The following is a 144,179-nucleotide window of genomic DNA, read 5'->3' as shown; positions in this document are numbered from 1 at the left end:
CCCACGGCAAGACATCCATTGGAAAATGGACATAAAATTGCATTCATTGACTCCTTTAAAGTCATAAGAACAAGCTGTTTCTGAAACATCTAATAAAAGGAGCGATTGATATTAAAATGAAAAACACACTCAGTAAATTCAACTCGGTACAGCATGGAGCCCTGGTAAAAAGAGGTTGAAGCAGAGGCGGTAAATGTGTGATGAAAGTAATGTCTTTTTCCGTGGTGGACTGACAGCCAACGAGGTCACAACTGGCAGCATAGCTAAGCATTCACTGTAGTCTACGCTGCTGCGTAAGAAGTCTTTCTTGGCGGAGGGCACTACTACTGCTATTAGCTCCTGTTGACTCATGTAGTTCGCAGAAGAATTCCTTACCTCATCAAAGCAGAGAAAGATCACACCATCTCAGACGTTGTCTCCCATTCGATAACACTAGTTTTCGGGAGTTTCATTCTTTCACTAAAAAAACTTCTACAAAATTTTTGCAAACAGGAATTGCAGAAGTGGAACAGCAAATGCGAGAGCTCTAAACTCATTCCTCGTGCACAGTATCTAAAGTTTTGTTCTTAGCTTACTGCATTCAAGGAACGGATACATTTTGCAAGACTTCTGCTGCAATGTATACAGAAATTGAACTGTATACGAAACAAACTATTCAGAATTAGATAAATTTACAGCGATCAGATACGCTGCAAAGTCAAAGCGTTCAGCAACCTGAGAGATAACTACACTTCTTCCGCAACAGCATTTTCTGGAATTTGTTTCTCTGTCTCTGCCTCTCTTCAGTATGTAGCAGCTCTCTGCACTTGGAAATTATATCAGTAATGTCATCTCAGACATATTTCGAAATTTTCTGCTCCTTGTGGTACAATCAGTGAGTCAACTGCTCATTTTTGTAACTAGCGTGCGGCATAGTATGAGTAAATGGAGACAACCCAAACTGAAATGCTGAATAACTAATTTTGGATGGAGCCTTGTCACTTCAGTAATCGTAGTAGTTATATCGAGACATAAGCTTAATTTTTTCCGCGCAATCTACAAGCAGCTCTCTGTCTTCGTATAAAGATTGCACAGTTCTTGATTCAAAATTCTATCTCACGTTGGCAACTTGAGAGACTTTTTTCACTATGTCAAATAGCATCGCTGTTAGCTGTCATAGAGTAGAAATATCTCTAAAGTGAGCATTCAGAAGGGCAGAATTGATTTTGTGTTGTCAACATACGTTGCCACAATGGTCACGTGATCTCGGGACACCGCAGATTTGTCCGACATTTGTCCTATAAATTTTGAATGTTGTCATATCGCTAGTAAAGACAGATTCCCTTCGTAAGTTCTGTGTGGATTTAGTATAGACGTTTGCAGGCACCATAGCAGTTTACGTCTGGTATTTGAAATAAATCGAGCTCTTAGCTTTGAAGAGTAAAATGAACGAGCATGACGTCACAGAAGCTTCACGTCAGCATGTATTTACAATGTCTTTCATGTCACATCTCGTCAAGTCGCTTAACACAGTACTGAACGGCGAAATTGGGGTTTTGAGTCACCATCCCTAAAATGCATAAAATGTTAGAGTATAGTATCAGAACTGAGGAGCTAACGATAAAATTTGTTAATGGTCGAAGCAAACTTTATAACCTATGTTCTTGATCAATTATGTTTGGTAAATTACTGAGAAGTGAGACAACATTTCAAAACATCGACAATTATTTGCTAGGGAAAATATGTACATTCATACACATCAAAGAAAGCTTCAAACGAATGAATGAAGCCTGTTAAACTTATCCATTATGTTTTTTCTTACGTAATTAATAACGTCATAAACAACTGTATTTTACTCCTTCAGTAAAGCTGACTTTTTTGCTTAAAATGTCATATGGTGGAATTTGCTTCGTCTACTTATGTTCTTATACATATACATTGTGGGCATCAGCGTCATTGTGTTATCGTAAAACCTAAATAACTTTTCGCCTTCAGATATACGACCTCGGTTGTGTAAGAAAGTGGAAAAAATATCCCAGTCGTCATGGAACATCTCCAATTTGTCACTAAAACAAAGCGCTATTATAAAATAAAGATTATGAAGATACAACAGTACAAAATCCACTATTATAAGGAGAACGAGCGCTGTGAAAACAGGTTAACTTAAGATGTTAACAGACTGGTACCATTAAAATTTCTTCCCAAGAAAGCTTGACGTACCGTGAAATGACGTGACGTTCCGTTGACGACCTGTGCGAATGCCTCCATTCGAAAGGTATTGTAGAATGTTTTGGTGTTATGCAACGAGACGTGACATTACCTGATGGCAGACGGGAATTGGCGCTAAACAATCGACGTCGTCCCTAGATCACGTGACAATTCCAGTTTAATGTTGACAAGATTCGGAGGACGCAATGCTCACTCCAGAGATATTTCTACACTATGTTCGCTGTGACGAATTATATATATAAAGAAAGAGAACTTTACTAATGTCAGTAAAAAAAAAAAAAGAAAGAAAAGGGACGCCCATATTCTGGCTCATTGCTTAGTTTAAAATCAGATTCAAATTGTCCTGTGGACATAACAATGAACAAAGATGGCATGTTTAAAATGCTTTTTCAGTAGAGTCTGTACACTTGAACGACGACCACTCATAACAGCTGCACCATCTTAGATCTGAGCAATAACTTAACGTGAATTATCTGAATTACCGACAATATCCAGAAAAGATTCTCTGACCGATTCAGCTAAGGTTTTTGTTCCATGTTCACGAGGAGTGAGGAAAACCCTTTATACAGTTTATCAATGCCTTTGTCATAAATGAAGGTATTAGCAAAGAACTGGCGGGAACACAGTCAACTGTTTCAATGAGTTGGTGGGCTGTGCTGACGATCATCTGTTTCTATGAAGTTTCATGTTATTTGCTGTTGGTATGACACACAGAAGATGTTGTGTCCCTGGCTGCAAATCTAATTATTATGAAGAGGATAAAAAATCCGATAGTTACAAAGAGCACAGGGGTTTTCATCCTACAGGTTCTTGAAGATCAAATTGTCGGGAAATGAAAGCAACCCGCCATGTTGGTAAGTAATAAATAATAGCTTACCAAATATTTTACATGCCACAATGAGCAAGGGTACTGGTACTGAAAACAGGTTTATTCTTTTTGAGGTTCTGCTCTAGTAGCTCCTCGTAAAATGGTGTATTCGGAAAGTGATGCTGTTCCGTACTTATTGCCAAATTTTCGTACGTATTTGCCCTCTCCTGACGTTTCTCAGTGCACACACTCAAATTTCCAAAGAAAAATTTAAGTGTTTATTTGCATTATTATATACGCACCAATATTTATTTGAAATGTGGCTTACTGATGGAATCATGAGGCACATCTTTACTTTGCGTTTACACTCTATTAGTTCACAGCAGTCTATACATGTCTTGTGTCTTTTGAATTCTGTTTACGTTAAAATGCTCCCAAAAATGTTTGTTGCTGTTTCGTACTCCTTATGTGGAATTCGGAAAGTACACATATTATAACGACATAAGGAAGCCTATTAGTAAGCTGCTAGTCATTTCGCATAAATTTGTCGTATAACTATGCAAACAAATGCTTATTAGTCTTTTCAGGAAAACTGCAATGTCTTTTACCTGACCCTCTTCTATTGTTGACTAATGTTCTGTAAAATATATACCATACAGGGTGAGTCACTAACTATTGACACCCAGAATAACTCTGAAAGTATGATATTAGCTGAAAAGTTTGTGGGACTAAAGTTTCATGTGATAATGGGGGCCATAATATGACATTGGTTTTTTGTTGTTTGGTGGGGTCGCGTCAGAGATATGAAAGTCAACTTTGTTTTTTTTTTGTATGAGATGCTATAGTTTGTTACATATTTTCTGATAGCGGCTACAGAGACGAATCCAATTATGTGTAACAGTAAGATTTTTGAAGGCCAAAAAGGTGGCATGCACGTCCATTTACAGAAGGTGTTCGAAGCGATGACCATTGGTACAATGCAGTGCTGCAATCTTCTTGTCGTGGATTGAGTGGTATCCCTTATCACTTCGGCACTTATCAAAGCACATGCCCAGACCATTCTCTCTCGTGTATCGTACAAATAGTAAATATTCGCCGAAAACGGCGTATCCATCTAACGTGCCACTGACATGTAAACAGCATTCGACGGTTTCGTAATACAACACTAATAGGAACGGTAAGACAAGTATCGTCGAATCGAGCGAATGTAAATGATGTATTCTTTTGAAGAACAAGTCGATATGTTTCTCATTTACGGAGAATGCCAACGAAATTCAGTGAGAGCTAGATACTTATACGCTGAAAGATATCCTCATCATATTCACCCTACTCGTCGTACATTTAAATATGTGTATGATAAATTGAGAACAACTGGATCTTTAATGTATCGGAAACAAATCCGGCAAAGAAAAGTTACTAACTAGGAAACAGAAATTGGTACACTTGCCATTGTTGTTCAAGATCCTTGTGTTAGTTCGTGTTAAATCACAAGGGAATCTGGTACGAGCCAGAGTAGTGTTGTTCGTGTACTGCATCACATTAAATATCATCCTTACCATATCAGTCTCCACAAAGAATTAACTGGTACAGATTGTATGTGTCGCATTGAATTCTGCCGATGGGCTCAACTTCATATCCAGAGGGATGACACATTTATTAATTTGATTTTATTTACTGACGAGGCTACATTCAAGAACCATGGAAATGTTAATTTGGATAACATGCATTATTGAACTACTGAAAATCTATGTCAGCTGCAGCAAGTTTCACACTAAAAACCATGGTCGGTGAATGTATGCTATGGGATACTGGAGGACAGAATTGTAGGCCCCTATTTCATCAAAGGAAATCTTAATAGTAGGAAGTACGCCACATTCCTGCAAGAAACATTAGGTCTGTTATTGGAAGAAATGCATTTAGGAACAAGGAACAGACTGTGGTGTCAACACGATAGGTGTCCAGCTCACTTCTCGTTGATGACTAGAAATGAGTTGGGAGACAATTCTCAAATCGTTGGACTGGACGCAGAGATGTGTCGTGGCCAACTCGTTCGCCAGACTTGACGCCTCTGGATTTTTTCTTGTGGGGATTCGTAAAAGATATTGTTTCTAAAGACACTCCAACTACACCTGAAGATATGCGAGAGAGAATTGTCAGAGCATGCGTTTCGATAAGTGCTGATGTGATAAGGTATGCCACTCAATCCATGATAAGAAGACTGCAGCACTGCATTGATACCAATGATCATCACTTCGAACACCTTCTGTAAATGGACATTCATGCCACCTTTGTGATCTTTGATGACCTTCAAAGGCCTTACTGTTACACATCATTGGATTCATCCCGATACCTGCTATCAGAAAATAAGTACCAAACTATACCACCCCATTAAAAAAAAAGAAAGTTACTCTTCATATCTCTGACGTGACCCCACCTAGCAACAACAAACCAACGTCATATTATGGCCCCCGCTGTCCCATGCAACTTTTGTCCAACAAACTTTTGAGTTCCCATCATATTTTCGGAGTTATTCTTGGTGGCAATAGTAAGTGACTCACCCTATATTCCGTTATGTGCATTTTACCAATTCTCTTTAATGTATGCATGTATGTACATGCAAGCAATATTAAATTCTATATCAACACGCAAGCTAACTACAAAGTACTATAATGTAACACCTGCGGAAAAATGAAACTGGCTGACAGCAAAAAAGGCAAATATTTCTTCTTTAAAAGACTCTGACAGAAAAGTGGGGAACCCACTGCCTCAACCCTCATTCTGCTTTCTAAAAGTTCTAGTATGTAAACATATTAGCGCTTTTTTAACACAGAACATTTTAAATCCTTTTATCCTGTCTCTGTTTGTAGTTTTTGTAGTTAAGCCTTCAAACTCAGCTTCAAGTAGGTAAAAAGACGAGATCTAGTAGAAATCTTTGGTTAACAGAAGATATATTGAATTTTATTGGTGAAAGGAAAAAACATAAAAATTCAGTAAATGAAGCAGCAAAAAGGAATACAAACGTCTCAACAATGAGATCGACAGGAAGTGCAAAATGGCTCAGCAGGGATGGCTAGAGGACAAATGTAAGATGTAGAGGCTTATCTCACTAGGGGTAAGATAGATACTGCCTACAGGAAAAATAAAGAGACCTTGGGAGAAAAGAGAACCACTTGTACGAATATCAAGAGCTCAGATGGAAACCCAGTTCTAAGCAAAGAAGGGAAAGCAGAAAGGTGGAAGGCTTATATAAAGGGTCTATACAAGGCCGATGTACTTGAGGACAATATTATGGAGATGGAAGAGGACATAGATGAAGATCAAATGGGAGATATGATACCACATGAAGAGTTTGACAGAGCACTGAAAGATCTAAGTCGAAACAAGGCCACAGGAGTAGACAACATTCCATAGAACTACTGATAGCCTAGGGAGAGTCAGCCCTGACAAAACTCTACCATCTGGTGAGCAAGATGTATGAGACAGGCGAAATACCCTCAGACTTCAAGAAAAATATAATATTTCCAATCCCAAAGAAAGCAGTTGTTGACAGATGTGAAAATTACCGAACTATCACTTTAATAAGTCACGGTTGTCAAATACTAACACTCATCCTTTACAGATGAACGGAAAAACTGGTAGAAGCCGACCTCGGGGAAGATCAATTTAGATTCCGTAGAAATGTTGGAACACGTGAGGCAATACTGACCCTACGACTTATCTTAGAAGACAGATTAAGGAAAGAAAAAAATACGTTTCTAGCATTTGTAGACTTAGAGAAAGCTTTTGACAATGTTGACTGGAATACTCTCTTTCAAACTCTGAAGGTGGCAGGGGTCAAATACAGGGAGCGAAAGGCTATTTACAATTTGTACAGAAACTAGATGGTAGTTATAGGAGTCGAGGGGCATGAAAGGGAAGCAGTGGTTGGGAAGGGAGTGAGACAGTGTTGTAGCCTCTCCCCGATGTTATTCAATCAGTATACTGAGCAAGCAGTAAAGGAAGCGAAAGAAAAATTCGGAGTATGAATTAAAATCCATGGAGAAGAAATAAAAACTTTGGGGTTTGCCGATGACATTGTAATTCTGTCAGAGACAGCAAAGGACCTGGAAGAGCAGATGAACGGAATGGACAATGTTTTAATAGGAGGATGTAATATGAACATCAACAAAAGCAAAACGAGGATAATGGAATATAGTCGAATTAAATCGTGTGATCGTGAGGGAATTAGATTAGAAAATGAGACACTTAAAATCGTAGATGAGTTCTGCTATTTGGGGAGCAAAATAACTGATGAAGGTCGAAGTAGAGAGGATATAAAATGCAGACTGGCAATGGCAAGGAAAGCGTTTCTGAAGAAGAGAAATTAGTTAACTTTGGGTGTAGACTTGAGTGCCAGGAAGTCTTTTCTGAAAATATTTGTATGGAGTGTAGCCATGTATGGAAGTGAAACATGGACGATAAATAGTTTAGACAAGAAGAGAATAGAAGCTTTCGAAATGTGGTTTTACAGAAGAATGCTGAAGATTAGATGGGTAGATCACATAACTAATGAGGAGGTACTGAATAGAATTTGGGAGAAGAGAAATTTGTGGCACAACTTGACTAGAAGAAGGGATCGGTTTGGTAGGACATGTTCTGAGGCACCAAGGGGTCACTAATTTAGTATTGGAGGACAGTGTGGAGGGTAAAAATCGTAGAGGAAGACCAAGAGATGAATACACTAAGCAGACTCAGGAGGATGTAGGTTGCAGTAGGTACTGGAAGATGAAGAAGTTTGCACAGGATAGAGTAGCATGGAGTGCAGCAAAAAACCAATCTCTGAACTGAAGACCACAACAACAACAACTCAGCATCTTGCTCTCACTGCTGCTTGTCTGTATAGCTATGTTTCTCGCCCATTGTTTACTTTTTCTCCCTTTGATTTACATTATATCTCACTGCCACTGTCTGGTTTCTCACTTACACTGTCTTCGTTGGTTTTTCTTTCTGACTGCCACTGTCTCCACAATACCTCTGCAGCTCAAAAATTCTTGGGTGTCCAACTTATTTTTTCCACTAATTTCGGTCCAAAATCTGCCCTCTCCTACACCTATGTCATAAAGTTCGCTGGTCTGAGAGGATCCATTCCCTCTCCTCATCCTATGTATGGTCTCTACTCACCTGTATTTTCCATTTCCACTGTCTCCTCTCTGTTTTGCTCCCACTGCTTCTACCCGAATCCATCTCTCTACCTCTTTCAATGCCAATATCTCTCATTGACAATCAATAACCTTTTTCCCTTTGGCTCCCACTGGTATTGTGTTCATCCATCTCCCTCTCTCACTGCCAGTTTCTCTCTCCTACCGTCACTGTCTTCTCTCTCTCCCACCGTCACTGTCTCTCTGCTACTTTCTCTCAGCACAAGAAAAGCGCGAATATGTTTTCATATCAAAATTTTCGACGAGAAAGGCGAAATGAGGATTGAGGCAGCTGATTTCCAACTTTTCTGACGTAGTCTTGTAAAGAGGAAGATTTTCGCCTTTTCTGTGCTCAGACAGGAGCATTTTTCCGTTGGTTCCATTCTTTTCCCTGCTACAGCAGGGTGTAATACTTTTATAAAGCGAATTCTATAAGTCAGGAAATTTTTGATGGTTTATCTATGTATGTCAACAAACGAACGTTGACAGATATAAACAACGAATAAGTACGCGTAATGCAGTGTGTCTCAAAAGTAATATACGTATTGGAAAGAATTATGTTGTCAGAACTGTCAGGTACTGTGCCGCGGCTCGATTAATGGAAGAATTGTCTAGTAGACATCCATTGGCCGAGCGTTTCTAGGCGCTACAGTCTGGAACCGCGCGACCACTACGGTCGCCGATACGAATCCTGCCTCGGGCATGGATGTGTGTGATGTCCTTAGGTTAGTTACATTTAAGTAGTTCTGAGTTTTAGGGGACAGATGACCTCAGATGTTAAGTCCCATAGTGCTCAGAGGTATTTGAACATTTTTGACATTCATTGACGTTAGATGTTGGTTGCCTTCTGTTTGCTTGGTTACCGTGACGTATTGCAAAATGGCTACTCCACAGCAGCAATCATTATGTGTTCTTGGGTATTATAAAGACTCCTATTATTACTAGGCTAATTACTATTTAGCTCTACAGGGCCTTTATACTGAAATGGTTCTCCACACCACCTAGTATTGACTTCTATGTGTGTGAGTAACTGTTTGTTCACTGTTGTGGGTAAATACATACAGCGTACAAAGGGCGGTGTGTGAAACTGATAGCGATTACACTCTTTCGCTGTTGTAGAAATCTGCTCCAGATGCTGCAGATACCGTGTTGAGCTGAAAGTGGTAACCAAAGTACGGAGAAATATTCTTCGGGGCTCTGTTGCATAGCAATCAGATTGCTTTCAGTTCTGAGAAATGTCCAGTTACTATTGTGGATTTAAATTATCCATGAAGTGACTTCTTTTCCGAAGAAAACATCGAACTATTTCACTAGAACTGAACGCTCCCGTCGGAACTGTTCTCAGCTGTGGGATATTAGTAGATCACAATAGCAGTATATCGCTGGGTGTATAATAAGACGTACCTTCTTGAAATGGACAATATTTTTATTGTTCTATTAACTGATTTCCTTCCATATGCACTTATATTTTACAATATGAATCACAAACTCGCAATGGCGTCGATTTTTACATCACAAGAATGGCTCTCCTCCCCTCAAAATTACTCTTAACAAGAACAAAACAAAAAAACTATATCCTAAGAATAATTATGTGAGCGCTGACCGCCACAGAGTAATAAACAATATCTTTGTCTCTCTCTCGCACTGTCACAGCAAGTTACGCTGCATGATACATCATATATGCCCCTCTTGTGGACGAACGTTTTTGGGCAAAAACAAACACGAGCGTTCACACAACACTATATCGATGATTGTTTATGACGCTGTATTAAAGTCCACTAGAGTATTAATGTCCACTGTATTTCTTATGATATTTGGTATTAGTGAATGACTATCTAAATGTAAATTATAGATTTGGTGCATATACTGCTGACAAAGGCTGTTCTGAATTCCTGATGCAGCATATATGCATAGCTTACATGCTGCTTTTATTCATTTGTCGAGGATGGCATGAGATGTGATCAGAAACCTTTTTCATCATCACTCAAAGCTTCTGTCACTCGCCTTGGGATGTCTCAAACGGATAATCTAGCCATTCGGCCAAGCCCCACAAAGGAAAACCAAGGAAAACCTCGGGGTAGATTTACCATCCTCGTATTTCTCATTTGCAAAGATAATTAATTGAATTACAATGGAAAATAAAAAAAATATTTACAATATGGATTTTTTTTTTGTTGAATGAATTTAAACACTGTTCACAAAAGAAACACAACACTGTTAATCTTCTGTGTCTTGAGGTGAACCGTCGACGCGTTGATTTACGTCCATCTACGATTCCCTTCTATCAGTCATCTCCGGGTAACTGATTGAATTCTATTCCCATTTCACCGTCTCCTCGTGGGTATTATGGTTTTCCGCATATGGTTAACATGAAAATAAGAGTCAGTGTAAGTTCCACGGAAAAGGTGTTAAGGTGTTTGATCTATGCTGAGCTGAAATAGAATCTAATCTAAAGTTCTTTCTAATTCTCTGTCCTGAATTCGAAATATTCGGAAGTCGTAAGGTGTTCTTCATTACTATCAACAACCCTAGAATGCACTATACACAAATCCAACTGGAGCTGCCGTGTCAACTTATGCTCGTCATCTTTCAGATGGACTTTAACACTTGTTGATGTGCTTGTAACTGAAAGGCATTCGCTCAGTTGGTAACTTCGCGAGCAACAATTGATATAACATAATTTACATACACAGGTATGTTTCAACAATAGTACAATTCTAAACACAATGTTCATCACAAAAGATTGAAACAAAGTGATATGCGTCCTTTTAAAACTGAGAATGGGTTACCCCTTCCGAACAGCATGACTTCAGCTCAGCGAGTAAAAAAAACAAATACAAACATACATTGAGATTGTTAAATTGACATAAGAAAAAAATATCTTGCCATAGACCAGATTCATTTGAGTTACTAACCCATGGTCATTATGCATTGTGAAACCTGATTGAAGTTACTATCAACTAAATAAAATTTAAAAAAATTTTAAAAGAAATCATTCATACTATAGCTAAATTCTCTGCATGCTGAAAAGAAAACTTATCTTTACAGTGGAAAGCAAATACATAATGTCTGCATATCTCTCGTACATTATGCCTGAAAAGAAAAACTAACTAATAAATTGCAAAAAAGAAACTATCCTAAGTATGATTCATAGGTTTAATGAAAATTTTGTAATCAATATTATTTGATAAGAATAGTATTTTCAATCTTCAGAATCTTCAGTCATCATGAAATTGCTTTAACAAGTGATGAGGATACATTCCTTTCACCCTTCCATTCTTCACATCCTTCAAAACATAAGTTCCTGGATGGGGTATTTTGGTAATCACAAATGGTCCTTGATACAGTAATTGCCATTTTGTGTTCTTCCTCTGTATAAGTGAAGCCTTAGGATGAGTTTTTACTAAAACTTGGTCTTTCACTTTATATGTTTTTATTTTTCCAAGTCGATTGTCAAAATATATTTTCCTTTTTCTTGCCTTGTCCATTATATTAAGTAAGGATTGTCGTACTTTATTTTGTAGGTCTATTTTGTTAATAGCTACTTTAGGAATTGGTCGAATCCAGTCATTCTGTTCCTGTTTTCCAAACATCAGTTCGTATGGGGTGTATTCCGTCGTAGTATGTGGCATATTGTTTACAATTTCCTGAAAATCGTGAAGATAATCGATCCATTTGGGTTGCTGGTTGTGGCAATATGTTCTCATGAACCGGTTTAATTCACGAAAAATTCGTTCCACGGGATTCGCCGAAGGGTGGTACACTGATGTTAGAATTTGTTTTATATCACAACTGGCTAATGTTTGCCTCCAACGAAATCCAGTGAACATTGACCCATTGTCAGAAAGAATAGCCTCTGGTTTGCCAACCTTGACTATATAATCCTTGACCAGCTTCTTGGCTATGGATGCAGCAGTAGCTGATTTTAATGGATAAAGTTTGACATACTTAGTAAATATATCAAGAAAAGCTACAATATATTTGCATCCTCCCTTTGATGATGGTAGAGGACCACAGACGTCGACCGAAATGATTGACAGCGGTTTAGTGGGTATAATAGGATGTAGGAAATCTTTCACACAAAAATTTCCTGGTTTGGCTAGCTGACAAATTTTACATTTCCTTAACTGTCTGTGCACTTTCCTGCGAATGTTTGGGAAGTAGCAATATGCTTGAATCTTCTGAGCACACTTTAATACTCCAAAATGTCCCCAAGTGATGTGCGTGTGCAAAATTAAGTCATTCTCATTCTTCTCGGGAATACACACCTTCCAATTATCTGAATCAAGATGCCCTTTGAAGAATAAGACGTCGTTCTCAACTTTGTACAGTCTCTTCAGATCATCGTTTCCAGGCTTTGCTAAAGTTTCCTTTATTGAATGCCAACGAGGATCTTCATTCTGCAGTTTTTCCATGTTCTTACACATGTCAAGAAAATGTTTCCTATATATTCTATCAGTCATTATAAGAACATTAAATTCGGACGGATTGTCCGTGATGTTGATAGTTGACAAATCTCCATCTGGCATTCTAGACAGTGCATCAGCGATGAAATTATCCTGTCCGCTTACGTATTTAATTTCAAATTGAAACTCTTGGAGTGAGAGCGTCCATCTTGCTAATCTTGGATGTAATAATTTACATGTTTGCAAAAAACTTAACGCTTTGTGGTCACAGTATACTGTTGTCTTCGCTCCATATAAGTAATAGTAAAATTTCTTAAATGACCAGACAACGGCCAATGCTTCCCTTTCGGTAGTCGTATATGTTCTTTCACAAGCAGTTAAGAGTCGGCTAGCAAAGGCTATTGGACAGAAAGTTGATTTTCTGTCTATCATCCTTACTTGGCAGAGGCATGAACCTATTCCAATTTCCGAAGCATCTGCCATTAAACCGAATTCTTGGCTCATATCTGGATGATATAATATTTGTGAATTGACTAAGGCATGTTTTATTGCTTCAAATGCATTCTGACATTGTTGCGTCCACACCCACGGACTATCTTTGCGCAACAAGCTGTACAACGGTTCTGCGTTAATAGAGTGGTCGTGAATGAAACGCCTGAAGAAAGAGACAACTCCGAGGAAGCCCTTTAACTGCTTTTTTGTTGTTGGAAGTGGAAAGTTTTTGATTGCCTTTAGTTTCTCGGAGTCCGGTAAGATGCCTTTTCCATTTATAAGATGACCCAAAAATTTGATTTTATCTCGAGCAAAGTGGGACTTTTGCAGATTTGCGGTTATGCCTGCTTCCTTGGAACGTTCTAACACTCTTCTCAATAAATCAACGTGCTCCTCCCATGTGGTCGTAGCTATGAGCATGTCGTCCACAAACAAAGTTAAATTGCTTCGAAGTGCAGGTCCCAATGCATAATCTAGAGCATTTATAAAAACTCCTGAGCTCACGTTTAACCCAAAAGGTAAAACCTTAAATTGATAGCTTCTACCTGCATGTACAAATGCGGTGTACTTTTTTGATGGTTCGTCTAGAGCCACCTGCCAAAATGAACTTCTCAAATCAATATTTGTTAAGTATTTCATCCCCTCGAACTTTTGAATTAGCTCATCGATATTTTCCGGATGAGTTCGCACGGGCACGATAATCTTATTTATCTGCCGTGCGTCTAGCACGAGACGAACTTTTCCTCCCTTTTTCGAGACAACATGAAGCGGACTACAGTATGGACTCGTCGAAGGTTCGATCAGATCCCATTCAAGCATCTGGTGGATTTCCGTATCAACTGCCTTTCGTTGGTGCCACGGTACTGGATAAGAAATACGGCAGAAAACTTGGTGTGGTATCACATCTAAATGACATGTGTATTCCTTGATTACACCAGGTCTTTCTTGAAAGACTTCATGATATTCCTGTAGAAGATCATATAATTGCTTTCTTTGGTGTTGTTGCAAATATTCAGGTTCTTGTACCTTTTCATATACCGTATCTTCAGGGTTTAAAACTGGTTGCAAGTAATTAATTTGGTAATACCGTACAGGTTTGCTATGTATCCACTTTATTTGCAGCTTTCGTCCCTGACAATACTTTCCATGGGTACTATATTCCCTGAGAAGATTCACTTGATGTTTCTGATCCATTATTGTAAAACTGGCACGGCCTAGAGAAAAATCGATATGCCAATTTCTCTCTCTAAATTCATCTATACCCAGGATACAGTCCTCAACCAATTTTTCTATTACAAGGAACGTGCAATTTATAGCTACATTTCCTATATCTAACTGGAGTTGAGTCTGCACTTTAACCTGAAAAGACTTATGACCAGTAGGACCTACAATTCTACAACATTGAACAGGAAAAACCAGTGGATTTGCTTTCTGGAGTATTCTTTGAAATAACTTCTCAGAAACGACATTTACTGCTGCTCCTGTATCTAAAGTAACTTGCACAGTAATGCCTTCAATTGCCGCCTGAATTTTCGCAACAGGTTCAGTGATATGTTCCTCTTGACAAGGCATCATATCTTTCTGAAGTTCTTCTATTAATAATTTGCCATCATTGTACCGAAAGAAATTGACGCTTGAATTTTCGCCCCTGAAAACTTCCTCGACTGCACCGTCGGGGCTTCTGACAGTCGAGTTTAGTTTGACGATCGTCCATTATTAGTAGATCTCTGCTCCGTTACGTCGGTTATTATTGGTGGTTGATTTCTCCATTCATTTGCATTATCATTTGGTATCCAACCTGAAGTTTGTGGTTGGTTGTGATATTCTTGGGTTGGTTGCTGATATCGGCGTTTTTGCTGATAATTCCCTTCTTGATAGTATCCTTTCCTCTTCTTATTATTCTTCCTCCATTTCCGTTTATATGTTTGTTCACATTGTTGGTCATGATTACACTGGTCGGGATTTTCGTTACCAAATTTCACGTTTTTCTGGAAATAATTCACCTGTGGGTTTGGTGAATTGTGTGCAAAAGGTTTGTTTCCATACTGTTTGTTGTTACTATTATATTTGTTAGGTTGGTAACTTGGCTGGTTATAGCGCACACGTGATTCTTCGAACAGAATGTCTATTGAATCCAATGTGGCTAGAAAATCTTCCACATGTTGTTCAGGCACATGTAGAAGTTTTTCCTTAACTTCAAGTGGAAGTTTGCCCTTTAATATTCGAATGACATCCTGCGTCGGGATTGGTTCATTCCAGTATTTACTTTTATTTATATACTTCTCGAAATACTTTCTTAAAGATCCATTTTTGAAAGAAAAAGGTTGTGGGTCAAAAACTTCCTTACGTAGTCTTTCTTGTACTCCCTTATTCCAGTATTTGTGCAAGAAAGCGCGTTCAAATTGGTCATAATCTTGACACCAATCGGATGCTTCTGACGCCCACATCGATCCATCTCCATGTATGAATCCTGCAACGTACATAATTTTTTGTTGCTCAGTCCACATTCGCGGCAATATCCCTTTAAATTGCTTGATAAATACCACGGGATTGATCGACTTCCTTTCGGGAATAAATATCTGGAATTGACGATATTTAAGCATTTTTTCTTCATTCATGGTCACAGGTGTATTCTGGTGGCTACTTCGCGGCGAATGATAATCTCGATAATTTGTTTCTGGTTGATTACGTAAATATGCACCAATACATGGATATTGTTGCATGGATTCGGTTTCACTGGTTTCATCAGGAATAATGTCTGCCTTTGATAAACTGCAAGTAGTATGTGCCCCTCTAGTATTGACTAGACCTTGCTGGCATGCTTTTAATGTATTTTCTATCTTTGCTTTCCAAGCAGGAAATTCATCTCCTATATTATCCTTAATCTCTTTAACTTCTGCCTTAAGTTGTTCTTGTGCAGCTTCGTTGTTAACTTGCACGTTAGAAACCGTTTCTTTCAAGGTTTTGTCAACATAATTTCGCACTGTCTCGGTTTGCTCTTTCGCCCAATCTTCAATGTCCTTAGAGAATGCGATCTTATGTTCATTGAAAAGTTTCTCTATGTGTTTCTCGCCTTCGAGACTGAGAGTGTCTATCCTCCGAGTAAGCTCAATGACAGCTTGCTCGTTATCGTGCTTAATTGTATTCACATCTTGCGCAATAGTGTTCTGTACATGAATAACTTCCTGCACTTGATGATTTAGTGTATCTTGACGACATAAGATGTCTTTGTATTTGTTTGTTAATTCCTGATACTGTTGTTTTTGTGTAACTATGAGTTGTGCCTGACTGGTAATCAAGTGACTCTGCTTTGTTTCCAAACTCTGGAATTTTTCAGTAATCTTATCATTTATTTCTTTTAGTTTATTAGATTGCTCCTGAGCCAAATTAAATTGCGCACTCTCCAATACTTGGAATCTACGATTCATGTCGTTTGCAAAATTAGATTGCGATGTTTCCAATGTCTTAATCCCTTGTGTTATGACAGTCAAACTTGACATCAGCTGGGATAACAAATCGGTATTGTCAGCAATTGGCGATTGCACTGGGCTTAATGAGGATTGTACCGACACAATTTTCGGTACAGTCATTTCGTTTTCGCACGCGTCTGTGTCAGAGATAAAATTCATGTTGTTTGTTGGTTGCTGCATATTTCTCTGGACTTCTTTCGACATATGAATGTCGGAACTAGCAACCGTTTGTGTCGACGGCGTGAGCGCATTAATTATTGCTGGTTGCTCAGCCGTAATCGACATATCGCTAACTACGGCGGTATTAAATTCTGTGGCACTAGTTGACGATGCATTCACACTATTTAATTCATTTTGTGGCATTGTGATGCGTGCTTGTTTATTGCCTTTGAACATAGATCTAGTTATCACCATGTAAATGAGCAATTGACAGTTTCTCCTCTAAATAAGTCCTACAAAAGTGACTATTGAACTTTTACACACGCAAAAAAACGTTAATGTCCTAATGCTGTCAATGTACACTTTACAATGTGACACAAACACAGTACATAGATAACACATAAAATATTGTCTTACTATATCTACTGAAATACAGGAATTCTAGTAAAAGTAATATAGCAACACTATTTATACTTAGAAAATTAATAGCTGAAAGGTAACTAAATGCATAAATGCTCAAGAAAGCTAGTAATTCAAATGTTCTGGCCTTTTAGAAGTTTCTGCTCGGCTGCTGGGACGGCGTACTCGTTCTCTTCACAAGATACTCCCGCACGTTCAGTTAGCATGAAACATACAAAGGACCATAATGTAGTTACTCTATAAAACTAGACATATATACACACAATGAAACATTAATTACTAAATTACTAACATGGTTATATTTCATGTTCACTATGACTGTTGTATCAGGATCGTGTCCTGTCTAACGGTAGACATTTATAAAGGCTCCTATTATTACTAGGCTAATTACTATTTAGCTCTACAGGGCCTTTATACTGAAATGGTTCTCCACACCACCTAGTATTGACTTCTATGTGTGTGAGTAACTGTTTGTTCACTGTTGTGGGTAAATACATACAGCGTACACAGGGCGGTGTGTGAAACTGATAGCGATTACACTCTTCCGCTGTTGTAGAAATCTGCTCCAGATGCTGCAGATACCGTGTTGAGCTGAAAGTGGTAACCAAAGTACGGAGAAATATTCTTCGGGGCTCTGTTGCATAGCAATCAGATTGCTTTCAGTTCTGAGAAATGTCCAGTTACTATTGTGGATTTGAATGATCCATGAAGTGACTTCTTTTCCGAAGAAAACATCGAACTATTTCACTAGAACTGAACGCTCCCGTCGGAACTGTTCTCAGCTGTGGGATATTAGTAGATCACAATAGCAGTATATCGCTGGGTGTATAATAAGACGTACCTTCTTGAAATGGACAATATTTTTATTGTCCTATTAACTGATTTCCTTCCATATGCACTTATATTTTACAATATGAATCACAAACTCGCAATGGCGTCGATTTTTACATCACAAGAATGGCTCTCCTCCCCTCAAAATTACTCTTAACAAGAACAAAACAAAAAAACTATATCCTAAGAATAATTATGTGAGCGCTGACCGCCACAGAGTAATAAACAATATCTTTGTCTCTCTCTCGCACTGTCACAGCAAGTTACGCTGCATGATACATCATAGTATGCAAGGTGTAATTCCGTGATTACAATAAAAAGATGTTTCATGTTGAGATATCAAACTGATCCTTCAAATGCGTAGAACATTCGCAGATGTTATCGACAGAATGTAGACACAGGATGTATATGTGAAGGAAAGACTCCAGGCTGCGCTCCTGTTTCTGACGAAAATGTCTCACGAATTCAAACCGCTAAACGTAGTCCTACGAAATCAGCTCGTCGTGCCAGACGGGATTTACAACAGCCTACAACACCGATTTGTTATATTTTGAAGCGTCGGCTGGGTATAAAGATACAATACAGCTGTTACAGGCTATACGTTATGCCGACAAATGTAAACGTGTGGCATTTCTTGACGAGCTTCAGAATACTGTTGTCAGTGATCTCACTTTCGCGTAATACATCGTGTTCAGCTACGAAGCGCCTTTCCATCTTAGTGGGAAAGTAAACAAACACAATGTTCGAATTTGAGGTCTACAGAAACCACATGCGCACACTGAATTTATGCGAGATTCAGCCAAAGCCAATGTGTTTTGTGTGATATCCCACTCATCCGTTTGCGGCCCATTCTTCTTTGACAGAAACACGATTAAATAGTCAACACTATCTTGCTATGCTACATAACTGGTTGTTTCCAAGGCTGAACGAGGACAACTTCATTTTTCAACAAGACTTCAAATTCCCTTGCTGGAATCGCCAAGTGTGCGGGAATACTCGAATGAAACTTCCGAGACGTTCGTTTGGTCGTCAGACAGGTGGCGACTTAGCACTTCTCAGTTAACCTCCATGGTCATTGGGTCTGACTCCCTGTAACTTCTTCCCGGGGGGTTTCATTATGGACAACGTTTATGCACCAACACTAACACAGAACCTAAAAGAGTTGAAGGACCAGATCCGTACAGCCATAACACAAGCGACAATGGACGCGCTTACCGGAGTACAGGTGGAATTCGAGTAGCGATGAGCCGGCCGTTATGACAGAGAGGTTCTAGGCGCTTCAGTCCGCCGGAACTGCGCTGCTGCTACGGTCGCAGGTTCGAATCCTGCCTCGGGCATGGATGTGTGTGATGTCCTTAGGTTAGTTATGTTTAGTAGTTCTAAATCTAGGGGGCTGATGACCTCAGATGTTAAGTCCCATATTGCTTAGAGCCATTTGAACCATTTTTTCGAGTAGCGATGTGATATTGTTCGCCTCAGTGTTGGAGGACATACTGAACATCTGTAATCTAAACTTGAGAGATTGGTAAATAGTTGTCCCATGTGTCATTGCCGTATAACTTATAGTTTAATAAATATATTCGATCAAAATAACCATATTCCTTTTGAAACACTCTGTACACTTTGCTCATCGATCACTGTTCATCGAAAACGCTCAGTTTATGAATGTATCTTAACAGAGTTAAAATGTTATTAGAAATGTTTTATTGAATTTGCAGTCTTTCCAGTTTTACTTAGCATCTGTCATTCATTTTAGGTTCTTTTCAGGCATGTTAAGATCCTTTCTAGCCCAATTTTTTTGACACAGCGATATCACTTTGGGCATATCTATAGAGGCGTGAAGTGCCCATTATACAGATATAGCTTGTCATAAAGTTTTCTTGTTGAAACATGCTGATTAAATACGTGGTTTGACAACCTCAGAATCCTTGCAGTGACCCAACGTGAGTTAAAGCTACTTCCATACCTCAGACAGCATATTACGTACATATTTTACATGCATAACTATAGCAATTTTGAACATTTGGATCTCGGTAGCGGATAAAGATATCGAGAAAAGTTTGGCGGCTCCCCTAGATCATCATCATAAGAACATACAGTAAAAGTTTCGACGATTTGTCACGAATAGGAATTGGAGAAGTGGCCATCCTAAGAATTGGTACTTCTGGTATACAAAAGTCATGGTTTTTCGGTCGTGTAGTGATAACGGATACAGTTATCGAAAATGGGAAAATGACGTGTCTAGATGAATGTCTAAAGAATGTGCAGTTAAAATTTGAGCCATTTTCTATGGTAGGTTATTTATATAATTGCGGCCCATGGTGCAAACACAGCTAAAGACCGGTTTTTGCTGTTTTCTGCACAAGTAGGGTAACTTTGAGCCTCTGGATCTCATTGACAGATGATATCGAAAAAAGTTTCGATGTTCACTGAGAATATCATCGTAAGAACAAATGGAAAAAATTTCTACAATTTGCCATGAATATAAATTACGGAATAGGCCAACCCGACAACTGGTACCTTTCACAACCAGAAATTATAGTTTGTTTAGGGGTTTCCTCGCCCATGAACAAATGTGCTTTCATAAGCCGCCTAAGACCGCCATAGGCCACATCTCATGCAAGATTTTCTCAGTTTACCTGCACTGGAGGAAGTGTGTAAATTTTAAATTTTGACCACGGACTATAGGATACCTACTGTATGCCCTTTCTTCCGATAAATATACAAATGGTCGCTAGGGCAAGGGCTGTCCAAAACATGTGACCCGTTATTTCTGTGATCAGTAGAACCTGAGATATGATCCCCTGAAAAGTCGCATTTTTTTCGCGTGGTTTTTAGGAAGATGTTGAAATAGTGCACTATCTTGTACAAACCATTACATGCATCCTATGTATGACGAAAAGAACGAGGTATAATGTCTGTCATAGTTTGTTTGTTGTTTATTTCGAAGGTAAACTATCTAACAGTATTATAAAACTTTGGAAAAGCAAAACCATGTGAGTCGCAGTTAATTTTATTTTCTATATCCGAGGATACAATCACACTAGTCTAATTTGGCTTACATCTGCGAACGAATCTGCCTTTTCCTGCCGCCTTAAAGTTTGACGTCATCAAAGCTGTGCTTACGGCCTTGAGTTCATGAAAGCAGTGGGTTTATCCCAGGCAAAACATGTCTGACAACTACGACCATGGACCACAGATATAGACTGCGCGTGATGTCATTACACTGAAAATAACATCTGAGTCACGTGATTCGGGGCAGGACGCCGAGTTTTTATTATTACGCACTGTGTGGGATGGAGCTGACACAGTTTTTCTCATTTATAGCTGAAAAGAGGCATTGATTTTAACAAGAAAATAATTTGTCTTATTGCTATTGCATATGTAATAGTGCAGTTAATCTGATTTCTCCGAAATTCATAACATTAATGCGATGGTTATCGTTTTTACGTGTGACCAGGTGAGATCTCTGGACAGTTCTGTCTGCAAGCAACAAAATTACAGTTCTTCAGTAAATATATGCCCAGATAAGACTTGTTTTTACCCTAGACACTTCACAAACGGATGGAAATCTCAATTGTGAAAGGGAACTATTTCAAAATACTTGCAGACGGATTTCCATGAGCTGAAAGCTAGGACGGCTGTTTGTCTTTGGATGCAAAACTTGATGAATGACTAAGATTTTAAGACGACATATTGTTAATATATAGCTCACTACACAAGTATAATCAACGTTTTGTAATATATTATGCTTCTTATCTTGATTTTGTTTCGGTATCTGTACTGGATTGAGAAAAAGTCAGAAAATATATTCGCTTATTTTGTGTAAATACCTGACATTACGCACACAAACGAATTACCATTCTTACATACGCATACTAAAACATTTCACACATTTTCTTGCGGAATCGTTAGGAAACTAATGCTGTGTATGGAATTATTATATTTTCTCCCACTCCTGTGGAAGTAGTGAACTACAAGAATTCACAGTGCCAAAAAAGAGTATTCATTAAACAACAATATTATTCTATCGCTTGTTAAAAAGAACTGTCAATACGTTTCAACTTGACTACATGTGAAAACGACAACCATTGCTTTATTATCTGGAATTTCGGATAAACTACGTTAACTGTACTACTACATGTGTAGCAGTAGTACTACAGTTACTTGAATGTTCAAAATCATTGCTTGATTTCAGCTATAAATGGGAAAAACTGTAACTGTCAGTTCCACTTCGCACAGCACGTGAAAACAGGAACTCGGCTTTCTGCCCCGAGTCACGTGACTTTAAATGTTAGTTTCAAGCATTAACACGTCAGAGTTAGGAACATGCGCAGTCTATGTTATATATGGTCTATGACTACGACAAACTGTGAAATTGTTGAAATATCGTTATCTCACCTTCGGTAACTGATACATAATTAAAGGCAGCATTTTCCTTTCTTACTCGGTCGTGGTAGATTTCATTTTTGGAACACAACCTACGATAAGCTTAGAGACAGAAGTGATGACACTTTCTGCAGGACCTGACCATCAGTTTGCAGGACAGTGCTCAATCACGTTCAGTGCAAGCTGTTACTGATTTGTTTGACTGATAGAGTTATACAACCTACTGCACTCCCCTGACTTAAGCCCTCGTAAGTTCAACTCGATTTCCGAACTGAAGGAAACACTTCACGGCATTCATTTCGGAACTGCTACAGATTCGTCGGGCAATAGTATCCTACGACTTCCACGTCGCTGCAACAGGTTATACACAATGCTGGTGACTACTTTGAAGGTCAGTAAAATTTTGAAACACGTATGTATTTTGTACGAGCTGTAAATAAATAGTTGCCACTATTAAAGTTCCAACCCTCGTACAATTCTCTCAGACGTTAATATTTATGGGGATGCACAGCTCCATTGCGCCAAAGTACGAACCGCCACTGGCCACAGCTGCCACCAACTATGCTCCAGTATAACAGCAAGTACATGGAACTGAACAACAAACTTGAGACAAACCAAGAGAATGTAAGCTCACAAAGCACAAAATTAGTCATCCCAGCGCACGACAAGATGAATTTTTAAGCATTTACAGATGGCGCAGCGGTTGAGTCACATGCGCGCACTTCCTCTACATAATACAGGGACGTAGCGATCAGTGAAACATTTATGTTTCAAGCAGACATTGTACGTAAACATGGGTAAATGTAAGAAAGTGACACATTGACACAAAGGGGCAAACACTTTTGGCCCTGCCCATGGCCGTTCAGTATGTGAGGTTGGTGAATTTGTTGTTGGTTCGTGTTGGACTGTTCAACGTATCTCCAAGCAGTTGTGTAACTCCTGTGGCCGCAAAACATGACGTTAAAGTTGTGGTCGGAAGAGGATCCTGACTGAGAGAGACTGGAGATCTGTTTCACAGCTTATGCATCGAAATCACTTCCAAACCTGACAGGAACTGCTGCAGGCAGTGACTGTAGATCCATCCCAATCTGTTAGCGAGAGAACTTTCGACGAGAACTGCATGCAATGAGTATTTGACGTCGGTCACCATGCAAGAGGTCATTGTTCACACAGTCACACGAAGCTCTGAGTCTTCAGTGTGATAGAAATCATCGAACATGGACATTAGCTGACTGGCAGAACCTAAAGTGGCTTGACGAATAAAGTTTTTACCTACATTAAAGTGATGCACATCATCGAGTGCACCAAACGCCAAAGGGAGCATTTCATCTGGAATGTGAACCAGATCAGGTTCAAGCTAAAGGTGGGTCTGTGATGTTTTGGGGGTGTTTTTCTTTCCATGAACTGGGCCAGCTCACTGAGGTGAGCTCTAACATGAACTACCATGTTTATTTAAACATTCTGAATGATCAAAATGCCTTTCTTCACCACCTACATGATGAATATGTTATTGATAGCCTGTTTTTCAAGATGACAACATCGAAGTTTATCAGGCTGGAAGAATATGTCAATGGTTTTCTGAACACTACGCCACCCTACCACACTCGATTGGCCTGCAGAATCATCTGACTTAAACCCAACAGAAAAACTGTGGGTCGCATTGGAACAGTGGATGAAACGCAGACCTCAGCATCCCCGCTATTTGATGGAACTGTGAGATCAAATCCTCAGCCAGTGGCTTGAGCTAAATCGACTTACCTGCACTACCTTGTCGACTCACTTGCTAACGGCATCCAGGCGGTTATCGAGTCCAGGGGCGGAATTACACGGTAGTAAATGATTCTTGTAATGATCTCTTTCAGGGTGACTTACTTTCTGTCCAGTGAGCCTATAAAGTTTACCTGAGGATGCATGAAGAACCCATGTATATGATGGAGATGGTAAGACAAGAGCAATGCATTCTTCAATGCTGAAGAAGCTGTTGAAGCTGGTTCTCCACAGGACCAAATGATGTGCAGCATCAGAAGGTGAGGTTTGGCATCAGGTTGTGCACTGTGGCACTTGCAAAATTACCATAGCCGAAGATTGACCCTCCTTTGGGGTTGTAATGAACACAATGGGAAACTGTAGGTAGATACCACCAGAAATATGTAGAGAATTCTTAACTTCTGGGTAACAGCCGACCAGCTGCAAGGTAAACTGAGCCTGCCAAATTTCTAACGGTGCCAGAGAATTGAGCAAGTAACACTACACAGTGTCATACTTGTTCAGTGCATAAAAGGCATGGGCAGGGGAACATACCAGTGAGTAGTGTCTGCTTAAGAAAGGAGGGGAAACCAGATTGTATCAATAACAAACATTGATAGCTAAAAGCATCCAAGAATATAAGAATGTCCTCCTGTGGCAATGCACTAGGATATAAGTTGCACCAAAGGCAACTTCAAGTTCAGTTGCTAACAGCTTCATTTCTGTGGCCTCATCATAGACCCAAGAGTCTCTCATGGCAGAGAAACCAGCAGCCTGAGCAGCACTGGCTTTCAATGACCTGCAGGCCTCCAGCCAATAGTAGCGAGCATGGGAGATCTCCTTACAGGAGCCGGAAAGAAACAACATTAATTCGGCTGTTGGTGCATACACGCCATGAAACTGCAGTGCCAGCAAATCAAAACTCCCCATAAACACTTCCAGCTCTTTAAATCAAGGCCTCAACATGCTGATGCTGTGTCAACGTGGGGCAACGATGCAAAACACACACACCATCTTGGAGGAATCTTGGTGCAAACTAGTGCACAGCTAGGCATAATTCCACATTTGATGTGGAATGTAAATAGTGTGACATAGAAAGCTTAGACAGTTTCTCTGGAATGAGGCTACCAGCATGTGAGACATATTTAAAACTAGGAGGAACGTAAGAGCTGCAAATTATTGGTTATCACATTGACCAGATGACTACAAGTGACACACTAGTCTACGTTAGCAGTGGAGTACATCACCACCAGTTGCAAATCACAGTACTAGAGAAGATGGAAGCAAATGGAGACATCTTACGAGCGAATCACCTTCTTTGCTGTGTATCGTCCACCTGTTGGCCTGATTCGACAAGCTTTCATTATCTTATTGCTCTCACTCCTCATGAATGACTTCAGGAGGTAATGGGCGAGTTGTGGGGCCCTGGATTAGATTAGATTAGATTAGATTAGATTAATACTTGTTCCATAGATCATGAATACGACACTTCGTAATGATGTGGAACGTGTCAGGAACATACAAAGTAATCAGTCTTCTCCAGCATAGACAAATACAAGTCTGTATTATTATATTATATGTTCGGAATTGGGGCAGCCGCACAGGACACTCGTCAAAACCGGGGCCCGGCAGCAGACACGTGGTGCCAAACGTTAGCCAGACGAGAGGGGTAGCCGCAGCGCATAGTCCAGCCGCGTGGCTAGGAATTCCGCTGTGAAGAGGACGGTGCTTTGTGTCGATGAAGGAGATGTCTATGCCAGGAGTAACAAAGATGGCGGTCTTTGTGAAACCTTAATGGCAGACATTTCACAGTACATATAATTAATAGTAGCCACATGAATCATGATACCTTAAAAGAAACATGTACATTACTATTATTTGCACTACGATTCTGATGGTGTAATCAGATTTTCAATATCTTTATTAGTTTAAAGTTTAGTATCTGACGGTAAATTATACAAGTAATACCCAGCAACGAATTTCCACAATTTAGACGCTTCATCCCATGTCGTCGATTGCCGTGTCTTTAGAAAGCTGTTAGTGTAAACCTAAATTGATATGAATTACAGGCATGTAACTTGAATAGTACGTAAGTTATTGAAGGTCAAAGTGGCCCACTACTATCGATCGCGTCAGGTCACAAGTACTCCACAGTTACACGCAAAAACGGTAGCAGCATGCTTATAAATATATTCATCAATGTCTTTTTTACATTCGATATATACTATTCACGAAGAAATTGGATAAATATTTACTGTGTTTTAGAAAGCACAGAGACATTAGGCTACTGGCCTACCTTTTGTTGCTATTCCCTTGATATATGTTTATTTAATTTGTTTATGTATTTAATAATGTGTGTTACAGCGTGTTTATGGTCCAACTGTAGGAATATTTACTTAATTTCAAGTTATTTAAATGTAAATCCAGTATTTCGTATGTGCTTAAATATGTTTGTGAGTGTACGTTGGATTGGAGACATGGAGGGAGCGCTCTAACCAATCACAGCGCACGTTGATGGTGAGATTGTATGGAAGTGGGGGAGGAGGACCGTTAAGAGAGAGGAGTGTGGCAGTTCTGGACGGTACGGCACAGGACACGGGGGTCTGGGACGCGACGGCGCGACAGAGTCGCCAGAGGGACTTGGAGTGTGTGGAGCGGTTTGCGCGTGGTCGCGAGAGATAGAAATACTTTGGAGTGCGGACTTGTGAAATTATGAGATTTCCGAGGTTTCTACAGTGAAGACGTAGTGTGCATTTAGAAGTGAATATCTTGCAAGCTATGTTGTTGTTCATAACTAATTACATGCAGTAGGAATCTATTGTTTCCCTGTTATTCAGCTTATATTTTATTTCATTGCTGGACCATAGACACCAATAGGTGTTTTGCAGAAATACACCGCATTCTCAAAAGTACTTCTACTCTCATACTCATCATTTAAAGTCGTTAAGATAGTACCTGCAGATTTTAATTAATTGTGCTCTTTCATTTATAAAGGTATGTGTTACTTTCATAATTCGGAATTGCCAAATGATAGAAACCTTCGACCATTCGATTCGTGTGTGTATTCTTATCGTATACTGTAGAATCAGCAGTATTTGGCCTGTAATGTGGCAACTACGTATCCCAGCCCCTAGACAACGAAACCAGCCAAAACTTTTAATATTTCAACTCTGAGCCTGAGGGTACATGGTTGAGGGCCACCATCTTTTCATTCATTTTGCCGACCGGTGTGGCCGTGCGGTTCTAGGCGCTTAGTCTGGAACTGCGTGGCCGCTATGGTCGCAGGTTCGAATCCTGCCTCGGGCATGGATGTGTGTGATGTCCTTAGGTTAGTTAGGTTTAATTGGTTCTAAGTTCTAGGTGACTGATGACCTCAGAAGTTAAGTTGCATAGTGCTCAGAGCCATTTGAACCATTTGATTTCGTTCATTTTCTTTTTGAAAGCCCGCAAGTTGCAGCAATTTTAATGCAAAACATTGAGATTGCAACTCCAGAAATACTAATGCTAGAGTCTGTCACCTTCTCTGCATTGTGTAGCAGTACAATGAAATAACACTGAGGCCTTGCGACCCAACCATCTTACCAGTAAACAGTGGTGGCAGCCCCTTACTGAAGACATCAAGCAAGTTGGGTTCAACTTGCTGAAGCCCAACTTCCTTGAAGTCTTCATTAAGGAGCTATCACACTATGTATATGCAATAATGTGGAATTCATTCTTTCTGATTGCCTGCAATTGAGTACCAACATTGGTTTGGTCCCAAACCACAATCATGCATCCACACCAACCTGCAGAGACAGTAAAAATATCATCTTCTTTTAATGACATCAAATTTGCAATTGATATAGAAATTATTTATTCCACAGTTGCGATTTTGGCATTAAGACCACTTTCAAATGGTATTGCTAAAGCTAAAAGAATGCAAAGATGAGGCACAGAGTGTATATACAGAACAGCATAACCATGTCGTGTAGACTGTAGTACATTACAAGAATGGTGAAAATATTACATCATTTACATTTTGCTTCAGAACATGTTTGACTTTAAAATCCTCTGCATGTCCTCGTCAAAAATATGCCTGTTCACTGTAGAAATACAGTTACTGCAAACGAATGCAAAGCTATGTACATCGGGAAATGATGTGAATTGGATGAAATGTTACCAATGTTGACATCCTTCTCATAAATCTCTAACAAATCAACGTTCTAACACACTGCTTACATTTGAACTAGCGCCACTGGCGCGAAAATACATTCATAAGTCAGACTGTCTGTGCACTAACTAGAGACAGTACATTCCAGTGATAACAGTTGTATGCTTCATATCAAAGTATATTTTTACTTCTGTTGACAACATACAGCTTTCTAGGTGATGATGCAGTCGTAAGGTGCAAGGGGAAAGAATAGGAAAATTTATTTATAACAGAGTAGCATAAAAATACAAATGTGATCTGTTCAAAAAATATTACTTACAATCTTACAATAGCAACAGTCAACTAGTCATTAACTGTACTAAAAGTACCATTATTACTCATACTAAAATGAAATCTACATAATGCAAAAACAGATGGGTCACCCAGGGTAGAGGTAGAGGCAACTCCTTTCAGTTTATCTTTGAAACACCTTTTCTGGCGCTACTCTTCACCACAATATTTAGAATACACTTGAAGACAGTGCCCCTTAGCTCCTTTAGTTCTGTCTCCCACATTGTGATATCTCATATGTAAATGCACAGCAAATACCAAAGTGCTTAAAAGCTTTCGATAAAAGTGTAAAAAGTAATTATACAATAATATGATGTACTGCTAAAGTAGCACAGCTAAAACTTGTTACATGGTATTAATGAAGAGCCTGTAAAATTTCAAACTAAGCTAAGAGATCCATAAAAATGAATAAATAAAGATGAAAATAAATAATAAATAATGTTAACACATATGATTCTTCCATGTTACCAAATAAAAACGTCATAAGCATGTTATAAAATCAGGGTACACACATTTATGTACAAAGTGTTAGCACACTAAATTCATATAAAATGGGAAAAATAATGCGTTCTTATGCCATATTATTTTCTGTCATTTGTATATAAAATCAGCTGGAAATTATCTACAAACTACCATGTCTCAAATAAGTTTCATCATTAAGACAGGATGATTTTTAATGTAGTTGTAAATCTCTGTTTCTTTGACAATGTTCATAATTCTACTTTTAGGCATTGTATGCATTATGCCAAGGCCTGAATCCATATTTATTCTCACTTAATGTTTACTGAAGGTAGAGGTACTGCTCTGTCTTCCTGACATTTTCTGTAAACCACTTGCTGAATGCCTACCCAGTTTGTCCAATAAAACATTTTATGCAAGCGCAACATTCTGTTCTGTATACGCCTGATCTTGCATACTGAATGGTTCTACCAGTGCTGTGTGATTTTCTTACCTAATGTGCCATCTGTGTGAAAACTGATCCATACGTTGGTTGAATACCTGTGCAATTTTATCATGAATCGTAAACTGCCTCTGTTTGTGGTGGCATACCTCGCCTTCCATTTGTTTCTTCAAACGAGTGGAATATAAAAAAAGGTGAGGCTATTCTCTTTGGGCTCAGAAGCATCTGAGTCAACTCTCCTTACACACCTGAATTAAAGAATCAATCTGTATATCGATTAATCAATGCTTATCATGGAGATATAGGTACAAGAGGATCTTCAGGATTAAAAAGAGTAATATTCTACAAGCTGCAGTGTGGAATGTCAGAAGTCTGAATGTGATACAGAAGCTAGAATGTCTGATAAGGGAAATACGACGGCTCAATCTAGATATAGTGAGGGTTACTGAAATGAAAAGCAGATAAGAATATATGCGCAGATGAACATAGGGTAATATCAACAGCAGCAGAAAATGATGCAATGGGGAGTAGAATTCGACACGAATAGGCAGACAAGGAAGAGTGAGTCACTATAAATAGTTCAGTGATAGGATTATTCTCATTAGGATTGAGAGCATACCAATGCCAATGACAGTGTTTCAGATATGTATGTCTTAATCAGAACATGAAGAGAGAGAGAGAAAGTATGTTAATATGTAAAGGACAATTAACACTGTCTGTCACGTCAGATCATGTCAAAACATTCCACAATGCATTTCAAATGGCGGCATTGAGACAGGTCCTCAATGGTTAGTCACTATTATTATTGTTATGCTTGTTTTCGTGGCAGATCGCAAATGTTGCATGGCGAATTGGATATCTTTTCCATTGAGTGTTCTTCCATAAGAGAGGTCAGGTCTCTGAAAACAAACAGTTAAGTTTTACAATAACAGAACAGAACTAAAGCCTTCACTGTATGTAAATAAGTACATAAGTTGATGAAGCAGTTTTCATTAAACAACATTTTAAGTGAAAAAGGCAACTCTAATGAAGGAGAAAAATACGGTTCGAAATTAATTCACTGACTGTAAGTTCTTTGACATCAACTGTATTAGGTATAGATTTACTGCCTGTTAGTGAGACATAAATATTTGTGTCAGACCGAGATTCTAACTCAGATGTCCTGCTTATAGAGAGCAGTCGCCTTAATCGCTTCAGCTATTCACAGATGCTCCTCCAACTGATCCATACCTCCACACATAACATTCTCTGCATCGTTGTGCTATGGTACCTCATACAAAACACAGATTTTTATGATGGTATTAGTTACATAAGAAAAACATAATGGATAAAGTTAGCAGAGTCCATTTATTCGCTTATAAATATTGTTTGATGTCTTTGTATGTATTCGATAGAAAATAAATGTCGAAGTTTTGATATGTTGCACACTTTGCAGCACTTTACTGCAAAAAAATTGATCAAGAACTTACGTTACGAAGTTTCTATGGTTATTAATAAACTTTGTCGTTGTTAGTTCCTCAATTCCGATACTATATCTCGACTTTTTGTATCGCAGATGGTAACACATAACCTCACTAAGACCATTCTGTACTGGACTAAGCAAATTCACATGACATGATGTGACAGACAGTGCAGATACACCCTGACATGATGGTACCATGACATGACGTGATGTGACAGGATAGCCAGTGTGGCTTAGCCTTAATTCAGCGTGTCAAAGTACATAAATATGTAATAACCATGGGTAACAGGAACATTGTGGTAGAAGAAGGAACAGAAGACCGAGTTGTGGGAGGATATGAGCTCAATAACAGGAATGAGAGAGGAGAAGGAGTAATCGAGTTCTGCAGTAAACTTCAGCTTGTAATAACGAATACACTGTTCAAAGATCACAAGCGGAGGAGGTGGACTTGGAAAAGACCTTACGGCAAAAAAAAAAAAATATACATTTGGGGTTTGGTTATATTAGTTGGTTTAGTTTAGTATGGTATCGTATAGTCCTCTTTCATTTGCATCCTGTACTGTGTGTCACTATGTTCTGTTGAAGCGTCACCTTTTCTTGATGAATGTGGCTTATATGTAATCCTGGTCCTCGTGTAGAAGTATGTTGGCCAGTCCTGCTGTGCCACTTCTGTGTGGACTTCTCTGAGGCATCTTCTCTGCTGCAGGAAATTGCTAAAACTTTCTGACCAACTACCTATACCAAGTTATTAAATGACAACTGAACATGCATTTTCACTTTCAACCATCTGTTTTCAGTTGTTTATTTCATAACTGCATTTGCAGTTCAATCCATTAACTTGACGCTAATGTGTCCTTTCTCTATGAGAACTCAAACAAGACCGCACCCAATCTAACAGCAATACAAAAGCTTTCTTATATGACGCTAAAAAATCATTTGTTTTTGTCCTAAGAGATCCCAAAATAACGTCATAATCCCATTTATTCTGTGTGCGTCTTCTGGGACCATGGACTGCATACCAGACTCCCAGCAATTAGTCAGCATTCTCCTGGCTTCCACGCACTGCGGTCACATATTTCCTCATATGCCCTCTCTGTAGGAACAGATACAGTATGCACAGTAGGTCTGTCGATATTTGACCCCTCTACTTTACTTAAACACTAAACATTTTTATCTGACACGAAAAGTCTTCATAGAGCAGTATAGGATTTGACCCACAATATCCTGTTAGACTACAACCTGGAGACAAGGAAAGATTCCACCTGGACTACAACATGGTCAGACAGAGATTACGAAATCAAGTATTAGATTATAAAGCATACCCAGGAGTAAATACAGACTCACATCACAATCAAGTAATGATGATGAGTACACTGAAGTTTGAAAGAATTTTCCAAATGAATCAATGTGGAAGGTAATGGGGTCACTGAGGAAGAATACTAAACATCTGAAGCTCTCTGGAGTTGTCGATACTACTCCTCATTACTTTTGATTTTCTGCAGTGCAGCCTCAACCCATATTCTGTGCTCTGTAGACTGTTCATTCCATTCAGTATCTCCTGTAATTCTTCCAGGTTTTCATTGAGGATAGCAATGTCAACAGCAGATCATCCCCCTTCTGGAGGATGGAAACAAAAGAAAGTTTCAGGAATGGGTTTAAAAATGAGCTTGAAAGGATATCAAAGACAAGAGTCGTTGATGACATCGATATTTAATTGTAAACCAGGAAGAATTACAGGGTACACTGAGTAGAATGAACTGTCCACTGAGTACATCACATGGACTGAGAGTAAAACGAAGAAAGACTAAAGTAAGAGGAGTAGCAGAAACTAAATTAGTGAGAAACTTATGACCAAAATGGAGGATGACAAAGTACAGAAATTCTGCTATCTTGGAAGCAGAACGAAACAAGGTTTACATAAAAAAGCACTTTACCATAGGCAAAGAAGATATTTCTGGCAAAAGAAGACTGCTAGCATTAAACATCGGCCTTAATTTGAGGAAGAAATCTTTGAATATGTACATTTGGAGCACAGCACCGTATGGAAGTAACTTAACGACTATGAGAAAACTGGAAAAGAAGAGAATCGAGGAACTTGCGATGTGTTACTGTCAAAAAATGTTGAAAATTTTTAATACATTATTAAAATCTAAACTTACATGGTCAAGGAATCCACAGTATTTTGTTCTTAAGAGAGTGGTTACTTGGTATAGGATAGGGTCTTTGGTTACTAACCAAATCGACCTCTCTCCCGAGTTCGAGTCCAAGCACTGGTGTTCAGACCAATTTCTTGCCCTTAGGGTGGAAAACTGTCGCTAATCAGCGATGATAAATGGCTTTGATTGCAGAAGACAGTGGGAGCCACGGTATTAAAGCCTCAAAACGTGTATCCATAAAATATATGGGCTGATACTGAAAAAAGTGTCGTCTTGATATCTTTATTGGGAAAAGATTCTGGATTAGTCCCCCATTCAGCTGCCCTGCAAGAGACTGCGAAGGGAGAGGTGACTAGGATAAAAGATTGAGCAGCTAACAAAACGGTAACATTCTATGAGTTGGAGTGAGGCATGTTGGAAGTCTGGATGTGTTAGAGAAGCTAGAAAAACTGAAAATGAAAGGCAAAGGCTCAGTCTAGATATTGTAGCAAACAAATGGCAAAAAGTTGGAATGAGGAATGTTAGAAAACTGGATGTGTTAGGGAAACTAGACAATCCGAAAAAGAAAGGCAAAAGCTCAATCTATATACTGTAGCAAACGAATGGTAAAAACAATATTTCAGGTGTAAATGCCAGTGAAAGAGGAGGTCTCTATGTAGATATTGAACAGGTAACTCAACAGAGCATGTAAATGGAGATGAGAATCGGATAAACAATAGGGAATAAGAACATTGCTGTAGAGTAAGAAATGGAAGACTGATTTACAGGGAGAGTATGGACTCGGCCATAGGAATGAGAAGTGAAAAAGACTCCTTGCGTACTACAGCAAATTTCAGGTAGTAATAGCAAATGCCATAGGAAAGTCAGTTCTGGGGTTCTGTGCAACTGTTGGGGAAGATGGTGACATTGGGATGAATGTAGTGGCATGGGAATTGGGGAAGTAAATGGCTCTCTTCCATGATATTGCAGATTATGTTCAAGGGATAGGAAAATAGTGGAACACAAAGGGAAGATTAGAGCCCCACAGGCTGTTCTGGATAGTGCTAGGGAGGAACTGATGAGGTTAAGGGGGGAGGAGGGTGGAGACAGGTGGAAAGTGGTAGCAAGGAACAGGGGCCACAGAATGAGAACAGTATCAGACAGTTTCATCATTGGCACAAACAACAGATGTGCCTTGCTACCTCTGTCAGCTAAGGAAGAGGCTCAAGTAGATGTAAGTGTAGTCAGCACTAAACAGACTTTTACTAGGAAACCAACTGTTGCAAAAAAAAGTAGAAAGTAGGAGGAAAGTTCTGTTGTTAGGTAGTAGCCATGGAAGAGGTGTGGGCCAGATTTTACAGGAAAAACTAGGTGACAGGTAGCAGGTCACAAGTATTTTCAAGCCCAGTGCATGTCTTAGCCAAGTGATAGAGGATGTAGGATCATTGTGCAAAGGTTTTACAAAGCAGGATCATGTTGTGGTAGTGGGTGGAGCGGGAAACGTTATTGATAGGGATCAGGGATACAATATTGAGTGTGACCTGGTAAAAATAGTTTCTGCTTTCATGTGGTATGACTGGCCCCAATTGAACAGCTCTGTCAGGAGGGTCAATATGGAGCTAGATCAGCTCCTTTGGACAGCTACTTTGTCAAGCTTAGGTTTGGTTCCTGTTGATGGTAATGGTACGTGGGACTTCACAAGACATGGCCTGCATCTCAATAGGAAAGGCAAGGGTAAACTGGCTGGGAAGATAGCAAAATCTTTAAGGGCGGCACTGAAACTCAAGGTAGTACTTTTTTAGGTTAAGATCAGTTTCCAATCATCCTACATTTATTGAAATTAAGCCTAATGAAAAGTTCAGACAGGCAGGTACTAGTGATGTGAAAATATCAGAAGATTCTCATAACAGTACAGTGAAAAATAATGTTAGTATGTCACAAGATTCACATAAAAGCACAGTAAAAACTAATGTTAATATATTGCAACATTATATCAGGGGATTAAATAACAAAGTAGATGAGCTTCTTGTTTGTTTAGAAGATTTAGAAACTGAGGGTGGAATAGATGTACTATGCCTGCCTCGACACCATATAGTCACAGGTATGGAAATGGTAAATGTAGGTGGATATAAGCTTTCAGCACATGTAAGTAGAGACACTATGGAAAGAGGAGGAGTTGCGATATATGTTAAAATCTGTCATAGTGTGAAAAATTTGGAAACTGAAAAATTTTGCGTAGAGCAACACATAGAAGCATGTGCATGTGAGCTTAAACTAAATAAAGGCATTTTTATAATTGTAGCTGTGTATAGGTCCCCATTTGGAAATTTTCAACTATTTTTGAAAAACTTTGATTCTTTGTCGTGCTACCTGTCAGACAAAGGAAAGAAATTATTGTTTACGAGGATTTCGACGTAGATTGTCTGAAAGAGTCAGACAGAAAGCTTGACAATGAAGTATTATTTGGTTCTTTCAATTTGACATCAGTTATTGATTTTCCTACTCAGGTGGTACTGGAAAGCAGCACACTGATAGATAACGTTTTCATAGACCAAGACTAACTCAATCAAATAAAAACTTTTCCTGTTAAGAATGGTCTGTCTGATCACGATGCACAGCTAGTTACAGTATATGATATAGCTCCATACAGTAATGCAAAACAACCCTCCAAAATAGAGCGTTCCATTAACGATTTAACACTTCAAAATTTTAGGGAAAGCTTGCAGCAGTAAGACTGAGATGAGGTGTACAGGAAACATGATGCTTATTTAAAATTTAACCTATTTGATGATACCTTTCTGAGTATATTTGAAAACAGTTTCCCTAAGAAAACAGTGAAATACAGTTGTAAGAAACCATGTAAAAAGCCATGGTTTTTTGAAGGGATACAAATATCTTGTAAACAGAAAAGGGAAATGTATCTTATAGCTAGGAGGAGTAATGATCCTGAAACAATGAAACATCACAAGAACTACTGCACTGTATTAAGAAAAGTTATTAAAAAGTCCAGAAGTATAGGCATTATGTCTGAGATTACCACATCTGATAATAAAATTAAAACAATTTGGAATACTGTGGAAAGGGAAACAGGGCAACCAAGAGCACACGAAGCCAGTATTTCTATAAAACACAATGAAAAGTTTGTTAACAAGAAGTCAGAAGTAGAAAACATTTGAATGATCATTCCTTAAGTGTTGTAGAGACAATAGGTTCCAACTATTCATTAGAAAATGCAAGGTAGTATATGAAAAAGGCTGTACCTACGCAATTTGATAAAATTGAAATTCAACTCATCTCTCCTACTGAAATTAGAAATATAATAAATTCACTCAAAAGCAAATGCTCACATGGAATTGGTGGCATTTCCAACAGAGTACTAAAAGCTTATTCTCAACAAATAAGTAGGATTCTCAGCCACATATGTAGTAGCTCACTGAAACAGGTAATTTTTCCAGACAGACTGAAATATGCTGTTGTTAAATCATTGCATAAAAAAGGGGATAGATCTGATGCTAACAACAACCACCCACTTCTGACAGTTTTATCCAAAATGTTAGAAAAAGTAATGTATTCAAGAGTAGCATCACATATTTGTAAAAATGAAGTACTAACAAAATGTCAGTTTGATCTTCAGAAAGGCTTTTCAACAGAAAATGCTATATATGCTTTCACTGATCAAATATTAAATGCAATGAATAACTGAACATCACCCATTGGGATATTTTGTGATCTGTCAAAGGCTTTTGATTGTGTGAATCATGAAATTCTTCTAGATAAGACTAAATATTGTGGTATGAGTGGAACAGTGCACAAGTGGTTTAGTTCATACTTAACTGGAAGAATCCAGAAGGTTGAAATTAACAGTACAGATAGTCTACAAAAACGAGCAGAGTCCTCTAACTGGGGAGGTATCAAGAAGGGTGTGCCACAGGGTTCAGTCTTGGGACCCTTATTGTTCTTAATATACTGTATATTAATGACTTGCCACTCTATATTCATGAAGACGCAAAGTTAGTTCTGTTTGCTGATGATACAAGTATAGTAATCACACCCAAGAAGCAAGAATCAGCTGAGGAAATTGTAAATAATGTCTTCCAGAAAATTATTAAGTTGTTCTCTGCAAATGGACTCTCAATAAATTTTGAGAAACCACAGTTTATACAATTTTGTACAGTAAATGGCATAACATCGTTTATAAATATAGAATCTGAATGGAAGTCTGTTGCTAAGGTAGAATACACAAAATCTCTGGGTGTGTGCATTGACGAGAAATTGAATTGGAAGAAACACATCGATGATCTGCTGAAATGGTTAGGTTCAGCTACTTATGCTATTATGGTTATTGCAAATTTTGGTGATGTAAATTAGCCTACTATGCCTGTTTTCATTCACGGCTTTCATATGGCCTCATATTTTGGGGCAATTTGTCATTAAGAGAGAAAGTATTCATTGCACAAAAGCGTGTAATCAGAATAATAGCTGGAGCCCACCCAAGATCACCTTGCAGACATTTATCTAAGGAACTCGGGATATTCATAGTACCTTCGCAATACTTTTATTCACTTATGAAATTTGTCATTAATAACCCATTCTAGTTCAAAAATAACAGCGAAGTGTATAGCTACAACACTAGAAGAAAGGATGATATTCATTATTCTGTATTAAATCTTACTTTAGCACAGAAAGGTGTGAATTGTGCTGCCACAAAAATCTTAGGTCATTTGCCAAATAGTATTAAAAGTCTGACAGACAGCCAACCAACATTTAAAAGCAAATTAAAAGAATTTCTGAATGACAACTCCTTCTACTCAATAGATGAATTCTTAGATATGAAGTAGTAACTGTAACAAGAATTAATTAATTAATTAATTTGTGTAAAGAAAACTTATGTTAAAATGACATGTTCCACATCATTACGAAATGTCATATTCATGATCTATGGAACAAGGATTAATGTATGTATGTACGTACATATGTATGTATGCACTGTTAAAGAAACACAACACGAGGGGATATACTTGGAAAAGGACTGGAAGGGGCTGGCTGATTATATTGTAGTGAGACAGAGATTCTAAAATCCGATGGCAGACACAGACATAGATCACGATTTACTAAAGATGAACAGTAGGTTGAAATTTAAGAGAATTGTCAGGAAGAATCATTGCAAACACAGTGGGATACCTGAGTACTAAGGAATGATTATGTGTATTTGAAAGTTGTCAGAGGTTGTACATACTCTCATATCGGTAATATTGGATACAGTAGCACAGAAGGCTGTTGAAGAGGAATAAATGTCCTTAATATGTGCAATTGCATATACATGTTCAAAGAAAACAATTGAGAAAAACTTTCACTAGCAAAAAAAAAAAAAATGCTTCCAAGTGCAAGTAAGTATTCAACAAACCATGGAAATTAAAAAACCTTCTGCAAAGGAAGGGGAGTAAAACAATAAATGTCAGTTTGGAATGGAATCAATGGGAAGTGCAGGAACGCCAAAACAAATATGGCTGCAGGGAAAATGTGAAGAAATCGAAAAGAAATGGTTGTCAGAATAACAGGTTCAGAAGACAGAAATGTCAAAACAACTTTCAGTTTAATTAAAAGCAAAGGTGACAATGTTTCTACTGTAAAAGGGAGTCCATGGGTGAATACAGAAAAGAAAATGGACTTGCGAAATGAAATGGACACTCTACCACACACCAAATGTGGACTAAAAAGCAAAAGTAATGAGGAGTAACAAAAATGAGATAAGCAACAGACCTAACATGAAATTAGTAATAACAAAGTAGATGAAGTGAAGAATTTCTGCTACACTGAAAGGCAACAGACCTAACACGAAACTGGTAATAACAAAATCGATGAAGTGAAGAATTTCTGCTACATTGAAAGTAAGATAATGTGTGACAGACAAATGAAGCAGGAAATAATATTCAGTCGGTCACAGACAAAGAAAGTATCAGCATAGGCTTTAATCTGAAAAAGAAATTTTTAAGGATGCCTCACCACATTAACTAGTCAGATGAACGATGATCCAAAGAAAGGATGGAAAAAATCTCAGGCAGAAATTATGTATTTTCAGAATTTGATAAGCACTCCTTGGGTCCTGAGACCTTGTTCAATTTGAGCGATTTCGACTATTTCTTAATGGTACTAAAACTAATACATATATATCACCTGTCACTGCAGTAAGAAAAGAATTAGAGAGGAGAATTATTCCTGGACTCTCCATTGGAGAGTAATGTTTCAAAATGGAGTACAGCATTTCTGCTTTTATTTTTGTGCATTCTGTGGTGCAGTCCCTGTGTTATCCAAGAGTTATTAGTTGTGGCACCTCCCAAAACCTGAATCATTGATGATGTTTTGAAATGCAGGTGGTATTTGAATGATACTGTTTGGTGGTGTGGGACTGTTATTGGTGCTACAGATGGATCTAGCCCATCCATATGCAAACACGACCTTGGCACCATCAGCTGCTGTTGAAGTTAGGTTGACTAGTGGATCCAGCCCTGGTAACCATAGCGAAAAATTTGTTAGGAAATTAATTTTGTTTTAGGATCCACACAAACATTTAGTAGACTCTTCAGTTATTCCCACATATACAACACTAAAACATATAATTAGTAATTTAATTTTAAAAATAACAATAACATTTACAGAAAATCTACTTTTTGATCTTTGACATTCTCAAAAATGTCTGCCAATTTCACTAACTCAATTTCAACATAATGGAGGACCTAATTAAACAAGTGTGCCACAACCTTTTAGAAGCCTGTCACTCTTATAAAACACATCTATTGCCAGTCTTGATATTTGACATAAAAGTACTAATATAGTAACTTTCAATATGAATCAAAAATTATCTTGGTGATGGAACGTGCACTTTGGCGTCTGCAATCAGTTGCAGTACTTGATTTGCATCCACAGACAGGGCCATCTGTGAGTAAAGCTACTAAATTAAAACAACTTTTCAGATTTAGTCACATTGAGGCAAAAAGTGTCACTTGAGTGAGACAGTGAGAGCTGCATGTTTCCACACACAACATGTGTATCTACATGCACACTCTCAAACCATTGTGAAGTGTATGGCAGAACTTTACTTGCATAGTAGAAAAAATACTGCAATATTTTAAGAGAGCTCATTAAATGTCAAGAAGTATGTATGACTTGACAGACATTAATAATTCAGATAATAACGTTAAAACTATAGGGCATAAAGTCAAATGGAAGACAGGATAGTTAGTCACGTACAAGATATCATAACAATTAAACTAGATGACAATTTTGTGACTGATAATTCACAAGTAGCAAGTACTTTTAACAATCACTTTCTAAATGTTATAGGCAAAAATAGGATTAAATGGTTGAATTGAAGAAGCAAGAGGATATAATAAAAGTGTCTTCCACAAATTTTAATCAACTAGAAGTAGCACCGACATCCTTAACTGAAATTAATATAATTTTAAAAATTCTAAAAAACCAAAGCTCATTGGTGTTGATGGAATTTAAGATAGAATTCTAAAAAGATGCTCTACCTTAGTAAGTAATGACTTTACACACACACACACACACACACACACACACACACACACAGATATATATATATATATATATATATATATATATATATATATATATATATATATATATATATATATATGTGTGTGTGTGTGTGTGTGTGTGTGTGTAATGCATAACTGATATAGGAAATTTTTCCAAACAGATTAAAGTAGGCTATTATTAAATCTCTCCATAGTAAAGGTGACATGAATGATTTTAATAATTATTATCTAGTTTCCTCATTCACATCTTATCCCAAAATATTTGAAAAGGCAATCTAGTCAAGAATAGTCTCACATTTAGGTAGAAATAATTTATTTAACATTTCATGGTCTGAATTCCCAAAAGGTTGCTTGGCTGAGAAAGAAACATAATACAGTGGTGTGCATATAAGAGTGGTGTGCAAAATGCGTAACGCTGCAGAACATCTAAAAATTAGACGAAAATTATCAGTGTCAGAAACAGAAAAACATCGGTATGCTAGCAGACCGCATTTCCTGATGTAAGCGAAAAAAATGCAAATGGCTCTGAGCACTATGGGACTCAACATCTTAGGTCATAAGTCCCCTAGAACTTAGAACTACTTAAACCTAACTAACCAAAGGACATCACACACACCCATGCCCGAGGCAGGATTCGAACCTGCGACCATAGCAGTCACGCGGTTCCGGACTGCAGCGCCAGAACCGCTAGACCACCGCGGCCGGCCGATGTAAGCGAGAAATAAGCCGAAAAATCACCATAAGTACAGATCAACCTATTCTTAACGAACTGTTTCTCGATCTAAAAAGCAAGTCAAAATGTAAATAGCTTAATTACAGACCACTGATGATGCTGTACCATGATAAAGCGAAATGCGTGTGGTGAAAAATCACGCATTTTTGTTAAGAATAATAAATGGTGTTAAGCCATGGTCATCAAGTAGTACCTATTCAAGGAGTTAAGCATTTTAACTGCGTTGTTATGATACATACATTCGCTAACGAAATTCGTCATAAATGATCCATCACAATTTGACAGGAACAGGGATGTCCATACCTACGATACTAAAGAGAAAAAGGACCTTTATTACCTGTAGGCAGCTGCAAAACGCGCGGTAATTCTGCGCTGCCTCGCCTTTTCCACAGTCCAAACAAATGCATACACTCGTTGAAAAGGAAAGGCAGTTGAAAATGAAAGTACATGATTGGTAAAAGTGATCTGTATTTAGACACTACATTGCAAGACAAAGTTATAGTTACATGCTCGCTGCTTGGCGGTCACAGCCCATCTCCTCTGTCCCGGCAAGTTCTGGCCGTGCATTGTGTGGATGGCCGAGCAGAAAAAAATTCTTACCTGTGACGAGTGTCCGATCGCTGCTGCGCCCTTTTGTGCCTGCACAAATACAGAACATTCCGCTCTCCTAATTTATATAAGCTACACAAATACAAATAATCACATGCAGCACAAGTTACACCAAACAAACAAGGAAATAAAATGACTGAAGAAATCGTGTCCACTGTAAACAGAAGAACCACTTCAGTAAGTATCTTGATATTTATGTGCACCAGTGTCTACGTTTCCTGTGGAACAACACAGATCTTCGACAGTTTATAAGTTACCGTTGCTGTGTGCACTGAAACAACTCGTACCATACCATCAGGACCAGAGTGTGCGCCAACAATGACCCCAGACCGCCACACGAGGGGTGGCAAATTGTCTTCCTTCAGGAGAACCAATGTACCTGGCGGTAGATTGTCCTTTGTTAATGACCATTTAGTTCTCTGTTGTAGTTGTGATAGGTTTGGCCGCCGTTCCCAGATGTGCTGCTTGCACTGCTGGATGAGCTACCATCTTGACAACCTGGATGTTGGCTCTGAAAGCAAGCCTGGCTCTGGGATCACCAATAAGAAAATGGCCCAGAGTAATGTATGAGAATTCATCTGGGTTGTTACGAAGTTGTGTAATGGGTCGGGAATTCTAACATGCTTCAGTTTGTGACTGAAGTGTGTGTAATTCTTCAAATGTCAGCACTTGGTTTCTCAAGACTATCTACAAATGTGTCTTGATGGATTTTATGCCTGCTTTCTACAGACTGCCAAACTGTGGGTCATGAGGTGGGATAAAATGCCAGTGTATACCATTCTGCGATGCATAGTTCTAGATTTGGGTTTTGTGAAATTGACAGCTGAATAGTTTATGCAGTTCACTCAGCTCATTCCTTGCACCCACAAACGTTTTCCCATTGTCACTGAAAAAGTTTGTGCAAACGCCTTATCGTGAAATGAATCTTCGAGGAGCAGCAATGAAAGCTAGGAAGGACAAATCAGTGACAAGTTCGATGTGTTCTGCCTTTGTTGCCATGCAAACGAACAAGGCAATGTAGACCTTTGTCCGAGCTTTGCTCCTCTTTTCTCCATTCATTACGTGTAGTGGCCCTACATCGTCAACCTCACAATTAAGGGAAGATCTGCTTTGCTCTACACGCAAAGCAGACCTGCTTCCACCGTGTCTTCGGGTCATCTGGTAATGTCGTGTCCCATTCTATTTGTCTTTCCCAGAGGTGTTGCAGAAACACTTTGCAAGTCACTATCACTGGTACCAGAAGTCCCAATGGATCGAATATGGAGGCAGCCCAAGAAAGTATGCGCCATTTAGTCCTGCTTGCATTACTATTTTCTGCGTCAGTGGCTAAGAATTGGAAGGTATCGCTATAAGGATGCCACAACAGACCCAAAGTCTTCACTGTTTCTTGCTGCTCGTTGCTCAGACTCCATGGTATTTGCACTTCATGATGTTCAGGTGGGATGTTTCCCAGCAATCTTGAATCGTTTTCACACCATTTACGAGGAGGAAACCCTCAACTGTGAAGTAATGTAATAAGCTCTTCCTGCAGACTGAAGTGCCTCCTCTATGGTGTCAGCTCAGCTCAAAACATCGTCTACATACAAATCCCTTTCCATTGTGTTTGCAGCCCTTGGATATGTTATTCTCTCATCTTCTGGTAGTGACTGTTGTTAAACGATAGGCCTTGATTGGTTCGTTGGGAGACTCACGCCATAGAATTCTTTGTAGGTCTTGATCTACCTTTCCAACTTCAATCTGTCTACACATTTTTGTAAGGTCAGCAGTGAAAGCATATTTGTGTGTTTGGAACCACAGGAGAATTGAATATAAGTCATCTTGTACGGTTGGTCCAACCATCAAAATGTCATTGAGGGAACTGTTTGATGATGTCTTTGCTGAGGCATTAAAAAATACTCGAAGTTCAGCAGTACTGCTTGGTTCTTTAAGCACTGCGTGATGTGACATGTAATACGTGCAGTTCTCCATATTTTTGGTCACCAGTTCCATATGACTCAAACCTTTATATGCTCTCATGAAACTGACATACTGTGCCCTTAATGCTGGTTGTCGCTGTAGCCTTCTCTCTAAGCGTTGTGAGCAGCGTGTAGCATTATTTACAGACTCTCCCAGTCCTCCATGATTATCTTTCACTGGTAGTTTCACCAAGAATCTACCATTTGCATTCCCCTGAATGATTTTCGCAAAATTCTCCTCACATAATCGCTCTCCTTTTGTGTGCACAGAAACAGACTCCATTCTTCTTGCAGCCAGAACCTTTCGACCTGAATGTTAAGGTTAGCATTGCGTGTAAGGCATGGCAGTACTCTTCAAGCAGTGGATTTAACTGAATCAGGAGGTACCTTTCCTGACACAGTCCAACCAAATGATGTTTCCTGTAAGGTTGGGTGGTTATCCCTTTTCAGTTGGCCAGGCTGCAATACATCGAAAAAGATCCATGTTCCTAGCAGAAGATCAATCCCACCAGGTTTGTTAAATGATGGGTCTGCATGTCCTGCATTTGTACACCTTCCCATTTTTGTTGGCGATGTTTTCAAGTGAAGCAGATAATAATACTTCCCCATGTTGGTGATCTCCTTTCACTATGCGGTATGTTTGCTGTTGTCGTACATCCGTTTCTTAGTTTCTACTATCACTGTTACTAGCTTGTTCATTGTGTAATAATCTTGTTACAAATACAGCAGTTGCCAGCATGGCATTCCTTCTGCTTGTGATTCGAGCCCAGGCAATTGAAACAAAGTCTTTGTCTGTTCACGAAGTCTATTCTGCTAGAAGTGTCGCTCTACTTGAACTTGGGACACCTACTTCGCTTATGCATTGAGTTACCGAGCGCACAGTCGGTAACAGTCATGAGAAATGTACGCTGAGAACTGTACCCTTCTGCCTTAGTATGCTTCGCGGGCGGCTGCTAGGACTTAGGCACCATTTTGTTTGGATGAATGAGTGTTAGCATCTGACAGCTGGTTTCTAAAAATGCCACCACATCTTTCAGACGAGAAAATGTGGTGTCAACTCTTTCACATTCCCACTGTTTCCTCAGAGTCACACTAATGCGATCTAACAAAATGTACGAGAGCAATATTTCATGCAATGGAATGCTGACCCGCATTACCTCAACCGCGTTCAGATTTCTCATTAGCTGAATAATTAACATCCGTAAGTCCTTAGCAGATGCAACTTTCAAAAAAATGGTTCAAATGGCTCTGAGCACTATGGGACTTAACTTCTGAGGTCATCAGTCCCATAGAACTTAGAACTACTTAAACCTAACTGACCTAAGGACATCACACGCATCCATGCCCGAGGCAGGATTTGAATCTGCGACCATAGCGGTTACGCGATTCCAGACTGTAGCGCCTAGAACCGCTCGGCTACTCCAGCCGGCTGATTCAACTTTGACGTTGGGCAGATTCAGAAGTTCTTTTACAAGCAGATCAACAATTAACTTGGGATTGTTATACCTTTGAACGATTAAATTCCATACAATCTTCCCAAAGTTACTTTCTGTAACCGGTAAGTTTTCAACCAGCTTACGAGGTTCACCAAACACACATGACAGTAAATAATAATATCGCTGGACATCATAGTGGATTAAAGGTACCAAAGAAAGGCATGAGATTTCCTATGTTACCATTGAATTTTGGTAATGAAATTGTTGGGAGCTTTATTTCACCTGCACTGCATGAACTTGTACATTTGACTGGAGCAGTGTCGCTATCTTTGATTCTAAATCTAAGCACGTCTTCAAATGACTCTGTGCCATGAGATTCTTCTACATTGGTAATCTCTAACTGAGTCTGGATGTCGTTGTATTCATCTTTGCTTGTAGTTAGCAGTGACTGCATTACACTGATATCGTTGAGATTCGATCCTATTAACAAATGTGGAGAGTCTAATCACTCGTGACTTGATTACTGCTCTTTTCTTGATTAAATTTCGTTTCTCGACAGGATCCATGTTTCAGGAGATTAGCACAAATGATAATAGATTAAGGAACTAGAACCAGGCTGCTCACAGAGCAGGATGATGGTACCTGTAGTGCACTGACTGGGCTGCAGCTGCTGGCAGAGACGGTGACAGATGGAGCTCACTGATGCACTGGTGTCGTGTTGTCGGAACTGCTTGGCTGTGTAATCGACGTCTGTTGGCTTGAGGTGCACTTCACAACATGATTTTTGCGGCGTCTGTACCTTGAAGAGCTCTAGTGTGGACGTTTGTCACTGCTGATCCATGAGGGAAATGCAGAGCATATGCTAACCTCGGTGAATCACACAGAAAGCCACGATAACTGGGTACTCGTAATTCGCGGTACTTGCGAATCAAAGCACATAACTTTTTGTGCTGGAACATGTTCGAATAGTTGTATCCAGCCTGGAGCACCAAAATGTAGGCAGCCGCAAAACGCGCTGTGCTTCTGCACTGCCTTGCTCTTTCCACAGTCTAAACGAATGCACACACTCGATGCAAAGGAAAGGCGGTTGAAAATGAAAGTATATGGCTGGTAAAAGTGGACTGTATTTAGACGCTACATTGCGAGACACAGTTACAAATGCGTGGGCGCTACTTTGCGGTCACGGCCCGTCTCCCCTGTCCCGGCACTGTGTCGATGGCCAGGCAGAAAAAATTCTTACTTGCAGCAAGTGTCCAGTCGTTACTACGCCCTTGTGGCACAGTACACAAATACAGAACAATTACCCATTATTCAAGCTGTCAGTGGCTGAGAAAGGAGTTCAGTACGCAACAACAAAAATTTTTGATCATTTGCCGAATAACATAAAATTTTTGACAGGTAACAAGGCAAGTTTGAAATCTAACCGAAAATCATTTCTACTAGACAACTGATTTTATTCTAAAGACAAATTAATATTTAAGAAATTGGTAGCCTATTACAAATAAATTGATAAAAATAAAAAACTATAGGAAACCCGGTATTTAAGGTGTAGTTACATGAGTAGGACTGAAAAATAACATGTACATTAATGTTAACTCTAATCATGAGTACAAGTGCTGTAAAGGCCAATTCACACTGCCCTTCACATCACTTCACATCATAGCACTGTCACCACACTGTGTCATGGCACTGTCATGGCAGAGCATATTTGCATTGCCTGTCGTGCCACGTCATTTCACTTAGTGCGATACTGTATGGTGAAAGTGAGAGTATGATACACCATCTGTGAAACAAAAAGTCGAGGTATAGTATCGAAATTGAGGAACTAAGAATGAAAAAGTTTATTAATGGCCAAAGCAAACTATCTAACGTATCTTCTCGATCAACTTTCTGTGGTAAAGTACTGAGAAGGGAAACAACATTTCAAAACTTAGAGATTTATTTGCTACCGAAAGTATACACATTCAGACAGCTCAGACCCTATTTGTAAGGGAATAAAGTGAGCCAATCCATAAACAACTGTATTTTTTTCTCTATCGGAACTGTTTTTTTTAATTGAAATGTAATGTAGTGGAAACAGCTTCATAAACTTATGTACTAATTTATATGCAATGTTATTGTCAGCTCCAGTCTATTACTGTAAAAACTGCATAATTTTTCGCTTTCAGATATCTGGCCTCACTTGTGGAAGAACACTCAACAGAAAAAATATCCAAGTCATCATGGAGAATTTGCAATTTACCATGAAAACAAATCAGAATAACAAAATAAAGAGTAAGAAGAGGCAAAAGCACAAAATTAACTAATGTTAGATTAGTGAGTACATCTAAAACAGGTTAACTTCAGATACTAGCACACAACGCCATTGTCAAAACTTTTTCTCGAGAAACTTTGACGTGACGCGATGGTTTGTTGACAGCCTGCATGAATGGTTATTTGACGTGAGGGCCAGTGTGAATTGCCCTTAAACTCATTCGTTCCACATCATTTCCATAAGAGAACCAGAAAAATGAACTATGTAGCTACCTAGGTAACAGAAGTGTAACGTTTGTGACGCCATTAGAGTGGCATCATCTTTAGTTGCATTTGCAGACACAACTGGAGGCACTGTACTCGTGTTCAGTCAGGTAGTGAAAATCTGTCGAAATTACAGATTTTCTAAAAATCGTTCTTGTTATACCCCAGTCTTTTCTGAACAAGAATATGTATGGTTTTTGTATGATTGTTGTATATTGGTAGTAAAGAGAGAGAGCGTTTTCTAAACAGCAACACATTCCCTTTTGACTGTTGTCAATTCCGCTGTGTTTATACTGTCTGCAGCAGACTTTCTCTATTTTTACTTCATTTGTTCTTTTACCACTGCTTTTGGATTTGGTCATCCTAGTGCTAAGCGATTGTAGGGAATGAATGTCAGTTCAGCCTGCTGTTTATATTTTACTTGTCATAGTGATTTGGAGGAGACACTTGATTTCAAGAAATAATCTTATTGCGTTTATAGTTGTATTTAATCTATGTAGATTGTAAGGATGATCAGAATAATACCGAGAAATACTAGCAATATAGAAGAAAAGAGGAAACCCATCTGGTCACCTTTCACAGGGTTGCTACAGATGAACACCCTGTCATTCTTTCTGTCTAAAGGGCCTTGTGTCATGGCTTATCGACAGCTAGTGTATCTAATTAAGAAAACCAGTATCAATAGCAGAAGTTATAAAACCTATATATAGAGATGTGACTAGTAAAATCATTCTTGAAATTTGTAACTATGGAGAATTCATAATCCCAACGAAAATTTCAATAACTGTGTGGGAAAGCTTGCTTAAAACACCATTTCTGGCCCTCCAAACCTTACAAACTGGTGTCATGGATACAGTTTTGGATTTCAGTGATGTGTCAGTTATTTGGATGAAAGAGTTTGGTGATTGGGCATAGAAGCTGAGGTGAATATAAAGAATGGGATTGTTTCAGTTGACCAGCTGAGGGTGGAAGAGACTGAGAAAAGTACCCTGCACATGACAAAAAAGGCCAGAATTCAAAAAAGGGCTTCCAAACGTAAACTGGAGGATAAAAAGCTACAACAATGAGAGGTATGAACCTGTTGAGTATTAACACTGAATGTAGGGTGAACAAATCATATCAAAAACTTCATATGGATTTTCATGAAAGTATGAAGTTTTTTCTTTAGGTTCAATTTTCTCTGAAGCTAATGCATCAGTGTCAATGGAAGTTGGTACCAAAACTAATTACATCACTTTTGAAAATATACTGCAATTGGCAATCAAGTAATGTACAGTTCTGTCAGTGGGCACAGCAGCATATCCTCGCCAACCTGAACTTCTTCTCCGATGGTCTATTTACTGATGAATGTTCCTTCTCAAACAAAGGACAGGTAATTTACCGATGAATGTTCCTTCTCAAACAAAGGACAGGTAAATACAAGGAACATGCATTATTGGTCCAGCGACAATCCACGATGACTTAGACAGGTGGAACATCAACGTCAGTGGAGATTTAACGTCTGGTTTGGGATGCTTGGTACTATAATTATTGGCCCTTATTTCATCAATAGTAGTCTAAACAACACAGCGTATGCCAACTTTCTCAGGCGGATTCTTCCTCCTCTTCTGGATGAAGTGCCGCTAAGAACCAGAATGCTTATATGGTATCAACACAATGGATATCCAGCACATAATACCTTGTGTGTACATCGTGTTCTGAAGTGAAGGTATCCTGCCAGATGGATTGGAAGAACAGTTCCTTGGCCTGCTTGGTCTCCTGCTTTAAATCCTCTGGACTTTTCTCTTTGGGGATGCATTAAAGACATTATCTATCGCGATATTCCGAGGACATGTAGGAACATATCGTGCTTGCTTGTGATTCTCTTCAGCAGGCAACACTGGAAACAGTAAATATCAAAACACCAACAATTCTTAAAGGTGATGGTGTGACATCATTTTTGCTCTGGTCAGACAGCAGTGGGGAGGCCGCGCTATTGTTCAAAAGAACATTGCTTTAGCCTGGAGTGTGAGGACATGTTGTGGGAGGCAGCTCCAGAGTTATGACTAAATACACTTTGTCTTTGCACATATTGCATAAATAATGTATTTGTCAGTCACGTCTTGTAGGAAGTGTCTCTGATCAGTGATTGTAAGTTTTCACAGTAACAAAATTACACAAGTGTAGAAAAATGCTTCCTCTTCGAAGGTATGATATATATGTGTGTGTGGGTGTATTTTTAAAATCATACTGCTGTTCATATCTTCATAAAAAACAAAGCTACAATGATAGCATTCATGCTGATTGATGTCCCCCTGACAGCTAAAGAACACACACACACACACACACACACACACACACACACACACACACACACACACATATATATATATATATATATATATATATATATATATATATATATATATATATATATAATATTTTTCGAAGAAGAAGCATTTTTCTACACCTGTGTAATTTAACAAAAAAATATTGTGTTTTCACAGTATTAAATAAACCAAATCCATAGTGATTCTTCCAGTGACCATCCTAAAGTAGCAAACTCAGTTACCATGCCAACATTGACCTATTCAAAGCCTACTCGAAAAGTTGAATCTGAGGTATGAATTTGAGACATGGCAGTACACAGTCTACACTCATTTCACTCCTCATCCATGATTGGATAAACTAAATCAATGAAAGGAAGAACTGAGAAAGTTTAAGAATTTCTGGGACTATAGAAACTTTTATTAGAATAATTGGGATGAAAATTGCAACTTGATACAGGTAACAAGTCACGATATATTCCAGTTTTAATTCAGTTGATCGATCTAAGTTCATGAGTGCCAGTAACTAGTGGGCTCCACCATTGTTGGAGACTGGAGCAGTGTTGGCTGGGATAAAGTAAGTCGTTGAGGTGTGGATGAAGCCATAGTATCTGGTAAGTTGCAAAGGCTGTCAGATGATTACACACAAGAATACTGACTAGTTTGTGCTGGAGGATATGAACTGTGTCCTAAGCAATAATACTGTGAAGTTTGTTGTAGGGCTGGATAAAATTACGAATTGTGATAAGAGAGGTAAAATTCTGGTAGATATCATTCTGCAAACGTGTCACTTGGAGCTATTGACAGAAGATATTCTAATATCAAAACATCAACAATTCTTAAAGGTGATGGTGTGACATAGTTTTTGATCCAGTTGGATAGCAGTAGGGAGGCCGTGCTATTCTTCAGAAGAACATTGCCCGAGCCTAGAGTGTGAGGACATGTTGTGTGAGGCAGCTCTAGAGTTATGACAAAATACACTTTGTCTTTCCATATATTGCATAAATAATGTATTTGTCGGTCAAGTCTTCTAGGAAGTGTCTCTGATCAGTGATTAGAAGTATTTTTGATTGGTGACAAATTTTCAGATTTAGACGACGTCAGACAGTCTGCAAAGCCTTTGCTAGTTGCGATGACATTACGATAGTGTATGTAGATATGTTAAATGTCTTTACTATCGCAATATTTTGGAGAGAAGTCAGTTATTTTGTGTTTGTTGGGAAAGTACCAGCTTCCTAAACTATCCTGGTGGTATGGTAGCAAGACCTGGGAGCCAGATACTGATTTTAACCAAAGTAGAATTGTGAGAGATTATTCTTGTGCATTCTGATGCAGTAACTTTCTCTTGTGCATCAGAAGTGTCAGGCTGAGAGCTAAAAGTTACATTCACAAGAACACTCTCAAATCTGATCAAAGCCTCTTGAACTTTCTGCAATTGCTGAAAAGAATGAACACCTAAGAAATTGGACACTGGTCCAGAGCAGTATATTAAACTTTCGCCAGATTTTTTGTGACTTATTTATAGTCCTGTATTTTCATAGAACATCCACTCTCAGAATTCATATGCTGGGGTGGTACGCGCTGTCAGACGTTCTGTAGGTAAGATCAATTAAGTTTGAAAATGTGGATGATGAAATTGGACTTTGAACACGCAGAGCCAAAAAGGCACATCTGCTAGGCATTAGAACCATGCCCCCCCTGTTAAACTAAAGCTTCCTGATATATGCAGTTTACATGTGGTGCATTGTTGATTAGAGTTTGAGCTGTCGTTATTTTCTCTCATAGCACACCAATGTGTTTTATTTTGTTTAACATGAAAACGATAATTAGTCAAATTTATGTAAAACACGAGAGGGAAGAACGAATGTGTTACAATATGCACAGATATGAACTGAAAACATAACTGTGCACACTAATGTGTGATTGTTTCATGAAACTCTTTCATCATCCTAGAGACGAATATCGTCAAACCTTCACTACTCGACCTCACATGCTCAGAGTATATTGACAGTACTGTGAATATACAGTCTTTGGTGCCACCAGTACTGCTTGTCAGTTTTCTGATATTGACAATACATCAGTATGCACCCTCAAATGGTAAATGTATAGATGCTTTGACAATATTACTTAACTTGTGAAGGCTCATTCACAACATTGATGATTTCCCTAACTGATTAAGGCGAATGTCAGGAGATTTGCTTTGAAAAGGGCACAGTCTGTATTATTCCTCATATTCTTTCAAGCCAGCTCTGTCTCTAATGACCTCGTCATCGATACTTCGAAATGATTTTGTGGCCTTATCGACATAGTAATAGAAAAAGTACAGAGTTAAGTTGTTCTTTATAAAAGAATAATTGAATTATTTACATTTCTGTGATATGAATGTGTGTTGTGTGTTCTTTCAGACATGTCCATCATATTAGCCCCTTTCCCTTCCTTTGTTTTCTCTCCCCTCAAACTTCAATTTACATAGTATTCACATTTCACCAATATTAAATCATATGTTTGAACAGGTTGCATTGATGTTGTGTAAACAGTTAATGTTATAGACAAGCAGCAGTCCTCTAAAATACTTCCAGTGAAATGAAAGATGCTTGATGCTAAACTTTAATGGAACTAACTTCAGTGGCGAGCAGCCCTAAATATTATAATAAATCAGTAACATATACATTGATTAAAATTATCAATTAATAATGTAATTATAATTTTTATAATTTTAAGTAAACAATAGCAAATCAAGGGCCAGACTCGTCTTGATAACACTCACAACTGGTAATATTTTAAATTAAAAGAATAAATGTTAAAGTTCGAAATCACAACTGGTAACAGTTTACATTAAAACCACAGATAATGAAATAGTTAGACCTAATGTTAATGTATAATCCTGCAAACCGACATTAATAGAAAAAGCTTGTTTTTGGCTTCAAACTCACCCCTGACTCTTTGGTACATCACCTCTGCAAGATCAACGAAATTGAATTTCCGTTCTTATCTCCTAGGAAGCAAATACTGCGATGACTTACTCAAAGAAATAGTCGTTCTTCCTGAATTCTTCTACTAGGTGAGCTTCAACTGAAATAATTCCAAGCTAAGATACTCTCTCTTATGCAGCAAAATTCTTAATGCAGCTTTTTATTCTATTCAGCACTGAAATTGACCTTCCTACTGAAGATGTAGTCACAGGGATTGTATATGGTAATGACAGTAAAAATTAAAATGTTGAAAACTTGCGTTTAGCTTTGAATTAGAGATCAGTAATTTTGCAAGTTCGCTCATGGCTTTATTTCTAAACAATTCATTACAGTACACTACAGTCAGCTCTTTTTTTTTCAAATCGAATGTCATCAAATAATTTTCCATATGCATCTAAGAGACTTTGGAAGCTGCTCTCAGAGGACTGGTTGGAATATCGTCCATAGTTTTCATGTGACAATAAATTTAAAAATTTCAGTTTAGAATAATCTTGAAACCTTAAACCCAAGTAGATATCAATGTTATCAGACAGTTCTCAATAGATGTGTTTGCAGTTGATACTTTTCCTCTTTGAGGGTTCTCTTGCAGGAGACACAGTTTCTTAAAATATTGTTCTCACTTGTCGCAGAGTATAGCTACGAGGCAGTGAGTTTCTTGGATTCTTTGTTCACAGTACAAAATATCGCTTACTTGGTTATGTAGGATGCTCTGCAACACATTGGCGAAGCTAAATATTTAGTCAAATGTGTTCAAGAGAAAAACAAATGTGAAACCTTCAATAAGTGCCAAAAAGCTATTAATTGATGCTAAAACATCTGAATTAATTTCTCGAGGATTTTCTAGCATTGCACTAAAAACATCTGGCTCTGCACACAGTATTTACCAATATTGATGAATAATTTTATCACACTGGACAGATGTGTGTGAGATGATGTTGGACAGACATGTGTAAGATGATGTTACAAATATTTATCGAAAAATTTAACATATTTGTAAGTTCTTGAAAAACAAGGTGCAGGTTCATTAAGTGAACTAAAGCATAAATTGCCAGAAAAATTACAGCACCCACCATGGACCTTGTTCACTAGCAGCTGGATGTAATAGGTGCATACTGAGGGCGAGTGTTAATTATTCACTTGTCATGATCATCTGCAAACAGATGACGCACAGGAGGCCAACCTGTGAACCCCCTGTTTCGACTCTGCAGGAGTAACTACTGCATTTAGAGGTGAACAGTGTTTGTAACATTCATACTAGGGTACAACTATGCCCAGTCAAAAGCATGTATTCCTACTGAACAGCTTCAGCCATTTGAGAACAGTCACAATGTGGGCCTGCAGGAATCTGGATGGATATGTCGATGGATTGCTGCACATGTTGAACGCACTGTATCAGTGGTTTGTCGCTGCATTTAGCAGTGATCTGCAGAACGTACCTTCACCCATAGCTCAAGATCTGGACTTCCACACACTACAGGTGCATGTCAAACACTATGAACTATGCGAGCAGCAGTGGCTCACAAAGCCTCATCCAGTGACAAAATCCAGGCACATGTAGCACCTGCTGTGTCGCCATGGGCTCTTGCGAACTGTCTGCTTGCAGCTGGAATAAGATCACTTGCGCCCCTGGCCAGGCTACCCCAACTAGGATGGCTACTCATGTGTCATGAAAGATTCGAGTGGACAGTGGACTGACACACTATTGTCATCAGTTAGGAGTAGTGGATGTACAAGTGCATGGCGTAGACCTGATGATCTGCCTGTTCTAGAACACATTCGTCCACAACACATGGTTCCTAAACAAGGCTTCATGCTGTGCGTGGTCATCAGTTACAGCTTGGCGGCAACATTTGGTGTTTTCACATGATCAAGTAACCAGAGCCTGTTACACTTCACAGGCTGTTATTATTATACTACTGCCATTTCTTTGACAGGAAGCTGATGTGCTTTTCGAGCAGGACAATGCATGTCCACATACAGAAACTATTACACAACATTCTGTTTATGGTGTATAACTACCACAGCCCGTAAGATCATCAGACCTCTCGCCAACTGAACATGCATGGGACTTGATGAAGTGGGAACTTACGTGTTTTCTATGGCCTGCAAGACCCATCCCTGATTTGTAACGAAAGACACAAGATGTTTGGAAAAATCTGTTGCAGAATACCATTTGGAATCTTTATGATCATTTGAAACGGAGAAGAATGTTAGAAGGGAGTACACTGTGTATTGATGCGACTGTTTAGGCACCATTTTCTCAGGCATATATTTTTCATTTGGTCGGGATTTGTTACCATATAGTGTTACAATGATGAACTACCTGTCACATCACTTGTTTATAAAATTACATTGTACTTTAGCGCATTGCATTTTTTTCCAGCAGTGTATTTTGCACTTCACTATTTGGCTAGTACTTTGAGACAAAAAGAGATTTAGTACATATGCTCAGCAGTGAAAAAATATGGCTTCAGAAAATGTGACTTAGAGTTTTTGCTTAAACCTCATACAGATTTCCCACCATAGTCACTATTATGTCAAACATTTGAGCAATCAATTTTTCTTTAAATTCGAATCATGATTAAGAAGTGCTACGTAAGTACAGAAATAGCCTGAAGTATTTGTCACTATTTACACCACATCACACCAACAATCTTTCCTTTGTCTGTACTTCATATACATAATTTGGAATAATAGAAAACTGTGCTTTATGCATCACATCTGAAGTCTGATCAACCATGACCGCTACAAAAGGAACATCCACAATTTCCTGCTTTATAGTAGGAACTGTATGGACTGTATCAGATAATTCTGAATTTTGATTAGAAAAATTGCCATAAACTTTAAATTCGAAAACTCACTATCATCAAATTTGTTTAGGTGGGGTAGAAGTCCTTGGAAGAACAACTCTTGGGCACTTTGTGTTGGTTGTTCCAAGGCTTTCAACATTTTTAGTTCAACTTCATCTGGGCAGCGGCGTTTTCTATGACGAGTATTGTTTTCATTGCTTTCGATTTCCTCCACAAATGATTGTTGAGGTTGCTCATCATCAGCATCTCCATCATCATTGATAACACTACTATCTTCAAAACTTTCTACAACTTCTCTGGACTGGTACAGTTTATTCAATAACTGCATTTGGTCAGCATGGACGTAGTTTTTAATGTCAGGTCCGCCAGCACCACTTTTATTGCATTGTTTCAGCTTTTTCTTCGATTTTGAGAATGCATCATGAAGATTGCCCCATCTCTTCGTTACTGCTTTTCCCGAAACAATGATAAACAAACTCGATAATCCGAGTGTGGATTAACTGAGTTGCGGATTAAATTCAAATTGTGGGAGACATACAAAGTAATAGTTGTGTAAGTTAATTGTACATGTGATCTCTTTACGTTTGGAATTTTATCAGGATCTTGTTGAAGTGCTGAATTGTAGATGGATTAGAAAACTAAAGCGATGTCATCCTTATATTACTATTTCATATTTACCATGGACTATTGCTGCTAGCTGGCCGGAGTGGCTGAGCGGTTAAAGGCGCTACAGTCTGGAACCGCACGACCGCTACGGTCGCAGGTAGGAATCCTGCCTCGGGCATGGATGTGTGTGATGTCCTTAGGTTAGTTAGGTTTAAGTAGTTCTAAGTTCTAGGGGACTTATGACCACAGCAGTTGAGTCCCATAGTGCCCAGAGCCATTTGAACTATTGCTGCTAAATTGAAACAGGTAATATTTTCCAGGTACCTTGCAAGTGTATGCACCTTTACCGATCTGCATTACTACTTCAGAATTGGCATTTCTACTGCAAGAAAAATAGTAAAAGAAGTGTGCAAAGCTGTTTGGTCAGTAACGAAGACAGAATGTGTACCTGGACTTTCCAAATATTAATTTGAGTCCATTGCTTCTGATTTTGAAAAAATGCAAATTTTCGGCATTGCATAGCTGCTGTATGTTCACATAATTTGCCCAACAAGAAGTGGATCCATGTGTTTTAATTACAAAGGCTATTACTCTGTAGTATTAATGGCAGTAGCAGATTCAAAATATAATTTTGTGTATGTTAACATTGGAAGTTTTGGCAAAGATTGTGATCCCTCGATTTTCAAGTAATCTGCTCTTTGGCAGTTGGTATTGACTAACACACTACAACTACCTGAAGAAAAATGTTTACTGAAAACAGAATCTCTGAAAGTTGCCTACTACTTTTCGGAGAGAAGCATTTGGCCTTCAGAAGCATTTGATGTGGCCATACAGTGGAACACATTCAACACTAGAAAAGAGGATAATCAGTTATCGTTTGTGTAGAGCTCGGCGTCATGTCGAGTGTGCTTTTCGAATATTGAACAACACATGGCGTGTCTTCCACAGGCCTATAAATGAATATCCTGATTTTGCAGTTGACATTATCAAAATGTATGTTGTTCTTCAGAATTTTGTTTGTGACCGGGATGAGTGTTTGCCAGAAGATACTATAACAATCACTGGACTGGAAAATTTAACTGGAGAGCCCACAGCATGAGATGATATTCAAGCTAACAATGTTCAAAATATATTAAGAAAATATCTTGTGTCAACTATTGGGACTGTTCCCTGGCAAATGCGTAAGATATGAGTAATATGAAAGTCGAATTACTCTTGATAATTACAGTAGTAACTTAAGGGCACCCTCACCCCCATTACCTTAGCCACAGTGTTAACTATTTGTTATACATGTGTATATAACAAATAGAGATAGAGCTGGAATCGTTTTTACTGTAAGGGAAATTTAATTTACAGATGGCTGTTATTAATAAAACTTTTTCAAGATTTTCTATGTCCAGTATATCAAAGTGAAGTGACTCATTTTTACCTTAATTATATTCTGGTTTTATTTACTTTTGCATTCGAACATTTTAATCTACTTTACTTTAATAGTACTTACAGTATTTTTTAATAAAAATTATTATGCTATGCAATGATTATCAGACATACATGCCAAGACTCTAAAGAAAAAAGTATCATATATTAAAAAAATTATAGCGATAATACAAATTTTCGGTTTGGTTGCCCTTAAATTATTTTTAACATGAGCTACAACAAATTTTTTATTTGCATAATATCATATGACAGAGATAGAAGACATGATTTAAAGAACAAATAAAGTTGAAAACATAATATGCTACTTACCAAATGCATTTTTTCTTTGCTCTCCATTTCCTCGAAATCCTGATTCAGTTCGCAGCAAACTTGTCTCCATACATCTCTTGTCGCATTTCTGTCTTTAAAGGTGTCTATAGTTTTGTCCCACAAAGCTGGTCTTTCTTCCACTAGCGAAATAAATGTATCAATGTCTATCTCGTAACCCACTGGAAACATGTACAGAACTTACTGCCGAGCTACTATTTTATATTTTACTCCTATACACACAAAGTCGACTGTACATCGAGAAAGTACCATGAGAACTTAAGGAGGGAGGATGGCCGGTAAACAATCGGTGAGTGTGCAAGCTCCTATTTGATCACGTGGGTCACTGTATTCCCGACACCGGCACAGCGCCAGTGGTCTACAGTGGCAATGACCGGTTGCTAAACGACTTTTTTACGGTGCCGGCCCGTGGTCGGCCAGTGTGCAAGCTCCAATGCTCTTCAGTGGTTCACTACCGGAATGTGGATGTCCGATATTTTATCAGCCGGCCAAAATCGGTGTGTGTGCAACTAGCCTTACTATGGACTATATCCTTCTGAACAAGGGTGCTCATACCGGGAGGCAACTTCCTGGTCTTGTCCCCCTCCCCTGTCCATCCCCGCGTGTGAAACTGCTGTATGGGTGCCACTGCGACAGCACTATGCATCGGTTGTGGCAGAAAAACACACACACCATCTGTGACCAACAGAAGTGCGAGCGAAAGACTGTTAATGTCCAGCTAAGCATAAAGTATATGTTGCTTTAGCTTGGTTCACAATGCTCTATGAATAATGTAACGCAATAAACGTATTAGTTATGTGTGTTTCATACAAATTTAACGGTTTTATCTCGATGTTGTTGATTAACTGTGTGATTCCAAAATGAGATTTACATTCTGCAGCGGAGAAGGCGCTGATATGAAACTTCCTGGCAGATTAAAACTGTGTGCCGGACCGAGACTCGAACTCGGGACCTTTGCCTTTCGCAGGCAAGTGCTCTACCAACTGAGCTACCCAAGCACGACTCACGCCTCGTCCTCACAGCTTTACTTCTGCCAGTACCTCGTCTCCTACCTTCCAAACTTCACAGAAGCTCTCCTACGAACCTTGCAGAGCTAGCACTCCTGAAAGAAAGGATATTGCGGAGACATGGCTTAGCTGTGTGGGGGGGGGGGGGGGGAGGAGATTAGTGTTTAACGTCCCGTCGACAACGAGGTCATTAGAGACGGAGCGCAAGCTCGGGTGAGGGAAGGATGGGGAAGGAAATCGGCCGTGCCCTTTCAAAGGAACCATCCCGGCATTTGCCTAAAGTGATTTAGGGAAATCACGGAAAACCTAAATCAGGATGGCCGGAGACGGGATTGAACCGTCGTCCTCCCGAATGCGAGTCCAGTGTGCTAACCACTGCGCCACCTCGCTTGGTAACGGCTTAGCTGTGTGATTACTTACTTTATATATTGTTACAGTTATTATTACCGAAGCAGTGCCTCAGTTGTTTCGCCAGAATGCACTCCATTGATTAACTTAGAAAGCAGTTTCTACCAGCCATCTTCCTGCTCCTGCTACCATGTTATTAAACCCATAATCTATATATCACAGCTTGTTTGGGTATGATTTAGCAGCAAATTACATTTTCAACGATAGGTCTCAAGTGCCAATCGTTGTTCTTTAGTTACGTACATACGGTTCCTCTTTCCTCGCGCGCAATCGCGGACGCTCGAGAATGCACAACAAACTGTGTAAAGAACGGGTGGGCGTTCTCGCGCCCACACGTTGCCTCATTGCTCAAGAAAGCTAGGGACCCGCTTCTTTGCTTGGAAGTTTGTTCGGCGTTCATTGTGATGAAAAGTCGACAGAAAAAGAAAACGCAAAGGAGACTGTGGGTAAAGAAGTGTCTAAATAACAGAGGTGTGAGAAATACAAAATGACGACAATGATTTGTTTGCAAATTTCAGAAGAAAATTTTCTGTATGAGAAACAGCAGCGATAAGGTTGGCAATAACATCTCTTTTCCTTAGCCGGTGACTTACATACCGCTTCGGACTATTTATTTCGCATTTCAAACAAAGCGTTTCAGCGACTACTCCTGAAACTCAGAAATACTTAAGGGAGATTCTTAGTCGTTATGTTAAGGTTAATTACCTTTCAGTGCTTCATTTGTATATTGTATAAAAATGTTGTTTACATAACATTAATCTTGAAAAAATGTAGATTAAATGTCCTCAGAATCGACGATTTTGGGAATTTCATAGACGACAGAAACCACTAGAACGAAGTATGTGTTTTGCAATTTTTGTGTCTATTTCTAGTAGTTTATTGAAGAGCTTCTTTACTAAAAGATGTCAGGCTCCTCAGTAGCTGTGCTATTAAGTTGCCATAACATGAATATTCGTCCACAGTTTTCATACATTTCTGGCTCATTCCTCATTCCACTTAGAAACTTACTGTATCTTCTTCTTTACAGTAATATGATCGGAAACTCTTCTATCTAATACTGAACGCTCAATGCATCACATCTCAAATTTTTATTGAAAGAATCTTTAGGAGTGGCATTTCATGCAAGTTTTCTTTGTAATTTAAGGTACTTCCCTTGGAGTCAACAGACATTATTGCACATAAATAGCTCAACACACAACACAATGAAATACATATGGGGCACAGCTTACTGTCTTCTGCTGAAAAGCGCAGAGATTTCCACCAAAGACGGGAAGCAATGCGCTGTTTCGCACGGCCTCATTTCCGGGAAATTACGCATGCAAAAATGCGCATGAGTAGTTGCGCTGTTAGAAATTTATGCTCAAAGCTGAACAGAAACAAGGCACCGTGTGCTCGTGAAATACATATGGGGCACAGCTTACTGTCTTCTGCTGAAAAGCGCAGAGATTTCCACCAAAGACGGGAAGCAATGCGCTGTTTCGCACGGCCTCATTTCCGGGAAATTACGCATGCAAAAATGCGCATGAGTAGTTGCGTTGTTAGAAATTTATGCTCAAAGCTGAACAGAAACAAGGCACCGTGTGCTCGTCCCTTTACTGAAATCTGTCATAGTTCGATTACAACAACAATAGTCAGTTCGATATTTTTATGTTGCCAGAAAACTTCGTCATAAACTATTTGCTCATATGAAAAAAAAAAACATTATGAAGTTATAGCTAATATCTTCCGCAAGACCACATGTTAGCTTGAACAAGTAGTCCTATCGCCCATTGAAAGGGAGCAATTAAAAATCACCGTTGACGGATATTCATGTATATGAAGTAGGCAGTCTTGTCATACTCAAACCAATTATAAATTTCATATTAGTCACAGAAGTGTTACCATCAAATTATACTGGCTTAAAGCTTTTCTAAAGTCAAGACGCTATCTTGACATGAGTCCAACGATGGAAAGTAATGGACAAATATTTTCTAAATGAAAATTCTGTTGTTTAGATAAGATAAACAATTCGTACGGTATATAAGTTTAGAGGCAGAACATTAGATTAATTATTGGATACTAGAAATGTAAGAAAACGAGATGACAGCTCCTGACTAAACTCCTCTTTCGATGAAGAGTGCTACAAAGGAATCAACTTTCAAGATTTATACGATGAAGCCTACAGCAAACTGTTGACATCTTTCGCGATAATACGAAATATCAAGTATCTATATAGTCTTCACAATTACTTGTGTCCTAAAGTGGAATCTTGGAGATAAGATAAGATTAATGCAAATATGATGGCCATAATGTCCTCTGGTATCTCTGTGTCCTTGTAAACAGTAATTGAAAGAAACTGGAGACAGATTATTCACGGTAAACTCGTGATCACGTCCCTTCCCTCATTCGTCGAAAGGAGCTGAAACATCTCAACAGCAGCTAATATTAGCTACAGTACACACGAAATAAAAGTGCCAGTAAATACACGGTATTTTCTAGATATGATTCAGTAAGAAGCATGGTGGTAAACGCGAGCCGTCGGTCAAAGTCACTGTTTTTGGCTTGAACATCTTTGCTAAATAAATGTGGCGAGCAAGGTATGTTTGTTTACATTGCTGATGAAACAGAATAAAACACGTGTCATCTGCTTGCCCAGTAAATGATTTCAAAATGGGGCAGTGCTACTACAAATGAAAAATAATTTCCATCCGTTGCCACAGAAGCAATTGAAATCACAGACTATTATTAGTCGCTTTGTTTGTTATTACTAGTGGGGTGGTTTTAGTCTGTCTGTCCGGAGGATTGTCTTGCAGCAGTAGATTAATATGCCCTACTTTGCATACTTATTGTCGGAAAGGAGTTTCATTTGCTGCTGGAATGGCGTTCTGGAGTCGAGGTTTAGCTTTTTCGTGGTTGTCCGAAAACTTACGGCGAATGTCGGAATAATTCCTTGGAAAGGATACAACCGATTACTTCCCCATCCTTGCCCTTGATACCTTTTTAGTATTTTGTGATTGTTAAAAGCTGTTAATGAAAACAGAATACAGACCTATGAGTGTGAAGTTTGACATACATAAAGCTTCACTGTTGATAATTATGGAAATCGTATTACTAATTTTGGATACCGGATGACCTTAGCTCATCACATTCCTATTTCCTCATCTCAAAATTTTTGCTTCACACAATACTCATTAATGATGTAGATTGTGATATTTCCCCTTAAGCATTCCATAGTCAGATACAATGGATCATTCTGTGCAAACATCTTAATTTGTATTCCAATAAGCCTAAAATAAAATGAGCAATATTAATAACGAAGAGGGAGGAAAATAGAGAAGAAAAATGCAATTCAGCATTTGAAATAAATGAAATTAATATGTAAGATAAAAATCTTAGTTTCGTGTTAACAGTCAATATTGCTCCGAACCTTGTTAATGTGTGGCCATAATGCATATAAAATTACGAAAAGTTCATGTGATTTGGATGAATCAGAGCCTGTAGATTCTGCTCAATTTTTCATATTTCAGTTTATATTAGTTTTGTTTTGGTTATAAGGTGAGATAGTTCAATCACCATTCAGAATGTTAGAACTTTTTGATTGTTATTTCTTTATTTCAAAACTGAATTTCCATGTGGACCAACAGACAAGTAATTTCATTGATCCTTCCTTTTGTAAAAGGAAACAGCCATAACAGTTGTGTCGTTTTTATTGTTTATCTGTGTAAGATATTACCTTTATGATGTGTCTTGTACTGTGCTACAACTACATATATCCAATGACTGTCTCTGTTGTTTACAGATAATGATGCGGAATACAGGAGAAGAAAGGCGTATCGCTACGTGGTGGATGGGTGGTATCGCCTCAGCTGGTGCTTGTTGCTTCACGCAGTGCCTTGACACAGTGAAGGTAGGTCTTGATCTGTTACTGTGCATTTCTTTAGGAGTATGGAATTGGATTAAGTAACTCCTTGCCATATTTATATACTGTGGAGAATAATATCAAAAATTGAGGGAAGAGGAAAGTAGCAGAGGAGTTAGGAATGTACATCCCATCAGTTGCATAATATATCCTTCATTTCTCATTAAAACTTGTAAAATGTGTATATATGTGAAATAATCAATGTTTTACATCAAAACATATGAGAAGCATAAGCTAAAAATGAATTTATCATTGCACCTGTATTTTATTTGCTCAGGTACAGTACTCTTTATAGGTTAAAGAAGAGACCATCTTGCTATAATGGAGGAAGAAATATATAAGAAACAGGAAAAGGCAAATAACATACAGTCAGTTAACCATGTAGGATCTGACGATTTCACCATATTTCAGATAGAGAGGTTTGCTAAATGGAGAAGTACATATCACAAATAATATAACAACAAGAAGTTTATAAAGTTTATTTGTTGGAAGAAATACACATTGAAGTGCTTTATCACAACACATTGATAGAGCAATTAGGAACTAACTACATTCCTAATGATACTGGAGCTGAGTGGTCAAACATTAAAATGCAATAAAGAAAGCAGTAGACAAAGCATCGCAAAGGAAGATGTACATTAAGAATTAAGGGTTAAAATTTTTGTCCCAAGAAGTTGAAGAAGCCAAGGGTATGTATGATGTAACAGATGAACTCTTTTTTTCCAACCTATCACAATATTTATAAAAGAAATAATAATTATTCTAAAAACAATTCTGAGAGTCACTTACCAACAAGCTTCAGGTTGTTATGTTAGTAACACATAAGATGGTATTCATGGAGAGCCTCTGTCGTATTTATTTATTTATTTGATTAGCCATCCGTAGACATTTTGCAATGTATGGATGTTGTCAGTTTGGATATAAAGCCATGAAAACACAAAACAAAAATAGACACAATTTCTTTAAATATCACTGAGTAAGAAGTGATAAAACACCTTTTCTTCCATAGGGTACAAGTATTAATATGAGTGAAGAAAAATATGTCTGTTATGGCATAATTTGACTGAGGGGCTGGATTAGTTTATTGCCACGCGGGATTAGCCGAGCGGTCTAGGGCGCTACAGTCGTGGACTGTGCGGCTAGTCCCGGCGGAGGTTCGAGTCCTCCCTCGGGTGTGGGTGTGTGTGTGTTTGTCCTTAGGATAATTTAGGTTAAGTAGTGTGTAAGCTTAGGGACTGATGACCTTAGCAGTTAAGTCCCATAAGATTTCAGAAACATTTGAACATTTTTGATTAGTTGATTGGACACACCAAAAACCATGGGTGTGGAGGGAAGTATAACTAGGGGGGGACTAAATGAAATAACTATGGAGGAGTTGATTTTAGTATTGAAAACTTTGAAGAATGGGAAAGCAGCAGCCTTAGACAGTAATAATTCAGGGCAAATTAAATATCCCAGAAAACTTTTACACAGTAAACTATTAAACCTTTATAATTTATTGGAAGCAGAATATTGCTGCCACTGTTTAAGTAACCAAATGTGAAAGTGGTCTCAAAAAATTTGCCACTGGTAAGCTGTTCTCCTGAGGCACCATTAGACTCGCTTAACAAAAAGGAAAGAAAAAACAGTACAAAACAAGACCTCGTGTGCTGCCAAAGGAGACCAGAAGTCGGTAATTACTGAACAGGTAGCACAAGTAAAATTGAGCTGTATGCAGACAGCAAGGAGTGAAGTATAGCCGATGAAATAGGAGTGAAAGCAGTCAGAAGTTAACTTGCATAACAAAGCCAGGAATGAAATTTAGTGCAGTCACATCATACATTTCTTTACTAACTAACACAGACATTTCCATGTTCCTGGTGGGATTGAAAGACATAAAAAAAGAAAACCCTCTTAATCTCACTTGAAAGAAGACTATGTGAGCTGAGAGGAACAAATATCATCATTTTTCCAGTGTCACATCAACGTGACTTTGCAGAGCGGTCGTGTGTCAACAAAAAAACTGAAAGTGCTAATACAGACATGTGGAATATCTGCTGTCGTTTTGAAAATGCGATATTTGTGAACATTAGAAATTTTGGGAAGAGTCCACACTACAAACTGTTCTCACTTAAATAGACAAGGAAAAAAGAGAGAGAGAGAAAAAAAAAAAACATTCTAGTATGAAAGATTTAGAAATGGTAAATAAGATAAGATCTCAGATACTGCAGGGTGATGCTACAGAGGTCACACCTCTCATGTATGCTATGTAAAGAATCAAATGTAATTTTACTTCACTCCCAGCCACCTGTTAGCTGGTGTTAAAGAAAGGGAACGTCTCAAATGATACCAGTTCATTGGAAGAATCAGAAGAACAAAGTCAGATAATGTGCCTGATACAACATATGGTGGGCTACCATGTGTGAAGATTTCTCAGCTTCCAGAAACATCTCAAAGAAACACCAGAAATTCACAGGAGAGCACAGTAATAGTGCAAATCAAGCACCCGAGGTGTCTGTAACAGCAGTGCCATCATCAGTGAAAACAGAGATGGAAAAAAAACAGCAGTAGCAGCAAGCTACTAACCACAGCCCAGACACAATCCGTGAGGTGCAGGAAACCTGTGCTTCTCAAGGATTTTTGGGACCTCACCAGGACACAGGACAGAATGTGACACTGAATACTGTAAATATGACCAAAAAATATTCTCATATTAATAAAACACTAACTGTGATGTAAGTGAATTTATATAGCATTAGGAAGAAATTGTGGAATTTGAGCATTTCTGCAGTAACGAAAAAGTAGATGTTATATGTGTTTCAGATCATTGACTGAGGAGTAATGAGGCAGTTTTCTTTGTTTCTCAGGGACATGTTGCTACCGATGTAATGTGTTGGGAAGTGAAAAAAAGGGTGGGGCAGGCATGTTTGTTTAAGATGGTACAAGATTCACAAAAATAGATCATAGCACATACTGTTCTGAAACAGACGGGGAATTCAGTTGTGTAAATATTGTGGATTGTAACCTGACCATTATAAGTATCTCCAGCTCTCCAAGTGATACCATGGGTATTTTCTTTGAGTAATTTGAATTAATAATGTTAAGTTGTTAAAATCTAAAACAAAAATTGCTGTCTGTGGGGACTTCAATATAGAAATGAGACGGACCAAGTCAGTAAGTCATTACTAACCACCTCAGATTGTTCAGTCTATATAATAGCTGTAGAAATGCCATATGTGATGGAATATGTATCAGTAACACCATTGTTAACTTTGAAAAGGATTTGTACGCTATCACTATTGTTGGTTGGGGATTTGCAGGCCATTATCAAATACTCCTTAGTCTTAACCAAAACAAAACTGTAGGACTCCCTTCTAATACATATGCCAATGTTATAGGAAAGATAGCATGGGTCAGAGGGCAAGAGGAAGAAATAGTGAACCAATTCAGTCTGAAACCTAGAAATATGTAGTGGGACAGTATATACCAATGTTAAATGGGAATAAATGAAACTTCATTAAAATTTATTAGATTTGTGGTATACTTGTTCTCCTCTTATAAAAATTAGTCTTAAAAGCAAACATGTAAAGAAGAAGATTAAGTGGTACACAGATGAACTTACCAATGTTTTGTTGTTGTTGTTGTTGTTGTTGTCTTCAGTCCGGAGACTAATCTTCAGCATTCTTCTGTAGCACCACATTTCGAAAGCTTCTATTCTCTTCTTGACCAAACTATTTATTGTCCCTGTTTCACTTCCATACGTGGCCACACTCTGTACAAATACTTTCAGAAATGACTTCCTGACTCTTAAATCTATACGCGATGTTAACAAATTTCTCTTCTTCAGAAACACTTTTCTTGCCATTGCTAGTCTACATTTTATATCCTCTTACTTTGACAATCATCAGTTATTTTGCTCCCCCGATTGCAGAACTCATCTTCTACTTTAAGTGTCTAATTTCCTAATCTAATACCCTTCGCATCACCCAATTTAATTCGACTACATTCCATTATCCTCATTTTGCTTTTGTTGATGTTCATCTTATATCTTCGTTTCAAGACACTTTCCATTCCATTCAACTGCCCTTCCAGGTCCTTTGCTGTCTCTGACAGAATTACAATGTCATCTGCGAACCTCAAAGTTTTTATTTGTTCTCCATGGGTTTTAATTCCTACTCCAAATTTTTCTTTTGTTTCCTTTACTGCTTGCTCAATACATAGATTGAATAACATCGGAGATAGGCTGCAACCCTGTCTCACTCCCTTCCCAACCACTGCATCCCTTTCATGCCCCTTAACTCTTATAATTGTCATCTGGTTTCTGTACAAATTGTAAATAGCCTTTCACTCCCTGTATTTGACCCCTGCCACTTTCAGAATTTGAAAGAGAGTATTCCAGTCAACATTATCAAAAGCTTTCTCTAAGTCTACAAATGTTATAAACGTAGGTTTGCCTTTCCTTAATCTATCTTCTAAGATAAGTCATAAGGTCAGTATTGCCTCGTGTTCCAACATTTATATGGAATACAAACTGAAATTCCCTAATGTCAGCTTTTACCAGTTTTTACATTCATCTGTAAAGAATTCATGTTAGTATTATCAGCTGTGACTTATTAAACTGATAGTGTGGTAATTTTCACACCTGTCAACACCTGCTTTCTTTCGGATTGGAATTATTATATTCTTCTTGAAATCTGAGGGTATTTCTTCTGTCTCATACATCTTGCTCACCACATGGTATAGTTTTGGCATAGCTGGATGGCTGGCTCTCCCTAGGCTATCAGTAGTTCTAATGGAATGTCGTCTACTCCCAGGACCTTGTTTGGACCTAGGTCTTCCAGTGCTCCGTCAAACTCTTCATGCAGTATCATATCTCCCATTTCATCTTCATCTACGTCCTCTTTCATCTCCATAATATTGTCCTCAAGTACATCACCCTTGTACAGACCCTGTGTATACTCATTCCACCTTTCTGCTTTCTCTTTTTTGCTTAGAACTGGGTTTCCATCAGAGCTCCTGATATTCATACAAGTGGTTCCCTTTTCTCCCACAGCCTCTTTAATTTTCCTGTAGGCAGTATCTATCTTACCCCTACTGAGATATGCCTCTACATCCTTGGTTAATATCAGTTCCATGGGATTCGGGCGGATTCATCTTTATCCCCCAGGGATGTTAACATTCTGAGCTAACTGGCAGAGTGACGACCATCAGACCCCGAGTTGTTTTCGGTGTTTCTTCCAAGATAGTTTTCCTGCACAGAATTCTCTTCAATTCTTGAACTATTCTATAATCTATTTCTAAAATCTTGAACTATCCTAAATTTTAGTTTGTAGGAAACTGGTTATGACAGTCGGGTAGAAAACTTAAGAGAATCATGAATGAACAGTGATCTCTAGATGAAATAAGCAGAATAAGAATATTATGATCATAAAAAGTGTAATATGATGGTACTATTTAAACAGATTGATACCTAGACAACACAAATGGAGTAAACTGAATAGGACATTATATTTATGGAAAACACAATATTGTATGACTAATTTAAACAACTAATGATTAATGGAAAATCTCATATAAAGATGTGAAACAAATACTAACAAAGAGATAGAGGGGCTGGCCAGTACTTACCTCAGCTCAGTACAGCCGATAGATACACATTCAACAGAACCGAAAATTTACATTCCTAGCTTTCGGAACAAATGTTCCTTCATCGGGGAGGAGAGAGGGGAAAGAAAGGGAAGGAGGGAAAGGAGATTCAGTTACTCACAACCCAGGTTGTGAAGCAACAGGGAAAGGAAAATAGGGAGGGTAGCAAGGATGGAGGCATGGTTGTCAGAGGGAAGCCAAAGATATTCTACTGTAAGTACTGTGCCAGCTTCAAACCAAAGAGGATGCATACAGAAGTAAAGAGGTATATAGTCTAAAGATAAAAACAACTATGTAGGATGAAAAGATGCGTGAATGGCTAAAGAGGAAAGGGAAAGAGAATAAGACTGAAGAGTAAATGGGAGTGAGGTTGTTTAACGTAGGTTCAGTCCAGGGGGATGGCGGGATGAAAGGATGTGTTGGAGTGCAAGTTCCCATCTCCGCAGTTCAGAGGGACTGGTGTTGGGTGGGAGAAGCCAAATGGCACATACGGTGTAGCAGGTTCCTAGGTCCCTATAATTATGCTGGAGGGCATGCTCCGCTACTGGGTATTGGGCATCTCCTAGGCGGACAGTTCGTCTGTGACCGTTCATGCGCTCAGCCAGTTTAGTTGTTGTCATGCCGATGTAAAAGGCTGTGCAGTGCAGGCATGTCAGTTGATAAATGACATGTGTAGTTTCATACGTGGCCCTGCCTTGAATTGCGTATGTTTTACCAGTAGCGGGGCTGGAGTAGGTGGTTGTGGGGGGATGCATGGGGCAGGTTTTGCAGCGGGTTCGTTTACAGGGGTAGGAACCGCTGGGTAGAGAAGGTAGTCTGGGAATATTGTAGGGTTTAACAAGGATGTTACGGAGGTTAGGGGGCCGACGAAAGGCAACTCTGGGTGGTGTGGGGAGAATTTTGTCAAGGGATGATCTCATTTCAGGGGTTGACTTGAGAAAGTCATATCCCTGGCGGAGTAATTTGTTGATGTTTTCGAGGCCAGGATAATATTGGGTGACAAGGGGGATGCTTCTGTGTGGTCTGGGGGTAGGAACATTGTTGTTGGACGGGGAGGAATGTATTGCTCGGGAAATCTGTTTGTAGACAAGGTCTGCAGGATAGTTGCGGGAGAGGAAAGCACTGGTAAGGTTATTGGTGTAATTGTTGAGGGATTCGTCACTGGAGCAGATACGTTTGCCACGAATACCTAGGCTGTAGGGAAGGGAGTGTTTGATGTGGAAAGGATGGCAGCTATCAAAGTGAAGGTACTGTTGTTTGTTTGTGGGTGTGATATGGACAGAGGTGTGGATGTGAGCTTCAACAAGATGAAGGTCAACATCCAGGAAGGTGGCTTGGGTTTTGGAGGAGGACCAGGTGAAATTCTGATTCGAAAAGGAGTTGAGGTTATGGAGGAAATTAAGGAGTGTTTCTTCACCATGAGTCCAGACCACAAAGATGTCATCTATAAACCTATACCAGGCCAGGGGAAGCAGCTGTTGGGTCTTCAGGAAAGCATCCTCCATGCGGCCCATGAAGAGGTTGGCATAGGACGGAGCCATCCTGGTTCCCATGGCCGTTCCCCTGATTTGTTTGTAGGTCTGGCCTCCAAAAGTGAAGTAATTATGGGTGAGGATGAAGTTGGTAAGTGTAATAAAGAGCGAGGTTTTTGGAAGATCTTCGGGTGGGCGTTGGGAGAGGTAGTGCTCAAGGGCAGAGAGACCATGGGTATGTGGGATGTTTGTGTAAAGGGATGTAGCATCTATGGTGACAAGAAAGGTTTCGGGTGGGAGAGGGGTGGGAATGGATTTGAGGCGTTCTAAGAAGTGGTTTGTGTCTTTGATGTAGGATGGGAGTCTGCAGGTGATACGTTGGAAGTGCTGGTCTACCAGAGCTGAGATACGTTCGGTTGGGGCTTTGAAGCCTGCTACAATGGCCATCCCATTGGAAGGCACATGGTGTAATTCTTAAATCCCTAAACCCTGAAACTTTTTCATTATTGGTAACAGAAGACTTTGGAGGTGCAAACATGAAAAAGTAGGTTTTATTTTCATGGTTTTTCACTAATGTCTTATGGCTTCTTGTGTTTTGAGATGACCATCATTGATGGATAAAGTGTTTGTTGTATTGAAGGATCTGCAGTCCCTCCTCAAATCCTCAGGGCCATCCCATGACCTCTCAGCAAAGTGCATCTCTCTCCTCACCCCTGCTTCTCCCCCCAACTACTACCTTCTACATGCTTCCTAAAGTCCATAAACCCAACCACCCAACCAAGTGAGGTGGTGCAGTGGCTAACACACTGGACTCGCATTCGGGAGGATGACAGTTCAAGCCCATGTCCAGCCATCTTGATTTAGGTTTTCCGTGATTTCCCTAAATGCTTCCAGCAAATGCCGGGATGGTTCTTTTGAAAGAGCATGGCTGACTTAATTCCCTGTCCGTCCCTAATCCGATGAGACCAATGACCTCGCTGTCTGGTCTCTTTCCCCAAACAACCCAACGCCCCCCACCCCTACCAACCACCCAGGATGACCCAATGTGGCCGATTACTGTCCCTCCCCCCCTCCACCCCCCTGAGAGAATTTCTGCTCTCATAGACAAATACCTTAAGTCTATTACCTACAGCCTACCATCCTATATAAAAAATACCAAACATTTTCTCCACCGTCTCTCCACAGTTCCTGTACCTTTGCCACATGGTGCCCTGCTCATCACTATTTATGCAGCCTCCCTTTACACTAACATCCCTAATGTCCATGACCTTACTGCTATTGAACATTACCTTTCCCAATGCTGACATATTCCAAACCAACAACCTTCTTCCCAGCCACCATGACCGACTATATCCTCACCAACAATTACTTGTCCTTTGAAGGCATTACCTACAAACAAATCCAGGGTGATACCTAGACAATTTAAATGGAGTAAACTGAAAAGGACATTATATTTATGGAAAACACAATATTATATGACTAATTTAAACAACTATTATACAGTAGTGTATAATTTTCTATTTAGTATAGAATATTTTATACCTTTTATGAAATGTGATGTAAATGGGAGGGTTCGTATAATTTTTGGAAGGGGTGGGTATTGTAGATTAAAACATGATTTACACCAACATATAAATCATGGCTAACACAGAACACACACACCACATCTTTCAAACAACCCTCACAAACAAGTGTGACGGATTCTTCACCATTTGCCATTCCATAGGGCTTGCTAAGATTTTCTTCAGGGACCTCAAGGATGAAGGTGAGAATGTCCATTCTGTAGGAGACGATTTAACAACATACCTCCTCCGGCTTCTCACTCAAGTACCGGTGAGGTAGGGATCCTGGGGAAGGGGGTTGGGAAGGGTTTCCTGTCTTTGGGACTATCTTATTTCCCGTCTTCGATCTTAGCAACCATTTCTTTACTTTCCTTTCTTACTTATCATTTGAGTACCTGTCTATTTTTTCCCTCTTTCCATATTCATCTACTTTTATCACAGAAGTCCTTCATATTCTCTGCGGTTTCCACAAACCTACAACTTATCTCCAGATAAGAAGGCCGAAGAATCAGGCTGCACAAACACACATCATCATACACACAAAGATATACGAGTACGCGACACTTGATGGTTCATACCTCTTGACAGGTTTCTAGTTAGTAGTTTCATTGTTTGCGTACTCTTGTTGTTGTTGTTGTTGTTGTTGTTGTTGTGGTGGTGGTGGTGGTGGTGGTGGTGGTGGTGGTGGTGGTGGTCTTCAGTCCAGAGACTGGGTTGATGCAGCTCTCCATGCTACTCTATCCTGTGCAAGGTTCTTCATCTCCCAGTACCTACTGCAACGTACATTCTTGTGAATCTGCTTAGTGTATTCATCTCTTGGTCTCTCTCTATGATTTTTATCCTCCACGCTGCCCTCAAATACTAAATTGGTGATCCTTTGATGCCTCAGAACATGTCCTACCAACTGATCCCTTCTTCTAGACAAGGTGTGCCACAAATTTCTCTTCTTCCTAATTCTATTCAATACCTCCTCATTAGTTATGTGATCTACCCATTTAATCTAAAGCATTCTTCTGTAGCAACACATTTTGAAAGCTTCTATTCTCTTCTTATGCAAATTATTTATCGTCCACGTTTCACTTCCATGCATGGCCACACTCCGTACAAATACTTTCAGAAACGACTTCCTGACTCTTAAATCTATACGCGATGTTTACAAATTTCTCTTCTTCAGAAACGCTTTCCTTGCCATTGCCAGTCTACATTTTATACCCTATCTACTTTGACCATCATCAGTTATTTTGCTCCCCAAATAGCAAAATTCATTTACTACTTTAAGCGTCTCATTTCCTAATCTAATACTCTCAGCTTCACCCGATTTAATTCGACTACATTCCATTGTCCTCATTTTGCTTCTGTTGATGTTCATTTTATATCTTCCTTTCAAGACACTGTCCATTCCATTCAGCTGCTCTTCCAGGTCCTTTGCTGTCTCTGACTGAATTACAATGTCATCGGCGAACCTCAAAGTTTTTATTTGTTCTCCATAGATTTTATTTCCTACTCTAAATTTTTGCTTTGTTTCCTATACAGCTTGCTCAATATACAGATTGAATAACATCTGGGATAGGCTACAACACTGTCTTACTCCCTTTCCAACCACTGCTTCCCTTTCATGCCCCTCTACTCTTATAACTGCCATCTGGTTTCTGTACGAATTGTAAAAAATAGCCTTTCGCTCCCTGTATTCTATCCCTGCCACCTTCAGAATTTGAAAGGGAGTGTTCCAGTCAACATTGTCAAAAGCTTTCTCTAAGTCTACAATTGCTATAGATGTAGGTTTGCCTTTCCTTAATCTATTTTCTAAGATAAGTCATAGGGTCAGTATTGGCTCATGTGTTCCAACATTCCTACGGAATCCAAACTGATCTTCCCCGAGGTCAGCTTCTACCAGTTTTTCCATTCGTCTGTAAAGAATTCGTGTAAGCATTTTGCAGCAGCAGCTTATTAAACTGATAGTTCGGTAATTTTCACATCTGTCAACACCTGCTTTCTTTGGGATTGGAATTATTATATTCTTCTTGAAGTCTGAGGGTATTTCACCTATCTCATACATCTCGCTCACCAGACGGCAGAGTTTTGTCAGGACTGGCTCTCCCAAGGCTATCAGTAGTTCTAATGGATTGTTCACAACTCCTGGGGCCTTGTCAGACTCTTCACGCAGTATCATATCTCCCATTTCATCTTCACCTACATCCTCTTCCATTTCCATAATATTGTCCTCAAGTACATCGCCCTTGTATAGACCCTCTATATACTCCTTCCACCTTTCTGCTTTCCCTTCTTTGCTTAGAACTGGGTTTCCATCTGAGCTCTTGATATTCATACAAGAAGCTCTCCTTTCTCCAAATGTCTCTTTAATTTTCCTGTAGGCAGTATCTATCTTACCCCTATGAGATATGCCTCTACATTCTTACAGTTGTCCTCTAACCATCCCTGCTGAGCCATTTTGCACTTCCTGTTGATCTCATTTTTGTGACGTTTGTATTCCTTTTTGCCTGCTTCATTTACTGCATTTTTGTATTTTCTCCTTTCATCAACTAAATTCAATATATCTTCTGTTACCCAAGGATTTCTACTATCCCTTGTCTTTTTACCTACTTGATCTTCTGCTGCCTTCACTATTTCATCTGTCAAAGCTACCCATTTTCTTCTACTGTATTTCTTTCCCCCATTCCTGTCAATCAATCCCTAATGTTCTCCCTGAAACGCTGTACAGCCTCTGGTTCTGTCACTTTATCCAGATGCCATCTCCTTAAATTCCCACCTTTTTGCAGTTTCTTCAGTTTTAATCTACAGTCCATAACCAATAGATTGTGGTCAGAAACATACTATATATTGAACCATTTATGTAGACATAGTATGTACTAAGAGTATAGGTAAACATAGTGCCTATTAAGAGTATAGAAGAGTATGAAGTATTAAGAAGAGGGTGTGTAGTGTGAAATAGATTTTATTTTTACCAGGAAATATTTAATTATAGTGTACATAAAGATGTATACTAGGGCAATGAGGCCTATTCATAAAGGATAAGGGGGGCACACTCGGCATTTGCTAAGGATGTAGGGCAGGCATACCTACATGGAGATAGGATGACCTGTGGCCTGATGAATAGGGATGTTTTAAAAAAAGGGGTGTACCTACCAAAACTTATGGTGTTTTATATCGTTGACTATTGGAATGAGAAAAAAGAAGAACAGTTGAAACATTGTTAATTATACTCTATGTGTTGGACTTGCTAGAAGCAAGACATGTTCATAAATTATGTGGTTGTAAAAATTACGCTATTGCAAATGTCTTTAATCGGATCCGACATGAGACGAGTCGGCTGATTTGCTTGAAATATACTATGACTGAGGTAAAAGTATTCTTTGAGTACTAAATTATTTCATAAATAGAGAGAGGGTCTTATAAATTCCCGTAACCAGCATTACTCTTCGGAGAAGAAGGTTTTGGAGATTGACGGAGCCAGCAATCCAGAGAAGAAGATTCGCTGTGCAGATAAAGTAAGTCAACTGATGTGAGAGAGGTGTGAATTTTGCTTGCAATCCAATGTCACACCGCTTCTTATCGTCACACATCGTTAGACTGCATATAATAAAGGTAAAAGAATGGACTCTCAAAATTACAGACTGATTTCTTTGACATCAGCAGAATTGTTGAACAGATTCTGAGTTTGAATAAAACAAATTGTTTTGAGACAGAAAAACATCTGTCCACAAATTAGCATGGATTTAGAAAGCATTGTTCATGCACATCTCAGCTTGCACTTTTCTCACTTGATATCCCACAAATCATGGATTGAAGCAACAGACAGATCAGATTCCACATTCCTAGATTTCCAGAAGGTGTTTCACATGGTGCCCCACTGCAGACTGTTGACGAAGGTCTGAGCATACAGATCATGTTCCCTAATACGTGAGTAGCTCCAAGACTTTTTAAGTAATAGAACCCAGTATGTTGTCCTTGATGGTGATTGTTCATCAGTGACAAGGATATTGTCAGGAGTGTCTCAGGGAAGTCTGATAGGACTGTTCTTGTTACCTGTATCCATAAATGATCTGATGGACACGGTGTACAGCAGTTTATGGCTGTTTGCTAATGATGCTGTGGTGTATGGTAAGGTATTGTCGCTGAGTGACTATAGAAGGATACAAGATAACTTGGACAGAATTTCTAGTTGCTGTGATGAATAGCGGCTTGCTCTATATGTAGGAAAATAATGTTAACAGAGATGAGTAGGAAAAACATTCCAGTGTTAGTAGTGTGCTGACCGACACAGTCATGTAGATTAAATATCTAGTCATATGTTGCAAAGTGTTATGAAATCAAACAAGCACATAAGGATGGAAATAGAGAAGACGAATTGTAGGCTTCAGTTTATTGGGAAAATTTTAGGAAAGTGTATATAAGGGGGTTAGTTTGTGTTGTTGCCCCGGATGATGATTGCACGAATATTTTGTCAGAATTTGTAAGCGGTGGGTCCTTGAGCTATGGCAATATATGGACATGAGAAGTTAGTTTAAACAGTTTTATTAAGAAAGGATGATTATAAAACATGCATGCTACGCGCACCCATCATCACTGTGTCTGACGTCCTAATACCAGCTAATTACGGTCATATCGAAAGGCTCCATCGTCAGCTAAGAAGAGAGATATTTGCTCCCGAAGCCATGCTAGTTAATACTGCGTGCTGCGGATGGCGGCCACTGGCATACTCTCTGCGATGCACTCCGGCCGAACACATGTGTACTGACCAAGCAAATTGTCAGCATTCCAGATAGGTCAGCCGGCGAGCGCATGTTACTTACAATATGGCTGCGCGCAATCCTTTCTTCAGTAGCTGTGTCATTGGACATGCTATATTCGCATAACTGGCTATAAATCATCTGTTGAAATTTGACAATCCCAAGAATGATTGTAGTTCTTTCAGATTCTGTGGTTCAGGAAAATTCTTTACATCTTCAGTTTAATTTTGGATCAGGTCGAATACCTTCACTGCTTATAACATGACAAAGATAGTTAACTTTACTTTGTGCAAAATGACAGTTATGTATTGATGAAGACAGGTTTGCGCTGCTTGTAGTCTCTCAGTATGCTGCTTCATGTTTTCACCAAAAATTATTACATCACCAAGGTAAACAAGTGCTTGTGTTGGGGTGAGCCCTCGTAAAACTGAATCCATCAGGCATTGAAATGTAGCTGGAGCATTACAAAGTCCAAACGGCATACGAAGATACATGTACACTCCTTTTGCTGTTACAAATGAAGTTTTTGCTTGATCATCTGGATGCACTGTTAACTGGTGATAACCACTTGTTAAATCAAATACTGCAAAAAATTCAACATCTGCCCAAGTAATCCAAGATTTCCACTAAATTTGGTAAGCAGTAGATGTCGTGTGTGGTCACAGCATTCAAAGATCGGTAATCAACACAAAAACGGAACTGTGGTTCTCCAGAAATTGATTTCCTCTTTACAATTACAACAGGTGAACACCACGGTGAGTCTGAAGGATCTCTTGGTTTTATAATTCTGGCTTCTAATTGTTCTTTAATCATGTCTTCTGCCAACTCTCTTAGACTGAATGGTATTCGGTAAGGTTTCTGTGTGATTGGGGCTGCATTCCCTGAATGAATATGATGCTGAACTAAATGAGTGACAGGTAAATTTACATGTTCTCGAAATAAATCTGCATACTCCAGCAAAATGGGCGCTAAAATCTTCTGTTCATCAGCTGTCAAATGTTCTATCTTCTTCCAAATCTTGTGCTTCAGTTCATTATTAACTTCATCTCCTCATTGCAATTTTGCGGTTCTGTTACAAAAATCTGTGTTTATAACTGCAGCATTTGTTACCTCATCTGGAATCTGTATTACGTCACTGTTACTTACACTCGACACTTCAGCAACTTTTGTTCCTCATGGCAAAACAACATCCTCATTGCTCATATTCGTTATTATAACCGGGACTTTTGCGACATTCTGTCTCACCATTGTAGCAACACCTACACTTCTTGCAACATAACAAGGCATTGTATCCAGTAACTCACTTTTCTCGGATCGCTCAATTAATAACAAAGTTCCTTCCTTGCATTGGGGTGACTTAACTTCAACATAGATTATCTTTCCTGCTCCCTTGGGAATTTGCTGAGACTGATCAATTTGAACATCAACTTGGACAGTTTGAACAGATGCATCGTTTAGGCAGTCCGTTCCCACGACGTCAGTATTGCTGCTCGTTTGAGTACAATCTGAAGAACGATTTCCTAGGTTGTAGTTGCTATGACCTAGTCTAATCTTTCTTTCTGCGACAAATATCTCTGCCTCATTAGCGGACAAGAAATCAAATCCAAGTACACCATCATAACACATTTCGTTATTTGAAACTACTCGCACCCTTGCTGTGTATTTATCTTTATCTTTATTTCCACCTTTATCTTGGCCTTGGCCAAGAATTAATTCTACACTAACTTCTCCGTAGTTATGTAGCTTTCCTCCGTTTAATCCTCGCACTTTTAATAGCGGCGGTTTCAATTTATCCTGTTTATCTATGCCACACCACATTAATGAGGTCTGTGCTCCTGTGTCAATAAGTAGTTTGATGTTTCTCCTGTGATATACAGCACCTATCACGAAGTCATTTTCGGTCTGGTTTTCGCTGGAACTATCAGGAATCACTAACTCTGGCAAGGGGTGGATGGTGTGGTGGCCCATACGTCCCCATACTCGTTTGAAGATCTGGCAGATTGTCTGTTGTTCGCATTACCTTTCTCCTTGTTGTGACAATCTCTCGAAACATGACCCTGAATCCCGCAATGATAGCAGATTCGATTCTCTTTACAATCCTTACACTTGTGACCCAGCTTATTGCATATGTAGCAGTGTACTGTTGTGTTGAAAACTCTGCGTTCTTCTTTGTGCATCTCATTCAGTTGTCTTAGTGCTTCAATGAAACCAACAGCTGATTCTACTGCTTCCTGAAATGTTTTACATCATGCCAGTCAAACAGCTTTGCTTACTTCCTCTCTGAGCAACCCATGAATGAATGTGTCCAAGTGTCTCTGGTTGGCTTCGAACAACTGAATGCGATTTTCATTTTTATCTTCTACTAAGTCATATGTTTGAGCATTGATGTTAATTCTGTCGGCAAACTGCTTGATAGATTCGTCTCGTCGCATTCGCGAACTGTAAAGCTGCTGTCTGTAAAATCTGATCGTGTTTTTACGTTTAAATCTCTGAATAACAATCTTTCTAAATTCATTGTAATCTTTTGTTTTCACACAATCACTAATGAAATCTTGTGCTGCTCCTTGAATTCTTAATTTGGCAACCACTAGCTTATTGGAATCTGTCCATGATCCTAACAGGGCGGCACCTTCAAGTTTTACGAAAAACACTTTCACATCATCTTTGGGTTTCCCGCTAAACACTGGTACTGATGGCAATAATGGAAAATTCTTTATTGTAGTTCTACCTGTTCTGCATAAACTATCATTTGCCAAGTCTTTCGGAATGTTACACTCGCTTCTTTCTGCTCTTAACTGCTGAATCTCTTCTTGCAGTTCATTAATAACAGTTTGTAGGTCAACATTGTTATTCTGACTGGATTGTGACATTTTGTCTAATTTAATGCCAATGAGTCACTCAAATGTAAAATAAAAATCCATCACTGCCTTTCATATTCTAGCCAAACTGGAGTAGACCAACCTGAATTCCAGCATTGGATGTCCCTGCGTAGTTGGAAGATGTTCATGCTGCTGCTGCTGCTGCTGCTCAAAGTTCACATTGTGCTGCACATCTTCAGGACTGTAGATTTCCAATAATTATCCCCATGCTGACATCACTTCTATAAAGGGGTAATTTGTGTTGTTACCCCTGATGATGATTACACGAATATTTTTTCAGGATTTGTAAGCGGTGGGTCCTTGAGGTACGGCAATACGCGAACACGAGAAGTAGGTTTAAACAGTTTTAGTAACAAAGGCTGATTATAAAACATGCACGCTGCGCGCACCCATCATCACTGCGTCTGACATCCTAACACCGGCTAATTACGGTTGTATCGAAAGGCTCCATGGTGAGCTAAGAAAAGAGAGATATTCGTACCTGAGGCCACACTAGTTAATACTGCGCGCTGCGGACGGCAGCCAGTGACATACACTCTGCGTCACACTCCGGCCTGGCACACACATACTGAACAAGCAAATTGTCAGCATTCCAGATAGGTGAGCTGGTGAGTGCATGTTACATACCATACGGCTGTGCGCAATCCGTAGACCCTTACATGTGGCCAATTTATAAAGCAGACTGCATATAGAACACCTGTGTGACCCATTCAAGTACTGCTAGAGTGCTTGGGATACCCACTGTGTTATAAAGGTGTCAAAGGAATTCAGAGGCATGCTTTTAGATATGTTAATAGGAGGTTTGATCTATACATGGGTATTGTGGAGATACTTCACAAACTCAAATGGCAATCCTCGGAGGGAACACGACATTCTTTGTGCAAAACACTATTGAGAAAATATAGAGAACTGGTATTTGAAGCTGACTGCAGAACAACTCTGTTGCCATTAATGTACATTTCACCTAAGGACCACAAAGAAAAGAGAAATTAGGATTTTTATGGAGGTATATAGACAACCATTTTTTTTGCTCTATTTGTGAATGGAAGAGGAAAGGAAATGAGTAGTGGTGGCACAAGGTACCATTCGCCATACACCATATGGTGGCTAATGGAGTTTGTATGTTGATGTAGTTGTACATTAATTTTCTGATCAATTTGTGTGATGATTTATTCTCCAGTATTGTATTTTCGTTTTCTTAGGTTCAAATGCAAACCCAACAAGAAGTTCGCCGCACAATGTTACAAACAACAATGGACGTAATTCGTTCAGATGGCATTCTTGCTCTAAATAATGGACTGTCAGCTGCTATAATGAGGCAACTTACTTATTCCACCTTCCGCTTTGCCTTTTATGAGGTAAGAATACTATAATTTTGAAATTTTCTCATTGCTCTGTTCATTTTTCAGCTGCTAACATGTGTACTGTTGGTCCCACAGGTATTTTTGCTTAGTACCAAGTATTTGATCAGAATTTTATCTTACACGGAATATACAGTCTTTTGCAGATGTACATAAGATTTACTTTGTTTAGTTGTGTTCCAAGGAGATGCATTCCAGTGGTATTCATTATGATGGCACATTGTTGAAATCATACTTAAAAGTTGCTTTTTGTAATACATGTCACTGCAGTTGGAGTGGCAAATACTTATTATTGTAAACTGAAGGAGGGAGGAAAAAGAAAAGGAACTATTGATGTCAGCTGCATCGGGACTTCATGCATAATCAGCAGCGATGAGTGAAATTGTGTGCCAGACCAAGATTCAAACCCACAGTCAGCTGCTTACTGTACAGTTGTACTAACCATTGCACCATCTGGACACAGAGTGTACTGGAATTGCGAAGACTGTTTTGGCACACCTCTCAGTTGACCCACAGTCCCACCTAGCATGTCCTCCATCTCACTGCTTTGAGATTCCTCCCGGAGGTCAAACAAAAGGTGGTGGATTCATTGCCCATGACTGAAAGAACAGACACCATTCAGAATCTGCAGCTGTGAGATATTTTTATGTAAACTGAAGATGAACGGGTGAGAAAGGAAAGGAAAAGGAAGAAGCTATTGATGTCAGTGAATCGGGACTTTATGCAGAATCAGCTGTGATGCATGAAAATGTGTGCCAGACTGGTATTCGAATCTGGGATCTCTTGCTTACAAAGCAGTTTCATTAACCACTGTACCATCCAGACACAGCGTTTGTCTCATTTGCTTGGATTATCTTGGCACGCCTCTTGGCTGACCCACATTCCTACCTAGTACCACCTACCTGCAGTCCCTGTCCATGTCCTCAATACTCGCTACTTTTAGATTCCAGCAGGAGGTGAAACATTGTGCATCTGCACAGAAGGATGATTTAATTGCTTAATGAGTTGAATCATTTATATGAATGCATAGTGTCTGTTCTTTTCGGGCATGTCCGAAGCAACAGGTACCATGCAGAATCTGGAGCTTTTCACATTTTTATGTAAATTGATGGTGAAGGGGGGGGGGGGGGGGGGGGAGGAAAAGGAAAGTGAAAGAACTGTTGATGTCAGTTGTATAGGGACTTTATGCAGAATTAGCGGCGATGAGTAAAAATTGGTTTTGAACCGGGATTCGAACCTGGGGTCTCCTGCTTTCTAGGCAGTTGCATTAACAACTGTGCCATCCAGACTCAGTGTTTGTACAATTGTGTGAACTATCTCAGCATGCCTCCCGGTTGACCCATATTCCCATCTAGTGCCACCTAGCATCACCTATCTGCAGCCCCTGTCCATGTCCTCCGAGGGAGTTCATATGAAATGAAATGTTTTGGTATGAGGAAGATAGACTTTGTCATTTGCTGCTGTGTAATGTATCTACTTGTTTACTTCTTAGCTGGTGGTTAATTTTCTAATGATATACATGTGACAGTTTCATTACAATTGTAAGGCTGTCATTTTATAGAATATGTGAACTGGCTTCATATGATAAATTTAATTCAGAGCCCTTAAGTGAACTGCGTGTGTACTGTCTGCTAAACTCACCAAGGCTCAGTGTCTGAAACAATAGCAACCAGCATCCAAAATAGCCATGTTTGTTGTTGTTGCATTCAGTCTGAAGGCTGGTTTTGTGCAGCTCTCCACGCTAGTCTATCCCTTGCAAGTCTCTTCATCTCCGAATGACTACGGCAACCTGCATCTATTTGAACCTACCTCTACATTTTTTACCTCCCCACACTGCCTTTCATTACCAAATTTAATTCTTGATGCCTCAGGATATACCCTATCAACCAGTTGTTGGATCATGAATTTGTTTTCTCTGCAAATCAATACAGTACCACCTCATACAATCTACCCATAAAGTCTCCAACAGTCTTTTGTAGCACCTCATTCTATTCTTGTCTGAACTGTTTATCATCAAAGTTTAATTTTTTTACATGGTTTACTCCAGAGACATACCATCAGAAAAGACTTTCTGACACTCTCTGCATTTTGTATCCTCTCTTCTTCAGCTATTGTCATTTGTTTTGTTGCTGCCCATATGGCAAAACTCATAGACAGCTTTTAGTGTCTAATTTTCTATTCTCATTCCCTTATCATCTCCTGATTTAATTCGACACTACATTCCATTACCTTGTCTTACTTTTGTTGCTGTTCATCTTATAACTCCTTTTCAAGATGTTATCAATTTCATTCAACTGATCAATCAAGTCCTTTGCAGTCTATAAAAGAATTACAAAGTAATTGGCAAATCTCAGTGTTTATGTTTCTTTCCCTGAATTTTAATTCCTTTTTGGTATTTTCTTGGTTTTGTTACCGCATGTTTTCAAGGTACAGATTGATAACATCAGAGATAGGCCATAACACTCTCACTACTTTCTCAACTACTGCTTCTCTTGAATACCCTATGACTCCAGTCTGGTTTCTGTACCAGTTATAGATAACGTTTGCTCCTCATGTATTATCCCTGCTGCCTTCAGTATTTAAAAATTGTGAATTCCAGTTAGTATTGTCATAAGCTTTCTCTAAATCTACAAATGCTGTAAACATAGATTTGCCTTTCTTTGACCTATCTTCTATGATAAGACATAGGATCAGTGTTGCCTTTTGGGATCATACATTTCTATGGAGCCCAAGCTGATCTTCCTGAGGATGACTTTCACTAGTTTTTCCATTCTTCTGTAGATAATTCATAACAGTAAAATAATGTTGTTGTTGTTGTGGTCTTCAGTCCTGAGACTGGTTTGATGCAGCTCTCCATGCTACCCTATCCTGTGCAAGTTTCTTCATCTCCCAGTACCTACTGCAACCTACATCCTTCTGAATCTGCTTAGTGTATTCATCTCTTGGTCTCCCTCTACGATTTTTACCCTCCACGCTGCCCTCCAATGCTAAATTTGTGATCCCTCGATGCCTCAGAACATGTCCTACCAACCGGTCCCTTCTTCTCGTCAAGTTGTGCCACAAACTCCTCTTCTCCCCAATTCTATTCAATACCTCCTCATTAGTTATCTGATCTACCCATCTAATCTTCAGCATTCTTCTGTAGCACCACATTTCGAAAGCTTATATTCTCCTCCTGTCCGAACTATTTATTGTCCATGTTTCACTTCCATGCATGGCTACACTCCATACAAATACTTTCAGAAATGACTTCCTGACACTTAAATTTATACTCCATGTTAACAAATTTCTCTTCTTCAGAAACGCTTTCCTTGCCCGTGCCAGTCTACATTTTATATCTTCTCTACTTCGACCATCATGTTATTTTGCTCCCCAAATAGCAAAATTCCTTTACTACTTTAAGTGTCTCATTTCCTAATCTAATTCCCTCAGCATCACCCGACTTAATGCGACTACATTCCATTATCCTTGTTTTGCTTTTGTTGATGTTCATCATATATCCTCCTTTCAAGGCACTGTCCATTCCGTTCAACTGCTCTTCCAGTCCTTTGCTGTCTCTGACAGAATTACAATGTCATCGGCGAACCTCAAAGTTTTTATTTCTTTGCCATGGATTTTAATACCTACTCCAAATTTTTCTTTTGTTTCCTTTACTGCTTGCTCAATATACAGATTGAATAACATCGGGGAGAGGCTACAACCCTGTCTCACTCCCTTCCCAACCACTGCTTCACTTTCATGCCCCTCGACTCTTATAACTGCCATCTGATTTCTGTACAAATTGTAAATAGCCTTTCGCTCCCTGTATTTTACCCCTGCCACCTTTAGAATTTGGAAGAGAGTATTCCAGTCAACGTTGTCAAAATAATAAACAAAGCATAATAAAGAGTATGTTTAAAAGGGTCCTTCACCACTCTCCCTAGATAGAACTGTCGTAATGTTAAAGCCAGAAATTATTTTGTGGCTTTAAGAATCTTGCTAGTATGGATTTGATTATTTTGTTTTATAGTTGAGCTTGAAGTTGTCATATGACACAGTTATTATACAAGCAAATATTTGAAAACATTATTTCATCGGAAGATAGTACAATAGCGTGTCTACAGACAGAACTCAGAGTTCATATTACCCACGTCATTACTGATTGTACTTTCATACAGACACACGTTATTTGAAATGAAAAATGTTTTGATCATATGATATGTAATGTTGTTACATATGTAATTAACAGTAATTCTGGATTATTTTCCAGACTAATTGAAATATGCAGTTTTTAATCCACTGTGTGAGAAGGGTGATTCCACGAATGTCAATAACTTCCAGCCAGTTGTTGTTCTTAAATAATTTGTGAGAAGATAAGGTACTTGAGAATTGTCACCCACCTATATGATAATATGACACTTAGCAAATCACAATTCGGATTTCAGGAACAGTGATGTATTGACAAAGCAATTCTTAATAATGCCTGTAATTTATTTGTCCAGGGATCATTTTACAGTTATGTAAGATCTGTCAGCTTAATACAAGGAGAAACATGTCATGTTTTTCTTGAATGACTCGAAAACCACACCCTCCAGCAAAAACATGTCAAAGTACAAAATTAAACTATATTAAATTTGCTGCAAAAAAGGTCCTATTCATTTTTTCTCTAGAACTAATTGTTTGTGCGAAGAGAGCATGAGAATGTTGGAGAAACTCGCTTGACGCGCGTGCGCTGTAGCTTACGTAGTTTTTGTAGGGCAATTTGAGGTAGTTTCCCAACTTGATAGGCCATAAGTGTCCCATATCATACTGTTCATCTCAGCTTGCTACCTCAGTATGCTACCTCAAATTGGCCTACAAAAACTACGTAAGCTACAGTGAAAGTGTGTTAAGCGAGTTTTTAAACATTCTCACCTTTTTGTAGGAAATTTAATATAGTTTAATTTTATGCTGCAACATGTTTTCACTGGAGGGTACGGTTTTAGAGTTATTCACGAAAAATGTACAAAAGTGATATTAAATGTGTTCTATCTCGGAAACCATTCGAAATAGGGCATACATCCATATGAAGTTTTTTGTTCAGAATCACTAATACTATCGCCCCTCAAAGCATGTACCTTTCCTCCTGACTCACCCTGTATATACAAACATATGGAGGTATACTTGAATTTAATGAGGAGAGTACAGGACAGGCCTCATTGAAGGAACCATCCAGACATTTGTCTGAAGTGAGTTAGGAGAACAACAGAAAACATCAATCAGGGGAGATGGACAGAGCATTAACCACCATCTTCTTGAATTTGAGAAACAAATGTGCTATCTTAGTTTGTTAGATCGAAGGTAAAGTTCTCTTATGTTTGTGCATACTTTAAACAAGTTAGCTTAATAAAGTAAAATAATTATGCACTGTTCATTTAGTTAAATAACATAAAAATAATCATGCACTGATCATTTAGTCTTCTCTTTGCGGTTAATATTTTTTTAAACTGTGAAATGACGCTAGTTGAGATGTTATGCAACTTATCCAAGGTATTTGACTGCATCACTCACTCTGCTGGAGAAGCTGATAATGGAATGGGTAAAGATAAACCACTAACCATTTAGTGAAGGCATTGATCAGCACATAATCAGGAAGTGGAATGTGTTTATGCACCTACCTCCTACTCAGTGCCTCCACTATATGGTTGAATCATGGTGTTTTCATTGCAGACAAGGTTCACCACATGCTTGGTTTGCATCTAATTTAAGAAGCAGACTGGAGAAACTTCTGCTCATCTGTTCAAGTATTTCATAGAAAGATGTCGCATCACTGACATGAGCAAGAATTTCAGTCGGCGTTCCTCAGTGAGTTACAGTACTAATTTGGAATGTAGTAACGATAATGTAGTAAAACATGATGTAGTGGCATCTGCAGAACAATATTTATTGAACACAAGAAAAAAGTACAGGAAGGACTGATAAAAGTTTACTCACACTGATAGTTGTAGGGCAGCCTTGACATCTGCGGAAGTTTTATAAAAAAAATCAGTATCCAATTCATAAATGGTTCTGAAGCAGTAGTAAACGTGGCATCCCAATGGCATTTGAATAGTATTTGTCTTATATAAGTAGCATCTATGGCCAAGTGTGGCTATTTTTGCAGGGCGCTGCAGTTTGGTTAGTGCCTCTGCTTGACCCAAAATTTGTAGTGACAGCAGAGAACAAAATTGCTAGCAGTAGCCGCAGCATCTCCATTGGAGTTGCTGAGCGACCTTATTGATGTCTGCACTGACTATACTGGAGCTAGTCTCAACAAAACAGTCTTCTGCAAACTAAGTGACAGACCACAACTCGTTTGCATGCACATTTCCAGTATGGAAGTATACTGTGCTATCCGAATTTTGGAAAAAAAAAACCACAGGTTATCCTTCTTTGCACTGCCACAAGTACAACACCTTTGATTAACATAAAGTAACAGCAAGATATAGCAAAGAGGGTAGAATGTTCTGAACTCTTGTGTGCAGAGGTTGATGAAAATGTTCTGGAAAAGCAGTATGGTGGAACTATTGTAAGGTGTAGATTCCTCTACTTATGGCATAAGATTACTGTCAATTTCAGGTAGAGGGATATTCTTAAGTTAGTGTTCTGGGGATACTTGAGGCGTCTGGAAGCAAACTGCAGTAAAATAACTTTCTCTCGAAAATGAGTTGTTGCCACCATTTTGTTCTCCATACTACTGTCTATCCATTATGCCCATGAAACACAAACATACCAGGAATCCAGCCTACCGTACCAAATGTCAGTATGTCCACTTCTGATTGCAGAAGCAAAACTGAGTGGATCCATCGCATGATGAAGTAGCAGAACTTGGTGTATCCTTAGCAAGTGCCATTACCTAAGAAGATTTGATTATGCAAAACTTGCTTTGTATATGTTATGTCTTTTGTCTGAATAATGCTGCTTTCCCAGCTTATTACTTCATGAATGTTGGTTTTAAACCAATGTGTGGCAGTTTTGTCAAATTTTCCCTACTGCACGCTACTGTAGAACAAGAAACAGTAGCATGCCAGCTGCTACAATGCCATATTGGTGAGTTTTTCATGGCTTGGCTTGTTTGTGAGTGCATGGAGAACATTTATGGTGTTTTTGTTGAATAAAGAGTCTTTTATAATTTTCTCCATAAATATGGATGTTAATGATGGAATACATGTACAATCAATTCCAAAAGTTCAGCAAAGCATAGCACATGAGGTAAGATTCAGTTGTCAACTCCCAAATTTTGTGCCATTACTCTGCATGAAAATATTAAGAACTTCATTATCAGCATATCTGTAAACAGTAATTTACACTGTGATGTGTTAGATTCTTCAGGACTTGATCGGCCTGGCTGGCATCTATGCACCTGGGTGTAGACGTTGGACGAGATGGCCGACCTCCTTCTTGAGTGTGTAATCTAATCCTGACTCACATCATTTGTTGATTGTCTCTGTTTTTACAGTTAACTCTTTCAATAAGCTTCAAGAGGAGTAAGATTTACAATAAACTTTTTACTTATCTTCTTTTCCCGTAGTTGGCTCCAGTTCTTCACGTCTAGGGGCTGATTCTTGAAGCTGAAATTTTTGACATTATAGGTTCTCATGGTTCCAATTGATACAATAAGTTCTGAAGAATTGCCTGAGTTGAATTTTTTTGTTTTACTCAAAATTTTATTCTCTCACATTTTTTCTATATCACACTGTCCTTACAATTTCCACTTCAACAAAGCAGAAAATTACATTGTTCTTCCAAAAAATAAAAGCACATCCAAACACATCAGAGGCATGCCCACTATTACCTCACTCTACAGTACTAACAATATTACAAAGGGTGTACAAATTCTCTTGACACATTAATTTCTGTTAATTTCTATTAATATTTTATAAATGAATCCAGAAATAAATTTAATAAATTGCACTGAATTGCATAATTAATAATAGAAATTTTAAGTGTGTCAAATATTTTGTAATTTCAAATGTTTCTAAAGGAAAATAATTTCAGCTGTGCATTCAGAGCTAGTACATATCAATTGTAACAATGAAAATAATTTCTTTTTATGGATTTTAGTCTGAAATATAATACATCGTGTACAAAATCATATGAAATTCTTGTAGAAAACCAGCTGAGACATTATTAACCTATTCAAAATTTGAAAAAAATATTTTTGGTATCTATTACTTCTGTTGAGGAAAGATAATGCTATTTAGAGGAGGGCATCATTTTACAAGTGGGACTCAATGTTAGTGGGCTACCGTGGCCTTAAACAGTCATGTCCGTGGTAGCTGCAACCAGCTAGCCATCAAAGTTCTTGCACTTGGGAGGGTTGATCTTGTGTAGTGGGCATCTTACACTGATGTGTTCACCTGCGCACTTCACACTTTCCTTGTGGAAGGTACAGTGGTGTGCCATGTGTCCCACCCCCTTGGTAACAGAAGCACTAGGGAGGGCCTTTCTTTTTCCCTAAATGTTCAACAGTGACCAGAGTGTCAGCTACCCTCTGCATAAAAAAGAGCTTCTTGTTCTCACAGTTGCTGTTGGTGATCAGCAGTAGTGAAGGCAACTCTCTCTGTGTCTGAGTGGATTTGATGCACATCACTGTGCACACACCAGATCCGATGTCCTCCAGAGTTTTTTTTCAGAGTTCAGGGCCTGTGTGTTTTGAGAAACCCTAGAACACTGGCCTGACATGATTGACAGGGGCAGCATTATAAGCCTAGGAAGGAAGTGAGACCTTTGCAGCCTCACTTTGACTTTTCTGAAATCTTCAACATTTGGAAGGGGGAAGTACACATTTTCATCTCCTGTGCTCCTCATAATGAACAATGCTGTTGTCCACTCTTTGATCTGCTCCAGGAATCCTTTGTAGTCCTCCTCAACCTCCACAGTGGTGCATGAAAGCTGATGCTCAGATCGCCTGGCATGGAGTGCCAAATGAGAACTGGCCATGTCTTCTATGGGTTGGTTTTTGGCCATTCTCATGGCCGTCCTCTATCCAGCCACCATTGATTGATAACTGTTGGCAACTGGGATGATGATGGCCACTTCTGTGGCCAGAATTTTTGGTCAAGTATAAGAATTACTCAGGGTTAAGTCACAATTACCTCACCTAGTGAGTAAAATTAAGTGCTCAGTGATCACAGAACAGTTTTCCAGTTAAGAATAGATGTCGATAGTCGGTGTTGGAAGGGTGCAGTTGCTGATGTCATTAAGCCACCTAGTCAGTGGCACTTCAGATTTGCCCTGTAAAACGGGTTGTGATAACCAGAAGTAAACATGGAAATGCAATAGTAAGAGATAAAGTGGCATATAGAATGGACGCTGCTGAAGGAAAAGGGAAGAGGGATATGCAAACGTGGCAAAGCAATGGAACCAAATGTTATCCAATTTGGAAGAGCCTTAAAAAAAGCAAAAGTGGGGGACAAAAATCTTGACTTTCTACAAGAATATAATCTGTGCTGTCAACAATACAGAGGAGGACTCAGACTTTGAAATTCATCCAGAGGATAAGGTGTTGCCAGGAATCATCTTGCGAATGTTGCAGTTCCTCTTTCTGTGCTTGTTAAGAATACTGGAGAGAAATTATGCCTTATACAAGACACCTTTCTTGTTTCTTTTGTAAACCCTCGTCACCAGTTTTGTAAAAGCCTAATTGCTACTGCTATGGAGGCCAAGTTGCCACTGTTGCTATGGTAGGCCGAGTTTGTGAGATCGTAGAATGGCTTCTGGTGAACTACACCACTAAGACAATTTCTCCCTGCCACTATTACACACCTGTGCTCCAGGGTCAGGTAACAGGATTGGAGAATGAAGGTTCTACAACACTCCAACAAAGTAGTAACAAAGTCTCACAAATTAGTTAAAAGGTTTGCTTATCTTTCGACTCGTTGAATAATGAAGTCTGCAACACTGCTTGTAATATAACACGAAAAAGGTCCTGAATGGCTAAGTGCAGGTAATCATAAGTAAACTTCACAGTACATAGAAAATGCAATAATAACTACTATCTGTACACTAGATGACATTCTGTGTCTAAGTCAGACCTGGTCGATGATCTGTAACCAAGTGCAGTGAGAGCTGCTTTTCTATCTGCTGAGAGGGCTTTTGCCCATTATTGTCCAGTCATTGGTGGATTGTACTCGGCCAGCAATTGGCCAAGGCGAAGTTAATACTTTCATCCTCAGCACCTCCTGTGACGCTGGTGCAACTTGCGCTAGTGGCGAGTCTCTATGGCACTGGCATCAGTAAGCTTCTTTGCACTTGTGGTGCTGTTGCCTGGGCTGTGTCTTGTTCGGACAACACAGCAGCTTTCACTTGACATGTTTCAGCACTTTTTTGCCATCTTCAGTGGGTTTTTTGTTTATCTTCCTTCGTACATGAAGCTATTTGATATTTGTGCCAGTAGCTTTGGATCTGCTATGCAATCTACAGCTTTTCACAGTTTTTGATGTTGTCATGTTCTTGCTTTCTTTGTGTTGAGGTAACACACTTATTTTTTGTGCTTCTGTCATCACACATTGCTTTTTATGATCTGTTCACTAAGCTTGCTTGGTGAACAAATCATGAAAAACAACACAAATAAAGTGAAAACACCACAACATTGAAAACTATGACAAGCTGTAAATTGCATAGTAAACTCAAAGCTATTAGTATAAATATCCATTAGTTTCATGTGAGAAGGAAAACAGACATATAAACCCACTGATGATAGCACAAAAAATGCTGAAACATCTCTGCTTGAAAATGAAACAACAGAGGTGTCTTGCATAAGGAAGAATTCCCCTCCAGTGAGTTGCACTGTAATTTAGAAGGTACAGAATAGGACTTACAGTTTGTGATGTTTTAACTACTTTTAGTCTTCTGTGCATCACATATTTGTAACCACAGTCAACTATAGTCATTAACTCAGTTTCTTTTCTCCTTTGTGCCAGTATTAAGGTGTCTTTCTACTGTTAACTTATGATAATATATACACATCCATCTTTACAGAAACAAAACTGTGTAGATCCGTGGGAACAGATGCAAAACTCGATGAAACCAAATTACTTTAAGTTATAACTAGTAAAAGAAAATCCGAATATTTCAAGGCTTGGCAGAAATACACTCCTTAGGTAAACACAAATCTGTGATGAAAAGGAATTTCATATATCTGCCATATGAAGGAAGTAAGTAAGAAAGAAGTGTTTTGCATTTCCTAAAAAAAAAATGTTCGGATTCAATCACTGTGTTTTGCTTCTTGGTGTGCCAGAGGGGAATGATATGGGATAAACCATTAACAAATAATTGATTCAGTACATAAAAGGAAATAATTAGAAATATGTGTGGGATTTACACTCAGACATCTTATGTTAATCTCTGTAAGCAGGGGAATATTAATTTCAGCTTCATAATACATTTATTCACAAATGAACAATCAGTTTGATTTTTATAGCAGTGGTAATACAACACTGAAAAAAATTAACTGCGCTGTTCTCTAGTGAAACTAACTGTATTCGTAGCTGGTATGCGCTTTGGTAGTTTACCCAGTGAAATAAAAATCTTGTATAAATGCAGAGTAAAATACTTTTTCTTTGTCACAGCGGAATTCTTGCTTACATGATGGGAGCAGCAAACTTGTAATGAGCCAACATATTGCATGTAAACTACTCAAAGCAAGTTTTCTTGTCCTTAAAATTTGGATGAGTCTTTGATTAGAACTGACTTTCTCACTCCGCTTTTGACCACAGGAAATCATTACAGCTACCTGTGTGGTGGTGGTAAAAGTAAACCCGTATTCACATTGCATAGTGTGTGCTGCATCTTCAGTTGTAAAGAGGACAGTGCAGTTACAGTATCTTGTACAGTCTGTCAAGTTGTGTAGAAAGGTCATTTCAAGGTTGGACCACATGCCATTTGTCACTTTATGGCAAGAAAGGTTGTTAGCATTGGAAGTTTCCCACTGAATTGGCAGACACGACAGTGACATTATTTGAACATTCAGCCTTTATTGTGAGACACAGAACACTGACGGTCTACCTTTATGTGGTAGCCTGTGGTCCAAAAACACTAGCTGATGACCACTATCTAAAAATTATGGCCTGTAGATACCCTGAGAAGTATACAACAGAACTGCGTGCTACATTTTTGGAGGTAACTGGAAGGTCTGTGATGACACAGGTAGTACACAGCTGTCTCCATAGGATCTATTTCACCTGTAGTGTCCTGTAGCAGTGCGGTATTTGAAAAAGGTGGACAGAAAAACACCTGTAATGGAACCTGGAACAGTGGCGTCGATGCCTGTTTATTTCTAAGCACAGAACTTGTCTGTCATTTGATGATCATCGTAGAAAAGTGCAGAGGCGGCCATGAATCAATGTATGTCTCAGAAGTGCACTCCCATGGAGAGGAGGGAGTTGTATCGTGTTCTGAGATCATGTAGGGATGTTGAACACCTCTCATCACCATCAGAGGTAATTTGGGGGCTGTGCATTATTGCGACACGTTTCTCCAACTTATTGTCCAACTCTACCACCAATATTCTATCAATGGGTTTATCCTTGAAGATAATAATGGACAAGCATATTACACTCACTTAGTGGACAACTTCCTCCAGGAGGCAGTAATCAACCAAACGGATTAGTCTGAATTATTTGTAGACATGACATGAACCTAACCGAGCATGCTTGAGGGAAGTTGAAATGTGCATGGGATGGAGCAACACAGCAACACAAGTTACAGCATTTAGATTTTTGTTTCGTAAGGTTTATTTTTTCATTTAATGCTCATCTTGACTCCAAGCTTGTATGTATTTGCGGATATTTATGTGGTGCAAAACTTTTTTTTTTAGAAATGTTTTCGAACAAAATATTCGGTTGAATTGTTCAACATTGTAATAGTTTTTGTGAATATGATCAGTGGAACATGACAATAAGTTACTAATGAGTATGATGTAATTGAAATATCATTATGTTGTTTGAAGTTTTAATGATGGATACTCTTAAATGTTATAAGATTAATTTCAGTAAAAAAAGTGAATACTGAATGCCCTGGTTTCGAATTGGAGATTCGCTTGATGGCAGGGGAAGGAAAACTTTTTTTCTAAATACCAGAGTGTGGTTGTTCCCTTTCCCTACTGCTTGTGATCTGTCTCATGCCTGATGATAGATTTTTCCTTTTTTATGTTTTTAATCTATTCTTGTTGCAATTTGGAACTTAACTTTTACCATTAGTTGGAGGCATCTGTGGAGTAATTATCTATTAGTGCTATAGATGCATTGACAGCTTATGTGAAACCTAACTGATTTCAGGCTGTGAAGCAACACATGGACCCTAAAGGAAATAATGTTCCTTTCCACCTTAAAATAGGAATAGCAGCAGTTGGTGGTACAATAGGTGGTTTCATTGGCACACCAGCAGATGTAATAAATGTTCGTATGCAGAATGATATGAAACTTCCTCGAAACCAAAGGAGAAAGTTAGTATGTTTATATAGTGCACACAAATTTGATTATTTCCTTGACAATATGTAACTATCAGACAATGTTTTGTATAGCATCATCAATATGTTACTGTGTTTTCATGGCTTTTTTAGCTGTTATCCCTAACTAAAGTAATAAATGAAAAGTGCTAATTCACTTTTGTTCTACAGTATTACTTTTATTGTGTTAACCAGTTTTCGGCTTACAGGGCCATCTTCAAACATTTACTGTGTATTGTCACCAAAGAGGTTATAATGTTTGTAAGTGACATTGGAAAAGAAGTTACACATCTGGAATAAAGAAGAAACATACAATAAATAACATCTTCGAGAGTGTGGTGGTAATGCAGTGCAAAAAGTAAAAATTTGAACAGTAAATAAATATAAAGGGAGTAAACAGGAAAAAAGCTTTAACACAAAACTGGAAAAGTATTTGAATCTTGTCAGATGCATTTTGATAACATTTGAGTGCTGCTATATTTTTAATTCACCTGACAGTGGTGTAATATGAGACACTCACAGATAACCTGATTGGCAGTAGACATTAAAGAAAGAATCCTGGAAGTATTACATCGCTCCAGTCTCAAATACCGGTTAATCAGATTGGATTTCATTAGCATTTTCATTTGATTTAAGTTCTGGTTGTGGCCAAAACAATAAACACAATTAATTAATTCATCATTTGTACGCCTAAATATGCACTTTGCTTACCAAGTCCATTTTCAGTACCAGATTTATTTAGTACATTGATTTATCTCCTAACCAATGCCATGGCACATGTTGCTGTTTGTTGTTGTTGTGGTCTTCAGTCCTGAGACTGGTTTGATGCAGCTTTCCATGCTACTCTATCCTATGCAGGCTCCTTCATCTCCCAGTACCTACTGCAACCTACATCCTCCTGAATCTGCTTAGTGTATTCCTCTCTTGGTCTCCCTCTATGATTTTTACTCTCCACGCTGCCCTCCAATGCTAAATTTGTGATCCCTTGATGCCTCAGAACATGTCCTACCAACCGATCCCTTCTTCTAGTCAAGTTGTGCCACAAATTTCTCTTTTCCACAATCCTATTCAATACCTCATCATTAGTTATGTGATCTACACACCTAATCTTCAACATTCTTCTGTAGCACCACATTTCGAAAGCTTCTATTCTCTTCTTGTCCAAACTATTTATCGTCCATGTTTCACTTCCATACATGGCTACACTCCATACAATTACTTTCAGAAAAGACTTCCTGACACCTAAATCTATACTCAATGTTAACAAATTTATCTTCTTCAGAAACACTTTCCTTGCCATTGCCAGTCTACATTTTATATCCTCTCTACTCCGACCATCATTAGTTATTTTTGCTCCCCAAATAGCAAAACTCCTTTACTACTTTAAGTGTTTCATTTCCTAATCTAATTCCATCAATATCACCCGACTTAATTCGACTACATTCCATTATCCTTGTTTTGCTTTTGTTGATGTTCATCTTATATCCTCCTTTCAAGACACTATCCATTCCGTTCAACTGCTCTTCCAAGTCCTTTGCTGTCTCTGACAGAATTACAATGGCGCATAGCATAACAAAATATGAATCTTAGCATTTTTAGAAAACTTCCTCTCCAAACAGCTGATGTTTGCAAAAAAAAAAAAAAAAAAAAAAAAAAAAAAGTAGAGGGGAAAGGTTAGAAAACTGACGCTGAAAGCACAATTTTCTTTTCGAGAGGAAAAATTTTCTTGGAGAAAGAAAATAAATTGAAGCAACAATAACTTTGCAAAAACTAAAAGGTTTTTTAGGAACATATAGAGTACTGTACATGGTTATGGTCGTTTAGTCTTTTGGTTAATGGCTAGCTTTGCAGAAAACTGAATAAATGAGATAGTCCTCAAGTTTTATCACTGAGGGAGCAGTGCTGAGAAAAATACTACTCACATTAAAATTACTTTAAAATAGAAAAGTTGAGAAATTGATAACAAAGATTATATTTAAGGAGAGAAATGGTAGGATGAAGTTAGTGATACCAAGTAATATGTGGCAATGATCTTTACTTCAGTTACAAATTCTGGGCTCAGAGGCTGTGGTCAATACATAAAATTATTCACTGGTGTTTTGTCTGTGAGTATGGAAGACATCTTTGGAAATAAAATAGCAGCAGCAGTGTAGTAACACATATAAGGCAACAAAAACACACAGTTGAAAGTTTTTATTGGAACTGAACATGATACTACAGTATATTTGCAAATCAAAAACCCAAAGAGCTACCCCAAGAGAAAAGTACTGTCACAAGCAGAGTAACTCACATTCGCAAAGCACAGTTATGTAGGCAGTATCAAAGCTAGTGAGGGGCAGCTGAATGATAGGAGAGAGCTGGCTTAAATGCTGGCAGATGGTATGTTGGCTAATCACTATAGGTGTACTGCTTCCAGAACTGGTGAGGAGTGAATTGGAGTATTATAGGCATCAAATGGCAGGTTGGAGGGCTCAGGAACTAATGATGGCCACCAGTGTAATGGTGCTGGGCCTTAATGAAGCAACTTGAGGATATCTGCACAGAGCAACATTCGTATAACCAATCTTGGCGCACTGAGCTCAGTTGTGAGCAAAATAATGCCATCTTTGAAAATCGGGCAGTGCCCTAAGGAAAAATATTTATACACAGGGACATTCTGGCCACCAATGTAATATGTAGCAGGGGATATACGGCCTAATTGCTTCAGTGCCTACAGCATTGCAGACATGGGTGCTGGTTACAGGGAAGGAGTCTATCATCAATTGGGCTTCATCATCCAAAATAGTACATAATATTTCTTCAGTGTCAAGTGATAGATGTGAGCCCATAGGTAAACGTGGTAATGCATCAGTGTTTGCATTTTGTGACAGAGTGTAAATGATTTTCATAGTTATATTGACTCAACTTGTGCCGTCTTATCCAGTAGCTGAGGAGACAGTCCAAACAATGAAATAAGTGGTTTATGGTCTGCTACAAGACGGAACCTAACTCCATACAGGATTATATGGAATTACAGCTGGAGCCTCTTTCTTGATCTGTGAATAATTTGGCTGGGATGGATTCAGTGTTTTAGATATGAAAGCTATTGGGCATTCTCACCTGTCAGTGTCACAGTGTGACAATACTGCTCTTATACCATATTGGAAGGCATCGGTGGTAAGTAGAAGTTGCTTAGTTGGAAAGTAACCAAATATGGGGCAGAGGTTTTTTTTTGTTTTAAGCATGTATAATGCCTTTTTTCACTTATCTGACCAAAGGAAGGGGGTCCCTTTGTGACTTACGAGGTGCATTCAAGTTCTAAGGCCTCCGATTTTTTTTCTAATTAACTACTCACCCGAAATCGATGAAACTGGCGTTACTTCTTGACGTAATCGCCCTGCAGACGTACACATTTTTCACAACGCTGACGCCATGATTCCATGGCAGCGGTGAAGGCTTCTTTAGGAGTCTGTTTTGACCACTGGAAATCGCTGAGGCAATAGCAGCACGGCTGGTGAATGTGCGGCCACGGAGAGTGTCTTTCATTGTTGGAAAAAGCTAAAAGTCACTAGGAGCCAGGTCAGGTGAGTAGGGAGCATGAGGAATCACTTCAAAGTTGTTATCACGAAGAAACTGTTGCGTAACGTTAGCTCGATGTGCGGGTGTGTTGTCGTGGTGGAACAGCACACGTGCAGCCCTTCCCGGACGTTTTTGTTGCAGTGCAGGAAGGAATTTGTTCTTCAAAACATTTTCGTAGGATGCACCTGTTACCGTAGTGCCCTTTGGAACGCAATGGGTAAGGATTATGCCCTCGCTGTCCCAGAACATGGACACCATCATTTTTTCAGCACTGGCGGTTACCCGAAATTTTTTTGGTGGCGGTGAATCTGTGTGCTTCCATTGAGCTGACTGGCGCTTTGTTTCTGGGTTGAAAAATGGCATCCACGTCTCATCCATTGTCACAACCGACGAAAAGAAAGTCCCATTCATGCTGTCGTTGCGCGTCAACATTGCTTGGCAACATGCCACACGGGCAGCCATGTGGTCACCCGTCAGCATTCGTGGCACCCACCTGGATGACGCTTTTCGCATTTTCAGGTCGTCATGCAAGATTGTGTGCACAGAACCCACAGAAATGCCAACTCTGGAGGCGATCTGTTCAACAGTCATTCGACGATCCCCCAAAACAATTCTCTCCACTTTCTCGATCATGTCGTCAGACCGGCTTGTGCGAGCCCGAGGTTGTTTCAGTTTGTTGTCACACGATGTTCTGCCTTCATTAAACTGTCGCACCCACGAACACACTTTCGACACATCCATAACTCCATCACCACATGTCTCCTTCAACTGTCAATGAATTTCATTTGGTTTCATACCACGCAAATTCAGAAAATGAATGATTGCACGCTGTTCAAGTAAGGAAAACGTCGCCATTTTAAGTATTTAAAACAGTTCTCGTTCTTGCCGCTGGCGGTAAAATTCCATCTGCCATACGGTGCTGCCATCTCTGGGACGTATTGACAATGAACGCGGCCTCATTTTAAAACAATGCGCATGTTTCTATCTCTTTCCAGTCTGGAGAAAAAAAATCGGAGGCCTTAGAACTTGAATGCACCTCGTAGTGCACTTAGAGGATATGAAATTTGTCCACTTGTGCAATGAGTTTACTGTAGTAAGTTAATTTTCCCTAAAGATCTGTAATTCTTTTATGTTGGTTGGTCACAGAAGTGTTTTGATTGCAGCAATATGTTTGTTGGTTAACAGTTTTGTTTTGAGATTGTATGGCTGAGACATTCAATAGATGGGTGAAAAAATTGGCTTTTGTAAGTTACATTTGAGACCAGCCTCTTACAGGACTTGGTAAAGAATTTGTAGAGTTTATAAGTGTTACCGTTTCATAGCACCGCTGGACGAGGCTGTCGTCTAAGTTAAGCAACAAGGAACTGGCTGCATTAGTTGTCCCAAGTGTGCTGGCTATACCAAAAGCTAATTGCTTATATCTGAATAGTCTGGAAGTTGTGTTAAATATCCACAAGTTGCTGGGATGTTTAGTCCAGCTTCTGCTGGAGGTATGTGCCGGAAGTACTGGCCGACCGGGAGTATAGCCAGTAATTCCTCAAGCCATGGAATAGGATGTGTATCTGTGATTGATTGAGCATTTACAGTAGCCTAAAAATACTCCCACAGAGGTGCAATTTTTGTTAATGTTATTCGTGATTGTCATGAAAGGTATTGCCCTCTGACTCAATTACTTCTGAAGTCATTAATCTGTTAGTTCCAGTTTTACTTGCTCTCACAGAGTGATCGGTATGGGTCTAGCAAGAAAACATTGAGGACATTCCAATGGCTTTATGGTAATATCTATTTCAAAGTTACTCTCAGGAATTCACTACAAATCTGTTCTTATTTTGGAAAGGAGCCTATTCTAAAACAAGATTAAATGAATCACTACTGACAGAATCAAATGAAGAGAAGACGTCCAGACTGAATAGATTTTGTGCTACTGTGCTATTTGCCACTAGGAGAGTTACATGATGATTGACATTTTTATATGAGGCTTTATGTTGTAAATTCACTTATGATGCGTCGTTTAGTGCAGGTCAGTCTTGAGTCACTTAATTGTTGGTAAGTGGGTACATTGATCAGAGGGGCGATGGCCCTGTGTCCTCTTGAAATTTTATCGACTGATTCCCGATACATGTAGAAATAAACAAATTGTTTGACCCTGCTAATTTGGAATTAGCAACTGTCTGGATGGCGTTAATATTCATTGTTAATGTCATTTTGCTGTGTGTATGTTGTGTGCTAGTACAACAACAACTTTTAACATAACCTTCTCATTGAAATTTATTGCAGACATCCTATCTGTGAGAATGGTTTATCCTGGTATGCTGAGAAAAACATGCTGGGCAAGAAGGAAGTGACTGTTAGCTTTGATTGAGATATTTTGTTGTAATTAAGTGTCTTTTACTGGGGCAATGCTGGACACTTAATTGTGCATAAGTTTGTAACTGATCAGTGTGTCGGCTGCCCCGTGTCCAATTGAAATTTTATGAGTTGATTCCCAATATGTAAAGAAATAAATGAATTGTTTGTCCCTGCTAATTTGGAGCTCTCTAAATGACATTAATATTCATCGCTATTTCATTTCACTGGTTTGTAAATTGTGTGCTAGTACAACAACCATTTGTAATGTGACTTTCTCGTTGACAGTTATCTCAGGCTGGCCATCTGTGAGGGCAATTTATCCAGATATTCTGTGAAAATCATAGTTGGCAAGAAGAAAGAGATTGTTAGCTTGTTCTAGCACCTGCTGTGAGTGAGGTCCAGAGGAAACAGTTCACAGTTTGCTGCAAATAAACACTGTTTCCTGGTTGTTAGGCTTGAATGTAACTGAATGAGGAAGTTTGTTGATGTCCATACTCCATTTGCACTACTGCATTGCTGGCCCAACTTTCCAGTTGCCTGCCTGCTGCCTGGGCAATTTCAAAGGAATGTGCAATCTGTAAGATTTCCTCCAAAGATGGATCAACAAACTGGAAGGCTTACTGATGAACTTTTCTGTCATGGGCTGTCAAGATAATGGCATCCCTAACTATTGAACTGATGTAGTACTCCTTATGCAAGGCTGACACAAACTGAACTTGCAACTTAGCCACGGCAGTTATGCTACCCAGGCAAGGTATGACTGATTAGGCTACTTGTGATAATGGTAAAACTCTACCCACGCAAAAGTGATGAGTGTCTTGATGGTATTATTTGAGTGTTGAAGCATATCAAAAGACAGTCCATGTGTTGTGAGCAACCAAACATGTCACCACCTTTGTAATAACTCACGTAAGGAAACAGAAACACACAACAGGTGGTTTTTATTGACACTGAACGTGATGTTACAGTAAGTGTGTAAATCACAAGTCCATAGAGCTGTACAATGAGAGAAGCACTGTAACAAGAGTAACACACATTTGCTGAATACAGTTATGTGGGCAGTATCAAATCTGATGAGTGGCGATTGGACGGTAGGAGCACCAATAGATGATACATTGGCTGGTCACTATGGCAATGGCGGAGGCAATGCCAGTGGTGTGCCTGATGAGATCCTGCCCTCAGATGATAGATGTTGCACTCTTGTGTGTCAGTCCCATACCGGGCATGCAACTGCAGCACTATGTAGCGTGGTAGCTGCTATTGGTACATAGTGATAACATTCGGAAGTTGTGGTAAAGCAGTTGCATTACTGCAGGCAGTGGCCATTTTACCTCTGAAGATGTCTCCTGCAGTCAGAGATGAAACATCAGAAAATAGTTTCATATATTGACCACAGTATGTCAACCTGGAAATTTTAACTAAGGGAAAAGTGTTATCACAAAAAAGAAAGGCTGGACACAACAGTAATGTAATCCACTAAAATAGAACATTTATAACTGTATCCAAACTCTCTGGGAAGCAGGAAGCAATATTATCGCAATAACTTTGGACTATGTTATGGTTTTACATAAAGCGAACAGTGTGTGAATTTCTGCTTAATGAAGGAGGCACAATACCTAAACATATAAACACGAAACACTATTTTCTGACTTAGCATCTGAAAATTATAAGATTCATATTTTTTGATTGCAGTAAGACCACAAGAGTTCTCTTAGTTCTTCACTTTTCATAAGCATCAACATTCATACAACAAATTCATGAAGTTTATCTTCTTTCTTTTTTTTTATGTGGGGTACCACACAACTTAGAGTGCAATCAATCTCACACAATCAACTATGATAAGTCATTTGCTGAATAATTCAGATCTGTTGTTAGCTAGTTAGTTATTTCGTAACTTGTGGGCCACGTTCACAATAGTTCTCTGTTAAATGTTTCAGAAGGATTTATATTATTTGTCAGCAAGATTAACGCAGGAGGAAAGTATTTGTATGGGTGCACAATGTTCTCTTTTTGTGCCAGTCGTATTAAATTGTGAACAATCATTGAATTTATGAACACTAATTTTGTTTATGTCATGATAAATTAGTAATGATTGTATCGTAAAACTGCAGTTATGACAGTAGACCTATTAATGATTGTTACTTTCTTTTATTTAGTGGTTACTAAATTCTGAAGAATGTGTGGTTTTGTATGTGAAGTTGTTTATTTTCCTGCTGATGAATTGTGCATTCATTCATCATCTTTTTATGTGGTTGTATTCTAATCTAAAATTCTTAATATTGTACCTTATTTGCAGAATGCAATTTCATTGTGCTCTGTTTGCAAATATAGTTATCGACATGTATTTGACGGGCTGGCACGCATATACAAAGAAGAAGGCATGCGTGGACTTTTCTCAGGAGCGACTATGGCTACTGGTCGATCGATATTGATGACTGTGGGTCAACTAACTTTCTATGACCAGTGCAAAGGCATGCTAATGTATTATTTAGATCTCAAAGACAACATTAGCACCCACTTCCTAGCAAGCATTGTGGCGGTGAGTGCATAATATCTGAGTTGACATTTCTGTCTCTCTATATTAGTTAAACCATCTTTTTGTTTCTATACAAGATGGAAAGCATAGATTGCTACTCACCACATAGATGAGATGTTGAGCCGAAGACAGGCACAATGAAAAGAATACCAGAAATATATAGTCCTTCAGACAAAGTCCTCTGCCAGAAGTAGAAGTCTCTCACATTTCTTGTAGTGGCCATTTTCGCAGCAGCTGTATATAAATTGCAGATATTTCAAAGAAAATGCCTTTTTTGCATGCTGCACATCGAAATTTTTGTTTTTATTTATGCACCCAGACTCGTTTCGCCTTTTCACCAACTGAAGATGCCTTGTAAAAAAGGCAAAATGCATCTGGATGCATAAATAAAAATAAAAATGTCGATGTGCAGCATGCAAAAAAGGCATTTTCTTTGAAAAAAAAATGCAATTTAGAAGTATCACACATTCACAGAACAACAAATCACCTGGACAAGCTACTGCCTACAGTCACCAGAGCCTGAATGCAGAGTAGTTGCAGTGTTAATGTATGAGAGGTCTGCTTCTGATAAGGGACTTTGTCTAAAAGCTTATATATTTCTAGTGTTCTTTTCACTGTGCCTGTCGGCGACTTAGCAGTCCATCCTTTCCATATTGTAGTTATTCTATTTCTATTGTTTAGTGTTGTTAATGTAATGTTTTATTTAAACGTTTTGTTGGGGTGTCCATATGAAACCATACCAAAAAATGATAAATCTGTTAATTGTAATAGCAAGATTTAAAACTTATAACATTGGAATATGTTGTTTTATTTGACAGTGTGTGGTATTGGTTTCCAGCACCTTATGAAAATTAAATACTTGTAAATTTATGTATTACTGCTGTATAGCTGTACATTGATAGTTATAGATAATAGCCTGCATGTCTAGGCAATACTGTTATGATTGGTGTGCTGCTTTAGGAAGAGTTCCATTCTTTTGCTTTTTGAGTAACTTGCTGGACATATTTTGAAGTATTAGAAATGGCTTTTATTCTTATACATAATCATTAATAAATAAAAATAATAACAGTTGAGAGAACTTTGAGTTTCATGTGGAATGAGGTAACTCTTTCATCACCACACTAAAATTGCATTAGAAAGGACTGTTGCTGAGATCTGTATCTGCTTATCATGGTTTGAGTTTTCTGCAGATTCCAGAAGTCACAACACATGAATGTTGGAGATGATTCCTTGTGAGAGGCCTCTTGCTAATAAGCATGCTTATCAAATCATGCCTCATGACTTATGTCAGCTTGACCAGAAAACTTTTCTGATCCATTCACATGTGTAAATTACTTCCAAAATAATAATACGTAAAAAGCCATTCTTCCTCTTACACTAGTTGAATGCTGTTTTAGTCAGATACTTGAGACTAAACGTTTATGTTACTTTACATAGAATTCTATCAGCTGTCTACATACTGTTAAATTCAAAACATATTTAGTATGAACAAAAATGTTAAGTAGAATTTACATCCCAGAGTGTGAATATTCTGATAAATTATAGCAGGAGTGCTTGAGATAACCTCTTTGAATTTCATTTGAATAAATGGAGCTTTGCATTTTCCTGCCCAACACCTATTGCACCAGTACATAAAATTCCAGTCTGAACCCTAGATAGGGATGCTTTTAAAGCATAAAATGGGTCATCTTTTCAAATAGTTGTCCTGACAACTAAAAACAAATCAGAGCAAAAATGTAGGCTATTGATATTGTCATTGTTACCTTAATCTTTAGTTTGCTCTTAAGGGCTACTGATTTTCTCTCTGTTTGGTATATTTATATAGTAATAGGAAGTTATTTAAACAATTTTGGGAATAAAAGTAACCATTCACCAGACAGTTTATAGTCGAAAGGCACATAAACAAGACAGAACTTTTGTATGCCTTGGGTAAACACTTTTTCAGAGTTATGGAGTGCACATACATATACCTGGGCACATGACGATGTAACTGTGTACAGGTACACAGAGTTCATCATGTACATTACTCAGAATTGTGATCCTCTGTGACAAATACAGTGGTGACCAGAGTGCATTAGTGATGTGTGTTTAATGTAGTTACCAGGCTTGGTAGGGTATATAAGGTGCATGAACTGCATCAGATGTTGAGTGACCACTGTGAAGAACTTGGAAATTCCATGTACTCATGTGAAATGGCATTATCAGAATCTAGCCTAGTTTGAAAGGTCATAATTGTCAGTCTCCATTTGTCCTGCATGTTGAATCATGCAGTATCAGCTTTTTGGGGAATTCAGATGCAACAGTTGCCCAATGTTGGACTGCATGGGAATGTGACGACAGGCATATTCATTGCCAAGGTTCCCTTCGATCATGCCTGACAACCACAATGGAAGATAGCTGTATTGTGCATCAAGCACATCATGACCTCTTTTCACCTGCACCTGCCATCCAAGAACAAGTAATGGACTTAATGCTACAAACAGTGTCATCCTACGCAATTGCTCAGAGACAAGCAACAGCCAGACTATAGAATTACTGTCCCATGTCTCGGCTGCCATTAAAACCACAACACTAACGGCTGCATTTGGAATGGTGCCATGACTGGGAAGCATGGACTGCTAATTAATGACGACACATTGTACTCAACAATGAACTGAGATTTTGTATCCCTCCCTCAAAGCGATTGCTGAATGCAGATATTTGGGACTGAACAGCTCCTTTTAAGCCCATCCAGAGACAACCATTGTATGCCACTTGCCATGAAGTATATCATGGGTGTGTTTCTAAGTTGTGGCACCACTCACAGTGAGAGCAGAGTGATGGAAGTGCTGCCCATAGTGTATGATTTGACTCATGGTTGATATCCATAGAGACCTGTAAGAAATCATATTCCTTGTTGGTGTAGGAGGATGAGACAATTACAACACATACTTTTTCATTAACAGATGATTCAGGTGTCTTTGTGGTTCATTCAACCATTCAGATTCATTCATTCATTAACATATCATTTCCCAAAAAAACCATAATGAGGAAGAACCTTTAGGGACGGAGATTGAATTATGTTATTCATTAATAGACAGAAGCAGCCTCTGCAGACAGGTTCTGTAAAGTATACCAAAACCAGATTGTAACTAGTGCTAATCTATTCACACTGCTAATTATGGGAATTACTTCTAGATTACTTTATTTATATATATGTATATTAGGAAACAACTTGGGTGTGATGAGTTTTGTTGTGTCACTAACTCACACACAGACACACACACACACACACACACACACACACACACACACACACACACACACACAAATTACTACAAAAAATCTTAGGCTAATACATGAAATGAAATGGAAATAATGTGACAAATAGAGTAGTAGATCACTCCAGCTTGTAGCTTATATGTTGGGGGAGGGTTGGATGGTGAGGATTGTAAGTAAATACTCTGTTCTTCATTTATCTCCAGAATATATCTTTGATGGTAGAAGAGATAATAATGCCATAAGAAAAGACACACAGTGTCTTATTTGTCAATTCATGACACATAAAAAGGTGTCAAAACCCTGGAACTAATTATGTGTTGGAGGGGAAGTGCTGGAGCAAGACAAAAAGTGTTTTCTGCACTTTCCTTGTCCTCAAATTGAGATAAGAGAAGAAACAGAATATATAAGTGCAGTGTGCAGTTACATAACATTGGCACATCATTAGAATAGTACTTTTTAGTGTTCTGGCAAATGTATATTGAATAAGCTCTGCAAGTGTTGTGCAATTCATTCATGGGCTGAATGCACTCTACTGTTGCTATTTTGGAATATTAATAGTAAAAGTAGTGACAGTTTAAGGTTATAAAATATTGAACTGCAAGCAACGCAATCTATTATTTGTTCATATTACTACATTCTTTGGCTGTTCCCAAATAATGGTAATCTGAGACAATTCCATCTGTGACAGCTCTTAGTACTATATTCTTTGATACTCTGCATGCAGTGGCAGTTAAAGACACTGTGACAGAAACAGGTACAGATACATGCCTGTGAAATTTGAAAAGGAAATGAAAGACTGAAAGAACACTAATAACATGCTTCATTACAGCAACTGATGAAAGAGAGAGAAGCAAAGATACAGACCATGGGTGCTTTTGGATGAATCTGGGAGAGACCATAGATTGTTCGAGTTTGTTTGACAGTGCAATCCAGAGTCTGCTTTCTAACATGGACTATGGAGCCAATGTCATGAAGTGTGAAGAATATATCGACACCTCAGGAAGGCACTTCTGAAGGCAACTAGAAAGACTGTAGATAGTTTACCTTCATTGGTTGCACACCTGCCATTTGCATTAGTTTCTCAGGTGCTATGGCAGCTCAATTACCTGTGACATTTACCATCAAACTTTCAGCCATCAGATTAGAGCTATTTTCTGCAGAAAGAGAGAAGTGATCTACATTTTTGGAGCGGTTTCAGTCTTGTATAGACTGAAAACCTTCAATTTCTAGTACTGACAGACACGTCTTCCTCTGAGGATACTTGGATGACAACTAAGGAGCTGTTGAAGGCATTCTATTTAGTGCTGATTGATATGAGGAAATTAAATGAAACATGGTTTCTTGTTATGGAGACAAAATCGTGTAATTCGGGCGATATGGTATATGCAAGTATAGGATGTAGATGAAAACTGTGACATGTGGAAGTTTAGGTTGGTCCGGGGAGTGTGTTAGAGTGGCTGAGGCGGGCAAGGCAACAAATTGTGTCAAGCGGAAGATCCATGTTTGAGTCCCAGCCTGTGAACAAATTTTCGTTGGCACCAATGCATAATGCAGCCAAAACTCAGCAATATTTGCAAATGCGAACATTTTTCTCATAGTTAGAACTTTGTTTGTGGAGATAGAAGCCACCATCAACTTGCTACCAATCACACAGGTTGATTCAGTATTACTAACACCAAGCCATTTCTTAACTGACGAATGCCTGTCCACATTTCCCGCTCGTCCTGAACCCATTATATTGGAGGATCTTTGCTAAGAGGTGAGGGAAAGAAAAATGCTGCAAAATTACGTCATAAGGAGATGGAAGAAAGAATGTCTTCAGGAACTCAAGATACCATCGTGAAGCCCAGAATCCTCACAAGAAACCTTTCATATTCTGAGTGGGAAATATTGTTCTCTTACAGGAAGATACACAGCTGAGGCACATGTGAAGAGTGTACACATTAGTGAAAGATGATTGGAGAGAGCTGGAATAGTGCAAACCTTAATTCTGAAGATACCTGTGACAGGAATATTAGTTGTACTGTGCAATAGGACGTCCCACTTGAGATTGACAAGGATTGGGATGATGTTCAGAATCATAGCTAAACACACTGTTCATTTTATGTCTTTGAGAGTAGAAGTAATAATAAAGCTGCAAGAAGAAATATGTGGTAGTTTTGTTTGTTGATCCGTTTTATAACAGGATTAATACTACATAATATTTTAAAAGAGGAATTATAAATTATTTTCATCAGTTTCAACAACACAAAATATTAATTACAGTGCTTTACATTACTTTGATGTTTCTGTTTGTGCCATATTTTTGTAACAAATGCAACTTAATGTTATACAATCTTCAAGTAATTGCCTTTAGTTTGCAGTGTGAATGGACTAGTGTTAGTGGAAACTGGTTGTTAGTATACTTTACAGAAGTATCTTCAGTAGCTGCTTCTGCCTGTTACTGTATAACTTGATTTGTTTTCCACAGTCAGTGAATGGATGGTAAAGTTTGGAAAATTATCTACCTCTAATTAATAATATTTTGGTATTTCTTCTCAGCATCCAAATGGCATCAGGTTCTCTCCATCAAGTATCTGCAGTGTCACATACATAGCAGCTCCACTTCACCAGAGAACATGTTGCTTTCTGATTGGTCACAAGACTACTGTGGACTTGACAGACAGGTGGATCATGTTTCTAAAGTGATCCATCTGTTTCCAGATACTGTTTGTATATTGAACAGAGCCCAGCTGCCTGCACAGCATCCAATTTAACTAGTCAGGAGGTCAGTTTAGAATCTTCTTATACCCTTTTTTCCTCTTACATAACTGCTTGTCTTCCTATCTCTCCACACTTTCTGACAGAGAACCAATGCATAATAAAAGATCATTGATGGAAAATTGTCCCAAAGCAATGTTAGATGTACGTGTTTTGCCAGATATTCAGAAGACACAGTTATTTCAATAGGAGGAGGACCTCAACAGCTGAACTTCTTGTAATGTTGGTAAGAAAATAAAATACTACATTGTGTGTACAAAAATTTGTGAAAGAGGAAATGTCTGGGGGCTGTGGGATTAGATTTTTGGAACCTCTTTGTTGAAGGTTTCTTACGACAGTTGATAGAGTACAATATGTTTATTCTATCAGGACATTCTGATGTTTAAAATATTTATTATGTTGAAGATGCTGCCTCTCACTTCAACACAAATGAATGTAGCCCTTGTATCTTTTGACAGTGCCAATGAATTAAATTTCAGTATGAATGCAGTGGTTTTTCCAGCTCATCGTTTACTCTCCTCATGGCACTTCCTTCTTTCTATTTGTCTTTTGGTCTGGACTATCTATATTGTAAAAATTCCTGCAGGAATAACTTCCCTGTATGAAGTTAAGTTTGTGAAGATCATGTTTTAGCTTTTGTATTTTGACAATAGATAGGTGTTTCTATTGTGTGTGCCATATTTATCAACGACCTTACTGTTTTGCGACACCCTGCAAGCATTTTGTGTATAAAGTGGTGATTGCTTTTTTAAGAGCTTTCACATCTCTCTTCATTTTTAGAGATTTTTTAAAAGACAGTGTCCTGTTGTTGTCTTCTGCTGCTGCTGCTGCTGCTGCTGCTGCTGTTTCAACTGCTTCTTTTTCTTGAGTAAACTTAAGATTATTTTTCCTGAGAAGGTTTTTGTTCCATGATATATATTCCTACCATTTGGACCGTAATTAGTTTGCAATATCTGCAAAAGCAGATTTTTGTATAGGTGGGATGCAACTCCAGAAACCGCATCTAAACAATATAAGTCATTAATTCCAAAATGGCACAAGGCCACTTGTAGCACTATACAAGTTATTGGTGTCAGTGTAGTCATCCTAAGCTAGGTGTATCATTGACCTTCAGAACAGCACAAAATTCTTGACTTAGAGATATGTTGTAAAGGCAGTGATGTAGATAACAGCACAGGTCCTTGAACTAGAGCCATCCATACTTGCCATGTAATTGAGATTTTGTCCATGTACAGTTGAAGAAAAGACAGCAAGATACTGTTTACATACCATATCAGTGGGTTAAGATAATCCGGAAACTGCTAGTAATATAAGTATTGTTGATATTGAGCAATGCATGACCATAGATTACAAAATCTTATTCTCCACTCTGAAAGTACCTGTTCACCTTACAAATAATGAAGTTAAGTGTAAAGTGATGGCATAAGAAATCATTGAGCACTGTAAGAAAAGAGTGACTGTGAGCAATACTGCATGTAGTATGATCACCTGTACATTTCATTTCAGGTAGGGATTCTTAATTATCAGTTGCTTAAATGTGTTTAGGAAGAAGAAATACTAATAAAAGCTCCCAAGGTAAAGGAAGCTGGGAAGTACATAACAGATGATGATCCTTAATATCACTGATATTTTGGAGAACTGATGGAGAAACACAGAATGTAAAAGGAGAAACATGCTAACTCAAAAAGTGAAGTCTGGCACCCAGATTAAAAGTGTGAATGTATTGTTCACACTGTTGTCAAAACATTAAGAAAAATAAACTATGCTTCTAGCTTTCTTTTGGCTCTCTTATTTTGAAGTTGTGCAATCTGGAACACAATGACTTCCTAAACATCACAAACCCAGAATTTTAATATTTTTTCACACTTCAACCATTCATTCTGTTTCACTGATATGAAACACACACACACACACACACACACACACACACACACACACACACAGAGAGAGAGAGAGAGAGAGAGAGAGAGAGAGAGAGAGAAATAATGTCAGTATAATAAACTAAATTGTATCATACATATCAAGAAAAGGACAGAGCTACACATGTGACCTTTCGGCCAAAACACCATATTCTAAAGTAACAGACACACACACACACACACACACACACACACACACACACACACACACACACACATCGATGCAGGCACAACTCACACACACATGACCACTGTCTTTGGCTGCTGAGGCAGTGGTCATGTTTGTGTGAGAGTTGTGCTTTTCCTAATGTGGGTGTGTTCTCCTCTTTAGAAGAAGGCTGGAAGCTTAGATGTATAGCAGTCTTTTTATTGTGCCCATCTGTGACTCAGTGTCTTCTCTATGTGGTGATTAGCAATCTATGCTTTTCAGAGATATACAAAAATAATTGATTTTTTTCAGAAGTAAGGTTGCTGGACTTGTGCTGTTCTGGAAGTCATGACTTCAGTTGTTTCAACCGAATGTCAGTTCATTTCCTTGAAGCAGAGTTATTTCATGTGTGAAATACAGAGGTTTCAGGGAAGGGACTTCTGAAATAAGTTAATAATTATCATCATCTACAAATTCTCAGCTGCAACTGGTTGACTGTAGTTTTCTTTACCAAGCACAGTATCACAATATTCAAGACACTTTGTGTGTATTTATGAGGAGTTGATTTCAAAGCTCCTTCCAGCCAGTGGATTGAGATTTTCTGTTTTTCCATAAATTGTTGTCGGCAAATGCTGCTGAGGTCCTCAAATAGGTCAGCACTGGCTTTCCTCCTCCATCTGAGCAAGTGCTCCCACACCTTCATGTCAATGAGGCATTAAACTTGAATCTTCCTCCTTACCCCTTGTAATCCACAAACAATTTTTTACACTTTTGGCTTGAGTGTGTTGTGCAGTTTGTTTTTGTGTTTTCCTTTAAATGTGGTAACATTTTGTTGCTGCATGATATATATTTTCTAGATATGCATAAAGTTGTAAAATGTATTAAACAAGCAACATTGTACTTGTGTTATCATTCGGTCAATATTTCTTGTTTACATTTTTACAGGGAGCGGTGGCTACTACACTAACTCAACCTATTGATGTGCTCAAAACACGTACTATGAATGCCCGACCAGGAGAATTTAAGGTACTGTGCCAAATATATAAGGTGCAGTGAATGTTCCTGTTTGTTTGAATATTCAGCTTGTCTCTCTATTTATTACCAGAACAGGTTGTGAGTCGTGCATGTGTAGCTAAGATGATACGAGGGCTATGCCGAAAGTTTTTAGCAGAATGTCTGAAAAAAAAAATTATTTGCAAAAAAACATTTACAACTTTTCAAAATACTCTCCATTAGCATGTATACATTTTTCCATTCTCTGAAACCACTTAGAAAAGCTTCTTTTGGGATGTCTCTTAGTGCACTCTAGTATGCTGCAATGGCCTCTTCATCTGATGAAAACTGCTGCCCTCGAATTTTTTTCCTTAGTCCTAGGGAACAAAAAGAAGTCACAGGGGGCCAGGTCAGGTCAATAGGGGGGGATAGGGTAACACTCGCACGTTTTCCTTCTCCGGAAAGTCCATCGTTCTGGCAGCCCTGTACACAGATGCATCGTCGTGATGCAGCAGAAGGTGCCCACTCTTGGACTTTGGATGCTGTGACTTCCATGTGGCGATGACTTTTGGAAGACAGTCGTTCACATACCATTCAGCATTGACTGTACGACATGTGTCCAAGGTCACAGAGGTGAGATGCCCGATCTTTGTGAAAAAAGTTGCCACTATCTTTTCTCCAGAGCTCCGACTTCGTCAAACTTTTGTGGGTGGTTCCTCCCCAGGAAAGCACCACACAGAAGACTGTCTCTCCATTTCAGGGTCATAATGGTAGACCCACATTTCATCACCTGTGACAATATTGTAGGTGTCTTGGGACTTCCCTCAATTGAATTTTTCGAGCATGATAAGACACTGGTCCACTCTCGCCTCCTTTTGGCTTTCTGTCAGGGAATGTGACACCCAACGGGCACATCTCTTAGTAAGGCCTAAGTGACTATGAACGATGGTCTGTGCTGCTGTTGATCCAATATTTAGGGTCCCTTCAATGTTGCAAAATGTAAGATGTGGATCTTCTTTGATCATTTTCCTCACAGCATCAATGTTTTCAGGAGTCACAGCTGTTGCTGGCCGACTGGGACGAGGTTCATCTTCAATTGACTGCCGACCCCTCGAAAACTCGCGAAACCAATTTCCAGCTGTGGCTCTAGAAGGGGAAGCTTCACCAAAAACACGCAGCAAAGAAGAATGGCATTCTTTGGCACTTAAACCCTTTTTATAATCGTAAAAAATCATGGTGCGAAAGTCGCGGCGCAACAGCTCCATCCTGCACCATCTCTGACTCAGCACAGCCTGTGATTTCTTACCGCGCTGTGGGGGGATCACCGCTAGCCAGGGGCTGTGCGCCCATGTCACAAGGTCGAAAAACATTGCCCTTTCGAATGTAAACAACCCCATTGCCCTCCGCCTTATAGTTTACGGGCTGCTAAAAACTTTCGGCATAGTCCTCGTAGAGCACTTGCCCGTGAAAGGCAAAGGTCCAGAGTTCAAGTCTCGGTCCAGCACACAGTTTTAATCTGTCAGGAAGTTTCATATCAGTGCACACTCCACTGCAGAGTGAAAATCTCATCCTCATTTCTAGTTGTGTTCTGTATTCATTGACTACCACTGTCATTATGCACAGCAGCATTGATATGTACATACGAGAAAATAAACTTTTGGAATTCCATATTGCAAACATCAACAGCTGCAGCTAAATATTTATTTATTTTTATGTGAACACAATTTGGGCTTTGTCCATTTTCAGCACAACAGATCTTTCACATAGAGTGTAATTACTATTGATCTAAAAGCATCACTGTTGTCTTGTTGTTAATCGAAAAACACGTGAATTGTGACAGTCTCTTGTAGCATGCAATGTCAGTACCTAGGGAAATTTGTCAGTACTGTGTTTTTGAAACTTAATTTCCTAAAAATTAATGAAAATTATTCCTGTGATGATTAGTTTCACATAAAGGTTATTTATTGCACATGATGCAACACTAAGTACATATTACTTGACTTAATTAAAGTAACTGAAGAAGGTGTTACTTTAATTAAGACACTGGAGAAGTGGCTTTTAAATATCCAACTGACTGAATTTTCTCATTATGAGAGTATTGAAGGGGAACTGTTTTAATTGTTAAATACAATTCAAAAGCCAAGTTCGCACAAATTATTTTTTTATTCAAGAGAACTGGTTTCAACAGTGTTAGCTGTCATCTTCAAGCCCTAAAAATTTTTTTTAGTAATACATGTTCATTTTGAGCTGACCTCATGCACAAGATGTGGATAAAACTCAGCAAATTATAAATGTTTGTCATTACTAAAATATATAAAAACACACAGCAGCTTGTTCAAAAGGCCATGTCCATATACATACTGCTCACAGATGACTGTTACATGATACAAATGTGGTACATAAAAGCACACCTGTTTACATATGCTGAATGCATACTAAACAGTTCAAATCCACTTTCAAAGGTGTACAAGGTGCAAGGTTTTTTTTGTGCGGTATGTATATGGACAATATGCTGTGTGTTTTTAAATATTTTAGCAGTGACAAATGTTTATAATGTGCTGAGTTTTATCCACTTGACATCTTGTGAATGAGGTCAGTGTAAAATGATCATGTTTTACTACAACAAAATGTTTAAGACCCGAAGATGACAACTAAGACTATTGTAACCAGTTGTCTTGAATTAAGAAATATTTTGTGTGATCTTGGCTTTTGAACAGTTTTTAACAACCCACATGACTATCTAGATTTATTTCTTGATACAATAATTTACCAACAGCTGTACGTATTGTAGACATTTATTTTATGAACTTCTTTTATCCACAGTCCATAATGGACCGGCAAAGATTATCTAGATTTAGGTTTTTTATGGTTTCTCTAAATCATTTAAGTCAAATGCTGGGATGGTGCCTTTGAAAAAGATACAATCCATTTCCTTTGTAATACAGGGTGAATCACCTAAAACTCGCACGACAAATATTGCGAAAATGGCAAGTGCTATTGATACGAAGTTTTCATAGAATGGTTTGGTAGTCAGGGTTCATACTGTTACCCAATAAACAGATCGTAATAATGCTTAAAAAGAGGTATTTTTTTATACAAACATACACTTTGTAAAATGGAACAATGGCTATAGACATTAACTGATCAATAGCAGGGTAGATTAGAATGTCAGTGGTGTTTGTTGCAAGATTTTAGTGTGAGTCATTTACAAGATACTGTATTTTGAGAAGTTTCTGCACTGACACTGGTTTGTGCCATTTGAACTGCGTAGTTGTAGTTTCTAGGTATGATGTTTTTATATCTGCTTACAGTGTGCTTGTGTGCTTCTTGAGGGCATTGCAACGTGCTAGTCTACATCTACATCTACATCTACATCATTACTCTGCAATTCACATTTAAGTGCTTGGCAGAGGGTTCATCGAACCACAATCGTCCGCAGCTCGTGGTCGTGCGGTAGCGTTCTCGCTTCCCACGCCCGGGTTCCCGGGTTTGATTCCCGGCGGGGTCAGGGATTTTCTCTGCCTCGTGATGACTGGGTGTTGTGTGATGTCCTTAGGTTAGTTAGGTTTAAGTAGTTGGAAGTTCTAGGGGACTGATGACCATAGCTGTTAAGTCCCATAGTGCTCAGAGCCATTTGAACCATTTTAACCACAATAATACTATCTCTCTACCATTCCACTCCTGAACAGTGTGCAGGAAACACGAACACCTAAACCTTTCTGTTCGAGCTCTGATTTCTCATATTTTATTTTGATGATCATTCCTACCTATGTAGGTTGAGCTCAACAAAATATTTTCGCATTTGGAAGAGAAAGTTGGTGACTGAAATTTCGTAAATAGATCTCGCCGCGATGAAAAACGTCTTTGCTTTAATGACTTCCATACCAGCTCGTGTATCATATCTGCCACACTCTCCCCCCTATTACGTGATAATACACAATGTCCTGCCCTTTACTGCACCCTTTCGATGTCCTCCGTCAATCCCACCTGGTAAGGATCCCACACCGCGCCGCAATATTCTAACAGGACAAACGAGTGTAGTGTAAGCTGTCTCTTTAGTGGACTTGTTGCATCTTCTAAGTGTCATGCCAATGAAACGCAACCTTTGGTGTCAACTGCCACCTGCCACACCATACAGCAATCTTTTCTAAATCGCTTTGCAACTGATACTGGTCTTCAGATGACCTTACTAGATGGTAAATTACAGCATCATCTGCGAACAACCTAAGAGAACTGCTCAGATTGTCACCCAGGTCATTTATATAGATCAGGAACAGCAGAGGTCCCAGGACGCTTCCCTGGGGAACACCTGATACCACTTCAGTTTTACTCAATGATTTGCCATCTATTACTATGAACTGCGACCTTCCTGACAGGAAATCACGAATCCAGTCGCACAACTGAGACGATACCCCATAGGCTTGCAGCTTGATTAGAAGTCACTTGTGAGGAACGGTGTCAAAAGCTTTCCGGAAATCTAGAAATACAGAATCAACTTGAGATCCCCTGTCGATAGCGGCCATTACTTCGTGCGAATAGAGAGCTAGCTGCATTACACAAGAACGATGTTTTCTGAAACCATGCTGATTACATATCAATAGATCGTTCCCTTCAAGGTGATTCATAATGTTTGAATATAGTATATGCTCCAAAACCCTACTGCAAACCGACGTCAATGATATAGGTCTGTAGTTTGATGGATTACTCCTACTACCCTTCTTAAACACTGGTGCGACAGTCAGTTAGTGTGTGACAATCCAAGCAGTAGGTTGGGAGTGGATCATGGGATTCACCAATGCAGAAATAGCTGACAAGCTCATGGTGTATGGAGAATATAGGAAGAATGCAGTTCATTCTTGTATGGTGAATGTGGCAAGATATCCCAATAGACATCAACCATCTTGGCAATTATTTATCAACCCCTTCAACCAGTTATGTGAAATTGGTAGTGTAAAACCTAGACAATGTAACAGAAGGAAACAAGTGGCAACAGAAGAGGTGGAAATTAATGTTCTTGCTACCATTACAGTTGACCCGCACATTAGCTCCCGCATGATTAAGTGGCATGAGTCAGGAAAGTGTCGTACACATTTCCCATTGACATAGGTTCCATCCCTATCTGATCTCTCTCCCTCAAGAACTGCATGGATATGATTATGAAAACCGTGATTGTCACCAGAGGTGTTGCACAAATGTCGACATAGGAACTTTTGTAAATAACTTGCACTAGAATCCTGCAATGAACACTGCTGACATTCTAATTTACCCTACTTTTAGTTTGTTGATTTCAAAAGGCATTGTCCCATTGAAAAAAAGTATGTTTGCACAAAAAATAGACTTTCTAAGTATTGCTACAGTCAATTTATTGGGTAACAAAATGAGCCCCTGACTCCCAATCCATTGTGTGAAAACCGCATGTCACTAGCACCTTCAATTTCCACAGCATTTGCAGTGCAAGTTTTATGCGATTCACCCTGTATTTGTCCATCCCGAGCTTGAAATTTATTTTTAATGACCTCATTATTGATTGGACATTGAACCCTAATCTTTCTTGCTTCCAGTTTATTTTTTATGGTATATATAATTGTAGACATTTCTCTGAAATAATACACTGGCAGGAGTTATGTTGAGAGTTAATTATTTTTCTTTCTTTTGTTGTTATACACTGTGGAAGGTGCTTTTATATATGTTCCACTTAAAAAAAATACTGTATGTAGTAATTACTCTTTGCTCTGTCAGTTGTCTGTTGTTTCTTGTTCAAGCATATTGTGAGTGTATAAGTTACATTAAAATCTAGTCCTTTAAACATGACGACATAGTTACTTATCTTTAAAAGAAGAATTTATCATGAGGTTATGGGCCCAGATATGCGCAAGTAGAAGATTGGATATATAACTATTTGTCAGCTATTATAAAGGAGTCCACAAACAGGTCAGTGATGCATTGTGTACTGATAGATTTTCTGAAGTAGCATCCAAAATTCATGGAATTATTTTGTTGAATGTCAGTCAAAGTACAGTCAGAAAAGTCAGTCATGTGCTTTAAGTTCACAAATAATAAATGGAGCTGGTACCTGATAGTGTCCAGATGTATTCCATCATGTTCAGATCAGGTGAATTTAATGGTCAAGACATCAACATGAGTTCACTATCATGCTTCTCAAGGCAGTGTAGCATGATTATAGCCTTGTGACACAGATGGTTACCTGGTGGAAGATTCATTGCTTTTAGGGAAGATATCAAGCATGAAGGGATGCAGGTGGTCTGCAGTAATGTTCACATAGTCCACAGCTGTCATGGTGCCTTCAGTTACTAACACAGAACCCATGGAAGCTCAGGTAACTGCCCCCCCCCCCCCCCCCCCAATAGCATACAACAGGATGTTAAACCTTAATCTTCCTTCTTTTTTTTATTTCTTCATAGCATAACACTGCACCCACGAGCCTGTGTTCATGGCTCAACGCATGCTTCGAGCAGCCATTCACCTGGATGAAGCGCAAGATATGTGATTCCTCCAACCAACTAACATATTTTCATCGGTTCATGATCCATTCTTGATTACTCTGAGCCCATAATTGACAGTGTTGATGGGTCAGCATAGGAACACCTAGTGGTTGTCTGCTGTAGAGCTCTATATTCAATAATTTGTGCTCGACAGTATGCTGAGAAACAGTTGTGCCTGCACCATAATTGTACTGTGTCATCACTGCAAACTTTTGGAATTCCCAAGAAAATAATTGCTCTTGTCAAGAAATTACATGTGCCAGATTCAACATCAAGGGCTGCTTCCAGACCCAATAGCAGTGAAAACAGGAGGTAAGCAAGGCTGCATGCTCTCACTGATAGGGTTTAACATAGCACTGAATACTGTAATGACGCAAGTAATGGATAAAATGAGAGGAATAAAATGGAACACATCTAGAAGACCTACATTTTGCAGATGACCTTTGCACAGTGTTGACAACATGAAAGAGAAGCAAGACGATCTGAAATCTGCAGTGAAGAGTGTCAGTTTGAAAATTAATGCTCAAAAAACAATAGACATGTGGGCAAACAATAACAGCACTGCAGAGCTTAAGCTTGGGAACTAGGTAATTGAAAAGGTGGATAAGTTTTGTTATCCTGGGACTATGGTTACACCTTATGGTGGTGCAACAGACATTAACAGCTGCATCAACAAAGCCAAAGGTGCTTTTACAATTCTCTGCTCTATCTGGAGGTTGAAGAAAACAACATTGAGGACAAAATTGTGGATATTTGAAAGTAATATAAAATCTGTGCTTCTGTATGGATGTGTAGCATGGAAAATGACAAATCAGCTAATCCATAAGCTGCAGACATTCAACATCTGATGTCTGAGAAACATCCTTAGGATATGGTGGCCAAATATCATCTCTAACTAAATACTCTGGGAAAGAAACAGCCATATTGTGAAGGAAGCACTTTATTGGGTCCCATAGGGATGATGGAGACGAGGCAGGCCAAAATGACATGGAGATGATCAGTTGAAGCAGAAGGTCAACAACAAGGAATAGGACCGGAAGACGTGATCCTTTGTTGCATCCCTATGCTCCACATAAAGAGTTAAAAGAATTAATAAATAATAATCTTATCTGACACAGATTGCTGCCTATCCTGCTTTACGCAGTGGACAGGCTGCAAACCTCTGATCACATTCTCTGAAGAGATGTGTACAGTCAACACCTTGTTGCCTACTTGTGGTTTCACCACCCTTCAACCACCTTCCATAGACATTCACAAAAGTAAACAGCTGACCACTGTCACAATTTTCAAGATGTTCATTTCCAGGCACTGGACCATAACAATCTACACTTTGACAGAGTAGCTTATGGCAGTGGCTTTCCCCATTTGTGGTCCATATCATTGCTTGAATGATTCCCTATTAGCTTCTGTTTCATGTACATGCAAGCATGCACATATGCATGCACGTACATACGCCCCAGCTGAATACACGGTGCTGGCACTTGGTGGGTTGTGTGAAGTGGAGTGGGGAGGGGAGAAAGGTGGTGAGGAATGGAAGGGAGGGCAGGGAAAGGGTGACCAATGGCTGGGAGGGAAAGGCACCAGATGCATTGGTTAGGAATGTGGCACTGGTCAGCTCATTCTGGTTACAAGCAGAGGGAATTGTGCATACTGCACAATGAAATGGAATATAGGAGATGGAGGGTGGCATAGAACTGAGGAAAGAAAGACTGCAAGGAGGTGAAAAAACATTTTTCACTCTGGTAATTTATAGCGTATTGAATATATATTTTACACTGACTTATGTTAGAGAATTAAGGAGTGCAGAAAAAATAGTTTGTGGAGATAACACAGAGGAATAAACAAACGATAATGTATTTTATATCTCAGCCTTATACAAACAGGAAAGGAAAGTACTAGCAAGCAGACAGAGATGAAAAAAAAAATACTTAATCAGGGAATGAAAGAATAACGTATCTGTTTCTTAGTGCAGTATATGAAGTACCACTACTACTGCTATTGCTACAGCTTGTTGTTAAGTTCATGCAAGTTCCTAATGTAATTTGCCTTATGAAATGTGATGTTCTAATCAGTACCAGATAATATTTAAATATGTATTTGATATTTACATATGAATTTGCTTACTTTTTCAGAGTATGTGGCATATTATTCTGCACACAGCTAAGTTGGGACCACAAGGCTTCTTCAAGGTATGTATCAGACAAGTTCCTGTGCAAGAAGGAAAACTATCTTCAATATTATGCCTGATCTATACATACTCTGCCAATATCATTATTATCTGCATAACCATTTTCCTATTATGAGTAGAGTTCTTTGATGTGGAAGTATGTTACACTAATTATGAACAGTAGAATGAGTAAAGACAAGCACTCATTATGTAGTGGAGCCATTGAGTAGTGGATAGGCATATAAGCAAGGTACATTGCAGCTCAGATTTTGAATTTTGGTTTTATGTCATGGTATACAGACACACAGATGTACACAGTTCCATTGTCCTGGCACTGTGGCTTGACCTGAACATTTTGCTATCTTCTGTGGGGCATTGAGAGAGACATGGGAGTGAGGAAGATAATGGAGAGCCAATGGCTAGGAGATGGATAGATGTTAGAGGAAGATAATAGAAACATGCTATCAGAGAAAAATCATCTTCTTGCAGGCAGGGGGACTAACATGTTGCACATGTAACTGCAGGAGATGGGATTGTGGGGGGCACTAGCTTGGAAGCCAAGGGAGTAAGAGAGCTGATGGGGGGAGGGGGAGTTCAGTGAGGAATCAGTGTGGATGAAGGCGTGTGGTCTAGGGCAAGATTATTTGGTATCTTGGAAGTTTTGTTCCTGGCATCACATTCAAAGAAGTTGCTGTGTAAGAGAGGGATGTAGCATCCATGTAATATCGTTTATGAAACAGCCCTTGAAGCATACTATGTTGTGATCTGTCAGTGAGTGGTCAGACAGTAACCATTCATATCAACGATGACGGGTCTTGTTCATATAAAAAACTATGCAATAACTGCAGTAAAGGTCATGAATAATGTGGCCGCTTTTGTAGGTGAAATTGCCTCTCACGGGATGGATGTTTCAGTGACAGGACTGGACTAGTATGTGCTTGGTGGATGCTTCAGTGAAGTCTTCTATCTGGATCTTTAATGTGAAAATAGGCCATTTGGCTACTACTTGCAAATAGGAGTGCCATAATGATAGACCATAATACTTTTGCATGTTGGATGGGTGAAAGAATACCACTACTGAAGAGGTAGGAAGTATTTTTATGAGAATATTCCTCATTTCATGGCATGAAAAGCCTGGTCATAATCTTGGTAAACAGTATGGTGGAACTGTTCCACTGATAATGTTAGGTTTGTGGAAATAGTTGAAGCACAAGAATAGGAAGATACCGCATGGAAATCACTTTTAAGATCAATTTTGAGAAGCCAGAGAGGCAGGGGGGGGGGGGGGGTGCTTCTAGAGCAGGTGAGCCATCCATGTGTAACAAGGCTCTATTGGAGTCTCTTCTCTGAAAAGGGATAACAGCTACTGAAGTGGAAATATTGTGGGTAGCTAATGCATTTTATAAAATTGGAGACTTTTTATTGTGACATCAAAGAAATTGAGTTTTGGGAAGGTGGCTCATTTAGAGGACCCTGTGAAACTGGTAAGAAGAAAGGCATTCAGAATTCGGAAATGTAAGAATCATATACTTTAGCACTGGGTTCAGATCATTAAGTCTGAATCTGAATCATATCTTTAAATGGCTAGGCCCATAACTATAGGAGATTTTCTTACTATGTTTTATGTTTTTCTCTCAGAGTAATAGTAGTTATCATGAGAACATAATTTGTCATTTGTATAAGGACTGCAGCAGTCAGCATATGATCAGCAGGATTTTGGAAATGGTACTATTTGATAGTAAAAATATTCACATGAATATGTAACTTCCTGCAAGTGTCTCATACAGTCAGACATTAGAAACAAATTGAGTTACAGTTAAAAGAAAGTTGTCTTGGATACCATGACCTTTCTTAACATGAATTATAAAATGAGTCTTGCCTCTAACAAGGTTGCGTCAAGAGTCTACAAGAGTACGTTTTCAACAGTTCTTGTTTTAATTACAATAGTCAATGACACAATAAGCACAGAGCTCCATATAAACTCCATGGTTCTTCCTTATATACTCATTAAAACATCTGTGCATTGCCTGACAGGTACGTGTCGGTGCCGTCCAAGTGCTGTGTCTACTTTCTTCCTCCGACTGATTTTAAACCTGCACGCACAAACATGTGATGCGCAGTAGGTAGGATTCTACCATCCCACACTCATATCCAGAATATCGCATGTTCGAGGCGATAGAAGGCGAGTGGTTCTAGAATTTATACAGAAATTCTTGAATCACTACAGGGTTCAAGGTGAATATCAGTATTGCAGGGCAACACAACTTACAAGTAAAATGTGTCTGCAGCTCTTGATGTCACAATAAACTGAAGTGTAATGGATCATTGTCACTTGAGCAGACATGCAGGATGCATCGCAGATGTATGCGCGAACTGTACCATAAAATCAGCGTTTTTGAAAGAGGGCGTGTTCTTGGCATGAGAGAATGTGATGCATCCATCTAGGAAACTGCTGCTTATGTGGAACTAAGTGTTTTGCGGTGCAAAGGGTGTGTGCAGAATAGTTCATGGAAGGAGAACACGACAAGTCACACCACCCAAATGGCCCCTCGAGAAGATCGACACCTCATCAGAATGGCATTTCAGGACTGATCTGTATCCTCCTCATCCCCGACACAACAGTGGAACAGTGGAAAACATCGTACACTATCAGGGGTGTCAGTCTGTCACCATTTATTACAGCATCATGTCGTCCACTGGCTTTGAGGAATGTGCAGAAACAAGCTAGATGGCAGTGGTGTATGAAATGATGGCACAGGGGGACAGGAATGACATCAGATAATGTTTTCAGATGAATCCAGGTTTTGTTTGTTTGAAAATTATGGTGCAATTTGGTTCGCTGCAGACAGGGTGAGCGGCATCACAGTGACTGCATTTGCATAACCACCACAGATGAATTTTTGAACCAGTGAATGCACGTGGATGGCTACACCCCAGGATGCCATTCGCACCTTATACGCGTTGATGTCACGATGCATGGAACAAGTTATCAGGGCTATGGTGGGCCCTCTGCCTGTTAATACTACAGGACACAAGCTGAACTGACTGAAACGCTAATAATTTCTGCAGAACATACTAATGCACATATCCTGTGAATATGAGTGTCCTATCTCCAGTCATTCAAGGTGTTTGTTTTTTCTAAACAGTAGTTTAGATAAAATAAGTTTTATGTCTGACATAAATTAAGAACAATTGCTGTTAGCCATAACATAGAAGTAATTGAATACGATGTATGAAAATATCTGTAATACGTGACTTGCAGTTGAACTTAATATCTGTGTGACCATCAAAAAATTAGAAAATTATGGCGTACTGCCATACCTGTTGATTTTCCCTAATGCTGTCAAGTGGAAAGTCAGATTCTGAGCAGTAAAAAAATCACGTGTGTAGTTTTTTATCAAATTTTGGTGACATGCCATATGCAGAGAATTAATTAATAATTTTCAAGAATATGTAATTTACATTTTCTGATGATTTTTTCCAGAATTCTTAATTATAGTGTTAACATTATCAGCTGTAGAAACTATTTTTGCTTCATGAATGTGTTGCTGAAAATTATTTATGTATATAAAGAATAAAAGTAAACTAAGTATAAGTCCCTGTGGCCAGCCAAATGTTTCTCCCCATTCTGTAGATCCTGTTTTTTATAATCAGTGCTATGTTCTGTTCATTAGGAAAAATAAAAATCTGTCACACCACCAGTACCATAACATTCACATTTCTCTAAAACAATACTATAGCTGAATAATTTAAAGACAAAAATTTGCCGTTGCTTTCTGTGAAACTTTGATAGTTGGCATAATTTAATAATGTGAAAACTAATTCAGTGCTGCACTCTTTTCCTTCAACAGGGCTACATTCTCAGATTTGTTCGTCTTGCCCCACACACAATACTGACTTTTATCTTTTTTGAGCAACTTCGTCTCAATTTCGGCAGAATTGTGCCTCCTGATAGATGATAACAACTACATTTAATGAGGTAAGTAGTGACTCATGAGTCTCAGTTAATTAAATTTTTCATTGAATTTTATCTGTTCTTTGATGGAGGTGGATTGTAATTGGAAAGTTTAGAAACAAGAGATACAGTCATGAAGCAGCAAATTTAGCTTTAAGCAAGATATTTGCACAGTCTGAGATTAATTGTCACCAGAAGTAACTTTTTCTAACTGCAGTTTTAATTATACCAACTTCAGTTTGTCCAATTATTACTCCATTTTATTGTCATCAGCTTTTAGAATATATGGTTCTTCATCTATGGTTGTACAACAATTGTCACTCAGTCTATATCTTTTAATCTTGAAATTTAGTTATGAATGCTGAAAAAAAAAAAAAAAAAAAAAAAAAACACCACTTTAGAGATATCAGGCTCATATGATCTGATCTTGGTATATAAATGATGTAAGAAGTTGTGGACATATGGTTTGTGATGATGACCACATATCTGCAATATGTTACATGTAGTTAGAACCTGGTACTGTTTGAATCATCATCATTTATGTTCATCCTAGCACCTGTGTATGTATTTTCAAAATCTATAATAAAAAGTTTTTCTTGCATTTTGTGTTTTTTCTTACATTTTAACATACACTGATGATGAGTCAAAACATTATGAATCCTGTCCATTGTGAGACTGAATGCCACCTGGTAGTGTTACAGTTATGTAATGTGATAAGACCCAGCACCTGGGAATGAACATGTCATAAATCGAAAAGCTGGTTGGCTGTTTGCTTGTTACTTTTGTGAACATTTGTGTTGAAGGGCTATGAATAGGTGACAAGGTGTTGGATGTCCACAGTTCATCAGAGAATTTGGTGGTCCGAGGCTTGCCCAATCTGTGAAGCACGGTAGATGCCAATCTGTGGCAGATATGACAATAGAGTATGGTTATGGCGCAGGCATAAATATTTCGGAGCACACTGTTCAGTGCATGTTGTTGAAAATGGAGCTCCACAGTAGACAACCCCTACATGTTCTCATGTTGAAACAACAATATCGGCAATTATGATTGCAGTGGCAAAGGGTATTGAGACTGGACAGTGGATCAATGGAAATGTGTGAAATCCAGCCAAACTGGTGCTTGAAACATGCACCATGCCACGGGCATAAGTTGATGGGGGGCAGTACTGTGCTATTGGGGACAGTCACCTGGGCTTCTAAGGAGCCTGTTGTAGAAACTGAATGCACCTTGACTGTTGTGTACTCTGTGAACATTACTGTGGGCTTCCTGCATCCCTTTGTGCTTGAAATCTTCCCTGAAAGCAATGGCATCTTCTAACAGGAAAGCTGTCCCTGTCACAAGGCCAGAATTGTACGAGGGACATGATATGAATTCAGATTAATGTCTTGGCCATCAAATCTACCTGATCTGGAAAACTGAAAAGGAATTGTTGACTCCATACCATGCAATATTGCTTCTATATTGCATTCTAAAGGTGGAGCAACAAGCTATTAAGCAATGTTCGTAATTATTTTGGCTCATTGGTGTGCTACTTCATACCATTGAGGATTCTTACATAATCATTGCTCTAGTTGCTTCCATACAATATTGTTGTTATTTTTCATCGGAGACTTTATTGGCAGTGTGTTCTTCCCACTGCTCTCTGATGGGATAGCTTGGGGTGTTACCAGATTGGGATGATGTCGAGTTTCGTAGTGGCTGTCAACGTTACAGTTGAGCACAGGATGAGCACAATGTGTGATATCAGAGCTTTTGCTTGCCGTGAGATTATTGGTGCCTGAAATGTGAGAACTCAGCTTTTGGTGTCATGCATGCATTGGGATTTTCATACACCATCATACCGAGGATGTGCTGTGAGCACAGCAATCTGGAAGAAAGAGTTGATGCCAGAGTCAACTGCACTGTGTTAAGTGTTGATGGTAGGGACTCCCATTGTATGTTGTGGATTGTAATGATGGATAGCTAGCAACAGTGCAGCAAATGACTTACCAAGTCAACAACATTAACCAGTGCACAGTCAAGCCACCTCAATGTGTGATGTACATCAAAGGGGAAAGAGGAGCTCCTCCATTGGGACCTAAAATGTGGTAAAAGATCATCTGGACAGATGAGTAGTGGTACGTAAAGGTACATCCTGATACATGGTGCAAGTATGATGAAAATGACATGAACTGTATGTATTGCTTTCCAACACTGCACTGCTCAGGCAAGTGACATCAGTGTATTTTTGTAAGGAATCACCACATCAAGTGCAATGGAGCACCTGATATGTGATATATAGTTTCTCCCTGAAGAATGATATACAGACCTACTGTCCATTCAGATGGATCTGTTTGTTCATCAACAGTGCCCCACAGGTGACTGTGTGTTCAGCATGACAGTGGCCTATAAAAAAAGGTCTGCAAAAATTAAACAAATTGTGGTGTGGTCAAAAGCTACACAAATTGACAGGTGAAAACGAATCTAAAATGTTTTGAAAAACTCTGCTCTTTCTTATGGGCCTTAAGTAGACACAAGAGAGGAGACAGTGTCAAAGACAGCAAAGAGGAAAGTATTATGTATTTAACTTCTCATTTAGTTGTGGGAAACTTAACATAATTTGTGAAACCTATAAGTAGTCCATCTTCAGCCACTTTCTTGTGCTCGGATTTCTACTGGTAGTATGTGCATCCTTGCTTTTGCTATTTGCTGACATTTATACTTCACATCCTGTCTTTCATACTATGAGGGCATGCAGAAAATGTAATGCCTCCAATTTTTTTATGTGAAAACTCTTCCAGTTTTTTCTCATGATAAATTTTTCATCAGTTGCAAATAAATTATATTATCTTTACCAGTTTTGACAAATTAATTTTTCATCTTCAGAAGCTTACTTTAGCAGATAGTCAATATCTTCGTCATAGAAGGATAATGCCATGGTATGTTCAGAAATTTACGTAATGTGTGTGATTATTTTAAACACTGTTTGTCAATCTACAATAACTGAACCACAGATTTTATCCTTCTATGAAGAAGATATTGACTGACTGCTAAACTAAGCTTCTGAAGATGATAAATTAATTTGTTGAGACCAGTAAAGATAACAACATTTATTTGTAGCTGATGACTGAAATTTATCCTGAAAAATAATACTACAGTTGCTGAAAATTACAGCCACAAATAAAATGTAAAAATAATAAAACTAACTTTTCACTAACATTATACACCTTTATTTTTCATGTCTGCATATTTATTTCTCAACATAGTCACCCTGGTGACGAACACATTTTTCCCAAGAGACTAGTTTGTTGATACTGTAACTGTAGATTGTTTTGCTTGTTGATGGAGCCACATCCTCACCTCTGGTTGCACCACTTAATCACTATCAAAGTAAAGTCCTCGAAGATGTTCTTTAAGTTTTGGAAACAGATGAAGATCAGATGGGCCCACGTACAAACAGTATGAAGGATAATCAATGACAGTGATCCTAAGGCGTCGGATTGTCACAGTGCTCTTGTGCGGTGTTGTATTGTGAGGCTGAAGGAGAAGGTGCTTCATGTGTGAGCCAACTCTTCGAATTCATGCTTTCAGTTTTCTGAGGGTCTCACAGTGCAGGTTTATAGTGTTGCCTTTAGGCATGAATTCCAAATGCACCACACCGTCAACATGCCAGAACACTGTTGTGTGGCTTTGCCTGGTGATGGCATGATCTTGAACTTTTTTGGCACCAGTGATCCTTTGTGGCAGAACTCCACTAAGGCTCTTTTCTTTTAGGTTTAAAATGGTGACCCTAGGTTTCATCATCTATCGCAGTGTTGTCAGGGAACCCATTACCCACACACTGAGAAGGCAAAAGAAATTGTTGACAGAAGTCCAGCCTCCACTGTTTGATGTCAGGGGTGAATATTTGAGACACCCACCCCACACACAGTTTTCTTTGCCACAGGTGTGCAATGATGACCTGTACACATTCTTGAGATATTCCGCACTTACCTGAGAACTGTGTCTGTGCTATCTGATGTGTTCGTAACTCGATTCGGATGAATCTTGTCGACATTTGTTCACAGCCTGCCACTCTGAGCTCCTTCAAACATGTTGAGGTTAGCACCACCATACCACTATTTCCTCCATTATGAGCATGAACCAAGTATCACACATTACAGATGATGATGCATTCAACACCATACACAGCTTTCATTTTTCTGTGCATTTCAATTGCAGATATCATTTCTGTGATTATAAACTTGGTTACAGCACACTGTTTCTTGTGCACTGACATAGTTATGTTACACATTGGCATGTTACACACTACAATTCAGAGCTCTCTAATGGCAGAGGGTTTCAACTTGCCAGGGAAGTGGGGAAATTGACTGAATAACATGTATGACATGTAATACTTCTACCATATTGATAAAATAAAATAAAAAATTTGAGGGCATTACTTTTCAGCACAACTTCATGGGCCTATATTTATTTTTGATAGTGTTTTAGTTTTTATTTTCAACTTGTTATTTTTCTTTCCTTTGATTAGATTGCTTGCTTCTCATTACAGAAAATGTTTTAGGTATCTGAGTTAGGATTGTGTGTAGAGTCTATATTTCTGATAATTTTACTAAACTTATTTCTTTCTTTGAAGTAAATATACCAGCACAGGGTGTGGCAGAAATAATCTTCACATTTGGGGATATCACTCCCACAATCAGAAACGCAACAGATTTCAGGTGAAACAAGTGATATGATATGAAAAACTGAGGCATGTGTGATGCAGTTACTTAATGACTTTCAAATGTAACACTAGTAAAATGAGAGCCAATTTTGATGACACATTGCGGAAGTCATTCATGGAAGCCGGCCATGGATTTGTGTCTCCCCCAAATGGCAACCAATTTTGGTACCACAGTTACAAAATCATGGACAGGCTCCATGAATGATTTTATGTCATTGCAGGTAGTTAAGAATGTTATCAACAGGGATTTCAAGTTGATGCCATATTTGTAGATTTCCAGAAGGCTTTCAACACTGTTCCTCTCAAGCAGCTTCTAATCAAATTGTAGGGCTATGGAGTACTTTCTCAGCAGTGTAAGGGGATCTGTGATACCATGTCAGAAAGGTCACAGTTTGCATTAATAGAGGGGAAATCATCTAGTGAAATTGAAATTATATCTGGCATTATAGGCCACCTGCTGTTCTTAATCTACATAAACAGTTTAGGAGACAATCTGAGCAGCTCTCTTAGACGGTTTGCAAATGATGCTGTCATTGAACATCTAGTAAAGTCATCAGAAAATAAGTTACAGAATGATTTAGAAAAGATATCTGCTTGGTGCAAAAAGTGGCAATTGTCCTCCAGCAATGAAAATTGTGAGGCTTTCCAGGTGAGTACTAAAGAAATTCTTTTAAATTTTGGTTTACATGAAAAGTAACACAAATTTAAAAGTTGCGTCACAATTGAATTTTGATGCACTACATTTACAAACAACTTAAATTGGAACCATCATGTAAAAAATGTTGGGGGGGGGGGGGGGGGAGGTGAACCAAAGGTTTAATTGACAGAACAATTTGAAAGTACAACATATTTTCGACTTCTTACCCTATGGTTATCTATACTTCTCTTGTGTATTGCTGTGTTGTAAGGGACCCATCCAAGATAAGATTGACAGAACATATAAAGAAGTTCAAAGTGGGCAGCTTGTTTTGTATCTTCTCAAAATAAGGGAAAGGACTTCACAAATATGATAAGCTAGTTTGGGTGCAGTTATTAATACAAAGCTGTTTTTTGTTGCTGTGAGATCTTTTCTCAAAATTTCAGTCATAAACTTACTTTTGACTTTTACCTACTTAGAGAGGAACTACCATTATGATAAAATAACAGAAATAAAAGCTCACATGAAAAATTCAGGTGCTCATCTTTTGCACTTGCCGTTTGAGAGTGAAATAGTTGGTTACGTAGTTACTTGTTCCATAGATCAAATTCGTGATAGTGTTATGATGTGGAATGTGTCAAGCTAGTAGAGTAGAGAAATATTTTGAAAGTGGTTCTATGCACTATGGCGAACTCTTAAGTGTGAATTGGAGACTAATCATTGATAGACCATGTTGATAAGGTATTGTGGGAGGGGAAAAAATTAAGTATATAATCAACTAATGATGTAAGTGTAAAAATCGAATGATAAACATTTTGCTCAAAATTGTGAGTTAGTAATAGGAAGTTTAGGCCGCAGCACTCTGTGCTTGTAAAAAAAATATGTTATTCAAGTCCACCCTGTTTGAATAGTGTTCACTGATAATCCGTTAAGAGTGTACAGTAAAACAATACTGTCCAGCCCTCAACTCCGCAACTTCATGCTTACTATCACTGGACACAGTTACCACTGGCTGATCTCCCAGATGTGCAACATAGCCATGGTCAGTTTCCTTTTCCATGTCGAGTGCACTAGAGCCATCTAATGACCTCATTACTGAAAAGAAGGTAGACTTTGAATCTTCATTCCTGTCAGTCACTCTTTTCAGAAGACATTGTATGTATTCTCTGTCTTGTGTTCTTTTGTGCTTAAATTAACTATAATGTCTTCATAATACTCATATTTGTTGTAAGTCCACTTGGTTGTGAATGCCTTTATATTTTAGTATATCTAAAAAGAAAGATGATGAGACTTACCAAACAAAAGCGCTGGCAGGTCGATAGACACACAAACAAACACAAACTTTCTTTTTAGATATATTTTTCCCACGTGGAATGTTTCCCTCTATTATACCTTTATATTTTAGTTATGATATGATCCCATTATCATCTATTAGAGTTATTCCTGTGGTTATAATTTATATCATCTTGGAATGATTACTTGAATTATCTTGCAAGATTAAAAATGAATGTTTTATATTCTCTGTCTTCTTTATGTGAAAGGGTGATACAGCCCTACTTTTTGAAGTTACACACTTTTTACATCATTGTTTGAGGTTTAAGCAACTTGTAACTAAGTTTATTTTCTTTGTGACTTGTTTGTAAATTATATATGCTTAAAGTTTGATTTTAGTTTCCTGTATTCTGATTCTCAATGATTCAGTTATTGAGCTCTTTGTTCTCTTTTTCACCCATTTCTTCAGGTTCTGCAAAAGGATTGTAGTTGTAGACATTTCTTCATCTGGGAGAAGCCCTAGCACACTAATGGTATGAAGCAGCATTTGTAGAGTATTTCATTTGCTTGTGTGACTGTGATGACGTGATTTATAGTTTGGATAAATTACTAAACAAGGCTTGTGAATTTATCTAGTGTATGAAATTGATGATAAATGTAGCAGTAAAAATACTATTAGTTTGAAGTATAATGTGTTTTATTTGATTAAATTCATTGCAGCAGTTCCTAATGAGGGCCATATTTTGATATCCACACTTGCACTTTTGTATGACTCACATGGGATTAACTGTTTGCAATAGAGTTGTATACTGATTTCAATATGACTTAAGTAAAATAAAAATTTGAAGCATCTACTGATTGACATCCCAAGCACCTACTAAAAGTTTTGCATTTTTATAATGTTGTTGTGCCTGACATATGATGAGATTCATTTTATTTTGTGTTCTGTTGATGGTAAGGCAATAAAAAACAGGTTGTTAGTTCCTTTCTTATATAATGAAGGAAGAGGAAGTTTAGGAGCTTATCAAAGGAAGCAACCACTCACTAATTTGAAGTAATGTAAAGGAAACATAAAAAGTGAAGCCAATATGCTGATATTAGGCTATGAACGCATTTGTATCTGTCTGTTTCACATAAAAAAGCATTTTACTCAAAATGTGAAGTTTTCACTTTCTATTTAGATGGTGCATAATTACTTTTAGTTTGAACAGTTTTTCCTATTCATTAGATTTGAGTGTCTTTTGATTTTTTATGTTATGTTTTGCTATAGAATAATGAAATTATGAGTATAGTGGACATTGTGTTTTCCTTCTGAGCAAGAATCACACTTAAAATTGTTACTTTGTATAAATTACTACTCATATTATTCTGATTGTTGATGTCTTGACACTTGAGTAAATACATGATATTGTATTGTTGACCCTTAAATGTTTCATAATTGATTTAGGACTATAAGAATCCAAAACAATCATTGTTTTAACATGTTTTATTTGTGGGCAATGTCTTTGTCTAATACAATGGTAAAAATGACAAATGGCCTCTATTCCTCTGTTAATGTTACTACACTGATAATGCGAGTTCCTCTGAAGTCTATTGCTGATCATTTAATGTGTACTTGCTTAGTGGTATATTTGTTAATACATAAATAAAGAATATTCTAAGCAGATGCTACAGTCAGTATAACTTTTTTAATTTTATAAGTGGAGATTGTCAGTATATAATGCATGTATTACAGAAGATATTACCTGATGTAAAAAAAAAAAAAAAAAAAAAAAAAAAAAAAAAAAAAATTGGAATATTTCCTTTAGCAATTTTCATACTACTGATTCAGCCAAAGTAATGACAATATTAATAGTAGTGACATGTTACCAAAATTAAAACAAAAGTATTTACTTTTTTGCATTGTAAGAGCAGTATCTATTTATCAGCTGCTGAAATGTTATCAATGGTTGCTGGATAAGCACACAAACACAATTTTTGAAATTTTAAAAACTCTTGCATCATAAAGAACATAATAAAGAAAGGAACATTAATAATCTTACAAGAAAGAAAATGCTGGACATACAGATGCTGATCAGAAGTACAAGTCACAACATACCATAAATAAGATATTCAAAATAATTCAGAAGCAAGAAGGGATCAGTAGATGAAACTATAGTATCAGAGTTCTAATACCACCAAGATGTTGGTAACAGATGAGAAATAGACCAAAACTAAAATCAAAAGAGATCAGTGAGTGCAAATGAAAACAGTGCTAAATAAAGGGGGGACAAATGTGAATGTGATCAGAAGTGAGAAGCAAAATGCAATAAAATATGTATAAAAACAAAGAAACTAATAATAAAACATTAGACGAGACAGTCACAGTTAGCACGGTGAAGAAATAAAAGTAATTAAGAATTTATATATGAAAGGGGTGGATGAGATGTAGGAAATACCAGTAGTAAAGAGACTGGTGTAAACTGCAACAAACTGAATAATGAGAACCAGATACATTGCCCCTTCTGCTCCTCTGATTTTAAAAGGCCAATAGGAAAGAGACTGGTGTAAACTGCAACAAGCTGAATAATGAGAACCAGATACATTGCCCCTTCTGATCCCCTGATTTTACAAGGCCTATTATTGAGAACAGTCTTCCAAATGATTTGAGGAACATAGTAAGAAGACATGTCGCACTTATACATATATGTAACTTGCCAATACTTTTCACTTTTTTAAACTAGAAAGGTGTCACTTGCAATTGTTTTCAAATGGTTTATCTAATTGGTGTAACTGCAGTCTTGTAGTTTACTTTCAAATCTCTTCTTGTCAGTGCCAGGAACATGCAAGGAAGAAGTGAAATACATGGAATTGGGTTACCATTATAGTGTTGAAATTCAAAGCCAGAACTGTACATATCTTCCATGTATTACATTTTCCACTTTGATTCCCATTGTTTATGTAAAATTCATTGAATTATCTTGCGCTTGAATGATTTCATATTTTCAGTTCAAACAATTTCTACAATTGTCTCTCTATAAGCTCTGTACGAAAAGAGCTCCATCTTGGAACTGCTCGCACTGAGCTCTACTTAAGAACTGCAGCTTTACATGCATGTGTCTGGCAGTGTTGCTGCGAGAACAAAGAAAATAAATAAGTCACGTAACGTACTATTATTGTAGCAATTAATTTTCATTTATTGTTTTAAAACAAATATTTTTGGTTGAGTCTTTTTGTCCTATAATTTGACTAACCTCATAATGTCCTAATCGTTCTCTATTTCTATATAATAATGGAAAAATTCTAATTAAATATTTTATGTCACTCACAGATTAGCTGACTCCTGTTGATTAGCAAATGACAGCAATTTTCCACAGAAAGTTATTTCATTTGTAAAAGATAAGTTTCTCCGGATTATCATAAAGGATGAGTTAATTTCATTAAGTTATGTGTGCAGTACAATACATGATCTAAATATTATACACACATCAAAAAAAGTTGTGCATCACCCCGTTCCCAGAACTCCTGAAGATAGATGTTGACTGTTCAGAGATTCCACTAAACCTGCCCAAAGATGTAAACAATCATGCATGAGCAGTGCCTATGAGACAGAGGGGGTCCAACAGCCAGTCAGTTCCAGTCATTCCACCAGGAAGGGGGAAGACAGCTCATGTTGCCTGTATTTCAACCATGCCTAGACCGTCAATACCGCAGTTCGATAGCATCTGCATTGTTACTTTTTGCCAGGAAGGGCTCTCGACAAGGGAAGTGTCCAGGTGTCTCAGAGTGACGTGGATGATATACAGAGAGACAGGAACTCCTGAATATGACATGCCTCGCTCAGGCTGCCCAAGGGCTACTACTGCAGTGGATGACCACTACCTATGGATTATGGTTCAGATGAGCCCTGTCAGCAATGCCACCATGTTGAATAATGATTTTCGTGCCGCCACAGGAAGTTGTGTTAAGAATCAAACTGTGTGCAATATGCTGCATGATGCACATCTTCACTCCCGACATCCATGGCGAGGTCCATCTTTGCAACCACAACACCATGCACAGCGGTACAGATGGGCCCAACAACATGCCGAATAGACTGCTCAGGATTGGCATCACATTTTCTTCACCAATGAGTGTTGCATATGCCTTTAACCACGCAATCATTGGAGATGTGTTTGGAGGCAACGTGGTCAGGCTGAACGCCTTAGACACACTGCAAGTGCAAGATGGTGGAGGTTCACTGCTGTTTTGGGGTGGCATTATGTGGGGTCGACGTACGCTGCTGGTTGTCGTGGAAGGAACTGTAATGGCTGTACAATACGTGAATGCCATCCTCTGACTGATAGTGCAACCATATCGGCAGCATATTGGTGAGGCATTTGTCTTCATGGATGACAATTCGCGCCCCCATCGTGCACATCTTGTGAATGACTTCCTTCAGGACAACATCACTCGAGTAGAGGGCCAGCTTGTTCTGCAGACATGAACCCTATTGAACATGTCTGGGATAGATTGAAAAGGGCTGTGTATGGATGACGTGATCCAACAACCACTCATGGATCTATGCCGAATCGCCGTTGAGGAGTGGGGCAATCTGGACCAACAGTGCCTTAATGAACTCGTGTGTAGTATGCCACAACAAATACAGGCATTCATCAGTGCAAGAGGACGTGCTACTGGGTATTAGAGGTACTGGTGTGTACAGAAATTTGGACCACCACCTCTGAAGGTCACGCTGTATGGTGGTACAACATGCAATGTGTTGTTTTCATGAGCAATAAAAAGGGTGTAAATGATGTTTATGTTGATCTCTATTCCAATTTTCTGTACAAACTCTGGAACTCTTGGAACTTCGAACTGTTGGAACTGAGGTGTTGCAACACTTTTTGTCATATGTGTATGTAATTTAGACTGCCATCATTCCAAAAATCACACAAATGTCATCAAAACATTTATACCTTTTAATGAAACAAATACTAACAAAGAGATAGAGGGGCTGGCCAGTACTTACCTCAGCTCAGTACAGCCGATAGATACACATAAAACAGAACCGAAAATTTACGTTCCTAGCTTTCGGAACAAATGTTCCTTCATCGGGGAGGAGAGAGGGGAAAGAAAGGGAAGAAGGGAAAGGAGATTCAGTTACTCACAACCCAGGTTATGAAGCAACAGGGAAAGGAAAATAGGGAGGGTAGCAGGGATGGAGGCATGGTTGTCAGAGGGAAGCCAAAGATATTCTACTGTAAGTACTGTGCTAGCTTCAAACGAAAGAGGATGCATACAGAAGTAAAGAGGTATATAGTATAAACACAACTATGTAGGATGAAAAGATGCGTGAATGGCTAAGAGGATAGGGAAAGAGGAGAAGACTGAAGAGTAAATGGGAGTGAGGTTGTTTAACGTAGGTTCAGTCCAGGGGGATGGCGGGATGAAAGGATGTGTTGGAGTGCAAGTTCCCATCTCCGCAGTTCAGAGGGACTGGTGTTGGGTGGGAGAAGCCAAATGGCACATACGGTGTAGCAGGTTCCTAGGTCCCTATAATTATGCTGGAGGGCATGCTCCGCTACTGGGTGTTGGGCATCTCCTAGGCGGACAGTTCGTCTGTGTCCTCCGCCATCCCCCTGGACTGAACCTACGTTAAACAACCTCACTCCCATTTACTCTTCAGTCTTATTCTCTTTCCCTTTCCTCTTTAGCCATTCACGCATCTTTTCATCCTACATAGTTGTTTTTATCTTTAGACTATATACCTCTTTACTTCTGTATGCATCCTCTTTGGTTTGAAGCTGGCACAGTACTTACAGTAGAATATCTTTGGCTTCCCTCTGACAACCATGCCTCCATCCCTGCTACCCTCCCTATTTTCCTTTCCCTGTTGCTTCATAACCTGGGTTGTGAGTAACTGAATCTCCTTTCCCTTCTTCCCTTTCTTTCCCCTCTCTCCTCCCCGATGAAGGAACATTTGTTCCGAAAGCTAGGAACGTAAATTTTCGGTTCTGTTTTATGTGTATCTATTGGCTGTACTGAGCTGAGGTAAGTACTGGCCAGCCCCTCTATCTCTTTGTTAGTATTTGTTTCACATCTTTATATGAGATTTTCCATTAATCATTTAGATACCTTTTAATGACTTACACAATACTCTAAATCCCAACCTACAACCTTTACTATACTCTTATTGAAGTGGCTATTAATTGCACAAGAGTGAACACCATTTGCTATTCTGTATAAGCCTATAGAACTCTGTTCTCTGGGAAGAAGTGGTTTGATTATGTTCATATCTGTATTATGTTTGATGCAGAATATCATATACAGAATATTATTGAACTAATTGAAATTATATTCTGAGAACAGTTATCGCAGTAAGATGTTTATAATGTTGTAAATTACTTGATGCTTTTGCCGAAGTTGCCTCACTACTTCCACATATATTATCAACCAACTTTTTTAACTTGTGAGCATCTTGCAGGCCAATTAATCAATCTTCTTCCTTGTCATCATTCATTGCTACAAGCACAGGGACTCAATAAACATAATAAGGCAATGCCAGATCTGTTTGTTCATCAATATCTAGCTACACTAGAACTACTTTTACCTTTATCTCAGCAATGACTGATCAATACAGGGTAGTAACATTCACAAGGGTTACACAATGCTGCAAAGAAATCTACAATAGTAGGAACTTCACTATTCTTCAGTGTTTCATTGAAAACACTTACATCTTACATTTTAAAAGGATTAAAATTCTTGCAACTGTCTGATACTTTTTTCACAAGTATTGCTTTGGTACCAAACACAGTAAAACTCTCTTTCAATATGAGCCTCAGTAATGTAGAAATATTAATCAAATCACAATGCTTGATGTCAACATTTTTGTCCACCCGACCTTTCCTCCAATCCACTATAATGTTTACTAACTGGTACACTTAATTATATTACATGTTACTTTCCATAGAGTTCTGATATAGGATATTGGTCATTGGCAATATAGACAGCTCTTCATTCTAACTTGCACCTTATAAATGACCATGGCAGTAAAAAATATGGCACACCTCAGGGTACATATGTATTTCTGCTACGAGAAGCTGCATGAGTATGCATGTAAACATTTGTTTCTGGCAATAGAGCTGCGTAATACGTGATGCTGATTAAGACATATCATATAGTATAAAAACAATATTACACTGTTTAGCATTTGCACTTGTGTGACAATGCTGTTACTCAACAATATCAGCATGGATACTTCACAGATGGCTCGATAACAACCGGGGAACAGAACCCCATGCGAGGAAACAAAAACTCATCATGTGGGTCAGTCTATGAGAAGCAGAAAGTCCAGTCCCTCATAGAGGCATGCATGGGTATAACACAGCATACAACTCACGTGATCAGCTGTGGACTGAGCACTCAGCAATAACACTCAGAACAATGTGCAGGGTGAGGTCCACTGTAGTTGAACTCACCATAAGCACTGGCCTATTCATCTTATTACCACCTGCAGGGAAACATCTCTGTCAGCGGGCTGCCCATGCTACATGTCACATGTGTGCTCCATGGCAGGTTTCTGCACTATTCCGTGGTGCTACCCAGGCCATCTCATCTGCCTCCAACGCGATGCCTACTGATGGGGATACTAAATCCTTTCCCCTCCTGAGAAGCCACATAGAGCTGAAAATGGGCAGGTTTGTGCTGCAATCATAGAGGCTGCCAGAGAACCCGGCAGTGGATCAACCATAAAAAGAGGCAAAGCCAGCACCACTGGTTCCATATTAAGGGTGCAGAGGCTGAAGCTCCAGGGGTCCACCAGCAGCATTGGAGGTGCGGCCACCTGCAGCAACGTGGTGGTAAGGAGGCAAAGAAGGGGGAGGAGGATGGATCAGAATGCATGAGCTAAACATCCGGAGGCACAGGTGGAAGCCTCATTGGGGCCTGAGGCTGCATGCATTGGGAGGACAGAGGAGGGTGTGGCAATGGGGAAGCATGCTATAAGTGGGAGCCCACACCCAAAACAACAGCGTTGACCAACCCTGCCACCTGATGGACCAGAAGACTGTGGTGATGATGTCTCAAAAAGATGTGGGTGCAACTGATTTGCATGAGGTGTCAGCTGCTCCCTGCTGAAGTCCACCTCAAACAACTGTCAACCTTTGTGAAAAGCTGGCAGCCACCCATGCAACTGTCTGAAGGACTGGGCCCAAACAGCAGCTCAGGAGGAAAACACGGTGGGGTAGGGTTGGTCCATGGCATGTGACTCAGGATCCAACAAATAACAAATCCAGGAGCCCCTCTCCCCCAATGACTCCCAGAAAAATGTTCTGTTGGGTTGCATCCATCAACCAGTGTCACCTGGTACCTGATACACAGGCAGAAAACTTGACATTGCATCTTTGCGAGAAGAGGCACACACTGATGTATTCATTCTGATCTTGAATGTACGCACAAAGCACTCCACCTCTGTGGTAGAAGCTGGTTGAAATGGGACAGTAGTCAGATGACAGATAACATTACAAATGAAAAAGTCTCGCAACACAGATTTCCTACTGTTATTCAACACAATGGTCTTGGAGGTTCCTCAGTCTTAAAAATAACTGACAGGGGCAGGCAGCAACATAGAGGACAGCTTGGCTATGTATTGGAAATTAGACAACATGTTGATTGCCAACAACCATATGCTGCCCAAAAACATACTTCTGAAACATGCATCCTGCCCCAAGGGTGCTCCAGGACTGGCCAAGGAGAAAACTGGTGCAATGGTGCAACCTAGTTCTGTGCCAGATGTCAGATGTTCGATGTCATGATTGGTTGCAGGCCAGCAGACATGACATCACGCCAATGCCTTCGTGCGAGTCCTACACCAGTGCGAGGCATACAGCAACTGGAGTATGTGTGGGGGCAACATTGGGAATGACTACTCAACAGCATAGTTCCTCTGTGGCAAGCAGGAGAACCCCTCAGACAGTGTAGAGTCGACCAGGTAGGAGAAAAACCCTACACCAAGCTAAGTCCATACCTGAAGAGACATGCTCTGGTAAACCATCTGGACCACCAAAACAATTTTTCAGTTTCCTGCAAGGCAGCATCCAACGCAAACATGAGAGGCTCCTGTCAATCAAACTCTAGATCGGGCCCCACTGGTAGCCACTATAGTTCATCAGCATTGGCTTGCTGGCCGGTGGAGCAATAACGAGTGTCTTAGCAACAGTTACCGAGAAAGACACCACACGTCTGCAGTTGGCGGACAGTCCTATTAGGCAAAAGGAAACCAGTGGCTTGTCGTCGGTGATGAGGAGGAACCTCGCTCCATACAAGGAAACATGAAACTTTTTAACTCCTAAAATAATAGCTAGCACCTCCTTTTCCTCTTTTGAATAATTGCACTGTGTGGCAAAAAGCACCTTCAATGTGTAGGTGATAAGCTGTTCATTGCCATCCGGGGTCCAACAGGACGGGACTGCACCAATGTCATACTGGGACATGCCAGAGGCCAGAGTTAAAGGTTTATGAGGTGTAAAAGAAGCCAGAGCAGAGCACAAACATTCCTTGAAGGACTGAGAATCTCATTGGCACCACGTGTCAGACAAACTAAATGCTCTGCTGGTGAAGATGGTTAACAAGATGTAACATATGCATGGCGTGAGGGGGGGGGGGGGGGGGAATAATACAAACTGTTACCCAAAAAAGACTGGACCCCATTCATGTTCTTGGGCACTGGCAGTTTGGTTATAGCTTTGATGTGGTCGTCCTCTGGGATGAAGCCATCTTTGCTAAGCGTGTCAAAAAAACCACCTATGGGTAAAAAAAATGCAACAAAGGCCATTCTCCAGGATGTGTTGGAAAACTGACTGAAGGTTTCGTAAATGCTCCTCTCTGGTAAGGCGCATTATCCAGATATCATCAAGATAATTCATGCAACAGGAGTGTCCTGAATCAACTACTCCAAATACCATTGATAAATTCCTGGAACAGACACATAAGGCAAGTGATTAAGCTGGTAAAGCCAAAAGTGGAGTGTAGATGGCCAAAAAAGTTTGACAGACTGTGTCCAGTGGCAACTGCAGGTAGGTGTGGAAGTTGATGCATGAAAAATACTTGCCCCTTACAAATTTCCAACAGCTTTTCTGGCATGGAATTAGATACAAATCTGTGATATACTACTTGCTGACCATCTGTTTAAAATTGCCACAAAGGGTGTGAGGTGGGGATGACAAAATTTATGTACCGGCAGTGGCTTAAAAGAAACGTGCCTCAAAATTTTCAGCCTGGCCTAAACTGTTCTTAAACTATGGGCTGTATGACCACAGTATGAAGTCCAAAGCATGAAAATGAATGGACTGAAACACTTAATGCACTTCATCAACAATCTGGGAGCTGAAACCGGACAAGACGTCTAGTTCAAAAATATTTTGAGCCAACAGTGAATTGGCTGCTAACATTGTAAGTTCCTGTTCTACATTCTTATAATGTTTAGAGACAGAGAATTGCGCTGCAAAGGAATGCACAACCTGACTCAGTGGCTGGTGCAACCCTGAGCATCACAAGAGCCTGTACATTTCTAAATTAATGAGCCTAATCATTGCCCCTGTGTTGACTTGAAATTTGACCAGCTGCCCCTCCACAAACAATATCAGCAAAATCCACTGGGGCAACTGGGACAGCTCCACACTCCATCAAGCTCTTTTGACTGTCACAAACAGTTGCCAAATGGCAGATCCAACAGCATACCCCACATGTTTCAGGCAGTCTTCACGAATATGCAACAGATGACAATCAGAACAGGAGTCCAGGCTCACAGAACAACCAGAAGAAGGTAGAATGATGCTGAGGACATGACAATCACTGCAGGTGGGAATTACGATGCTGCAACTGACGTGAAGATGCTGAGCCCAGCGCAGGTGACGATGGACAGCATCGCAACACCACTGTGCTGGAATTGTAAATGGTTTAATTACACAGTGACTCGGTGGGAGGCAAGGTGACCTAGGGTTCCCCTGTGCAGCACTGGGAACTGTCTACCATGCATGCCTAATTGAACCACCTGCTAATTATCAGCTGCTGCCATCTGCTCATACGAGTCAGCTGTCTATGAACATCATCGAAAGAAAGGTTGGCCAGGGTCAATGCTCTAGTCTGAGCCTCAGGATCAGGCACTAACTGTACAGTTGGATTCCAAATTAGAGAGTCTGCGTAAGAGGCAGTACATTTGGGACACTCAAAATGACAATTTGCAAGAGACCATACAAATTGGCGATCCATAAGCAGATGACTGCCTAGGGTGCTTGTGGTGCTGGTTAAACTGTAACTCTGCTGCCATCACATAGCCTTGGTGTCTGAAATACTGTGTCAGCAACTGACAAAGCTCATCACAGGGAATTTCATGGACTCAATGGAGGAGTGCACATTTTTGACAACTTTTTATAAATCTGTGCTGCTGGACAACAATAAGGCGGCTTTATCAGCTGAATTGACAATACACTTTACCTAGTGTTGCAGCAAGAACTGACACAGGTAATTCTACTATCTTTCCATAGATTGTTCGAATCTGGCAAACAATTTCAGGGGTGGAGAACTAAACTGCACGATGGGCACATGGCCCACAGCTGGCGGGGAAGGGCATGAAGGAACTGTGCATTCTGGTTCATCAGCACCTACATCTGCTCCTGTTGCTGCTGTTCCTTTTGTAGGGGCAACTGTTCTTGCCAGCATTACAGAAATTCTGGATCCATGGTGGCCCAAAATTAACACTAGGAAAAGGGAAATAAAAAATTGGATTGTTGCACATGTAAGAACATGCTTCATCGCAACTTTAGTATTTGCACTGGCATGACAATGTTGCTGTTTTACGATGTTGTCATGGGAACTTCTTGGGCCAGTGGGGTTTGATAATAACCAGGGAACAGAACCCTGTGAGAAAAAACAAAAACTTGCTGTGTTTGAGTCAGCCTGCGGGAAGCTGAAAGTCGGAACCCTCATGGAGATGCACACAGTGATAAATCAGCAGCCGGCTGGTACAGGTGGCTTGTCAGCTCAGCAACAACACTCGATATGATATGCAAGGTGAGATCTACTGTAGTTGAAATCGGCACAAGCACTGGCCTGCTCGGCTTACTGACTACCACATGTAAACATCTACACCAGCAGTCTGCACATATTACATGCTGCATGCACCCTGAACAGCAGATTTCTGCACTATTCTGTGATGCTACCCAGGCCAGCTCATCTACCTCCATCACAATGTCCACTGGTGGGGACACTAAACACTGAATAAAAATATTTATTCAGTGTCAGCCACTGTTGTTTAGTTGATGATAGTTATGATAACTTAATTACCTTGGGGTTGAAGCTCTTTTCTTCCATGTTTGCTTTAACAATACGTATGTTTTTGGACAGGGTCTGCCTTTAGCAAAACGCAATTTTGTTTTGTAACCCAAACATGTTTCACTGCAGTTGCATCATCTTCAGTGGGCTTTTATTTGTTATCTTTTAAAGATGAAGAATGTTCTTTACTGCTTGTATACATGTAATCATTAGTTTTTAAATCGTAATTACAGTTTCAGGCATAGAAATAACAATTTTTCAAATCGTAATTTTGGCTTAAACAATTTATCTACTTTAAGGTGTAAGTGGTTGCAGATGACAAACTGTGGAACAAAACAGTCACTGTAGAAAAACAACACACCAG

At 39.0% G+C, this 144,179-nt stretch overlaps 1 protein-coding gene across 1 annotated transcript; it reads left to right on the top strand.

Moving 5' to 3' along the window:
* The first annotated feature begins 62,058 nt into the window (after positions 1–62,058).
* On the top strand, positions 62,059–132,376 carry LOC126162130 (mitochondrial dicarboxylate carrier-like). Its single transcript, XM_049918424.1, has 9 exons — positions 62,059–62,342; positions 63,545–63,652; positions 81,153–81,308; positions 94,589–94,755; positions 102,997–103,204; positions 112,235–112,315; positions 120,918–120,974; positions 124,804–124,931; positions 131,994–132,376. Exons 2-8 carry the CDS (start codon positions 63,548–63,550, stop codon positions 124,909–124,911), a joined length of 882 nt encoding a protein of 293 aa, XP_049774381.1. The 5' UTR covers positions 62,059–62,342; positions 63,545–63,547; the 3' UTR covers positions 124,912–124,931; positions 131,994–132,376.
* Positions 132,377–144,179: the final 11,803 nt, after the last annotated feature.

The sequence above is a fragment of the Schistocerca cancellata genome, chromosome 2 (assembly GCF_023864275.1).
Source record: "Schistocerca cancellata isolate TAMUIC-IGC-003103 chromosome 2, iqSchCanc2.1, whole genome shotgun sequence".
NCBI lineage: Eukaryota > Metazoa > Arthropoda > Insecta > Orthoptera > Acrididae > Schistocerca > Schistocerca cancellata.
The sequence above is the reverse complement of the archived record's forward strand: the minus strand, read 5'-3'. Positions and strand labels throughout refer to the sequence as shown.

Excerpts from the sequence above, each read along its gene's own strand:
- LOC126162130 (XM_049918424.1), top strand. The coding sequence starts at position 63,548 with ATGATGCGGAATACAGGAGAAGAAAGGCGTATCGCTACGTGGTGGATG. Across the intron at positions 112,316-120,917 it reads CCCGACCAGGAGAATTTAAG|AGTATGTGGCATATTATTCT; the intron begins GTACTGTGCCAA and ends TTACTTTTTCAG. Across the intron at positions 120,975-124,803 it reads GACCACAAGGCTTCTTCAAG|GGCTACATTCTCAGATTTGT; the intron begins GTATGTATCAGA and ends TTCCTTCAACAG.